Consider the following 139,365-nt stretch of genomic DNA (forward strand, 5'->3'; position numbering starts at 1 on the left):
ATTGAACAGACAGGATTTGGTGACAGATTGACTATGCGTGTCGAATGAGAGAAATCAGCTGAGGGTAATGCCAAGGTTTCAGGCTTGGGAGACAGGGAGAATGGTGGGAAACTACAGTGATGGGAGTTTCATTGGGAAATCCAAGAAGAGATGTCCTGAAGCAGGAGGAAAAATGAAACTGCAGAGAAGGAAAAATATCAGGACTGGAGATGTGAATTTGGGAATCATCCACATAGAGATGGTAGTTGAAACCATGGGAACAAATAAGTTCTCCAAGGGAGAGGGCGTAGATGGAGAATTAGAAGGGGACCCAGAACTGAGTCTTGATGGACTCCCACAGTTAGGGGGTGGGAGGTAGAGGAAGAATCTGTGAAAGAGACTGAGAATGAGTGGCCAGAGAGTTAGGAGGAGAACCAGGAGAGGGCTGCTCCATTATCCCAGGTTGGATAATGTTTCCTGGAGAAGGGGTGGTCAAGAGTGTCGAAGGCAGCTGAAAGGTCGAGGACAATTAGGATGGAAGAGAGGCCATTGGATTTGGCAAGAAGGAGATCATTGGTGACCTTCAAGAGGACAATTTTGGTGGAGTGAGGGGGTTGGAAGCCAGGTTGGATGGGATCAACCAGAAAATTGGAGCAGAGGATGTGGAAGTAGCACATGTAGACAACCTGTAATTTATTTTATTCATGCATTCATTCAGTCGTATTTATTGAGTGCTTACTTTGTGCAGAGCACTGTATTAAGCAATTGGGATGTACAAGTCGGCAACATATAGAGACGGTCCCTACCCACAACGGGCTCACAGTCTAGAAGGGGGAGACAGACAACAAAACAAAACATGTAGACAGGTGTCAAAATCGTCAGAACAAATAGAATTATAGCTATACGCACATCATTAACAAAATAAATAGAATAGTAAATATGCACAAGTAAAATAAATAGAGTAATAAATCTGTACAAATATATTTACAGGTGCAGTGGGGAGGGGAAGGAGGTAGGGCGGGGGGGGATGAGGAGGAGAAGAGGAAAAAGGGGGCTCAGTGTTCGCCACCCCTGTGAGAATGTAATTCCTCAAGGGCAGGGATTTGTGTCTATTTAATCTATTGTCTTCACCCAAGTGCCTGCACAGAGTACAGTACTCTACACAGAGTAAGTACTCAATAAACACTTGAGTTGACTGATTTGCACCTCTCAAGCCAACCTACTTACTGTTTTCCATTCTAAGTGTCTTCCAATGCTTAACCCTTGCTCATCCCTTCCTGTAGCTCCCTCCCCCTTCATATTCAGCAGGGCACTGCTCCCCCCATCTTTAAAGCCCTTCTTCATTCATCCATTCAACGGTATTTATTGAGCATTTACTGTGTGCAGAGCACCGTACTAAGGGCTTGGGAGAATACAATATAACAATAAACAGATTCCCTGCCCACAAAAATCACAACTTCTGCAGGAGGCCTTCCCTGACAATTTCCTGCCACCCCACCCAAACTTCCTCCTCCCCCTCCACTGCCACTTTGGCACTCTGGTCACTTAAGAACTTGTGGTATTTGTTAAGTGATAACTATGTGCCATGCACTGTACTAAGCATTGGGGTAGATACAAGATAATCATGTCTCACATGGGGCTCATAGTCTCAGTAGGAGGGAGAACAGGTATTGACTCCCCATGGGAAGATGAAGGAACTGAGGCACAGATCAATCAATCAATCAATTGTTTTTATTGAGCACTTACTATTATTATTATTATTATAGTATTCATTAAACACTTACTATGTGCTGAGCACTGTTCTAAGCACTGGGGTAGATGCAAGGTAATCAGGTTGTCCCATATGGGGCTCACAGTCTTAATCCCCATTTTAACAGATGAGGTAACTGAGGCACAGAGATGTTAAATGACTTGTCCAAGGTCACACAGCAGACACATGGTGGAGCCAGCATTAGAATCCACGTCCTCTGACTCCCAAGCGTGTGCTCTTGCCACTAGGAGATGTTTGGTTCCCATTCGGCTTTACTGTGTGCAGAGCACTGTACAAAGCACTTGGGAGAGTATGATATAACAGTATAACAGGCACATTCCCTGCCCACAACTAGCTGATAATCTAGAGGGGGAGACAGACATTAATATAAATAATTAAATTATGAATATGTACCGTGGCTCAGTGGAAAGAGCACAGGCTTTGGAGTCAGAGTTCATGGGTTCAAATCCTGGCTCTGCCAATTGTCAGCTGTGTGACTTTGGGCAAGTCACTTCACTTCTCTGTGCCTCAGTTCCCTCATCTGTAAAAGGGGGATTAAGACTGTGAGCCCCCCGTGGGACAACCTGATCACCTTGTAACCTCCCCAGCTCTTAGAACAGTGCTTTGCACATAGTAAGTGCTTACTAAATGCCATTATTATTATTATTATTATTATTAAGTGATGAATGGCTGGGCAGGGTGACTAAAGGGAGCAAATCAGGGCAGCAGAAGGCAGTGGAAGAAAAGGAAATGAGGGCTGAGTCAGGGAAGGCCTTGTGGCAGAGATGTGCCTCCAATAAGGTTCTGAAGTTAGGGAAAGTAATTGTCTGTTGGATAAGAAGAGGGAAGACATTCCAGGCCAGAGGGAGGACATGGGCCAGAGGTCGGAAGTGAGATAGATGATATCGAGATACAGTGAGTAGGTTGGCATTACAGGAGTGAAGTGTGTGGGCTGAGTTGTAGTAAGAGCAGCAAAGTGAAGTAGAAGGGGGCAAGGTGATTGAGTACTTTAAAGTCGATGGTAAGGAGTTTCTGATTGATGCGGAGGTGGATGGGCAACTACTGGAAGTCTTTGAGGAGTGGAGAAACGTGAACTGAACATTTTTGTAGAAAATGATCTGGCAGACAGCAAAGTGAAGTATGGACTGGAGTGGGGAGAGACAGGAGGCAGGGAGGTCAGCAAGGAGGCTGATACAGTAATCAAGGCAGGATGAGATAAAATGCTTGGATTAAGGTGGTAGTAGTTTGGATGGAGAGGAAAGGGAGGATTTTAGCGATGTTGTGAAGGGTGAACTGACAAGATTTAGTGATAGCTTGAACATGTGGGTTGAATGAGAGAGATGAGTCAAGGATAACGACTTAGGGAGAGCATGACTAATAGCCTCAATTTTCTCAATAAAATAGATAGCCAAGTGATTAGGGCCAAGGTCACCCAACAGGTACATGACAGAACTGGAATTAGAACCCAGGTCCTCTGATTCTCAGGCCTGTGCTCTTTCCACTAGGCCATACTATTTCTCACCCTCATGCTCCACTAGCACTTATGGATATATGTTTAACAATCAATCAATGGTATTTATTAATAATAATAATAACGGCATTTATTAAGCACTTACTATGTGCAAAGCACTTTTCTAAGCGCTGGTGAGGTTACAAGGCGATCAGGTTGTCCCACAGGGGGCTCACAGTCTTCATCCCCATTGTACAGATGAGGGAACTGAGGCACAGAGAAGTTAAGTGACTTGCCCAAAGTCACACAGCTGACAATTGGCAGAGCCGGGATTCGAACCTATGACCGCTGACACCAAAGCCCAGCTCTTTCCACTGAGCCACGCTGCTTCTCTATTTTTTGAGCACTTACCATGTGCAGAGCACTGTGCTAAGCACTTGAGAGAGTACAATACTATAGAGTTGGGAGTCTCAATCCCCGCCCTCAAGGACCTTACAATCTAGTGGAGCAGAAAGACATTAATATTAATTACAGATAGGGGAAGTAGCAGAGTATAAAATCGGCCTTTTCCTCTCCATTCAAACTGCTACCCATGTTAATCCAAGCCCTTATAACAATAATAATAATAATAATAATAATAACGATGGCATTTGTTAAGCACTTACTACGTGTAAAGCACTGTTCTAAGCACTGGGGAGGCTACAAGGTGATCAAGTTGTCCCATGTGGGGCTCACAGTCTTAATCCCCATTTTACAGATGACGTAAATGAGGCACAGAGAAGTCCAGTGACTTGCCCAAAGTCACACAGCTCACAAGCAGTGGAGACAGGATTTGAACCCATGACCTCTGACTCCCAAGCCTATGCTCTTTCCACTGAGCCACGCTGCTTCTCTGCTATCCCACAATGATTAATGTATCAGCCTTCTTGCTGACCTCCCTGCCTTCTGCCTCCCCCCACTCCAGTCCATACTTCACTCTGCTGCCCGGATCATTTTCCTACAAAAACATTCGGTCCATGTTTCCCCACTCCTCAAGAACCTCCAGTAGTTGCTGTCCTGCTACAACCCAGCCCGTACACTTCATTCCTCTAATGCCAACCTACTCACTGTACCTTGATCTCGTCTATCTCGCCCACGTCCTGCCTCTGGCCTGGAATGTCCTCCCTCTTCATAGTCAACAAAGTACACTTTCCATCTTCAAAGCCTTATTGAAAGCACATCTCCTCCAAGAAGCCTTCCCTGACTAAGCCTTCATTTCCTCTTTTCCCACCCCCTTCTCCATCACACTGACCTGCTCCCTTTATTCACCCCTCCCTCAGTCCCACAACACTTGAGTACACATCTGTATTTATTTGTATTAATATGTGTCTCCCCTTTTAGACTGTGAGCTCATTGTGGACGGGATATGTGTCTACTAACTCTATGGTATTGTACTCTCCCAAGTGCTTAGTACAGTGCTCTGTAAATATGATTGATTGATTGATAGACTGTCACCTCCTTGAGGGCAGGGTCATAGGATTGATTGATGGATTGCCTCAGGCCTCTCCAGCCCAGACCTCCTTGGAAGCCCCTAGCCCAGATAAGACCCGATTCTCACTTCCCTGGATAATAATAATAATAATAATGGTATTTGTTAAGTGCTTACTATGTGCCAAGCACTGATCCAAGCACTGGGGTAGAGACAAGGTAATCAGGTGGTCCCACATGGGGCTCACAGTCTTAATCCTCATTTTACAGATGAGGTGACTGAGGCCCAGAGAAGTTAAGTGACTTGCCCAAAGTCACACAGCTAAGTGGTGGAGCCGGATTAGAACCTGTGACCTCTGACTCCCAAGCCCTTGCTCTTTCCTCTAAGCCACGCTGTTTCTCTATCTCAACAGTCAATCAATCAATCAATGATATTTATTGAGTGCTTACTGTGTGCAGAGCACTTTACTAAGTGCTTGGGAGAGCACAATAAGAAAGAGGATGTATAGAGGATTACCAGCCCAAGAGGAGTTTACAGACTAGGGGAGGAGACAGATATTAAAATCAATCAATCAATCAATCAATCATATTTATTGAGCACTTACTGTGTGCACAGCACTGTACTAAGCGCTTGGGAAGTACAAGTTGGCAACATATAGAGACAGTCTCTACCCAACAGTGGGCTCACAGTCTAGAAATGCAATACAATACAGTCTAGAAATAAATACAGCTGAATATGTACATAATTATAAATTATTTATTTATATTACAAATCATTTATAAAGAAGCAGCATGGCCTAATGGCAAGAGCACAGGTTTGGGAGTCAGAGGTTGTGGGTTTTAGTGCCGGCTCTGCCATTTATCAGCTGTGTGACTTTGGGCAAGTCACTTAACTTCTCTGGGCCTTAGTTACCTGAGATCTGTAAAATGGGGATTAAATCTGTGAACCCCACGTAGGACAACCTGATTACCTTGTATCTACTCCAGCATTTAGAACAGTGCTTGGCACATAGTAAGTGCTTAACAAATACTATCATTATTATTATCATATTATAAACCATTTATTTACATTAATGTCTCCTCCTCTAGACCGCACACTCCTTGTGGGCAGGGAGCATGTCTACTAACTCTGTTCTACTGTACTCTCCCCAGAGTTTAGTACAGTGCTCTGAACACAGTAAGCTCCGCGTGGCTCAGTGGAAAGAGCCAGGGCTTTGGAGTCAGAGGTCATGGGTTCAAATTCCAACTCCGCCAATTGTCAGCTGTGTGACTTTGGGCAAGTCACTTAACTTTTCTGTACCTCAGTTACCTCATCTGTAAAATGGAGATTAAGATTGTGAGCCCCCCGTGGGCCTGATCACCTTGTAACCTCCCCAGCGCTTTGAACAGTGCTTTGCACATAGTGAGCACTTAATAAATGCCATTGTTACTATTATTATTATTAAGCTCAATAAATACCACTGATCAACTGATAAGTGCTGTGGAGCTGGAGGAGGGGTGAATATCAGAGGTCATGGGTTCGAATCCCGGCTCCGCCACATGTCTGCTGTGTGACCTTGGGCAAGTCACTTCACTTCTTTGAGCCTCAGTTCCCTCATCTGTAAAATGGGGATGAAGACTGTGAGCCCCACGTTGGACAACCTGATCACCTTGTATCCCCCCTAGCGCTTAGAACAGTGCTTTGCACATAGTAAGCACTTAACAAATGCCATCATTATCATTAAGGGGAACAGATCTAAGTGCATAGGCGATGCAGAAGGAAGGGCTTAGACAGGAAAGTGAGAGCTTTTGGAGATGGGATTTTAGGAGGGCTTTGAAGCCGGGGGGAGAGTGGTGGTCTGTCAGTTATGGGGTGGGGGAGGATGGGCCAGAGGGAGGAAGTAAGCAAGGGGTCGGAGGCGAGATAGACGAGATCAAGGTACAAGGGAGTAGACTGGCGTTAGGGAAGCGAAATATGCGAATTGTTCCGGCTGGGTTGCGTAATACTCAAACATCTCACTGCTCCTGCCTTGGACATTCAGGCTGTTCCTTCTTCTGCATGAGGAACTGCGGGGTAATTTGGACTCTCCTATCTGTTGTTCAGACCCTGGAGCCCTTAGCAGGCCATAAAACACAGTTCACACCTTGTAAGTTGCTTTGAGGTTCCCGCCTGAAAAGCTTCAAGGGCAGGCCCTTATCCTGCTGATTCTCTCTTTCATCCAACCCCCACCCCCTCAGGGCATCGCCTTGTAGTGTATGACTTGATTATCTTACATCATCGTCATCATCAATCGTATTTATTGAGCGATTACTGTGTGCAGAGCACTGTACTAAGCGCTTGGGAAGTACAAATTGGCAACATATAGAGACAGTCCCTACCCAACAGTGGGCTCACAGTCTAAAAGGGGGAGACAAAACAGAACATACTAACAAAATAAAATAAATAGAATAGATATGTACAAGTAAAATAAATAAATAGAGTAATAAATATGTACAAACATATATACATATATACAGGTGCTGTGGGGAAGGGAAGGAGGTAAGATGGGGGGATGGAGAGGGGGACGAGGGGGAGAGGAAGGAAGGGGCTCAGTCTGGGAAGGCCTCCTGGAGGAGGTGAGCTCTCAGCAGGGCCTTGAAGGGAGGAAGAGAGCTAGCTTGGCGGAGGGGCAGAGGGAGGGCATTCCAGGCCAGGGGGATGACGTGGGCCGGGGGTCGATGGCAGGACAGGCGGGAACGAGGTACGGTGAGGAGATTAGTGGCAGAGGAGCGGAGGGTGCGGGCTGGGCTGTAGAAGGAGAGAAGGGAGGTGAGGTAGAAGGGGGCGAGGTGATGGACAGCCTTGAAGCCCAGGGTGAGGAGTTTCTACCTGATGCGCAGATTGATTGGTAGCCACTGGAGATCTTTGAGGAGGGGAGTAATATGCCCAGAGCGTTTCTGGACAAAGATAATCCGGGCAGCATTGACCCCATCGCTTAATAATAATGATAATAATAATAGTAATAGCATTTGTTACGTACTTACTACATGCCAAGCACTGTTCTAAGCTCTAGTACAGTGCTTGGCACAAAGTAAGTGCTCAACAAATACCAAAATTATTATTATTACTAATTAAAATAATAGTAATACAAGCATGAGAAGCAGCATGGCCTAGTGGATAGAGCACAGGCCTGGGAGTCAGAAGGACCTGGGTTCTAATTCCGACTCCACCACGTGTCTGCTGTGTGACCTTGGGTACGTCACTTAACTTCTCTGGGGCTCCATTACCTCATCTGTAAAATGGCGAATAAGACTGTGGGCCCTATGTAGGACATGGACTGTGTCCAACCTGATTAGCTTGTATCTACACCCAGAGCTTAGTACAGTGCCTGGAACTTAGTAAGTATTTAAACAAATACCATAAAAAAGGCTGTGTGCCAGGACCCTAGGGGGTCTACTCTTGGCTTCCTCCCCAACTTGGTTCTTTCTCATATCTACCCCAGCGCTTAGTACAGTAACTGGCATATAGCCTCACCTCCACAACATCACCAAGATGCGCCCTTCCTTCTCCATCCAAACCGCTACCTTGCTGGTTCCATCTCTCATCCTAGTCCAACTGGATTACTGCATCAGCCCCCTCTCTGATCTCCCATCCTCCTTTCTCTCCCCACTTCAGTCTATACTTCACTGTGCTGCCCGGATTATCTCTGTGCAGAAACGCTCTGGGCATGTTACTCCCCTCCTCAAAAATCTCCAGTGGTTGTCAACCTACGAATCAAGCAAAAACTCCTCACTCTCGGCTTCAAGGCTCTCCATCACCTCTCCCCTCCTACCTCACCTCCCTTCTCTCCTTCTACTGCCCAGCCGGCACCCTCCACTCCTCTGCCGCTAACCTCCTCACTGTACCTCATTCTCGCCTGTCCCATCGTCAATCCCCGGCCCCTGTCCTTCCCCTGGCCTGGAATGCCCTCCCTCCACACATCTGCCAAGCTAGCTCTCTTCTTCCCTTCAAAGCCCTACTGAGAGCTCACCTCCTTCAGGAGGCCTTCCCAGACTGAGCCCCCTTTTTTCTCTCCTCCTCCCCATCACCCCCACCCTACCTCCTTCCGCTCCCCACAGCACCTGTATATATATTTGTACAGATTTATTACTCTATTTATTTTCCTTGTACATATTTACTATTCTATTAATTTTGTTAATGATGTGCATATAGCTTTAATTCTATATGTTCTGACGATTTTGACACCTGTCTACATGTTTTGTTTCCTTGTCTGTCTCCCCCTTCTAGACTGTGAGCCGGTTGTTGGGTAGGGACCATTTCTATATGTTGCCGACTCGTACTTCCCAAGCGCTTAGTGCAGTGGTCTGCACACAGTAAGCACTCAATAAATACGATTGAATGAATGAATGAATGAATAAGCGCTTAACAAAAAACAATATTATTATTATTAAATGTCACTTTCTGTTCCAGAAGTCAGGGAAGAGGTCCTTTCTCCAGCCTGACTCCTGTACTAGGAGTTCCTCAGATGATGGCAAGTGGAAATAGGCAGAACCGAGTGATTGTGATTTTTTTTTTCTGTTCACCCCCACCCCACCCTTCATTTCCGGACAGTACCCTGGATAAACCCTCCTGCAACGACTGGCTTTCCAAACACCATTGGGGCCCACGCCCAAAACCCTTTCCAGAAAACCTTTCATATTAACATCTCTCTCCCCCTCCAGGCTGTAAGCTCGTTATGGGCAGGGAACGTGTCTACCAATTCTGCTATACTGTACTCTTCCAAGTTCTCGGTACAGTGCTCTGCACACAGTAAGCGCTCAATAAATACGATTGATTGATTGATTGATTGATTGATTGATTAATTGAGAAAAGAGGGTCAGGGTCCCGGTGAGGGGTCTTGCCCCACCTGCTGGCCAATCAGCAAACAAACAGGACTGGCTCTCGCACTCAGAAAAATAATAGTAGTAGCAATTACAGTAATAATAATAATAATGGCATTTGTTAAGCGCTTACTATGTGCAAAGCACTGATCTAAGCGCTGGGGAGGATACAAGGTGATCAGGTTGTCCCACTTGGGGCTCACAGTCTTAATCCCCATTTTACAGATGAGGTAACTGAGGCCCAGAGAAGTTAAGTGACTTGCCCCAAGTCACACAGCTGACAATTGGCGGAGCCGGGATTTGAACCCATGACCTCTGACTCCAAAGCCCGGGCTCTTTCCAGTGAGCCACGCTGCTTCTTAATACTGCTTCTCGGTATTCATTCATTCATTCAATCGTATTTATTGAGCGCTTACTGTGTGCAGAGCACTGTACTAAGCGCTTGGGAATCAATCAATCGTATTTATTGAGCGCTTACTGTGTGCAGAGCACTGTACTAAGCGCTTGGGAAGTACAAGTTGGCAACATATAGAGGCGGTCCCTACCCAACAACGGGCTCTGAGTCTAGAAGGGGGAGACAGACAACAAAACAAAACATGGTAACTCCCCATCACTGTCACCTCCTGGACCACACCACCATACCTGCTCCTCCAGTTTTCCACTCAGTTCAATCCATTCAATCGTATTTATTGAGCGCTTACTGTGTGCAGAGCACTGTACTAAGCGCTTGGTACCACTGACTGATGGATGTCCTGAAATCCCCACGCAGGGACAGGAGCGAGTGGACAGGAATAGTGTTGGAGGGGCTCAAAAGTTGGAAAAAAAAGGACTCCAGGGTCACAGCTCTGAACAGGAAAAAGCTCCACCAGATTAAAAAATCTTCAATATTGTCAATCAATTCCATTCTTTCACCTCCTTCTTCTTCACAGTAGTGGAAGTAGCAGTGGTAGTAGCGGTAATAATAATAATGATGGTATTTGTTAAGCACTTACTATGTGCAAAGCACTGTTCTAAGTGCTGGAGAGGTTACAGGGTGATCAGGTTGTCCCACGGGGGGCTCACAGTTTTAATCCCCATTTTACAGATGAGGGAACTGAGGCACACAGAAGTGAAGTGATTTGCCCAAAGTCACACAGCTGACAGTTGGTGGAGCCGGGATTTGAACCCATGACCTCTGACTCCAAAGCCCGTGCTCTTTCCACCGAGCCATGCTGTAGTGGTAGTAGGAGTAGGAGTAGTAGCAGTAGTAGTAGGAGTAGTAGTAGTAATAGCAGGAATAGCTGTATTTATTAGGCATTTATGATGTGTAAAGCTTTGTTGTGTGAATACAATGGAGTGCCCGATGGATTTTAGAGCAAATTAAACCCAAGTGGTCTTCCGAAGGCCAAATGACTCGACTTAGATTAGCATATTTTGGAAACATAATCAGGAGGACTAATTCTCAGGAGAAGACTAGGAAAAGTCCAAGGAAGAGGCAGACCAACAGCTAGATGGATAGAGGCCATAACTAGGATAACGGAAGACCCATTAGAAAGGCTGCGGATTATGGCAGAGGATAGGACGTTCTGGAGAAAGTATATCCATTGGGTCGCTATGAATCAGAAATGACTCGACGGCACTTAATAATAATAATGATGATAATAAAAGCTCTGTACTAAGTGCTGGGAAAGAAGTACAGGGATTCTGGCCCCCAAGGACTCACAATCTAAGAATAAGGTGGGAGGTGGGGTGGGTGACAGACACAGAAGGAAAGTAAACAAAAATATAATCAGTGGTATTTATTGAGTCCTTACTGCATGCGGAACATTGAACTAAGTGCTTGGGAGAGCATAATATAACTGAATTGGTAGCCAATTTCCCTTTATATAAATATAAAAGACAAGGACCAAGATAAACACAAAAGGAGCAGCAGGATTTCAGGCTCCTCAAGGCTCAGACCAACAGTAGGTCAGTTAGTTGTATATATTGAGTGCTTACTGTGTGCAGAGCACTGTACTAAGCACTTGGGAGAGTACGTTAGAACAATGTGACAGAGACATTCCCTGCAAAAACTCCTCACTATTGGCTTCAAGGCCCTCCATCACCTTGCCCCCTCTTACCTCACCTCCCTTCCCTGCTTCTCATTACTTTGGTTGGTAATGAAATGAAACTCCACAAAGAGGGTCTATGGACTGTCAGTCAATAGTTCTGTCAGTCGGTCTATCATATCTATTGAGCAACTGTCAGTCAATAGTTCTGTCAGTCAGTCTATCATATCTATTGAGCACTTATTATGTACAGAAAGCACTGTACTAAGTGCTTGGGAGAGTACAATATAACAATAAACAGACACATTCCTGTCCACAGTGAGTTGACAGTCTAGAGGGGGAGACGGACGTTAACATTAATCAATAAATTTCAGATTCATTCATTCATTCATTCAATCATATTTATTGTGCTTACTGTGTGCAGAGCACTGTACTAAGTACTTGGGAAGTACAAGTCGGCAACATATAGAGATGGTCCCTACCCAACAGCGGGCTCACAGGCTAGAAGGGGAAGACAGACAACAAAACAAAACATGTAGACAGGTGTCAAAATCGTCAGAACAAATAGAATTAAAGCTATATGCACATCATTAACAAAATTAATAGAATAGTAAATATGTACAAGTAAAATAAATAGAGTAATAATTCTGTACAAATATATATACAATGGCCACGGGGAGGGGAAGGAGGTAGGGCCGGGGGGATGGGGAGGAGGAGAGGAAAAAAGGGGCTCAGTCTGGGAAGGCCTCCTGAAGAAGGTGAGCTCTCAATAGGGCTTTGAAGGGAGGAAGAGAGCTAGCTTGGCAGATGTGTGGAGGGAGGGCATTCCAGGCCAGGGGGAGGACGTGGGCTGGGGTCGACAGGGGACAGGTGAAACGAGGTACAGTGAGGAGGTTAGTGGCAGAGGAGTGGAGGGTGCAGGCTGGGCTGTAGAAGGAGAGAAGGGAGGTGAGGTAGGACGGGGTGAGGTGATGGAGAGCCTTGAAGCCGAGAATGAGGAGTTTTTGCTTGATTCGTAGGTAGACAGGCAGCCACTGGTGATTTTTGAGGAGGGGAGTAACATGCCCAGAGCGTTTCTGCACAAAGATGATCTGGGCAGCAGAATGAAGTATAGACTGAAGTGGGGAGAGGCAGGAGGATGGGAGATCAGAGAGGAGGCTGATGCAGTAATCCAGTCGGGATAGGAGGAGAGATTGAACCAGCAAGGTAGCGGTTTGGATGGAGAAGAAAGGGCGGATCTTGGCGATGTTTCGGAGGTGAGACCGGCAGGTTTTGGTGACAGATTGGATGTGTGGTGAATGAGAGAGAGGAGTCAAGGATGACACCAAGGTTGCAGGCTTGTGAGATGGAAAGGATAGTAGTGCCGTCTACAGTGACAGGAAAGTCAGGGAGAGGGCAGGGTTTGGGAGGGAAGATAAGGAGTTCAGTCTTGGACATATTGACTTTTAGATGGTGGGCAGACATCCAGATGGAGATGTCCTGAAGGCAGAAGGAGACGTGAGCCTGGAGGGAGGGAGAGAGAACAGGGGCAGAGATGTAGATTTGGGTGTCATCAGCGTAGAGATGATAGTTGAAGTCGTGGGAGCGAATGAGTTCACCAAAGGAGTGAGTGTAGATAGAGAACAGAAGGGGACCAAGAACCGATCCTTGAGGAACCCCTACAGTAAGGGGCTGGGAGGGGGAGGAGGAGCCCACGAAGGAGACTGAGAATGAACGGCCGGAGAGATAAGAGGAGAATCAGGAGAGGACGGAGTCTGTGAAGCCAAGGTTGGATAGTGTGTTGAGGAGAAGGGGATGGTCCACAGTGTCGACGGCAGCTGAGAGGTCGAGGAGGATTAGGATAGAGTAGGCGCCACTGGATTTGGCAAGAAGGAGGTCATTGGTGACCTTTGAGAGGGCAGTTTTGGTGGAGTGTAGGGAACGGAAGCCAGATTGGAGGGGGTCAAAGAGAGAGTTGGCGTTGAGGAATTCGAGGCAGCGGGTGTAGACGACTCGTTCTAGGATTTTGGAAAGGAAGGGTAGGAGGGAGATAGGGTGATAACTAGAAGGGGAGGTGGGGTCAAGAGAGGGTTTTACATAAGCGCTGTGGGGCTAGGAGGGAGGATGAATAAAGGGAAAAATATGAAATGCTTTGTGAATTTTCACCCTCTACTGTGTGCAGAGTCCATACTGGGTGTTTCCCCCCCTCTAGACCGTAAGCTTGTAGTGGGCAGGGAATGCGTCTATCAACTCCATTATATTGTACTTTTACTCTTGGGCCTTCCCAGACTAAACTCCCGCTCCCCTCCCCATTGCCCCAATGCTCTCCCTTTGCTCTACCCACCTCCCTTCCCCACAGAACTTGTATATATGTACATATTTATACTTATAATTATATTTATTTTTTATTAATGATGTGTATATATCTGTAATTTTATTTATTCATAATGATGCTACTGATGCCTGCCTGTTTACTTGTTTTGATGTCTGTCTCCCCGCTTCTAGACTGTGAGCCTGCTGTGGGCAGGGATTGTCTCTGTTGCTGAATTGTACTTCCCAAGCGCTTAGTACAGTGCTCTGCACACAGTAAGCGCTCAATAAATACGATTGAATGAGTGAATGAATGAATACTCTCTCAAGCATTTAGTACAGTGCTCTACACACAATAAGTGCTCAACAAATACCATTGATTGATTGATTGATTGGTTAGGGGAAGAATCAGAGGAACAGTAAGACAGGGTTCCTGCTCTAGAGGAGTTTAATAATAATAATAATGATGGCATTTATTAAGCGCTTACTATGTGCAAAGCACTGTTCTATGCGCTGGGGAGGTTACAAGGTGATCAGGTTGTCCCACGGGGGGCTCACAGTCTTAATCCCCATTTTACAGATGAGGTACTGAGGCACAGAGAAGTTAAGTGACTTGCCCAAAGTCACACAGCTGACAATTGACGGAGCCGGGGTTTGAACCCATGTCCTCTGATTCCAAAGGCCGTGCGCTTTCCACTGAGCCACACTGCTTCTCTACATTTTAAAATGGTGAAACAGTGTAGACTAATGGAAAGAGCCCAGGTCTGGGCATCGGAGTACCTGAGTTTTAATTCACTCATTCATTTAAATCATATTTATTGAGCGCTTACTGTGTGCAGAGCACTGTACTAAGCACTAGGAAAGTACAACCAGCTCCACCACTTGCCTGCTGTGTAATTTTGGGCATGTTGCTCAACTTCTCTGCGCCTCAGTTTTCTTATGTACAAAACGGGAATTCCATATTTGTTCTCTCTCCTATTTAGACTTGAGCTCTATGTGGGCCAGGGACTGCCTCTACGGTCTAGTGGATAGAGCATGGTTCTGGGAGACAGAAGGATCTGGGTTCTAATCCCGGCTCCACCACTTGTCTGCTGTGTGACCTTGAGCAGTCACTTAACTTCTCTGCGCCTCAGGTACCTCATCTGTGAAAGGGGGATTAAGACTACGAGCCCTTTGTGGGACAGGGACAGTGTCCAACCCAATTATCTTGTGTCTACCCTAGCACTTAGCACAGTGCCTGTAAGTGGGCAGTGAATGCGTCTGCTTATTGTTTTGTCGTACCCTCCCAAGCACTTAGTACAGTGCTCTGCACACAGGAAGTGCTCAATAAATATGATTGAATGAATAAATGAATCAATTAACAAATACCACAATTATTATTATATCTATCCCAGCACTTGGCACTTGGTGTTTAACAACTACCACAATCATTATTAAAGCAGGATGAATAATAACATAACAACATAACACCTATGAGGCAGAAGCATAAAATCATATAGAAGCAGCGTGGTTCAGTGGAAAGAGCACGGACTTGGGAGTCAGAGATCTTGGGTTCTAATCCCGGCTCCACCACTTGTCAGCTGTGTGACCTTGGGCAGGTCACTTAACTTCTCTGTGCCTCAGTGACCTCATCTGGCTAATGGGGATGAAGACTGTGAGCCCCACCTGGGACAACCTGATTACCTTGTATCTCCCCCAGCGCTTAGAACAGTGCTTGGCACATAGTAAGCGCTTAACAAATACCAACATTATTATGATTGTTATTATAAAAGATACATAAATACATTTAAAAAATTAAATAATAATAAATAAAAGATACATAAATATAATGAATAACACCACATAAAGTCATAATTTACAAGTAAATAACAATATAAAAGAATTCCTGGAGGGATGAAAGTCACTGGAGCCCAGCCTGACCCCAGAAAACATCCAGCTACCGGCTCTGACTATCGGGAGTTGACCCCACCACCTGTGGTGGCCTGTATATCCCACATACAATATATACATCACATAGGAAGTACCGTGGCACATGAATCCCCTTTTGTGCTAGGATTACCTTTGAAGGTGGTTTTATCATCGTTTTTGAACATCCCTCAAAGATCCTTTCTCTATGCAGGAGACAGCAGGAGCCTCTGAACAGTCTGAAAGTGGACTGTGCCTTTTATCCCTCCCCCCTTTCCCTCTCCTCTCCCCCTGCTGTGGAAAATCAACCCAGCTTGGAAAGGGTCACAGACAGGGGAAGTTGAGAAGAGCCGAGGAAAGGGATGCCAGTTGGCAAAGGTTTGGGGTGAGTCTATCATTGCCCACTTACTCCTGGGCCCTGGGTAAGGTCAAACACAGCATGGCCTAGTGGGTCTGCAAGTCAGAGGACCTGGGTTCGTATCCTAGCTCTGCCGCTTGCCTGTTGGATGGCCTTGGACAAGTCACTTCTCTGTGCCTCCAGTCCTTCATCTTTAAAATGGGGACTCAATACTTGTTCTCTCTCCTGACCTGATTAACTTGTGCCTATCCCAGTGTTTAGCACAGTGTTTGATGTATAATAAGCACTTAACAAATACATAGTAATTATTATTATTTCTTAGACCGTGAGCCCCATATGGGACAGCGACTGTGTCTGACCTGATTACGGAGTTATCACTTAACAAATATCCTAATTATTTATTAATAACACAGCCGAGCTGGCTTAAATGCCAAGCACTCCACTGGGACTGCTCTCTTTGTCCCCTGGGACTAGTGCAGAGTGACTCCAAAGCACCCAGGGAGCTGAACAGGGTGAATTCTAGCAGGCCAACTGAGTCTGCTGCCGTAGCCCCTTCCGTCACCCAGGATGATTCAATCAATCAGTAGAATTTATTGAGTGCTTTCTGTTCGTGGGGCACTGTACTAATCACTTGGGTGGGTAGTATACAGTAGAACTGGTAGATGCGTTCCCTGCCCAGAACGAGCTTACAGCCTAGAGGGGGAGACAGACTTTAATGTATATAAATTCATTACAGCTATGAATATAAGGGCTGTGGGGCTAAGGGTGGGGGTGAATATCAAGGGACCAAAGGGCACAGATCAGACTTAGAAGGGAGAGGGAGTAGGGGAAGAGAGGGCTTAATCAGGAAAGACCTCTTGGAGGAGATGTGAGCTAAATAAAGCTTTGAGGGTGGGGAGAATGGTGGGGAGAGAGTGAAACCTTCTCCACTTTCAGAATATTGGGAAGGTCTGGCTGCTACTGTTGGACAGAGCCGGGAGGAGTTTCAAATGGTTCCTCTAACCACAGTACCCCATTGCTCTTATTGTATTGTTTCATCTTTCAGTGTGTGTTTAATCACCAGTCATTCAGTAGTAGTGTATGCCTCTTGTGTGCAGAGCACAGTTCTAAGCACTTAAGCGAATACAATAGCATTAGTAGACTCAATCTCTACTTCAAGGATTTTACAATGTAGTTGGAAAGGAGCAGGGAACGGACAATAAAATAGCTTAGATAGAAGGAAGAAAGAGACCTCTCCCTCTTTATCCTCAGAGTGGGGACCAGGGACCATGTCTAATTATCAGTCAGTGGTATTTATTGAGTGCATTCTGTGTGCAGAGCACGGTACTCAGCGCTGGGGAAAGTACACTAAAATAAAGTGGTATGTATGATCCCTGTCCATAAGGGATCGCCCCCCCACCCCCCATCCTGGCCGTTCATTCTCAGTCTCCTTCACGGGCTTCTCCTCTACCTCCCACCCCCTAACGGTGGTGGTGGGGGCGTCCCCTCAAGGTTCAGTTCTGGGTCCTCTTCTATTCTCCATCTACACCCACTCCCTTGGAGAACTCATTCGCTCCCATGGCTTCAACTACCACCTCTATGTGGATGATACCCAAATCTACATCTCCAGCCCTGATCTCTTTCCTGCTCTCCAGTCTCGCATTTCCTCCTGCTTTCAAGTCCTCTCTACTTGGATGTCCTCCCGCCACCTCAAGCTTAACATGTCCAAAACAGAACTCCTTATCTTCCCACCCAAACCCTGTCCTCCCCGTGACTTTCCCATCACTGTAGACGGCACCACCATCCTTCCTGTCTCACACGCCCATAACCTTGGCATTATCCTTGACTTCTCTCTCTCTTGAACCCACATATTCAATCCATCACTAAATCCTGTCAGTCCTGCCTGCACAACATCGCTAAAATCCACCCTTTCCTCTCCATTTAAACTGTTACCACGTTAATACATTCACTCATCCTCTCCCACCTGGATTACTGCATCAGCCTCCCTGCTGACCTCCCAGCCTCTCACCTCTCCCTACTCCAGTCCATATGGCACTCTGCTGCTGCCCGGATTATTTTTCTATAAAACCATTCAGGACATGTCACCCTGCTCCTCCAAAGACTCCAGGGGTTGCCCATCCACCTCCACATCAAACAAAAACTCCTCACCATTGGCTTTAAAGCACTCCCTCACCTTGTCCCCTTCTACCTCACCTTGCAACTCGCCTACTACAACCCAGCCGGCACACATCGATCCTCTAATCTGACTTTCTCACTGTACCTTGATCTTGCCTACCTCGCGGACCCCTGGCCCACGTCCTGCCTCTGGCCTGTAATGCCCTCCCTCCTCAAATCCGACAGACAATTATCCCCCCCCTTCAAAGACTTATTGAAGGCACATCTCCTCCAGGAGGCCTTCCCTAAGCCCCCCCTTCCTCTTCTCCCACTCCCTTCTGCATCACCCTGACTTACTCCCTTTATTCTTCTCCCCTCCCAGCCCCAGAGCACTTATTACTTATCTGTAATTTTATTTAGTTTTATTATTGTCTGTCTCCCCCACTCTAGACTGTAAGCTCGTTGTGGGCAAGGAAAGTGTCTGTTTATTATTGTATTGTACTCTTCCAAGCGCTTAGTACAGTGCTCTGCACACAGTAAGCGCTCCATAATGATTGAATAAATGAATGGGCTTACATCCGCGTGCATTTTCCCAGCACTTAATACACTGCATTACTTCTAGCGGATGTGGCTCAGTGGAAAGAGCACGGACTTTGGAGTCACAGTTCATGGGTTCAAATCCTGGCTCTGCCAATTATCAGCTGTGTGACTTTGGGCAAGTCACTTAACTTCTCTGGGCCTCAGTTACCTCATCTGTAAAAGAGAAGCAGTGTGGCTCAGTGGAAAGAGCACGGGCTTTGGAGTCAGAGGTCATGGGTTCGAATCCCGACTCCGCCACATGTCTGCTGTGTGATCTTGGGCAAGTCACTTCACTTCTCTGGGCCTCAGTTACCTCATCTGTAAAATGGGGATTAAGACTGTGAGCCCCCCGTGGGACAACCTGATCACCCAGCGCGTAGAACAGTGCTATGCACATAGTAAGCGCTTAATAAATGCCATTATTATTATTATTATTACTATGTGGGAGTTGGGGAAACTGGAACACCACAGGGCCGGGGAAATTGGACGGCATGTGGCGAGCAGAATAGTCAGGAATACTGAAAGGGGTGGGGGAAGTGGCAGGCAAGGAGACTGAGAAACTGATAAAGGGTGGACCCGATCAGAGTGGGTAGCTAAGAACGACACGGACAGCAGTTTCTGTTTATAATCCAAAAGGGCCACGTCCTAATTAGTTGCCACGATTCCGGGAAGCGAAGAGCTCCCCCACCCGCCAGCGTTTCCATGCCAACGTCGTTCGGGAAATGTAGTCTCCACTACGAGCGGGCGGGGAATTTCCGCCTTTCCTGGGAGAGTGACCATTGGTCGGGATGCTTGTCTGTCAGGTCACACCTTACAGAGCCTCCTTGGTGATTAGTTTCGGATAGTGTAGCGAGCCAAGGGTGTGGAGCACTCTGATTGGGCCTTCCTGCTGCCTGTCTGCTGATGGGCGGGCGGATGTTGGAGACGCGGCCGGTGAGTGGCCAAAGCGAACACAGACGCGCGGCGATTGGCTAGTTTGAGAGCAGGCCCGAGCCCGGGGGGCGGCGGCGGTTCTAGCGATGGCCGAGAGCGGGAGGGGGGGTCTCGGGAGTGAGACCCCGGGGAAGGTGGCCCGGCTGCTCCTGTTGGGGCTGTGGCTGGTGGAGGGCTGCTCGGGGCGAATCCACCTGCTGGAGCTGACGGTAAGGTCGCGTGGAGGCGGGGGAAACTGGTATACCGGGCCGTCTCCCTCCCCCAATCATAATGATGGCATTTGTTAAGCCCCTGCTACGTGCCAAGCGCTGTCCTAAGCGCTGGGGTGATCCGGTTGTCCCACGTGGAGCTGACAGTCTGAAGCCCCATTTTTGTTAGTGTGTTTGGTTTTGTTCTCCGTCTCCCCCTTTTAGACTGTGAGCCCACTGCTGAGTAGGGACTGTCTCTGTGTGTTACCAACTTGTACTTCCCAAGCGCGTAGTACAGTGCTCTGCACACAGTAAGCGCTCAATAAATACTGTTGATGATGATGATGACTTTACAGATGAGGGAACGGGGGCCCAGAGAAGTTAAGTCACTTGCCCAAAGTCACACAGCTGATCAGCGGCGGAGCTGACAGTCTTAATCCCCATTTTACAGATGAGGGAACTGAGGCCCAGAGAAGTTAAGTCGCCCAAAGTCACACAGCTGATACGGGATTAGAACCCATGACCTCTGACTCCCAAGCCCGGGCTCCTTCCACGGAGCCAAGCTGCTTCTCTTAAGCAGCTTTCCAACTTCCCCTGCCCTCCCGAACGAGTTTGCCCAATGTTCCCTCCACTTAAGTTTCTTTTAAAATCCCAGCATCCTTACTGACTCTCCATCTCGACCCCCCTGGGTTTGTTGTTTCACTTCTTACCAATGTGGGGCCGCCTAGGCTCACTAACTCCCTGTTTCTCGCATCCATCACCCCCTTTCCTAGCTGGTGGAACGGAAATTCTTCCCCCATCTGGCCTGGAATTCCCTTCCCCTCATATCCAACAGACCACCACTTTCCCTGTCTTCAAAACCCTCTTAAAAATCACATCTCACCCAGGAACCCTTCCCTGGGTAATCACTCTTTCCCCTTCCCCTCTGCGTCTCCTGGGCACTTAAGCATTTTTGGTATTCCCCACCCCCAGCCCATATATCCATATCTTATGTCCATATCTTTCTTTTTAAAATTCTTAAATTTAAATTTCTTTTTAGAGAAGCAGCGTGGCTCAGTGGAAAGAGCACGGGCTTTGGAGTTACAGGTCATGGGTTCAAGCCCCTGCTACGCCAACTGTCAGCTGTGTGACTCTGGGCAAGTCACTTCTTTGTGCCTCAGTTACCTCATCTGTAAAATGGGGATTAAAACTGTGAGCCCCCCGTGGGACAACCTGATCACCTTGTAACCTCCCCAGAGCTTAGAACAGTGCTTTGCACATAGTAAGCGCTTAATAAATACCATCATTATTATTATTATTATTAAATGGCATTTGTTGAGCACTTTCTATGAGCCAAACACCATTCTAAGTGCTGGGGTAGATACAAAGTTGGACCCAGCCCATGCCCCACATGGAGCTCACAGTCATAATGCTCATTTTACAGATGAGGCAACTGAGGCACAGAAGTTAAGTGACTTGCCCAAGGTCACACAAGAAAGTGGCAGATCCAGGACTAGAACCCGGGTCCTTCTGACGCCCAGGTTCTGTTCTGCCTCCTCTCCTATCTGTAATTTATTTTCACATCTGTCTCCCCCTCTAGACTGTAAGCTCATTGTGGGCAGGAAACGTCTACCAACCAAATGTATTATCCTCTCCCAAGCGCTTAGTACAGTGCTCAGCACACAGTAAGCACATAATAAATGCCATTGATTGATTAGGAGCCCATGCTTCTCTTGAGCGCTCTTCTCCCCCGTCATCTCACCCTAAACTTTCTTAATATCCTCATCAGTGTGTAGCCCTACTTCCAGCTTCCATCCCCACCTGTCCTTCAAGTGATGAGTTGTGGAGCTGATACCCTCGTTGTCCCTGGAAAATGGCCCCAAGAGGGGAATGCAGGGCCTGGGGCAGACAGGACTCCCCCCGGGGTTGAAGCCAGTTGCATCTGAAAGTCAAGCCATTTATCAACCGAGGACCTCCAACACTTAACGACGCGATGTCCAATTTTTCTCCCCACAGTTACCTTTCTATCAGCCCCGCACATTCCCTGTCTTCACCCTGCACCTTCGTATGTCGGGGTTTTGGGGAACAGAAAAGTTGCCTTAGGGGTGTCTCTTCCCTGCCATCTTTCTCCTCTCGCCACCCCAATCTCCTTTAGTATTTGTGGGGTAAGTCCACTGTGCGGTAACCCCTGGTCTGCCCTCGTACTCCGTGAGCCCTGGAAAGTGAGTTTTGTTCCCGTCACAGATATGATCCTGATGCTGTGTTGGCATGGTGGGAATTATCTGGATAATTTCTGCCTCCCATCACCTTGTCTGCAATAATCCACAATCCAATGATGCTCTTGTCACAGGTGTCCCCTCAGTGACCTGCCCACCCTCTCTTCAGCCTAGATTCAATTGGCATGGCTGAGCCATGATAAGGTGGCTTCTGGGGTGGGTGCAAAATGAGGGGCTGGCAGGGACTTGGCCCTCGGAGGGTATGGGAAGGGGAACAGGTTCCTGATGGCTGTGGCTTCTACAGGGGGAAAAGCGAGCTGCCATCCACCTCAACAGCTTTGGCTTCTATGCCAATGGCACCTTGGAGGTCAACCTCAGCCGGCTGCAATTCGACTTCGACCAGGCAGGCCAGGCCCATGAGGTGAGGGTCCCGCTCAGGGATGAGGCCCCGGGGGTGGTGAGGGAGTGGAGCTTCTGAACGATGGTCAGCCCTGCTGGGCTGCTGCCTGGAGAAGGAGGCAAGCACCAAGGAGGGAGTCAAAGGAGGAAAGGGACCCATAATTTTCCTTAGTGTCTACCTGTCTCCTCCGGTGGACTGTAAACTCCTTGAAGGCAGGGAGCATTTCTACCAAATCTCTTGGATTGTCCTCTCCCAAGAGTTTAGTCCAGTGCTCTGCACCCAGGAAGTGCTTAATAAATACCATTGATTGAGTCATTCCAGTGTTCAGCATACAGGAGGTGCATGGTAAGTACCATTGAGGGTTTGGTGGAGCCTTATTGAATGGGGGATGGGGGAGTGTCAGAGAAGAGCAGGGAGTAGCGTTTTGGCAATTCTAAATTGTGACCTCAGGCTGCAGGGAGGAGGCCTGCAGTGCTTGGTGGGATTAGACAGCTTGGACCCTGCACACTGACCCTCTCCATCTGCACAGATTGGCTTCAGCTTGTCCCGAGTCAAGCCCGACAGCATCCGCTCCTATATGGTGAGTTTGGGTGGAGGTACCCCCAGGGATTGACAGTATCTTCCCCCCACCCCAAATCTAGGTGGATGAGAATTAGGCAGAGCATGGGTTCATTTGAGTAGGGTTGACGTGGGCTACTTGAGCAGAGGTGGGGGGAGACACAGTCCAACTTTCACTTTAAGGTGGCCCAGAGTTGTGACAGATCTTTACTTTTCTCACCTACTTGTGTTCACTAATCCAGAGACCGTGGACTTGGAACAGAGGGAAAAGGGGTAGGAGCAGAGCATGGGGGAGGAGCATCTCTTTGGCATCTAACAGGCCTGTTCTAGACCTGGGTGCCCTGGATGGGAATCTGATAGAATTGTGGGGGGAGTCACGGGAATGCCCTCTCCTCAGCCTAAGGGCTCTTCGAACCAGGCTTCCCCCAGAGTCCTTCCTTACGCTCCTTACACCTACCTGTGCCCCAGACCTCCTTCTCTGTCTGGAGGTAGGGGCCAGAGACACACCTAGGCACCCTCCTACTCCCTGGGGTCCAGGGCTCCCCCCTGTTCTACAGTCACCTGACTCCCCACCCCCTGCAGGCCTCTGAGCCCCACACCTGTGCCTTGGATCAGAAGAACAGCAGCAACCTGCTCGTCCTCTTCCTCATCAAAATCAAGGAGAAGCGGTGAGCGGGGCCTGGGTGGACCCCCCCTGCTGCCATCAGGGCCGAGGACCAGGAGGCAGACCTGGCCAAGTGGACCGGGGCAGTTCCCCGGCCGTCCAGGCGGTCCATCCCAAGAGGTTAGCACCCGGAGGCCCCAGGAGATCGGGACTCCCCGACAACAAGCCCTGGGCCAGGGGAGCCGAAAGGACAACTCTGTTCCCCCAAAGGCCTGCTCTTCCCGCTCTCTTGGCCTCTGTAGCCCTTGGCTTTCCCCTCCCCCAGGGTCCAAGTCCACGAATTTGGGGTGCAGAAGAAGCTGCACATACGCTCAGGGCTTCTCCCTGAGGTCCGGGATGTGGCTGCCGAATCCCAGAGCAGGAAGCTTCCCCAGCCCCAGTGGGGCAATGGTGAGTTGGACTAGGGCCCCCTTCCCCAGGGGCCTGGCGATGTAGGGCTTGATGGGGGAGATGGGTGGGAAAGGTCCCATGGGTGGCCGAACAGCCCTGAGACCTCCAGTCTCCGTTTGTCCTGCTGTAGCCCTGTATCTGTCTTGTAGGGACCGATGGACCTAATCAAGATTCCGGGGAGCAACCACAGCTGGGACAAGAGGCGGAGAGCCAGGTGAGGGGGCAGGCGGGGTTGGGACCTGGCTTGAGCCGGAACCCTGCCGAGGCTCGAGGTGGAGAGAGGAAGAAACCTGAGGGCCCGCTGGAATCTCTCTCCTTGTAGGTGGCCACTGGGAAAGGGGACTTGGTGTTGGCCCTGGGCCACGTGAACGATTCCTATAACTTCAGTGTAAGTTCCGGGGTAGGAGGGGGAGTTGGGGGAGGGGACCGGGCCTCTCTTCATTCCAAGGGCTGTTGGGGTCCCAACACCTGCCCTAGAGGACAAAGCAAACCTCCCTGGCTGAGAGGTTCCCGGGGCTGCCGAGGGGACTGTTTGGTGTGTGGTGGGGAAGGGGTACGTGAGCCGCTCCCCGCATCTAACCTCTTCCTGGTCTAGTTCCACCTGGTGATCAGCTCCCAGGCAGAAGGGCTCTACAACTTCAACTTCCACAACTGCTATAACATCAACCCTGGCCAGGAGAAACCCTACAACATCACTGTGAGTGCCCAGGCCTCCTCCCACGCTCTATGACCCTCTGGGTCCTGAAAATGTTCATTCCAAGAGCCTCAGCCAGGCCGTCCCCTTCCTCACCTCCCCGTGCTTTATGGGAAGGGAGAACAGAGCTTAGATCCGGCTCCACCATTCCTCTGCCTGGGGAGGGTTCTGAGGGATGGACCTCTCCTGTGGCAGACTTACCCCCCACCCCCTCCACCCCTGCTTCCAGGTGATGATCCGGGAGAAGAACCCTGAGGGCTTCCTATCCGCGGCGGAGATCCCACTCTTCAAGCTGTACCTGGTCATGGCTGCCTGCTTCTTGGGGGCAGCTTCCGCTTGGGTCTCCGTCCTCTGCAAGCACAGGTATTGCTTTGCCCCTGGCCCACTCGCTGCCAAGGCCCTTGCCAAAGCTCACGAGCCCTTTCTAGGATTCAGAGCTCCCAGAATGCAGTTCTCTTGTCTCCCCACCCAACTCATTCCTCCCCTCAGGTACAACGTCTTCAAGATCCATTGGTTGATGGCAGCCCTGGCCTTCACTAAGAGCACTTCTCTCCTCTTCCGGAGTGTGAGTTGGGGATGAGGCAGGGGATGTTTCTCTTTCTGCTCCCCCTAATCGCCCCCCCCCCGTGGTTTTGGTGGTTTCAGTCTCACATCACGGAGGGGTTGGGTTGGGTCTGTTTTGAGGAGGGGACAGAGAGTTGGGGATGCCAGTTGGCAAGAGCTGGGGAGGGTGAAGGTGCCCCCCCTGCCCCATCTCATTGAGTCTCCTTAGGAGAAGTGCAGGGGGGATGCACTGGATTCCAAAGAGAGAGACCAAGGCTGTTCCTTCCCATGCAGCACTCCAGCCTCCTCAATGCCCTCACCCCTCTCCCCCCAGGCTTGTCACCACCTCAGGACCTAGGCTTGGACTTCTGGACCCTGGGCATAGGTGTGTGTCTTTATCTCTCTCTCTTTCTCTCTGTTTCTTTCTCTCCAGATCAACTACTATTTTATCAACAATCAAGGCCATCCCATTGAGGGCCTGGCCATCATGTACTACATCACCCATCTGTGAGTGTCTGGGGGTGGTGGAAGGAAGAGAAGGAAATCTCAGGTGGAGTGGCTGGACTGAAGGCAGGAGGGGCAGTGGGGGCTAGTGAGCTCAAGGGAGGGGAGAGCCTCCCTATCCCTGCTCTGCTCCAATCCCACTACCTCCTTAGGCTGAAGGGTGCCCTTCTCTTCATCACCATTGTCCTCATCGGCACTGGATGGACCTTTATCAAGTACATCCTGTCTGACAAGGAGAAGAAAATATTCATCATTGTCATCCCACTGCAGGTACTGCCTTGCTCCGGGGCCCTTGATCCTGGCTCCCCCAACCCCCATTCAAATGCTGCTTCTTCAACTCTGCCCCCAAACTGCTGCTCTCCTGAAGGGGAAAGGGGACGAAGTCCTGTCCAAGCCAGAAATCTAGCATGCCACCCGCGGCATCTCGCTTCAGCTCCTGCTTGACTTGGCCCTGAGGGAGAGTCGCTATGGAGATAAGCCCCCTCGCCCTCCCCCCTGCCCCCCAAAAAACCAAGCCCTGCAACTTAGACGAGAAATCCTAGAGGACTAGGGCAGATAGGGTTACTGGTCCCCAGGACCTTTCTACTCAAGGAGCTGGGGCCCGGGATGGAAGGGAAATGGGATTGGGTTAGACAGGACTAGGGCTGGTTGGGAGTCTTTACGGTTTGGATTCTCTTCTCCGGGGCTGCCTGTGTCCCACATAGAATGTCTAGGCCTGCTGTGGTTGGTGGGGGGCTGGGGTCTCTCATCTTTCTTGGTAGTAGTAGCAGTACACCAATCTGGATTTTTTGGGTCTCTGTCTATCCACCCAGGTCCTGGCCAACATTGCCTACATCATCATTGAATCTACAGAGGAGGGCACCAGTGACTATGCCCTCTGGAAGGAGATTCTCTTCCTGGTGGATCTGATCTGTTGTGGGGCCATCCTCTTACCTGTGGTGTGGTGAGTCCATTCCCCCTCATCTCTCCCGTCCTCTCTCTCCACCCCCCAGCCCCTTGGGTCTCTAGGCCAGGTTAGCACCCACCACAGCAGAGATCCCAAGGTCCTTTCCCAAGAAGCTTCTGGGAAAGTTGCGCTTTGCTTTTTAGATGGTAAACCCTGTGTAGGACAGGGACTGTATCCAGCTGAGTAATCTTGTATCACCATAGAGCTTGGCACATAGTAGGCACATCACAAATGCCCCAATTATTATTATTTATTATTATTATTATTATTATTAGGAAAGGAGTCTGGGTCCCAGACCAGGAAAGAGCAGGAGAATGGGAGCTACATGGCTTGCTTCCACCCCCATTCTGTGTCAGCTCGCTGGTGGGACCCCAGAGTGGTTTTATCCCCACCTCCCCACACCTCCAGAGGTTGCCCATTCTTCTCTGTTTCGTGCCTGGAGCTCCCTTCCTCTTCACATCCAGCAAATCGTTGCTTGCCCCATCTTCAAAGCCCTTCTGAAATCACAATTTCTGTAGGAGGCTTTCCCTGATAATCTGTTATCGTCCCACCCTATTTCCCCATCTGTGGCCACGTCAGCACTTTTTTTTTTAATGGTACTTGTTAAGCACTTACTAAGCAGCGTTGCTCAGTGGAAGGAGCACGGGCTTTGGAGTCAGAGGTCATGGGTTCAAATCCCAGCTCTGCCAATTGCCAGCTGTGTGACTTTGGGCAAGTCACTTAACTTCTCTGTGCCTGTTACCTCATCTGTAAAATGGGGATTAAGACTGTGAGCCCCCCGTGGGACAACCTGATCACCTTGCAACCTCCCCAGCACTTAGAACAGTGCTCTGCACATAGTAAGTGCTTAGTAAATACTATCATTATTATTATTATTATTATGTGCCAAGCAGTGTACTAAGCGCTGGGGTAGATACAAGCTAATCAGGTTGGACACAGTCCCTGTCCCACATGGGGCTCACAGTCTAAGTAGGAGGGAGTAGTATTTAATCCCCGTTACAAATGAGGTAACTTTTGCACCACCTAAATACTCAGGTACTCATACATTTCCCCAACCCAAGAGAGAGACAACACACACACACATACGCTCTCCCTTTCTCTCTCTCACACTTTTACATAGCCTTACACTCTATTGCTTCCCTCTAGCAGTAATCTGTTTTAATGTCTGCCTCCCCCACTAGATTGTAAGCTCCTCAAGAGCAGGGATCATGTATATCAACTCATATTGTATGTACTAGTCCAGTGCTCTGCAGTAAGCATTCAGTCAGTACCATTGATTGCATGGATCCACCCCCTGTAGGATCTAAAGAAGTATGGCCAGGAAATTAGGAAAAAGTCCCTGAGGGAGAGTGTTAGGGGTTGCTACAGCCTTGAGCTTCCCTCCCTCTGATACCTTCCCCTTCCTCTGATGCCTCCCCTTCCCCCGACCCCTGTTTTGCGGCAGGTCCATTCGCCATCTTCAAGAGGCATCCAGCATGGATGGAAAGGGTGAGTCTCCGCTCTTTGGCTCTGTCTCTCCCCAACTGCTTAGTGAGAAGCAGCGTGGCTTAGTGGAAAGAGTATGGGCTTGGTAGTCAGAGGTCATGGGTTCTAATCCCAGCTCCTCCACTTGTCAGCTGTGTGACTTTGGGCAAGTCACTTAACATCTCTGTGCCTCAGTTACCTCATCTGGAAAATGGGGATTTAAGACTGTGAGCCCCGCGTGGGACAACCTGATTATTTTGTATCTCCCCCAGTGCTTAGAACAGTGCTTGGCACATAGTAAGTGCTTAACAAATACCATCATCATCATCGTCTCCTGTAACCCCTCTGCCCAGCACGCTCCATGGGACATTGTCCACAGCCCTGATGCTCACTTTCCTTGTCCTGCAGTGGCTATGAATCTGGCAAAACTGAAGCTGTTCCGCCATTACTACGTCATGGTATGTGTGCCAAGTGGTGGTAAGAACAGGGAGGCTAGGGTTCTGACACCACTGGCCCCTCTCATCCTCCGGCTGGCCGATGAGGCTGTTGAGTGGCGGTCTCTATCCGACGGTCTGCCTCCGTTAAGCTGTGAGCTTCCCAAGAGCAGGCTGGCACTGCTTCCAATCTCACTCCTTCCTAGCAGCCATGGGCTCGGGACACCGTATCGCCCTCCCCTTCCCTCCCTTCCTTTTTCTTTTCCCCCTCCACAGATCGTGTGTTACATCTATTTCACCCGCATCATCGCCATCCTGCTTCGGGTCATTGTCCCCTTCCAGTGGCAGTGGCTTTATAATGTGAGTGGGTTGCGGGGAGGCCCAGGGGAGCATGATGTGTGGTGGCTCTGTCCTGCCTGGGACAGCCTGGCTCCCTGCTGCAAGGAGGAGGTGGTTGGGGCTGACAGGACTTGGGGTGGGGGTCACCGTAAGAGGTAACGGGGCCGCCCGCGGCCTCCTCTACTCCAGCTGCTGGTGGAGGTGTCCACGCTAGTCTTCTTCGTGCTGACGGGGTACAAGTTCCGCCCAGCCTCCAACAATCCCTACCTGCAGCTGCCCCAGGAGGAGGAGGAGGAGGAGGACATTCAGATGGACCAAGTGTGAGCCAGGCTGTGGGGGAGGGAGAAGGCCAGAGAGGAGAATGGGAGGAGAGCTATGAGGTCCTTGGCCCCCTGGATCCATATTGACCTCCCCCTACCCTTCCCCCTGTCAAGCTGGGAATTCTGGACTGAACCTGCCCTTGGGGCCTTGTGCAATAGCATCCCCCCGTGCCCCCCCCCCCCCCCCCCCCCCCCGCCCCCGCCCGGCCAATCCTTCCCTGCGGAGCCAGGAACTGGACCAGCCTCCAGGGTCAGGGGTTGACATTCAATTTTCTGAGGTGGCCACTGAGGCCGAGCAAGTCCCTACCCCTCAACCTCCTAGACCCTTCTTTCTTCCCTCTCCCTGTCTTCCCTCTTCTAGGGTGACAGAATCAGGCCTGCGGGAAGGCCTGTCCAAGAGCAACAAGACAGCCAATGGATGAAAGACTCTCTAAGCTTGGCCAGATGGGACCCCTGCTGCTGCTGGCCCTCATCCCCGGCATTTGGACAACCTGGACTCTTTCTCTTCCCCCCTGGCTGGGGCCCTTATTCCAGAGTCCCATGAACACCGCCCCCCCACTTTGAGTTGGGGCCATCTCCTTCCCCTTCTTCTCCCCACCCCCAAAACTGACCTCACCATTGGACCCCAGCCTCCTTGCACTTTTGGAATGGCTTAATTCTCACTCTTCCCCTCCCTCTCTCTGCACCTCTCCACAGCCGTGCACCAGGCCTGCTGGGACCAGTTCCCCTTCCCTATCACCCATCTCCCTGTCCCTCACCTAAATGGGTGGCTGGGCCTTGGAAGGACCAAACTGTTGGGGTGGGGCTAGTTCACATTCCTTCTGTTATGGCCCCCAGGCTCCTCCTTAGGGCCTCACTGGGACCAAGCTAGCTGTGCAGGGTGAGGGAGCAGGATTAGGTTCTAGGCCTCTAGCATTTTCTGTCCTGGAGACATGGGCACAGCTGCATGGACTGCCACTTCTGGGATAGGGGGTGGGATTAAGGCAGAGTGGGTGGGGTGCAGGGGTTCTGTGTCCTCTCACTTCATTCTTATGGTCAGGCACCTCCCTTCCCACCCCCAAACTGGGCCTCCCGTTTCCTTGCCTAGGGTCCAGTTGTCTAGGTACAAAGGTCAGTCCCTCTTTGCTTAAGTTATTGTCCCTGACCTCGGTGGGGTTCCTGTCTTCCGCTCCCTGCTACCCCAGGCTGCTCTCTCTACTGTGTGCTAGCACCTGCTGGTATACAATAATTACCCTTTTTTGGCTAAGCAGTGCTCTGATGTGCCCTCGTTGTACCCCTGCCCCTTGGAATCAGCCATCCTGCGAAGACCACCGCAGAGATACACACATGCACACTTACTTCCCCTGGCCTTGGCACCTTACCTGGCCTTTTCTCCCTCCCCAAGCCATGGTGGGTGAGGATCAGCAGAGGTGGGAGTCTTCATTTCACACACTGACGTTTATTGTGAACGAACCATGGTCCCTTTACCATCAGCCCTGCCAGAGCTCCACCTCACATAAATTTGGTGGCTGCAGCCCCTCCATTTCTAGGAGGGGCCTCAGGGTGCCTGACTCCATCAGGCAGCAGCTCCACCTACTCATAGCTGAAACCACAGCAGCACCTGGGATGGTCCAGATCCTTCCTCTGGCTTCCCTCTCCCTTCCCAGCTATTTCCCCCGCCTCCCCACCGCCCCCATCCACCCCCAGGGCCCAGAGCTGTTTGGAGCAGGTTCAGCTGGGGCCTGGGCCTGCAGAATAAAGGAAGCTCGGGAAGGTGACGTTCAGGAAAGCTAGGTCCCAGGGAGGGCAGGGCCAGCCTGGTCGTCTTCCCTAGGAGTTACCTTGACTGCCCCTATCCCCTGCACTGAGGGGAGCAGCTCCTAACCAAGAGGTGGAGGGAGAGGGAATGCCCCTTATAAATAAGGCCCCCCACCCCCCAACCCCAGCTAGTCACACAGAGGCAATGAGAACACTGAAGCTACAGGGGGCTGAGGGGTACTGAGGGTGGGGAGGTTGTCAGGCCTGGGGCCGTCGGTAGTCCAGATCCCGCCGCTTGCGCCACTGCAGCATCTTAAGCAGGCTCAGGCTGGCCTTGAAGAGGCGATCGTGCTGGAAGATGAGCTGGTGAAAGGCACTGATGGGCAGGTTGCCCGTTGGGTCGGCATGTTTGAGCGTGGTCAGGGGGGTGTAGACGCTGTTGGTCTGGTAGCGGAAGGGTGGGCTGGGTGCCACGATCACCTTCAGCACATGCTGGCGGGAGAGGGGGCAGCTCTATCAGGGTGAGGGGAGGAGGGGGGATGCAGGGGCCTGGGCCTCCAGGCCTGGTCAGGGCCTCAGTTTCCCCCACAGGCAGGAGAGGAACCTGTAGTCCCCCGGTTTGCCCATCCCATGCCCTGGGTGGGCAGTGGGGTTGGAGGGGGTTGGGGCGAGTCAGGAGCTGAATCCTGGGGGGAGGAGGGAGGGGGGCGGGGTGTACCTCAGCCACCTCCTCCGGGGTCTGGCCCAGCACTGAAAAAATCTCCTTGGAGTAGGTCATGTAGAAACCCTGGAAGATTTGAAGGGTTTCCGGGTCCACGCCCGACAGGTCCATGTTAGCAGCTTCTGCATACAGCTTCCGCTCGAACTCCGTAACCACTGGGCCTGGTTCAATGAGGCTGATGCTGGAGGAGGGCAGATATGGGGATCCCTTGAACATGTCTCTACCCCATCCCTGGACCCTCCCCTGCCCACCACCCTGGGCAAGTAGCGGGCTCTCAAAGCTGGTTTCCCTCATAGCTCTCAAGTCTCCCTTTAAACTTGGGGGTGGGGACATGCGATCAAGCTCAGATACCTTGTTCTTTACCCCGTTATGTGCTAGAGGCTGAGTTGGGCCCTTCTTAAAATAAGGCTAAAGTGACCCCGCTCTGGACCCAGCTGCTGTCCGTCAACAGTGAAAAGGACACAGATTTAGGGTCGATTCCTCCCCAGACCTAGGGCCCTGGGAGTGGGCGTGGATGGATGTGTTTTCAGCACTTGGTACAGTGCCTGGCACATAGTAAGTGCTTAATAAATACCATTATTATGTGTTCCAGGCTCTTTGTGGAAGGGAAAATCCCCCTTGTCTCCAGCAACTTTGGGTCTTCCCCAGCCCCTCCTGCTAACAGTGGTCTCAGGATGGGGTGAGGGGAAAGAGTCATCAGCTTGGGGTCCCAGGACTCACTTCACCCCAAACTTAAGGGCTTGTAGGGCCAGGCTCTCACAGAACCCCTCCACTGCAAACTTGGAAGCACAGTAGACGTCATTGAAGAGGAGACCTGAGCAAAGGAGATTAGGCAGGGTGAGTTGGGCCTAGGTGGTGCAGAACACCCTCCGCCCTCTATCTGTTCCTCTCTCCCTCCACCATTCCCCAAGCCTGCCCCCTCCCACCTTGCAGGCCCAGGATGCTGCTCATGGCCACGATATGGCCCTGGCGTCGTCGTTTCATATCGGGGAAGACCTCGCGCACCAGCCGCGCCAGGCCGAAGAAATTGGTGTCGAAGACCCGCTGCATGGTGCCTATGCTCTGGCTCTCCATTGGCCCAATCAGCCCGATACCGGCGTTGTTCACTGTGGGGCCAAAGAGTTAGCATCTTTTCTCCCTTTCCCTGCTCCTCCTTCTCCTCTGCTTTGCCCCCCCCACCCCCCCGCCCCCAGCTAGGTGATTCTTTTTTTTTTTTTATGGTATTTGTTGAGTACCAGGCACTGTACTACGTGCTGAGGTAGGTACAAGATCATCAGGTTGGACGCAGTCCATGTCTCACATGGGGCTCACAGCTTTAATCCCCATTTTACAGATGAGGTAAGTGAGGCCCAGAGAAGTTAAGTGACTTCCCCAAAGGTCACACAACTGACAAGTGGCGGAGTCAGGATTAGAACCCAGGACCTCTCCCAGGCCCCCATTCTTTTCCCTAGGCCACTATTCTCACCTGGAAATCCCTCAATACTCAGCGCTTCTGTGCAGCCTTCTCCAGTTCCTCCCAGGAATGATGGAGTTACCCACCTTCCCTGACATCTTCCAACTGGGCAGCAGAGGGTAGGACCTCTGGGTCCTTTCCTTTGTGAACCCCAACTCCCACCACCCTGAGAGGCAGAGTTTCCACCCCTTGCCCCCCAAACAAAGGGGTGTGTGTGTGCGTGTACGTACATACGTACGTACACATGTGCACCCACCCCAAGGTCCTGGAAGACTGCCTCGTGCACCAAGCCCCACCTCCAGAGGTATCTGTCCTACCCAGCACATCCACCCGCCGGTCGGGAATACTGGCCACACACTGGCGGATGGAGTCTTCACTGGTCACGTCGAGAGCCCGGATCTCCAGGGTCTGCTCCAGGCTCTCTCCCACCTGCTCCTCCAGTGTCTTCCGCTTCTCCAGGTTCCTCATGGTGGCAAACACTGGAGAGAGGATGGGTGAGAATGGGCCCCACATCTCAGGCCTCACCTCTCCCCTAGCTGCCTGTGTCAGGGTAGCTTGCCATCTGCTACTCGAAGTGTTTCTAGCTCCCTGCTAATACAGAGGGTGGCCTCAGGGGAGGTGGAGAGGAGGGGGTGAGGCTCCTCCCAGGATTTCATGCTTTTGGGGGGGCAGGGTGGGGGCAGAAACAAGGCAGGTGCCTTTGGGATCCCCAAGCACCTTTTGGAAGAGTCAGGTTCTCCAGCTGCTCTGTTTCTCTCTCAGCGCCTGCAGGCCACAGTGCTGCCCGGCTGTCCTTGGTACCCCTGGCCAGACTTCCCTAAGGCACTGGGGCTCCTCTCCCTATTTTTCCTTCCCCCCACACTCCCCTCCCACTTCCTCCAGGACCCTGGCTCACCTCGGAATCGCTTCAGCTCATCTTTAGCCAGGCGGACGGCCAAGGCCAGGCCGATGCCGGAGGAGCAGCCAGTCAACAGGACGTTCTTGAAGGACATGGCTGGGGTAGAAGGGCACGGTGAATTCCTGGGAATCACCGTTCCCTCCCCTCTCTGGCCCCCGGACGGGAGTCTGTGAGCCACAGTGGCTCTCCTTTTTCCATTGGATTCAATTCCCCAGGTTGCAGGGCCCTACAGAGGTCACGTCCCTCAGGACTCAAGTTGAGAACCAGGATGAGTGGAGCCAAACCTGGAGGTCAGGTCTTTGGGGAGAACTGGTGGGGGAGGGTGCCGGAATGAATGGCCTAGGTTTGATTAACCCCTGCCCTGCTGGGGGCACCAAATTCCTGGAACGGTGGGGAAGGCATCGGGCCCAAGGTAGGTCAGAGGCAGATCTGGGTCGTGGAGATCGGATTTGGATCGTCAGGGGAAAAGACCAATTTGTTCTGCTCAGTCCCTTGGGTGCCTCCTGCCTGCAGGTAACCAGGCACGAGACTAGCTCCCCACTTGGTGCTCCTCTGCTAGGTGCTCATCCCACGGAGAGTGAGAGAGAGAGAGTGTTGGGGGGTGGGGGGGCAGGCAAGGGGATTAATGGGCTTGTAATGGGAGATTAGGTCCTGGAAGAGGATGAAGGAGGCCTGAGGAGGAGCAACGGGGGGGCCCCACTCTCCTATGCCCAAGGATGGCGAGGTTACCCCCAATCCAGTCTTGCTCCCCTGATTTTCGGGGAGCAGCCTTCCCACCGGTGCTCCAGGCCGGATGGGATGGTAGTGGGGGTTTCCCCCCACTCCCCATCTAGAGGTATTCCAACCGTTCGGGTACCCGGGATCTTCCCCCGGCATCACCCCCCGGCCCCGGTCCCTTGACGGAGGCAGCCGCATCCCGCTTTTGACCCTTTCCCCCGGCCCCGCTACCTGCAGCTACGAAGAGCGTCGGCTCCGGCTCCGGGCTGGTTCCCTCCCTCCCTCCCTCCTCCCTCCACCGTGGGCCGGCTCCGCTCCAGGATCCGCCCCCCTCCCGACCCAGAGGATACTGGGGCTTGTAGTCCATCTCCCTGCCCGCTCGCCCCCAGCCCCAGCTCCCGGGTGGGCCCTCCCCTCCGCGGGAGGCGAGAGAGGAAGGTGAAGACGCCCAGAGAGGGGGGAAGTGGAGAGCCGGGGGAGGGGAAGGTGCGCTCTAATCCCAGCTCCGCCCCTTGTCTGCTGTGTGACCTTGGACAAGTCACTTGACTTCCCGGGCTTCAGTTCCCTCTTCTGCAAAAAGGGGATTCAGTACCCATTCTCCCCGCCACGTAGACTGCGAGGTCCATGTGAGACCTGATGAGTTTATATCCACCCTAACACCTAGTACAATGTTTGGCACATAGTCAGTCTTTTTTTTTTTAATGGTATTTGTTAAGCACTTACTTTGTGCCAGGCACTGTATTAAGTGCTAGGGGAGATAACAAGCAAATCAGGTTGGACACAGTTCCTGCCACATGGGGCTCACAGTTTTAATCTCCATTTTACAGATGAGGGAGCTGAGGCACAGACAAGTTAAGTGACTTGCCTAAGGTCCCACAGCAGAAAAATTGGCAGAGTCAGGATTAGAACCCAGGTCCACATCAAACAGAAACACCTCACCATTGGCTTTATAGCACTCAATCAATCACCTTGCCCCCTGCTACCTCACCTCGCCACTCTCCTACTACAACCCAGGTCACACACTTCGCTCCTCTAAAGCTAACCTTCTCACTGTATCTCTAGTCCGTCTATTCCATCGCAGACCTCTCGCCCACATCCTTCCTGCCTCTGGCCTGGAATGCCCTCCCTCCTCATATCCGACAGACAATTACTCTCCACCCCTTTCAAAGCCCTTACTGAACCGTACATCTCCAAGAGGCCTTCCCTGACTAAGCCCTCCTTTCCTTTTCTCCCACTCTGCCTCGCCCTGACTTACTCCCTTTATTCATCCCCCCTCCCAACCCCACAACACTTACTTATGTATCTGTAATTATTTATTTTAATGTCTGTCTCCCCCTCTAGACTGTAATCTAATTGTGGGCAGGGAATGTGCCCGTTTATTATTATTATTATTATTATTAACAACAATAATAGTAATAATAATAATAATGGTACTTGTTAAGCACTTAAGCACAGCCAAGCACCATTCAAAGCACTGGTGTAGATACAAGGTATTCAGGTTAACTCATGTTGGGCTCACAGTCTTAATACCCATTTTACGGATGAGGGAGCTGAGGCACAGGGAAGTTAAGTGACTTGCCCAAAGTCACACAGCAGACAAGTGGCGAAGCGGGGATTAGAACCCATGACCTCTGACTCCCAAGCCCAGGCTCTTTCCAGTAAGCCACACTGATTCTTGTGTTATATCGTATTCTCCCAAGCGCTTAGTATGGTGCTCTGCACACAGTAAGAGCTCAATAAATATGATTGACTGACTCACTGACTTCTGACTCCTAGACTCATGCTCTAACTGCTAGGCCACACTGCTTCCGTAACAAATACCATTATTACTATTATTATTATTGTTATAATTATTATTAAGGTTGGGAAAAGTGAGGGTGTAGAGAGGAGGTACAGGGATGGAAGAGGTGGGGAAATGGAGGAGATGGGGAAAGTGACAAGGTGAGGGAAGGAAAGAGTTGGGGAGGGAGGAGGAGAGGAGGAGGAGAGCAGGGAGAAGGGAATGTGGCAAAGAAGTTAGCTCAAAGCCTTGAGCCCTAGAGGTGGGGAGAGTTTGCCACCATGGAGTCGCCTGGCATGGGCTGGGGCAAGCCTGTGGGCCTGGATTGGATTTTCTTTTCAGCAGAGAGACAGACAGACAGACAGACAGACACACACACACACACACACACACACACACCACCCCCCACCCCCAAGAGGTATGTGCAGTGATTTATATGATCAATTAATTATGATTGATAATTATTAATACTTAATATAATTGATCTATTGCTTGCAGTGTGGGAACAATGGAAAGAGTCTGAGCCTAGGAGTTGGAAGACCTGGGTTCTAATCCTAACTCTTCCACTTGCCTGCTGTGTGATCTTGGGCAAGTCACTGAACTTCTCTGACCCTCAGTTTCCTCATCTGTAAAAATGGGGGTTCAATACCTGTTCTCTCTCTTAGCCTGTGAGCCCCATGTGGGGCAAGGACTTTGTGTGACCTGATTATCCTGATGATGATTGTGGTATTTAAGTGCTTACTATGTGCCAAACACTGTTCTAAGCGCTGGGGGGATACAAGGTAATCAGGTTGTCCCATGTGGGGCTCACAGTCTCAATCCCCATTTTGCAGATGAGGTAACTGAGGCACAGAGAAGTTAAGTGGCTTGCCTTAAGGCACCCAGCAGACAAGTGGCAGAGCCGGGTTTAGAATCCACGACCTCTGACTCCCAAGCCCGTGCTTTTTCTGTTAAGCCACGCTGCTGTCCTCGTGCTTAGGACACAGCTTGGCACAAAGTAAGGGCTTAAATGACACCATAACTATTACTGACTGATATGATTGCATTGCACAGGCCTGGGATTCAGAAGGTCTTGGGTTCTGGCTCCACCACTTGTCTGCTGGGTGAACTTGGGTGAGTCACTTCACTTCTCTGGGCCTCAGTTACCTCATCTGTAAACTGGGGATTGAGACTGTGAGCCCCATGTGGGACAGGGACTGTGTTCAACTTGATAAACTTGCATCTACCTCTGCTTAGTACAGTGCCTGGCACATAGTAAACGCTTAACAAATATCACAATTACCCAGTGCTCAGTACAATGTTTACCACACAGTAAGTGCTTAACAAAGACCACAGTTGTTATGAGCAGGTTTATTCATACAGATTTGGCTCTTTCAGACCGGCATCTGCCCCTGGAGTGGGCAAAATTCACCTCCTCCCTCTAGACAGTGTCTGGGAACACAGGCTTTTCCGTTCCACGTGCCACAGAGTGCGTGGGCAGTAGACAGTGGCTGCCCTCCTTCCAGCCCCGTTACTGGGGGCAGCCCTGGGTCTGCATGTGTATGGCAAAGGCCTGCAGGTCAGAGCAGCGGGTGCTTGGGTTTGGCTCCGGCTTCCCAGTCTGGGCCGTGGCGGGCCGGCCCCCTGCTCCGCATTCGTCAGGGTGGGGCCACCACTCGATCCAAGTCTTGCTCCCCAACAGATACGCCATTCTGCGGGCCCAGAGAGGGTTCAGTGGGGCCACGCTGCCTGGCTCCTCCAGCTTCCAGCCCCGCTCCCAGCCCAGATTGGTTCAGAGGGGCTCTCCTAGGGCCAGAGCCCTCCTGGGTCGGGCTCTCACCATGTGGGCCGACAGGAGGGTCCTCCAGCAGTCTAATTGCAAGCCCTCTGACTGCAATTTTAACCCCCCTTCCCTCTCCCCAGGGCAGAATCTCCTCCTCTTGAGTTCCGTTCCCCATACCCCATGGGGAAGGCCAGTGACCCGGGATGGGTGGATGAGTAGGGGTGGGGAGGAGGTGAGAGGGGAACTTACTCAGGTTTCAGGTTCCACAAGTCCTGGCCCTGCCCCCAGATCAGGTAGGTTTGATGTATCACTAGTCCCAGGGACTCCTGGCAGGCGATGGGACTGACAAACCGACGACTCTTTCCCTGCAGTCCGGCCTCGCTCCCTGCAAGACAGCCCCATTCCACCCGGGCCTGGGGAGGCTGCAGTCGAGTTGGAGCCTGGGCTGGGCCCCTTCTGTCATGGAGGCAGAGGAGCCAAGCCCAGGGGGCAAGGGCACAGGGAATTGTGCATTCTGAATAAGTGAATGCAAATGCTATGCCAAGTCGGGGTGGTGAAGGTTTTTTTTGAAGGGGGGGAAAGGGTAACGGGACCAACCGGACTCCAGTCCTGGTTCCCCACCTGCCATCTGGAGGCGGACAGGCAGAGAAGGCTTTGGAGGAGGGACTGGGCCGGGGGGCAGAAGCTTCTGGATCTCCCCCACAAGAGGGGTGCACTCCTGTACCTTCCTTGATCACCTCCAGGACCCTCATGGTGTAAAAGTTGTACATGCCACTTCGCTGCACTTCCAGCAACTCTGCTTTGAACACTGTAGGCACACACAGGACGGGGGGCTGGTGCCGGGCTCAGAAAACTCTCCAGGAGAGGGAGGAGTGCCTGTTGTCTCTTGGCCAGTTTCCCTTCCCCATGCAGACGCAGGTGGCAAACAGTACAGTGCCCATTCCTTTTAACACCCAGGGGCAAAGCCAGTCAAGGGACCAAAACACTGCTCCCCCCACCTCCCCATAAGACCACGCTTTCCAGGTTGGGGGGGTCCCCTCCCCCAAACTCGGCTACATGAGCTCCCCAATCCCACCTCAGGTGCTTTTCCAAAAGGATTGGGAGCCAGGATGCTTAGGTTCCATGCCCAGCTCTAGATTTGGGGATTCAGGGACTCAGTCCCGGGATTTTTTTGTCTGGACTTTGTGCTTTGGTTTTCCCCATTCACCCTCCCACCCTACCCCCGACCCAGTGGGTTGGGTGGCTCCAGGGAGAGGGTCTGAGTCATACCATAGTCCATGCCACCTTCACAGGCAGCCTCCACCCTCTCAGTCACAGTCACATGTCTCTCATATTTCTTCATTAGGGTGCACTGCTCTGGAGGAGAGAATCCCAGGGGTCCTTGGTTGGGCTGGACCCTGGATCTGGGCCCTTATCCTAATGCCTTATTCAATCATATCACATTTGGCTGTGTACTCCTGAAGCACTCGGATGCTCAACCCAGTCCCTCAGCACTGAAGTCCATATTCTTCTACTCTACTACTTCCCCTATCTCAGCCCTATAGAGAAGCAGTGTGACCTAGTGGATAGAGCACAGGCCTGGGAGACAGAAGGACCTGGGGTCTAATTCTGGCTCTACCACTTGACTGCTGTGTGAACTTGGGCAAGTCATTTAACTTCCCTGTGCCTCAGTTACCTCATCTGTAAAATGAGGATTAAGACTGTGAGCCCCATGTGGGACATAGAACATGTTCAACCCGATTATTTTGTGTTTACCCCAGTGCTTAGTACAGTGCCTGGCCCGGCATATGGTAAGCGCTTAACAAATACCACTAAAAAAAATCTGTAATTTCTTTTAATGTCTGTCTCCTTCCAAAGACTATCAGCTCCCTGTGGACAGGGAACGTGTCTACCAACTCTATTGTATTGTACTTTCCCAAGTGCTTAGTACAGTGCTCTGCACACAGCAAGTGCTCAATAATTCATCATTGACTGATTGGTTGCTTGCATGGTTACCCTGGCTTGCAGGGGAGGCTGACCACACCTAGGAGAAGCCCAAGGTGGCAATTTTTCTAGGTGGAATTGGCATGTTGGGAGAGGGGGGAGGGAACAGAGATGGAGGGGAGTGGGGACAAAGGGCTGGGGACACTGTGAAGAGGGAGAGAAAGGGTCATGGGACTTTTCGGGGGAAGCGGGCGAAGCATGGAGATGCTGGGGAGTGGGGAAGGACACTGATGGAGGAGGCAAGAGAAGAAAAAACTAAGGGCACAGGGGAAGCAAAGTGGTTGGCTGCCGGTCTATGATTTGGATTAAGCAAAAACATGCAAATCGTGAGCAAGAGAAAATGCCAATCAGCCTCTATAATGGTAAAGAATCAGAGCCCGTTCATTACCTTCCATGCAACGGCAGGTAGCATCCTGGCAGAGGGTGCTGAGGAGACCCCCAGCCTTGGTCGGGTGGTAGAATCTGGTACAGCGGTTTTCTGGGGAAGAGCGAGGAGGAAGGAAATGGGTCAGTCTTGGTCCCCAAGAGAAAGACTGAGGCTGTGAGGGGACAGCTGCTGGCTCAAGGTTCCTCAGCCAGGCTAGGGGCAGCTGGGATAAGAACCAAGATACCTTTAATCCCCCCTACTCTGGGCTCCATTCCTAAGGAAGAGACAAGGTAAAAGGACCCCATCTGGGTGGTCACTGGTGACCCCTAGGCTTGTTGTGGGCAGGGAATGTATCTTTTATACTGTTATATTGTACTGTCCTAAGCGCTTAGTACAGTGCTCTGTACACAGTATGCACTCAATAAAAATGACTGACTGGCTGGGCTGGTAAGTGGAGTGTCTTGCTAGATTGCAAGTTCCTTGAGGGCAGGGGTCATGTCACCTAACTCTTTGGTACTCACTCAAGCACTTGGTACAATGCCCTGCACGCAATCAATCAGTCAATCGATCCATGGTATTTATTGAGCACTTACCATGTGTGGAGCACTGCACTAAATGAGCACTGTACTAAATTCTTGGGAGAGCACAAGAGTCGGTAGACACATTCCCTGCCCAGAATGAGTTTAACAGTCAATATACCACAGGTCACGAAGTATGATGGGACTTGGGGAGGGAATGGCGGGGCTCCGACCTGGGGCGTAGTACTCATAGATGGTCACGGATGCAGGCTGGATTAGCCCCACCTGGAACTGTTGGTGAGCCTTGAACTTGAGACACTCTTCCTCGGTCCTGGACACCTGTGGAAGGGGAGGGACTCGGCAGTGCAGTGAGGACCCTGGGGCCCAGCTTCAGAGTGCCTCTGTCCCTCTACAAGGGTTAGTGGGCAGAAGGCAGACAGACATACTCTCCCGACCTCTTCCAGCAGCATAATAATGAATTATGGCATTTGCTAAGCCCTTATTATGCGCCAAGTGGTGGGGTAGATACAAGATAATCAGGTCGGACACAGCCCCTGCCCCCACGGGGCTCACAGTCTAAGTGGAAGGGCAAATTGAATCTCCATCTTACAGATGAGGAAACTGCGGCCCAGAGAAGTGAAGCGACTTGCCCAAGGTCACCCAACAGATGAGTGGCAGAGCTGAGATTAGAACCCAGGTCCTCTGACTTCCAGGCGGGTGCTCTTTCCCCTAGGCCACACTGCTTCTCTCTTCCCTCCTCCCCCTTCTCCAGGTACCTTGTCCAGATAGATAATGAGAGAGCCCCGCTCGGACAGAGCGGTGTCCAGCTCGAACTGAGAGATGTAGCGGTCCACCTGGTTGCTCAGCTGTGGGGAGGGAGGGAGTGATCACTGAAGGGCACTGTGGGGCAGAACCTCCCCCTCAACCACGTGGTTGGACCCTGTTGGTGCGGGACCCCCTCGGCCTGGGTCCAGGGTTCACCTTCTCAAGGTCGCCTGTGTCCGGAGAGAAGCCCGTCAGCATGGAGACGTCCAGGATGGTCATGGTGGCATCATCGTCCCCTAGATACCTGCAGCCCGGGTAGAAGGAGGGCAGAGGCCATGACCCACAGAGTGAGATAGGACATGGTCCCACATCGGGTAGACGGGGAGTTGCTGTTCCACCTAAGTGTCCTGTTGGGAGAGCCGTGTCCCAAAGGTCGACCGCAAAATTATTACTATGATTATTATGGTTATTCATAATAATAATAATGTATTTGTTAAATGCTTACTATGTGTCAAGCACCATTCTAAGTGCTGGGGCAGATGCAGGTTAATCAGGTCAGACACAGTCCCTGTCGCACATGGGGCTCACAGTCTAAGTAGGGGGGAGGACCGGCAATGAATCTCCATTTTACAGATGAGGAAACTGAGGCACAGAGAAGTGAAGTGACTTGCTCAAGGTCACACAGCATATATGTGGCAGAGTCAGGATTAGAACCCAGGCCCTCTGACTCCCAGGCTGGTGCTCTTTCCACTTGTCCAGGCTGCTCTGTATCCCCACAGCAGAGCCTGAGCCTTCAGAGAAATGAAAGTGGTAATGGCCCTCCTTCCCCCCCACCCAACTCTCCCGCCCACTAGCCTGGGAGCCCCCTGCCCACCCCCACCACCGGCCACTCTTTCAGCCTCACCTCATGCAGATCTCAATGTCCACAGAGCCCAGGGAGCCCTCCGGCCTCTTCGCTGGAGGAACAGAGAAGGCATTACCTCCATCCCCTCTTTCTTCACCCTCCAAAATGCCCCCGCCCTCCCCCGCTTTCACCCTCACCCTCTCACCCTCGGGCGCATTCCTCACGGAGACCCTTAAGTCAAAGTTCTTGCAGGGGGCCGTGGCGTCCGACAGTGGCTGGTAATACACAGTCATCACCTGCAGAGGATCGAGGCCAGGGCTCAGAGGAGGAAACCTGCGAGCCTGAGATGGCCCTTGGGGCCCCAGGCCCAACCCTGCCTCTGGGATGACAGGGGGTGGGGGTCTCCCAAGCTTGGGAGCTCCAAGCGTCCAGAGATTTCCCCCTGGGAATAACCGTAATAATAATTGTGATTTTTGTTAATCATTTACTATGAGCCAAGCACTGTTCTAAGTACTGCTCCACCGATTGTCAGCTGTGTGACTTTGGGCAAGCCACTTAACTTCTCTGTGCCTCAGTTACCTCATCTGTAAAATAGGGATTAAGAATGTGAGCCCCACGTGGGACAACTTGATCACCTTGTATCCTCCCCAGTGCTTAGAACAGTGCTTGGCATATAGTAAGGACTTAACAAATGCCATCATCATTATTATTATTACTGAGAAAGATGCAGTACTGAGGAAGATGCAGGATGATCTGGTTAAATACAGTCCCTATCCCTCATAAGGCTCACAATTTAAGTAGGAGGGAGAACAGGTACTGAATCCCTATTTTACAGATGAGGTAACTGAGGCCCATAAAAGGGATCCTGGAGGCTTCCTGATCCCAAGCTATCCATAGGGAGAATCCCCCAAAACAAAGCCTCACTGAAGAGAGAGACCAAAACCTCCAATTCCTTGGAAAAGAGGGCAAGCAAGGGAAGGGCAAGGAGGCCCAGGGGGTGAGGGGAAAGGAGAGCAAGGGATAGCCTCAGCCCTCAGACTCACCGACAGGGTAGCCCTGCCTGTCCCCGTGGCCGTCACGGTGAAGCCGTTATTGAGTCTGGTCTGCCGGAGAGAAGAGTGGGGTGAGGAGACAACGGAGAGAGAAGGCAGGAGGCCCAGCTCTCTTGGGTCCCCTTGGGTCATCAGGGCCGGGAACACAGGCCAAGAGTCTCCGATCCCAGCTGTCCCCACTGCCTGTTTGAGGGTTCCGCATGTTTCCCACAGGACCCAGGAATCTGGGCTGCCACACCTACCCCTTGTCTCATCCACTCCGGCCCCAGCCCGCTGGGTCTCCTCTCCACAGGTAGCTGGGAGGTCAGACAGAGTGAGCCTCTCTTAGCCCCTCCCCTTCTGCTCCCCTTCTCTGCAGTCACAAACCTGGGGCCCTCAGTCCCCACCAGCTCAGTGACCCAGCAACGGGGCCCCCAGGCTTTGAAGCCACCCCCTCAGCAGTGATGTTCCTCATCACCATCCTCCCGTTCCCAACACCTTACAGGATCCCACCTGCTCTGTCCGCGCCAACATGGAGTCATCAGAGTGAATCCTCCAATGGGTGGCCTGGCTACGGCCCAGAAGGTTCAGGGTGATATCCAAGGTCATGTCCTGGGCCTGAGGGGTGGTCAGCTTGTACTGGGCCAGGGCTTGGAACACCATGATGGTAGCCTGGGGTGGGAAGAGTAGGAGTGAGTGAGGGGAAGCAAGGACACCAGGAGTCCCATCCTGCCCCAGCTCCCAGGGCAACAGATGGCACCACCCAAAGCAGACTGGGTGGCCAGAGAGCTTTGGACATGCCTGATTCATTCATTCATTCATTCAATCATATTTATTGAGCGTTTACTGTGTGCAGAGCACTGTACTAAGTGCTTGGGAAGTACAAGTTGGCAACATATAGAGACGGTTCCTACCCAACAATGGGCTCACAGTCTCCATCCCAGGGCTCCTCTCTTCCAACTCTGTCTCACTGTCTTCCTACTTCTTAGCTCCCAAACCAATTATCTGACTCACTCAAGGCCTTGTTACCCCTTTACATGGGAGCCAAGAATCTGGCCCTTCTAAAGTCCACCCATCTAACTCCCACATCAGACTGCTCTTGCCCAGACAGCATTGGTGGGGAAAGAGGGACGACACCCAGGAATCTCTCTTCTTTAAGCTCTCCAGTGTAGGAGATTCCACTGCTTCCTTTGTTCACTCATTCTAGTGTCTCTCTTCGGAGGAGTGGGGAGAGTCACTGAACCCCCACCCTCCAGGTGGTAGCTCCTCACAGCCAAGATGGCCCTTTGGGGCTCAGAGGAGCAGCGTGGCCTAGTGGAAAGGGCATAGGCCTGCGAGTCAGAAGGCCTGTGTTCTAATCCTGGCTCCGTGACTTGCCTGCTGTGTGACCTAGGGCAAGTCCCTTAACTTCTCTGTTCCTCAGTTTCCTCATCTGTAAAATGGGGATTCAATCCCTGTTCTCCCTCCTACTTAGACTGTGAGCCCCATGTGGGACAGGGACTGTGTTCAACATGATTACCTTGTATCTACCACAGGGTTTAGACATATAGTAAGCACTTAACAAATGCCACAATTATTCTCCCCCATCTCTCTCTCTCTCTCACTGTCTCTCTCTCTCCCTCCCTCTTTCCCTTCCTCCTTCCCTCTCTCCCTTCCTCCTTCCCTCTCTCTATTTTGGATGGTCCCTGACAGTGTGGGTGTGAGACACTGGGGCTGGGAGCAAAGGACATTGTGGGGAGAGACAGGCAACTGCCAGGCCCACTCACCTGGGTCGAGCCATAGCCCCCTCCGTAGTACTGCTGCTCCACCAGCCACTGGGCGATGGGGGTGGCCAGCTTCCAGTGCCCCATCTTAAGCAGGGCCAGAAGGGCATAGGCTGTGGCCTCCAGGGTGTACAGGTCTGACTGGGGATCAGGCCAGTGAGTGCCACCTGCAAACAAGAGCCTGCTCAGCCCAGCCCTGGGCACCCACCACTGTCCTGCTAGCCGGGCCTGGGGCAGGGTATCCTAGGAGTTCCAGGTTGCAGGTGAGCAGGTTGAGGGTTGTTGGTGCTGAGAGAGTAAAGGTTGAGGGGAAATTTCTATGCTCTGACTTGAAGTTACCCTCACCTGACATAAGCCAGGCAAAGTAAATGCAGATGGTATGCCTGAACATGGAAATCACCATCTGGGTTTTGGGGGACCTTTAAGCCACGTGGGGACCCCAAGGGTGGGGGTGGGCAGCACCTGACATACCCTGTGAGTGCGCCAATAGTAGCGTGGCCTCGGTGGTGGGATCCTGAAGGGCCAGAGCATAGGACGTGATGGCCACAGAGTAGGCCTTGCTCAGTTTACCCAGACGGCTTCTCAGAAAACTCCCCGATTTCTCGATGCTCCTGTCCAGGCTCTACAAGGACCAATGTCTCTTGGAAAGAGGCCCAAATGCCTCCTTCCCTGCCCCAGCCCCTCCCTGCCCTACTATCCCTCCCCGACTGTAAAGGGCCCAAGGAGGGAGGAGAACCCAAGCATCTCATGTCATTGCCTCCCCACCCCCAACCTGCCCCCTGAGACTCCCTTCCAGAGATGAGGCTTTAAAAAGCTCCCTGCCCTAGGGACTCACCCCCACATACTGGCCGCAGATATCCTTGGCCTCGACGAGGGCGATGAGGACAAAGGCTGTGAGGGAGGCCTCGGGGTCCGAGCCACGGGTCCCTCCCTGCCAAAAGGAGGCACCTGAGGGCACGGGTAGGTGAGAGTCCTTTTCTTCCCCACCCCCTCCAAAGACCCTCTTCCCTCATGCCTTGGTGAGAGAGTGCTTCCTGGGCCTGAGCAGGGAATGGAAAACAGATCCCCCCTGGCTGGGGTGGATTGTTGGGCTCAGAAAGAGCCAGGGTTAGAGTTGGGGTGATGGGCAGGTCCTGGGGCTGAGGTCAGGTTGGGGAAGAGTCTCTGTACTAAGGGTTTAGTCCAGTGTCTGCACACAGCAAGGACTTGGTAAATGCCACTGATTGATGGATCGATTGCCTCTGGGTCTGGGATGGGGGGGGTGGGTCCCAGGCTCCAGGCCCACCCCCACCTTTGGGGGGAGGGGTCCCCCCAGTGACTGTACCACCATCTCCCCATGGATGACGGGCGCATCCTCTTGGAACTTCCCGTCCGGCTTCTGCTTCTCCAGGATCAGCCATTTGACGGCCCCGCAGAGGACCTCTGGGTTGATGGAAACCAGAGAATGGGCCGTAGCAAAGACCTTCACCACGTAGGCAGTCAGCCTGGATGGATAGGAGGGACAATCACACCCACTCTGGGGCCAGGAGCCCTGCTTTTCAACATTACGATGGGCAGCATTGGCTTCAACTTCTTCAGGGCAGAAGGGAAAACAGGCCCAGTCTAGAGTCTGGGTTAGATTTGCAGAAAAGGTCCCAAGATCCTCTTCACCCAAAGCCTGGAACTAGATGCCAGGTGACCAGGTGTTTAGATTCCCCCTCATCACACCCCCACCCAACATCCCCCACCTTTGATCACCCCAGGAAGGACCTAGAACCACTTCTGCCCCTGCTCAGCCAGGAAGGATGCCCAGCTCTAGCAAAGCCTGGTGACCAGGCATAGCCTGAGATCCTGGGGCCCAGCAGGGCCAGTACCAGGGAATCCAGGGGCAGGAGGGGCTCAGGAAAGGGTTACCAGGTGCTGGCAGGCCTGTTGGTGAAGGCAGCATAGGAATCATCTGCTTTGCGATAAACCATCTGCTGGGTGTATCCTGGAAAGGCCAAGAATGGCAGTCAGCAGCCACCCCCCTGTACTTTCATCCCTCTTCCCTCCTATTTCTGGGGATCTTTAAGAGAGGGCAGAGAGGAGAGCCCAGAGTACAAGTAGCAGAATACAGCAGGAGCCAGGTTCAACTGGAAAGAGTTTAAATCTCTACACAGATGGTATTTGTGGCTTCACAGAACCTGCCCTGACTTGCTGGCTTCCCTGTGAAGACACCCAACGTGCTAACAGGTGTGAAAGGAATCCAATGGGAGTGAAGAAATAATAATTATGGTATTTGTTAAGCACTTACTATGTGCCAAGCACTAAGACCCCTCAGGGCACGTTGCCCAGCTAAAAGTTTCCAGCAACATAAAACCAATGACTGACACCAGATGCTAAGTGCTGGAAACTCTTCATTCAGGCAGCGTGACCTAGTTGAAAGAGCACGTGCTTGGGAGTCAGAAGACCTGGGTTCCAATACCGGTTCAGTCACTTGCCTTTCTGTGTGACCTTGGGCAAGTCATTTCACTTCCTCTGTGCCTCAGTACCCTCATCTGCAAAATAAGGATTCAGTATCTGTGCTCCCTCCTACTTAAGAATGTGAGCTCTGTGTGGGACTTGGTTATCTTGTATCTACCCCAGCGCTTAGTACAGTGCTTGGCACATAGTAAGCCCTTAACAAATACCACAATTATTATTATTCAGGAGTTGACTTGTTCCAGAGAGCAAGTAGATAAAATCTAAGTAGACAGTCAGTTCTCCCATAAACCGTGATTTTTCTATTAGCCTTGGGGAGAATGCGAAGGCAGGATTAGGGAACTTTCTTCCAGATGGCATGTGCCTGTCTTGGAGGGAACATGACATGGTGTTGTGTCCACTAGATTGTAGGCTCCTTCAATTCACTGTATTTATTGAGTGCTTATCTTGTGTCAAACACTGTACTAGGCACTTGGGAGAGAACAAATCAGTAGAGTTGGTAGACACGTACCCCGCCCACAAAGAGCTCACAATATAGAGGGGGAGACAGACATTAAAATAAATTCTTGTCTTATGCTGTTGAGTCATCTCTGACCCATAGCGACATCATGGACACACCTCTCTCAGAATGCCCCACCTCCATCTGCAATCATTCTGGTGGTGTATCCATAGATTTTCTTATTAAAAATACAGAAGTCGTTTACCATTGCCTCCTTTCGCACAGTAAACTTGAGTGTCTGCCCTCAACTCTCTCCCTTGCTGCTGCTGCCCAGCACAGGAGAGTTTTGACTTGTAGTAGATTGCCTTCCACTTGCTAGCCACTGCCCCAGCTAGGATTGGAATGGATATGCCCCTGCTTGACTCTCCCTCCCATAGTTGAGATTGGTAGAGTACTGGAAACTCTCCAGGTGAGACCCTGACAGGGGTCAAAATAAATTACTGATCAATAAATACCATTGATTTTTTTAGTGGTATTTGGTAAGCACTTACTATGTGCCAGGAACTGTACTAAGTGCTGGGGTAGATACAAGCTAATCAGATTGGACACAGTCCATGTCCCACATGAGGTTCACAGTCTTAATCCCCATTTTACAGATGAGGTAACTGAGGCACAGGGAAGTGAAGTGACTTGCCCAAAGTCACACAGAAGGCAAATGACTGAACCAGGATTAGAACCCAGATCCTCTGACTCCCAGGCACGTACTCTTTCAACTAGGTCACGCTGTCTGAATGAAGAGTTTCCAGCACTTAGCAGCTGGTGTCAGAAGAAATGACATATGTGTGGCGTTGGCCATGGGGTGAGTGCTAAAGCATGAGCTTTCCTTAACGTGTGATTCTGCACGAATACAACCTCTGCACTGAAGGAGAACTGATCCAATTTCTAAATTTAGCTAGAGGAGAAGCTGTCTCATCCTTCAGTGGCTTTCATCATTCAGAGCAAAAAGAGTCCAGATATTTTAGTACTAATGTTTACCAAAGGCTCATGAGACAATGGAAAGATTCAAATTTCACGTAAGAAATAAACCAGTCAATCAGTGGTAACACTTGAATGCTTATTGTGTACAGGGAGAGTACCATAGAGTAAGCAGTCACAGGCAGACGGTGAAACTTTTGTTACCATTCTAACACCACTTATGTACATATATATAAGTTAAATATTATAAAGTGCATATTTATATTAATGTTCATCTCCCCTTCTAAACTGTAAATGCTGTGGGCAGAGATCATGTCTACCAACTCTGTTGTATTGTACTCTCCCAAGCACTTAGTACAATGCTCAGCACATGGGGACCGCTGAATAAATACCATTAAAAAAAATTCTGGAAAATTTAAATTAAAGTTGCGATTTTGGAATGGCAGCACTAGGTGTGAAATAGCGATTAGAATAGGAAATGGGGACCTACAGAATCTAACCTGCAGTGGGAAGCAATGTGGCCTAGTGGAAAGAGCAGGGCCTGAAAGTAAGAGGACTTGGGTTCTAATCCCGACTCTGCCACTTGTCTGCTGTGTGACCTTGGGCAAGTCACTTCACTTCCTTGTGCCTCATCTGTAAAATGGGGATTAAGACTGTGAGCACCACGTGGGACATGGACCGTGTCCAACCTGATTAGCTTGCATCTACCTCAGTGCTTAGTAAAATTGCATGGCATGTAGTAAGAGTTTAATGAATACCATAAAAAAAAAGAAACCCTTACAGGGAGCAGATGAAGTGGTTTTTAACTAAAACCATTAGGAGTGGTCAAGAACCCTGCTGTGGAGTCAGTGGAAGGGGTATTGCCCAGAGAAGCAGGAGATCTGGAGCTGGCTAGCATGGACAAAGACCACATAAGCACTTCTCAACCTGCTGCCCCCGGGCCGGCCTCCTCACTCGTTGCACTCCGCGTCCCAGCGGGAACACGGCCGGCCAAGCTGAGAGAGCAGGAGCGGCATTGCACAAGCCACTGGCACTAGAATCAATTCCTCCATGCGGGCCTGAAGCCTCAGGACCGCCAGGTTCATCCGTCGTTCTTGACGGGAGAATCCATCGCCATCAAAATTCGTCAAGCTGCTCAAACAAATTCATTATGGATACAGGGGAAACAACAACGAACAAAGTTGTGTGGCGGAGAAAAATGAGTATTGGGTAGAGGGAAATGGAAGGAGAAAACGTCAATGGGGGAGAATGGAAAAGAAATTAAATTGCAACAAATGTAGTAGGAGTCAGTAACCTCGAAGATGACCTACACTTGGAAAAATCTGTTATTGCTGTTACTGCTATACTCCTAGCTCTATAAATTGGGGGAGGGGGGTCACATTCAGGGCTGGCAATTTTTCACTTTAAACATGATGGGGGGTGGACACTTGAAAGGGGCGGGGCTTTGAGGGAAGCAAACGTTTTCTTCAGAGGCCATAGTGAGTGTTCCCTGAGATTCCCTGACAGTAGTCTAGCCAGAACACATAGTGAAAGCCGTGTTGTGGCAGAACTCTGTGAAGTCAAACAGCACTCCACGAAATGACAAGAAAGAATTCAACTAGGGATTTGTCAAAACAGACCTGACAATAGGAAACATAAAACTGAAGGGATGCAGACCAGACTGAAGCCCAAAGCTAATACAAATAAAACTGAAGTCGAGTAAATATTATGCTGTAACAAACTTATCATGGGTTAAAAATTAAACCCAAAGTTTACCAATGCTCAGAAACAATGCTCAGATCATGCACTGGCAATAACATTCTAACAATGGGCTTTTGTAATATACCAGTACAATCTAAAGATAAAGAGGAAATTGCACAATTCATTATTGTCAAGAATAATGTGGCAACTTGGGGATTTACAAACTTGGTTAACTCGGGTTCATTAGGCAGAGGAAGGCATTTGAAAGCAGGTGGGGCGGAGTTTCACACCAGCTATAAAAATGAGTTTAGGAAAAATGACACTGTATGGGAATGCATACGCAAAGGAATACATCCATTTTAGGCGGATAAAGTATATATCGGTTGCTAGGCACCGGGCTAACATTTATTCTGGAATGAAGCTGCTGCCTCCAAAAAAATTAAAAGAGGCATTTAGCATATTAGAAATGCAAGGAATGATAGAGAAAGTCGGCAGACCTACGGAATGGATACCAGACGGATCACTTAAACTGTGTTTGGATCTCAGAGAACTGATTAAGTGCATTAAAAGAGAACACATCCCCAATTCCTAAGAGAGATAGGATTTTGGGGGTAATTGCAGGGGTCAAATACCTTCTCTCTCTAAATGCATCATCAGGATTCTGGCAGATCCCACTGGAAGAATCTAGTAAGCCGCTGTGTAAATGCCAACACTCTTTGGGAGGTATTGAATTATAAAGAGCCCACTGTTGGGTAGGGACTGTCTCTATATGTTGCCAACTTGTACTTCCCAAGCGATTAGTACAGTGCTCTGCACACAGTAAGTGCTCAACAAATATGACTGACTGATTGATTAAAGCTACAATTTTGGGTTGGGGGTCTGTTCTTGAAGGTTTCCAATAAAAGATCACAGTCAATACTGAATGAGGAGGAAGGTACAAATGTGTCCATTAATGACACACTGTTTCGGGGAGTTTCACTAGAGGAACAGGGCTGGAAACTTGAACAGACATTCCTTAAAGTAAGCCTTGTGGAAATGAATCTGAATAAAAGTAAATGTACATTTAGAGTGTTGGGAATGCCATATTTAAGGGGAAAATTGCTTGCATAGCAATAGATGAAAACAGAATACAGACAATTATGAATTGGACTGTTCCAAAGGACAAAGAAGGGTTACAGAAGCCACTTCAACTTTGTTGTAAAGTAACATTCTAAATCTGGCACACAAAAAGGGACATGTCAGGGAGTAGTAGAAGTAGTAGTAGTAGAAATAGTGGGAGCATTTACTGAGCACCCACATGGTGTTGTGGACTGTACTAGACAGAAGTAGCATAGCCTAGTGGAAACAGCTTGGGCCTGGGAGTCAGAGGACCTGGGTTCTAATCCTAGTTCCACCTCTTGTCTGCTCTGTTAATAATAATAATAATAATAATAATGATATTTGTTAAGTGCTTACTATGTGCCAAGCACTGTTCTAAGCACTAGGGGAGATACAAGGTACTCAGGTTGTCCCACGTGGGCTTCACAGTCTTAATCCCCATTTTACAGATAAGGTAACTGAGGCACAGAGAAGTTAAGTAACTTGCCCAAAGCCGCATTGCTGACAAGCGGCGGAGCCGGGACTAGAATCCACACCCTCTCACTCCCAAGCCCCTGCTTTTTCCACTAAGTCATGCTGCTTCACACTGTTACCTTGGACAAGAAACTTAACTTCTCTGTGCCTCAGTTTTTACATCTGCAAAATGGAGATTCAATACCCGTTCTTCCTCCTACTTAGACTGTAAGCCCCATGTGGGACTTGATTATCTTGCATCTACCCCAGTGCTTAGGACAGTGCTTGGCACATAGTAAGCACTTAACAAATACTACAATTATTATTATTATTACTATTATGTGCTTGGGAAGTACAGAATGAAGAAGTGGCACATTTCTCATCCTCAAGGAGCTTACTTTCCTAATGGGAGAGACAACCATTAAAATATTTATACATAGAGTAGTCAAAATGAATATTGCATGAACATGTGTATAAATGAGTGCTGAACATGGATATGTAGAAGATTTTATTACTGGAAAAAGTTTAATAGTGCTGGGGGGGATTGTGTCATAAAGAGTTTGGCAAGTTGAAAATACTGATTCAAGGAGCACTACTGCAAAGGCATTTTGGTAGTAAGAGAACCTCCCAAATGCATAGTTCAGTGCTCTGCACACAATTAAGCACATAATAAATACCACTGATCATGAGAAACTAAATTCTCAGCATATGCTTTGAACAATACTCATTCATCAGTGGTCACTGAGTGCCTACTGGACTATGGGATATTCTGCTAAAGGAAGCACTTGCCTTGGCACACAAAAAAATATCATGTCTTTCTGTATGGAAAACCAGTCATGACAGAAACAGATCCAAAAATCATTAGTACAAAAAAGTTATGAGATGAACCTCCATGACTACCAAGACATTTTCAACAACGATGATACAATAATGAAGTTGTGTTAGACCCCAGGGAGATAATTAGTTGTTGCCAGTATGCTATCAAGAGATTCCGATAAAGAATAACACCAACTTGAAGTCTGAATTGAATAACATAAACATGTAAATGTAGTGGGGAAAAAAAAAACAAAGAGCAATGAATTGCAAGCAAAATGTGGAAGGTTTTGCAGAGGCTATTTGTTAAGCTACCAGACTAAAAAGGGATAAATGAAATTTAGTTGAGATGTGTCCAAAAAAAATTCTGGTAACTTACCAGGCCCTTAGATTTGTTATTGGGAATACACGAGAGCCCTTGGGTATGGAGAAATGAAGAGACATGATAGGCTAGCCACAAATTAATACTGAGAGAGAAAAAACTGCACAATCATATCAAATCTGTCCAAATGTTAACATCAATTAACAAGCAATGTTGGTGGCTGAGAAGATACTGGGACTTGGTCAAATGTGGGAAAATGACTTTTTTATTTGATGGGAACACGTATATTGTGGCTACTGACTACTTTGCAGAAGTACTATTCCAACATTGCAGAAATTGCTGTACTATCTACATCAAATGTGATCAGTCAAATGAAGTCTGTTTTTGCAAAACACTATACTGTCTAAAGTTCTGACAGATAACAGACCACCATTTAGTAGTGCTGAATGAAGGAAATCTGCAATATAATATACCTTCCTAATGATAATATGATGATGGTGTTTGTCAGGTTGGACACAGTCCCTGTCCCACATGGGGCTCACACTGTATCCACTAGGTCATGCTGTTAAGCGCTTACTATGAGCCAGGCACTGTATTAAGCGCTGGGATGGATACAAGCAAATAGAGTTGGACAAAGTCCCTGTCTCATGTGAGGCTCACAGTCTCAATCCCCATTTTACAGATGAGGTAACTGAGGCACAGAGAAGTGAAGTGAATCGCCCAAGTTCACACAGCAGACAAGTGGCCAAGCAGGGATTAGAACCCAGGTCCTTTTGATTCCCAAGTCTGGGCTCTAGCCACTAGGCCACGCTGCTTCCCTTTTCAGGCCAGGATAATAATAAGAATAATGAGTTACCTCATCTGTAAAATGGGGATTAAGACTGTGAGCCCCATGGGGGATATGGACTGTGCCCAGACTGACTATTTTGTATCTATCACAGTGCCTGACACATAGTAAGCACTTAACAGCATGACCTAGTGGACAGAGTGTGAGCCCCATGTGGGACAGGGACTGTGTCCAACCTGATTACCTTGTATCTACCCCACTGCTTAGAACAGTGCACATAGTAAGCGCTTAACAAATACCATTATTGTTATTATTATTAACAAATACCAAAAAAAGTAATAATAATAGGAGCATTTGTTATGTGCTGACTGCATGACAATACTACAGTGACATCAAGGGGCAAGAAAATAGGGAGGGATAACATATTTTAAGAAAGTCAACTAAAATTAAAAGCCTGAAACATGAATTGCAACTATGAAAAGCCTTTAAAGTAAACGTTCATGGAGGGATATAAAATAAACCACAAAGGAAGGTGTTGGGACTATATACCTTTAAGAACAGGAATAGTCTAAGGGAACACGCGAAGGTACTGGAGCAGAGAGCCAAGAGGAAAGCAGAGTATAAGTAGCAGAACCGATCATGAGCCAGGTTCAGTTGTAAATAATTTAATCCTATGAATGCGTGTTATTTCATAAAACATGCACTGACTTGTTGGCTTCTCGGTGAAGCTATCCAACACCCAGGACCTGGAGTGGCTCTGAGCAGCTGACAATATTCAGTTCCTCCCCTGCCGCTCACCCCTGGAGGGCAGGGGGATTCCCCTTTTCAGACAAATGGGGAAACCGAGACCCAGGGTTGGGGAATGAGGAAGGAACGTCCAATGAGACAGAGCTAGAGCTAAAAACCTGGGTTTATTTGATCAGGCAACTGCACACACACACACACACACACACACACTCACACACTCTCTCTCCCGCGCACACAATGTAATACCCACCCAGTCTGCATGAGGTTGCACATCTTCATGCTCACTCACCCAGTGACACATGCACAAACATGCACACATGCACAATCATACATACACTCATATGTACACCCCTTTGCCCAGGCCTCTAGGAGCATACGTGCATATGCCCACTCCCAGATGAATGTAACCCCACGCACACATGCCTGGCCCCGTTCGTTACCTTACAAACATGTTCCCTGGGACCTTGGTTGAACTGGCCTCGGGGACGGCAGCCCTTGCCCAGCAGAAAAGAAGCCCGGGGAAGGGGGTGGAGTGGCAGAATGCTATGGGGCAGCCCCTGCAGTGGGCCCAGGGTGCTGGGCAAACCAAGGAGCCTGGATTCCCACCCCTCGCTCTGGACTGAGATCTGGAGAGCATTTGGGATTTGAGTCCTCTCCCCCTCCCACCATCCACAAGCCAGTCAGTTGGAGTGGCAGGAACCTTGGCGGTCTCACGGGTCTACTGTGCCTCCCACCCCACTTTCAACACTTATACACTCACTTCCTGGGCTGAGCATACCCACCCTGTTTGATGAGCCGGATCGCCTCTGCCCGCCGCTCCACACCAATCCTATCCCACTGCCCTGTGGCATCCAAGTAGTGGGTAGCAATGACAGAGGGCGTCATGCCAATCATGTTCTGCTCCCCACAGCCCGAAGGCACTCGGATCAGGTGCTTTAGGTTGGCGCCATCGATGGAATTCTCCACGGTGTCTGCTAGGGGGTCTCCTGTCACCCCACAGGAGCGACAAGTAGGGGAAGAGGTAGGAAGGAGGGAGAGGGAGTGAGAGAGAAAGAGAGAGAGGTGTCCTGGCGTTTCCTCCTAGCCATCCTCCTCCCTCCTTCCCCCATCAGGGCCCAGGTTGACCATCCCCACATGGGGCTCAGTCTTAATCCCCACTTTACAGATGAGGTTACTGAGGCATAGAAAAGATAAGTGACTTGCTCAAGGTCACATAGCAGACAAGTGGCAGAGCTGGAATTAGAACCCAGGTCCTTCTGTCTCCCAGGCCCGTGCTCTATCAGGCTGCTTAGCACACGGCTTGAAGAACAGTCAGAATTCTCTCATTTTCCCATTGCTAATCTCACTGTAGTCCCTGACATGGGGTTAAGGGTTGTTCTCCCTCATTTATATTGTGTGTGCTTGTGTGGAGGAGGGGTGAGGGTTGGGGCTGAAACCCGAGAGGATAACGGAGGGGCATGTCAGGGGAGGAGCTAAGGCCAGACCCCAGGGCTCTTGACTAGCAGCCCAGAAGACTCCTGCCCTCACTCCACCCCCTCAAACCCTGAACCCCAAAGTGAAAATTGCCTCTTGGTCCCACTCAGTCCCTTTGTTCTCCCCTAGTCTTCTGGGAACTCTGACCCCAGCTTCAATCCCCCTCGTTCTCTCCTGGGGCCCTGCGCCATCCAGGTTCAGATTCCATCCCTTGGTCCCAAGTCCCATGAGACCGAGTTGGGCCAGCACAAAACCAAATCTGATCAGGCTCAGATCAGGTCTAAATATTCCCCGGGGCCGTGACCACAGTCTCCCCTCTCAGGGCCTATCCCGGCTGGGGTGTGTGGTGTAAACTAGACCAGGCACAAGCATAAACATGCAGCTGTTCCCACATGTGCAATCATTCCAGTGGGCTGTGGGAACTCTAAATCCCAGCAGCTGCCTGGGATGGCTCCACGGGTGCAGAAAATCTGCACATCCATGGCAGCACATGTGGAAATGGGGCCAGGGCCCAATTCTGGTCCCTCTTGGGCTCACTTCTGGGTGGGGCCAGGATCCCAGTGCTAGACTAAGGTGGGCAGGGCAGAGCAGAGCAGGGAACCACTTCTGCCATCCCCTCCTCAGCTGCCTAGCCCTCCGGGGTCCCTGTCCCTCACCCTTGATGCTGATGAAGGTCACCGGCTCGGTGTTGGGGACGACATCACTGAGATCCAGAGGCTCAACTCTCTCCAGTTGTTGTCCCGCTGCAGTCCCCATTTGGGTGGTTGGGTTGGGGGGAGAGGAAGAGGGAGATGGAGGAGGGGAGGCAAGGGAGTGAGAGAGAGAGAGAGAACATGCACTCTACCCCTTGGGGAGGAATGGTCTGGGGAACAGGGAGCCATGCTGCAGAGGGAAACTGGGTTGGGCTGGGGAGAGGTGGGGGGCAGGACCCAGAGGATGGGAATGTACCCAGCCCATCCAGTGTCAACTCCAGCCCTTCAACAACTCCCACCCTTAGACTCACATGTGCTCCCGGACTTGTTTCTGGGGTCAAGGATGAGATTCTTGATGGTTTTGAAGATTCTCACCCCTTCTGGCTGTGAGATGAGGTGGAGAGGACAGTAAGGACCCTGAACTTTCTCAGGACCAGCGAGTCCCCTTGGCTGGGGTGGGAGGCTCCCTGGACCCCCACAGCCCCATGCCCCCCACCCAGTGAATAATAATAATAATAATATTTGTTAAGCGCTTACTATGTAGCAGGCACTGTACTAAGTGCTAAAATGCAGCCATTTCTCACCTACCCATGAAGCTACAGAGGAGGGGGAAGAAGGGAGAATTTTACAAATCAGTACTGGCATGGCTGTAGGTGCCTGAAGCGAACATCCAGACTTTAACTAGGAGCCCTAGGATCCCCACTCTCCCCATCCTGGGACCAGACTCTATGTCCCTCTAGCCTCCCATCCCCAGCTTGCCCTTCCCACCATCCTTCCCAGCCTCTGATTTCCCTTTCCCCTAACTCACCACCACTCTCAGCGGCTTTCTGACCCCATCACCCACAGGGAAGCCCCGCACAGCTGCCTTGACTTCCACCTCTGCCTCTCCCAGCTCTAACGGTATCAGCACATAGTTGATGGCGTGGGATTTGCCGGCTGGAACCGTGACCTCCTGCTGGAAGGGTCTGGTGGGGCTGCTGGCGCTGCAGAGCTTGGGGTTGTGCATCAGCTCCACCCGGACCTGGGAGCCCCCCCAACATCCATCCCCCACCCCAGGATGAAAGATGGCATTTTGAGGAAGAAAGGAATCAGCATCCGCCCAAGCCCGCAACCCACACACCTGATCTGTCACCGCTGCTTCCCTCAAGCCACCTCCCCTTCATCCTGGGACAAAGGGTTGGACTCTCCCAGAGAGCAGATAGGTATTTGCCCAAAGTTTTCCTTTGAGGGAGGAGGAGAAGAGTGGGAGATCTTTCCACCCCTCAAGTCCCATGCCTGGAAGCTATCATGGGGATTTTCTTAATCTACTGCAAGAGGTAAGGTGACCCTGATGGGATTCTTTCTCCTTTCCTCCTCTCTCCCTCTCTCTCAGCTCACTCTTTAGAGGTGGGCTCTCTGTTCTCTGGGCTCTAGACAGGGAGACCAGAGTCTTGGAGATGGACTTTCCCAAAGGAGGCATTGCTGATGACTTTATTTTATTTTATTTTTTTACTGCAGCAGGGAAAGTTTTCACCACTCAGGAAGAGGAAGAGGAAGGAATGAGACTATGGGAGATGATAAAGGAGGGTGGGTAGGGACTGTCTCTATATGTTGCCAACTTGTACTTCCCAAGCGCTTAGTACAGTGCTCTGCACACAGTAAGCGCTCAATAAATACGATTGATGATGATGATGATGATGATGATGGAAAAAGGAAGAAATAAAGTCAATACTTGATTGTCCACTCGATCCATTTTTGGTCCCTGCAGTGACTTGGAGACTTGAGAGTTGCTTGGGCATTCATCTCCCTTCCTTCTCTTAAATTTCCTGCTTCCCAATACCTTCTCTAGGGCTAATCCCCCACCTCCTCTCCTCCATTTCTCTGCTGGTGTTGGGTTGGAGGGGAAGGGGGAATACTCCACCTGGATGTCCTGGGAAGCATAGTTGTATAGCACAGCCCGGACAGCCACTTGCTCATTCCTCACTACCGAATAGGGCAGCCGTAGGTCGATGAAAATGTCCTGCATCACGGTTATGTCGTAGGGAGCCGCCACACAGAGCCCTGGCCAGATCGGGGGCAGAGGGGTGGGGGAATGGAGGAGCTGGGTCAGATGTTTTGTCTGATTCCAGCTCTGAAGGAATAGTGAGGAGCCTACTTAGAAGGTGGTAGTGGGAAGCGGTAATAATAATAATAATGGTATTTAATAATAGCCTGTTGTTGGGTAGGGACCGTCTCTATATGTTGCCAACTTGTACTTCCCAAGCGCTTAGTACAGTGCTCTGCACACAGTAAGTGCTCAATAAATATGATTGAATGAATAATAATGATGGTATTTGTTAAGTGCTCACTATGTGCAAAGCACTGTTCTAAGCACTGGGGAGGTTACAAAGTGATCAGGCTGTCCCACGGGGGGCTCACAGTTTTAATCCCCATTTTCCAGATGAGGTAACTGAGGCACAGAGAAGTTAAGTGACTTGCCCAAAGTCACACAACTGACAGTTGGCGGATCCGGGATTTGAACCCATGACCTTTGACTCCAAAGCCCGTGCTCTTTCCACTGAGCCATGCTGCTTCTCCTTACTATGTGCCAGGCACTGTACTAAGTGCTGGGATGGGTACAAGCAAATTGGGTTGGATACAGTCCCTTGTCCTACGAGGGGCTAACCATCTCAATCCCCATTTTACAGATGAAGTAACTGAGTCCCAGAGAAGTGAAGTGACTTGCCCAAAGTCACACAGAAAACAAGTGGCGGAGCCAGGATTAGAACCCATGACCTTCTGGCTCCTAGGCCCGGGCTCTATCCACTCCGCCATGCTGCTTCTCAATGGACTGCCTACTGCCCTCTCACCTCTCTCCTGGGCCAGGCTCACAGCCAGCACCTCCCAGGTGGTGATAGAGTCCTTCAGGTACAAGTCTACCATTTTGGAGGCCAATCTGGAGAGAGCAGAGGAGTTGCTGAACCACCCACACCCACACCATCCCTCCAGTGGGGATATCCTGGGGTGGTTTTCTGCTGAGCTCTCCCCCCTTCCCTTTCCACCACCTGCCCTGCCCACCCAAACACCCCTTTACCACCTTCTGCCGGCCATCAAGAGTCCCAGAGAGTGAGCAAGGGAGTGAGGATGATGTTCCCTGAGCCACCCCACTGTCTCAATTCTTCCTACCCCTGCCCTAGCTCCCTTCCCCATCACCAGCTCACATGGAAGTTCCTCGAGGGCAAGGATCATGTCTATGGACTCTATTGGATCATCCTCTCCCAAACACTTAGTATGGTGCTCTGCAGTCACTGCTCAAAAAATACCATCGATTGATTGAATGACTGCTGACCCATCCCCATGCCCTCTGAACTTCTCCTGACTTCTACTGGTCTTGATCTTATCCACTTCAGCTTGGGGTCTACTCCGACGCTAGGATCCCCCTCTCACCCCCACTGTCAGGTGGAGGGGGCGACTTCATTTGGAGCGTGTGGAAAGTAAATGGGGAAGGGATTTTGGTAGGGATGAGGACTGGAAGGAGACTAGCTTCAGAGCTCTAATAGGTCAGAGAGCCGCCACTTGGGGTCTTTTTCAGCCCTGATTGGAGACTCTCAGGTCTTGTCAGAGACCTGGGATGAGTAAGCCTGGGAATCTACTTCAGCAAACTTTGGGGGGCCATCGTCCCCAACTCCTCACCCTTCCCGATCCACCTCCAGGGGCAGCGTCTCCATTTTCCACAGCCAGCTCTCAGGAAACTGACTCCTGGAAACGATATTCTCGTATGGAAAAAATTCCTCGTCTTCCTCGTCTTCCTCGTCCTCTTCTTCCTCTTTCACTTCTTCCCTCAAGACCAGAAGCTCAGTGGTTTCTGCGTGAAACTGTAAATTGACTGTGAGAATTGCAGGGGAGAGAGAGAAACAGGGTTCGGGTTAGCTTTGGAGCCTTGTCACTTTTGGCAGCCTGGTTCCTGCCGGTGAAGCAGCAGTTAATCAGCCAGCAGAGCACAGAGCCTGAGACAAGGCTCACAGGCAAGAGGGAGTTAGAAGGTTCTAATCCTGGCTCTGCCACTTGTCTGCTGTGTGACCTTGGGCAAGTCACTACACTTTTCTGGGCCGCAATTTCCTCATCTGCAAAATGGGGATTAATACTACCAGCCCCACATGGGATGGGGACTGTGTCCAATCTGATTAGCTTGTAACTACCCTAGTGCTTAGTACACTGCCTGACACATAGTATGCGCTCAACAAATATCATTTTTTTAAAAAAGCAACAACCAAAAAAAGGAGTTCTCAGAGCCCTAGGTCATGGTTCTCTGGGGTCTGCTGGTGCCGGACATCTGCAATGGCACAGGCTTTCAGGGACACGTTCAGGTATTGAAGGCACTGGAGTCCAGGTGCATCATCAATCAGGTCAGACACTATCCCGGAGCTTAGCACACTGCTTGACACATAGTAAGCACTTAAAAAAATTCCACAAATGTTATTCTGATTATTATTTAAATGCTTACTATATGTCAAGCACTGTGGTAGACACAAGCCAATCAGGTTGGACACAGTCCCTTTCCCACATGGTACTCACAGTCTAAGGCGGAAGGAGAACAGGTATTTCACCCCCATTTTACAGATGAGAAATTTGAGGCACAGGGAAGTTAAGTGACTTTGCCCAAGGTCACTCAGCAGGCAAGGGGCAGAGCCAGGATTAAAACCCATGTGAAAGGCTGTCCTGCGGGTGGATAGATCCAAGGCCATACAGCAGACATGTGGCAGAGCTGGGATTAAAACCCAAGTTCTCTGATTCCCAGGTCCGGGCTCTTTCCACTAGGCCACACTGCTCCAGTCAAATGCTTAGTACAGGACTCTCTGCACACAGTAAGTACTCAATAAATACATTGATTGATTGATTGATTAATCCAGTCTCTCCCCACTCCGGTCCTTTCTTCACTCTGCTGCCTGGATTGTTTTTCTAAAAAAAGTTCAGTCCACATCTACCCACTCCTCAAAACCTTCCAGTGGTTGTCTATCCATCTCTGCATCAAACAGAAACTCTCCACCATTGGTTTTAAAGCACTCAATCAACTCTGCCCTTATTTTACCTTAGTGATTTCCTCCTACAATTTTGTTCCTCTAACGCCAACCTGCTCACTGTATCTCGAGCTTGTCTGTCTCGCCGCCGACCCCTGGTTCACGTCCCCCTCCAACCTGGAACTCCCTCCTGCTTCACATCCAACAGACCACCATTCTCACCACCTTCAAAGTCCTACTTAAATCACATCTCCTCCAAGAGGCCTTCCCTGACTAAACTGTCATTGTCATTTCTCCCCCATTCTGCATCGCCTACACACTTAGGTCTATACCCCTGGAGCGCTTTGATTCTCTCTCCACCCCAGCCCCACATCATCCTTAAAAACTCTGATACTTTGACACTCACCTCACCCCAGCCCCACAGCCCTTATCTACGTTATCCTTATACTTTCCTATTTCCTCTATCTGTAATTTATTTTCAGGTCTGTCTCCCTCGCTGGACTGTTAGCTCCTTGAGAGCAGGAATTTAGTCGACCAGATATGTTGCATTGTACTCTCCTAAATGCTTAGTCCAGTGCTCTGCACATAGTAAACACTCAATAAGTACTAGATTGATTGGTTGATCGGTGTGGATTGTGACTCGTGCTTCTCACTGGCCGGGGCAAAGGTGAAGTCAGTCAATCATTTTTATTGAGTGCTTACTGTGTGCAGAGCACTGTATTAAGTGCTTGGGAGAGTACAATATAACAATAAACAGACGCATTCCCTGCCCACAGAGAGCTTCAGTCTAGAGGAGGGAGGAGACAGACATTAATGTAAATAAATAAATTACAGATATGTCCATAAGTGCTGTGGGGCTGGTAGGGGGGGATGAATAAAGGGTGTATGTTCTGAACTTCTGGGAGGCTCAGCTTGGTTCGAAACTTTCCCATGTGCTCACTGAGCCTGCTCCACAGCAGCCCATGCTGCTTTCCCAGTCACCCGCGACTATGGCAGAGAGAGAGCAGACTGGCAGTGATCTCCGGCACCAGGCACTGGGAGGCTCCCTCCCCTGGGCTGGCATCTGGCTCCAGCTTTGCTTACCTTAGTGAGGTTAGATGAGGACAGTGAGGCTTAGAAAGCCTTAACGAGGATAGATAAGAAGTAGAATGGCCTAGTGGCAAGGGCACAGGCTTGGGCATCAGAGGAGGTGGGTTCTATTCCTGGCTCCACCACTTGTCTATTCTGTGACCTTGGGCCAATCACTTTACTTTCTGTGCCTCAGTTATCTCATCTGTAAAATGGGGATTAAGACTGCTAGCCCCTTCTAGACTGTGAGCCCGTTGTTGGGTAGGGACCGTCTCTATATGTTGCCTACTTGTACTTCCCAAGTGCTTAGTACAGTGCTTTGCACACAGTAAGTGCTCAATAAATATGATTGAATGAATGAATAAATGAATGAATGCTAGCCCTACGTAGGACAAGGACTGTGTCCAACCTGATTACCTTGTATCCTCTCCAGTGCTTAGAACAGTGCTTGGCACATAGTAAGCGCCTAACAAATACCATAATTATGATTTATTATGGGGCAGACAGACAGACAGACTGACGGGTAGACGGACAGCCTCAGTCAGCTTGGCACATAGGGTCCTGAGATGGCTCACTCTTTTCGAAGCTGCTGAACTCCATGAACTTGGAGAGGCTGATGGTACTGAGGAGCTGAGTGTTTTCGGGCATCAGGACTTCCCCAAAGATGTGGTGGCAGCAAGCCAGGAAGGCGGTCACGCAGGCCTGGCCCTCCAGGATATAGCGGGACCGTCGAGCACAGGAGTAGCCCATGGGGTTCTCCTGCATCCCATCCTCACAGCACCGTCTCAGCTGCTGGTCTTGGTACTCCTGGGCTGAGAGTGGGGAGAGCAGAGAAGGGAACTGGCAGGTACAGGAGGCTGCAGGAGGCTGGGCAGGGGAATAGACAGGTGGAGAGGCTGGCCTAGTGGAGAGAGCATGGACTTGGAAGTCAGAAGGACCTGGGTTCTAATCCTTGTTCTGCCAAATGCTCACTTTGTGACCTTGGGCAAGTCACTAACCTTAACCCTAATTATTTAGCGAGGGGAGGGGCAGGCAAGGGAAGAGAGGTGGAGAGGCTGGGTGTGTGTGTTGGGGGGTGGTGTCTAGGTGAGAGGTGAGAGGACAACAGTAAGGGGGGCAGAGAACCACAAGGTTGGGGGTGCCTACCAGGGAGCAGGGGACCTCCAAAGGTCAGAGATAGGGAGGGATGCTGGGGTGGGAAGACGAGGTGTGGGGGGGGAGGACCCTCACCCTTGGCTGCTTTTTCCTGGGAGAGGAGGGGAGAGCGGCGGCGACGCCGCTGGCCAGTTGGAGAGCAGTGTGTCTCTGGCATGGAGGTTAGCAAGTGATCCTGAGGAAGCTTGGGCAGTAGAAATCGATGCCAACTTTTGCTCTTCAGTGGCTCAAATGCTCTCTCGTGGTTCCAGGCTCCAGAGTGGGTTTGCAGACCCAGACCGGCCTCGACAAACACGCTTCTGCTGTTGGCACCCCCGCCCCAGCCACAGCCCAGATCACTCTTCTCCACGGCATTCCAGATCTGGGGAGAGATTGAGCCAGTCAGCAGTGGGAAGGGTCAGCGTGGCTCAGTGGAAAGAGCACGGGTTTGGGAGTCAGAGGTCAGGGGTTCTAATCCCAGCTCCGCCACTTATCAGCTGTGTGACTTTGGGCAAGTCACTTAACTTCTCTATGCCTCAGTTACCTCATCTGGAGAATGGGGATTAAGACTGTGAGCCCCATGTGGGACAACCTGATTACCTTGTATCTTCCCCAGTGCTTAGAACAGTGCTTGGCACATAGTAAGCACCTAACAAATACCAAAATCATTATTGTTATTATTATTATTAAGAGTCAGGGCCCTGAAGGAGTTCCTGAGGGGGGCGGGGGCAGGAGATTCTCAGATCATAGCTGAAGCTACCAACTATATTGTATTGTTCTCCCCCAAATGCTTAGCCCAGTATTCTGTACATAGTAGGTGCTCAATAAACACCATTGATTGATTGATTGATCATAGGTAGAGTTGGCATTCCCTGCCTGGACCACTAGCCTGGAAGCACCTCGAGGGTAGGGAGCATGTCTACTAACTCTATTGCTCTCCCAAGTGCTTAGCCCAGTGCTCTGCCTACAGTAAGTGCTCAATAAATACTACCGATCCATTGATCATAGTAGGTAGAGTTGGCATTTCATCCCGTCCTGCTCCTCTTCATGTCTGGTTCCAATTCTCCTCTAAGGGACTTTCTCAGGGCCTCCTGGAGTTCCCCTGCCCCCTGCCAGGCTCCCAGGCTATGCCAAACATCCCCATGCTCCTCTGCTCCACCCACCAACTTCCCATCTCTAAGTCTGCCCCCTCTGCCCACTTCCCCCATATTGAGCTGCTCACCTTGGCCTGGGACAGTGGTTTCTTCTTGCTGAGGGTGTACAAAGCCTTGTCCACAGCCACCAGACCCACAGAGGCTCCAGGGTCTCCCTGAACCTTGATTTTACTGTGCTCACCAGGGCGGTGCACCCTGCCAGCCCCGGGGGTGGCCTCCGTGACCCGTAGCTGGGAGAGGAGGGCGAAAAAGAAGGAGCGGCTCAGAGCCTGGCTGGGGGTGTCAGGAAGAAGAGACGGGGGCCGTATCCCGTTGTGAGCAGGGATTGTGTCTACCAACTCTGTTGTTTTGTACTCTCCCCAGCACTTAATACGGTGCTCAGCACTCAGTTAATGCTCAATAAATGCCATTGATTGATAGATAGTATGATCCGCACAGGGTGGACAGTCAAAACTGTCTCCTTTTGGGAGGGCCCAACAGATTGTTTTTCTGGGTGGATCCTAAGGGAAGAACTGGGGAGAGAGAATTAAGGGCTGAAGCAGGTGTCCTGGGAGGAGAGAAGCAGAGGCCTGAAGGAAACTCACTCACAGAAGGCAGAAGAACAGGGTAACTCAAACCCCTTAAGGCAGCCCTCCATAGGTTTGAGTGGGCTGGGACCATTCTGTGGTTGCATCCCAGCTTTCCCACAGGAAATCCAAGGCTTCAGAATGTCCCAGTGGGCCCCACTTTTCCCCCAGTGGCCACTGGGGAGACAGGCAGGGCCCCCCCACTTGGCATTGGCCACTCTGTCAGGATATGGTCCCATCCCAAGGCCCAGGCTCATGTACTGATTGACTGACTGACTGATTGACTGCTGGGATGTGAGCCTGGCCCTGGACCAGGTGCCAAACTCTAGGGTTCCCTGCCTCACTTACCGTGCCCATGCAGGTATCCGCCAAGTCCACCCAGAGAGAGTCTGCCACGATCTCACCAGTCCCGGGCACCCGGTAATAGGCCACCAGGCGGAAGGAGGGGATAAGGGTTGAAGTGATGGGCAGTACCAAGTTCACTAATCCCTGGCCAACCAAACGAGGCTGTCGCCCGGCTTTCACAATCCTCCCCTTATTCACGACCTGTTGTGGAAAGAGGGAAATCTGCTATTCAGGGGGGCAAAGTCCTTTACTCCTTGAACCCAGAGCCCAGGACTTAATGGAAATGAGGCAGTGGGCAACCAAGAAAGTTCATGCCCTCTGCAGTGTAGCCTAGTGGAAAGATCACAGGCTTGGGAGTCAGAGGACCTGGGTTCCAATCCCAGCTCTACCAACTGTTCTGCCAATTCCTTGCTTTGTGACCTTGGGCCATTCACTTTAACTTCTCTGTGTCTCAGTTTCCTCAACTGTAAACTGGGGATTCAAAACCTGTTCTGTCTCCTACTTCAGACTGTGAGGCCCATGCAGGTCAGGGACTGTGTCCAATCAAATTGACTTGTATCTACCCCAGCACTCAGTACAGTGTTTGATGCATAGTAAGTGCTTAACTAGTACCATAAAACAAGCAAACAAATTCTGCTGTTCCTTTCTCTCTTGGCTCTCGGCCCTCCCTCACCTGCCAATAATCCCACACAGATGCCCTCTCCCAACGCCCACTGTTTAGGGACAAGGGTCAACTCCTGGGAGTTCAGGAAAAAGCCCAGAGGCTTCAGGACCCCTCACTCCTGGGAATCCTGGACGGAAGAAAGGGGAAAGGGGAAGGGAGAAGTGGGAAGAGAGGGGAAGTGGGAAGGAGAAGAGATATTCAGGGGACAAAGAGAAACAGACTGGTTGAGTTGGCTGGCCCAGTCCATGGTGAATCGAGTGGGTCCTCCTCACCTGCCTTCTGATCCAGACCCCCAGACTCCCTCCCCCGCCCTCCTTCCACCCAACTGGGCCCTACCAAATAGGTGAAGTAGTCGACCGATCTCTGGACATCTGCATTGTTGCTTTGTAGGTGGAAGTTGACTTTCAGGGGCTTTCCAGGCTGGGCTTGCCCGCTGGGCACTGACAGGTGGAGGTAGTTTTTGGAAGAGCCCTGGGGCTGGTAGGCAAGGACTTTCCAGAAGGCCGAATCCTGGCGGTGGGCTGGGACGTGCGGTGCGGTGGTCCTGACCTGGGGAGGAGGATGGGTCCGTGGCAATGTGCAGCCGTGACACCCCTCAGACCGAGTGCTGGGCTCCCCTGCCTCACCTACCCTCAGCTCCAAGGAACTGTCGTGGGCTGGGGTGTTGATGACTAACTCCAGTGTCCCATCAGCCTGTGTCACGCCAGAGAGTGCCCAGGGAGCATCGGTAGATACGGGAACTCCAGCTGCCGGAGAACCATCAGGATCTGACACGGAAAGCTGCGGCCGGAGAAGGGGAGAGAAGTGTGACTTTGTGTCTTCCTAATGGAGATGATGGAATACGGGGAGGAGCTGTGAGGCCTCAGACAGGCAGGGCTGAACTATCACTGACAAGTTGGGGGTGCGAAATTTCCAAGACTTCTCAGGGGTGGGACTTCTGAGGATTGATGGCATCCTATGCTACACCACTACCAGGGAGGGAAAAATACAATCACAATACCCTTCCTCCCGGGAGAAGCCTGGCCTGGCCCAGGGCACAAATGGGCCAATGTTCCTGTGGACTCTGGGATAGTCCAGCTCTGGATTTGGGGAGGAACCGTTAGACCAGCTGGATGGATCCCTGAGGTTCCCCCAACCTCATCCCACTTTGGGTGGGCCAGGACCTCCCAATCAGCAAGCATCTTGGGTCCCATTTTGGGCTTCTGGGCCCCCACAGCTTCAGGAAGTCAGAAAGACCCTGGAGATGGGTCAAAAGAGATGCCTGGGGTGAAGGAAAGGGCTGGAAAATAGGAACCAAGGAAATGGGGGAACCCCTAGATTGTCTGACCCTCAGGTTGTAGGGCAGGCCTGGCTTGAAGTACTTTGATGCCTTTGAGAAGAAGATTTTGTAGCGGGAATTGACGATGGGGATTCCAGTCTTCTCCACCTCCACCATGTCATTCCCTGAGTGGAGAAAAGAGAGGAAAAGATGGGAGCAGGGCAAAAGACTAAGGTAGGATAACAGGAAGGCCTTCCCGAATGGGCGGTAAGAGAGGCACTGGATCTCACAGGAGGTCGGGGTAAAGAGCTCTCAGAAGGAGAGAGCAATCCCAGATGCTTGAGATGAGTGAGGAGAGGGGGAGGGGCGAGATGGACTTTGGAGGCTCACCCTTCATTCATTCATCCATTATAATAATTGTGGTATTTGTTAAGTGCTTACTATGTGTTAAACACTGTACTAAGCGCTGCAGTAGCTATAAAATAACCTAATTACAAGGCAATTAGATTATTAGATAATTACAAGATAAGCCCTACATGGGGCTCACAGTCTAAGTAGGAGGGAAAATAAGTATTGGAAAATAAGTATTAGAGAAGCAGCGTGGCTCAGTGGAAAGAGCACGGGCTTTGGAGTCAGAGGTCATGGGTTCAAATCCCGGCTCTGCCAATTTTCAGCCGTGTGACTTTGGTCAAGTCAATTTAACTTCTCTGTGCCTCAGTTACCTCAACTGTAAAATGGGGATTAATACTGTGAGCCCCCTGTGGGACAACCTGATCACCTTGTAACCTCCCCAGCACTTAAAACAGTGCTTTGCACATAGTGAATGCTTAATAAATGCCATCATTATTATTATTATCCCCATTTTACAGATGAGCTAACTGAGGCCCAGAGAAGTTAAGTGACTTGCCCAAGGTCCCACAGCAGACAAGTGGCAGAGAAGGGATTGGAACTCAGGTCCTCTGACTTCCAGGCCTATGATCTTTCTACTAGGCCACATTGCTTTCCTATTGTGTGCCGAGCACTGTGCTAAGCATCTGGGAGCACCCAACAAAATTGGAGGACCGGGCCCTGGGGCTGTCCATCCGGCCTGAGGTCTCGCCTCCTCCTTCATTCAAATCCTGCTTCAAGGAAGGGATATGGGCTTCTTACCAGTGTCTGTCAGAACAGTCACAGACACATAGATGGAATACTCTAGGGTCTTCCGGCGTTCAGGAAACCGGCTCTGGAGCATGGCTTGAGTCAGGGTGGCCTTTCCTTTGCCACCCAGTACCTAGAACCCAGAGCAAGATTTCCTGAGCTCCTACCTGGTGGCCCCACATTGCTGCCATCCTCTGCCTTTAGCAGCCCCTGCTCATTTCCCCCAGTCCACTCACCCTCATGTCTGCCCTGCTGCCTTGGGATTGGGCAGCTTCCAAATCGGGGCCCTGGTGGGCAGCTCTGGCCCCATAGTGGAGCTATGCTTGGCTATGAGCAAGCCTGGGGGCACTGAGGCACTACCCAACTAGGAGTTTGAAGGGGGCATGGGAGGGGTGGCCTTACCTGACTCCGTGGGGATGGGACCTGGGGGTGGGAGTATGAGAGGGGAGGGAGGAAGGGGAGCAGGGGCTGAGGACCCCGGGAAGAGAGAGAAGGGGTCGGAGGCTCAAGGGAGAGGAGTGGCATGGTGAGGGTAAAGAGGAATCTTACCGGCACTTTCTGCAGGGAGCTGGGGAGGCTCTTCTTTTCCTCCTTTTTCATCAGCCCAAAGAGAACAAAGGCCTGGCCCTCCACCGGCTTCCCATACAGGAACCTGAGTACAGGGCAAGGAAGGGAATTGGGGAGGGTAACTTAGCCCAGAGAAGAGAAGGCTGGGGGCCACTGTGACCTGGGCTGGAGACTACTGCATGAACAGTTGCTCATTCATTCATTCATTCATTCATTCAATCATATTTATTGAGCGCTTACTGTGTGCAGAGCACTGTACTAAGCGCTTGGGAAGTACAAGTTGGCAACATAACTTGTACTCAACTTGTGGCTCAACAAGATGCCTTGTCATTCTACCACTGCAGAATTCTTCCCAGTGGTAGAAGTGGCCCAGTTGAGGGGGTCAAAAGGCACCTTTGCCCACCAACCACCCCAGGGCATGTTTTCCCTAGGTCATCATGAAGACCACAAGCTGACCCAGGGGCTCCTGCACCCCAGGGACATGTCAAGGAGCTGGGTTAATCTCAGCATCTGCTGTCCAAGAAGAAAATCCACTCTGCCTGTGTCAGCAGGGTGGAAGTCTGGATCCAAGAAGACCCCATGACTACTTGTACCCCATCATGTGAGAAGGGTTGTGATGCTGAATGAGTCGTGGGCCAACCTTCCCCACCTCAGTGGACCACTCTGGCCAGTTGACCAGAAAGGGGCAGTGCAACCTGAAGCCAGTTCGACAGGGATAGTCAGGCTTGTGTTGGCCCGTGAGGAGCTGGTTCAGAATGTGGACAATGGCTTTTGGTGATTCATGAGGTTGGCAGCCACATGATGAGTGGCAATTTAACCGTGCTTTCCAAGCCCCTAAATTCCTCGTTGCAGGCTAGCGTGCCCTGCTCTCCATCCTCACCGAGGCCAGAATAAGAATTAGTGGGCTTCTGTTGCAGAAGGATTTTAGGTAGGAAACAAAGAAAAATAATAATATTGGTGGTATTTGTTAAGCACTGGGCTAAGCACTGTGAGGAGACTAAATAATCAAGTTAGACGTAGTCCCTGGCCCACATGGGTCAGACTATTAGCCCCATGCGAGACAGGGACTCTGTCCAACCTGATTGACTTGCATCTACCCCAGCACTTAGAACTGTGTTTGACATATAGTAAGTGCTTAACAAATACCATAATAAAGGGTCTCTGCTCCTCTCAAAGTTGGTTGTCAATTCCAGCATGTCCTCCAGAGGTCTTTATAAACAGGCAGATTCCCCTAGGGCTGGGATGGTTTAGGTGAGACCCTGCCCAGGGTCAGAGGGATGAACAAGATGACCCTTCCATGCCCCACCTGGCCAGAGAATCTGGTCCCTACCTGGCTGAGATGTCCACGGTTAACTCTTCATCGTCCACAAAGAAGAAATTCTGTTCAGGTTCCACCTGCACTTCAAAACTGGGCATCACTGCCGGGAGAGGGTAAAGAGTTCAAAGACAGATGCCCTAGGGATGCCAAAGCCCACGGGTTGGCAAGGAGCTGAGGGAGAAATCAGCTCTCCAGGACCCCACCTGTCCCTTGGCATCACCCCCAACAGCCTGGCTAGGGAAACGCCAGCTGGTACACACGCCATACAGTGGGCAGGGAGAAGAGGAGCTGGATCCAGAAGGGGCATCTCTGTCTTCCCTGCCCTGGGCCACCAAAAGGGGCAGAGTGAGAGGCTGCATGCCCCGTCTGGCACTGGGGAGGAGGTGGTACCGTATTCCTTGACTTCAAACTCGGTTGTGAAGGTCTTCTGTGGTGTATGCTGGAAAGCAGAAACGATCTTCCAGGTTCCTAGGCTGCAGAGGAGACATGTGTGTATATTTTGTGTGTGGCGGAGGGGTGGGAGGAGGGGGAATGCTGGTGACATAGGGGCACGTGGACACTTGGGACTTCATTTATTCAATCATATTTATTGAGGTCTTACTGTGTGCAGAGCACTGTATTAACCACTTGGGACTTAATGATGGTATTTATTTATTAGGAATGTGCAAAGCACTGTTCTAAGTGCTGGGGAGCTTACAAGGTGATCAGGTTGTCCCATGGGGGACTCACAGTCTTAATCCCCATTTTACAGATGAGGTAACTGAGGCCCAGAGACGTTAAGTGGCTTGCCCAAAGTCACACAGCTGATGATTAGTGGAGCTGGGAATTGAACCCATGACCTCTGACTCCAAAGCCTGTGCTCTTTCCACTGAGCCATGCTGCTTCTCTAATAGTTGGGCCAAATACTTCCTAGTCTTCATCTCTGAGGAGCTCAGAAGTGCTCAACCTAGTCTTCTGCTTTGACCACCTACCCACACACCCAACAAGCAGAGAAGGAAGCCATTTCCTTGGAGGAAACTGAGGCACAGATGGTGAGAGCCACTGGCCCTCAGGTCTCTGAGGGAGCCAGCACTAGGAACACCAAGGAGAGTCCCCTTTCCATTCCCCCTGGAGAGGGGACTCAGTTTCTTCCTCCCTTCTCCCTCCTCCCGAAAACCCGCCCATTCTCAAGAATAGGCTGCTCACTTGGTGATATCAGGAAGCTTGTAATTCCCTGGGATAATCCCGCTGTGGTTCACCGAGATCATGTGAAACTTCTCCACGACAATCCCATCTGGATTCTGAGGGAAGGCAGCCCCAAGAAAGATAGGCCATGATGAATGCCCGGGCAGGTTAGAGTCGAGAGGACGAGGGACAGGCAGCAAGTGTAATAACTCACAGTGGACAGTGCCACCCTCCTTTCTGTCCCTCAAGCCTGAAATTTTGGGAAGCATCTTTTCTGCCCCTTTGGCTCTTACCCCCACATACAACCAACGGCCAGGTCCAGTGGCCACATCCCTCTGGTCTGCCCAGTCCTCCCTGTTCTCACCAGTAAATCCTCAGTTCAGGCCCTGGCCTCTTCTCCTCAGGATTACTATAACTACAGTCTCCTGTCTGCCCTCCTCCCAACCTCCCCATTCCCTGAGTGCTCCACATAATGCAAGCCAGGTCACCCAGAATGTTTGCTGCGTCTACTGACAGCCTCAATCAGCATCCTCTAATAGATCAAACACATGATACTATCGATGGCCTTCAAAGCTCTCAGTCAGCAGGATCCAGTCTATCTGCTTTTATCTCCTTCTACCCATTTCTCCCTCCCTCTCTACCTCTGGACGCCCCCTCTCTTCAGTCCCCCCCGCCCCCAGAGGCCCCATCCCCTCCCAGCTAGTATTTGTGCTTGCATTGTTTACCCCATTGGAGTGGAAGATCCTTGAAGGCTGACACTACATCTATTCTCTATTTCAGTGCAACATACCCCAGAGACCCTCAGTCCTGTCAGCTGTCAATCCACCAATCAATGATATTTACTGAGCACTTACTATGTGCAGAGCACTGTACTAAGTGCTTGGGAGAGTACAATACAATAGAGTTGATAGACATGATCCCTTCCCACAAGGAGTTTACAATGTACAGCTTACAGCTGCTGCTGCTGCTGGAGATAATGAAAATAAAGCTGATATAAGAGCAGGAAGTGAGATGGGGGAGAGAAAGTGATAGGGGGACAGGAAATGGAAGGGACAGGAAGTAGAGAGTTAGAAAGTTGCCTGAAGACCAAAAATGGCAGAGATAGGAGCTGGCATTGAAGGCTGGGGGTGGTATAGGGTCAGGAAATGGAGGGATAGGAAGTGGTTTATGCAGTCAGAAGGAAGCATTTTCTTTTCCAGCCCTCTTAAATGGTGACGACATTTTAACCATGGCCGAAAACCTGGCCACGGTGACTTCTTCTTGACATTCAGGCAAGTGGGGATCAGCCCCCAGTCTTTTCAGGGTCTAGCTCATCAGACCTTTAACAGAGGCCAAATTCCTACTCCCCGGCCCCGGCCCCGGCCCCAGATCCCCGGGCCTGAGCCACTCAGGGAGACAACGTTGGCTTCATCACTCCCCTGGCCAGACTCACCATGATCTCCGTAGCAACTGGCGTGGGGCTCGGGTCCAAGGAGTTGGCCAACGAGAAGAGTCGAAACCGAACTGGGAGGGGCAGAGAGAGGGTGAGAGGGTTGGGCAGTGGGGGGGGGGTGGGGGAGGGCAGAGAGGGGCCAACAGCAGGGCAGCAGGTGGGCATGCGATTCAGAGATGGTAAGAGCTAAAGAAAAAGTCCGTGTACTGGACCCTGATTGGGAATTTTCCCAGCCTGGTGGACCAAAACTGAGGGGGTTGGGGAGTTTGACCTGCAGCAGCTTGGGAGTCAAGCAAGACCTGGAACACTATTACGGGCCTGTCCTTCACCCTGGGGCTGAACCAGGGAGGAGAAGGAGGGCCAGGCTTGCATCCCAGCTCCAAGTTCGAGTCCTGCTGTCCCTCCTTCGGAAGACTTATTTCCCTTCCCGTCCTTCTCCCACCCCAAGCAAGAGCTGGCTTCTGAGGGTGGCCTACCTGTGTTCCCAGGAGCATAGAGGGTCTTGTCCGTTTGAGTGAAGATGTAGCCAGAGTTGAAGGACAGAAGCAGCACCCGCTCCAGGGGAGCATCCGGAAACTCAGCTTGGACAAGGACATGCTGTTTGCCCTTGGAGTCCTTGGGCAGTCTCTCAGCTGGGACCTGGAAGGAGAGGAAACACCCCTCAGTGCTGGGAGCCCTTGCACCTCCTTTCCAAAGGCATAAATCCACGGGAAGGGGACTAGCTGGCTTTACGTTTGTGATGAGGGCTCTCCTGAAGAAGGCAATGACCAGTTGCTTTCCTTTCCCAGAGAACAGCAAACAAGTGGAAATGGGCTTATATTGCAGCTAGAGGGAGGAGAACCTCTTGATGGTCAGGGAGAGTCAGCTGACTAGTAGGGAAGGCTGCTGTGGAGTCTCCATCTCTGGAGATTTTCCAGAGAAGAGGAGACCGTCATCTGTCTTAGAAGGTTTGGGCCAGAAGTTGGCAAATGGGGACATGTTGAAGGCTACTTCAAGACCCTGAAGGGCGTGTGGCCAGTAGGGCAAACAATGGGGACTCGTGTGGACCCAGAAAGAAGCAGTAGCAGCAGCCACACAAAAACCAAAGGATGAAAGACTTGCTCCCTCTTGGCTCTGAGACATACAGGAGGTTTTCTTTCACTACCTGCTGTGTGTGTAGGGGTGCATTGCAGGGGGGCATGTATGTTAGGGGAGGAGCCTGGGTAGGTGGGGAGGTAAGTGATTGAGGGGGCAGCTCATGTGAAACTTGGAGGCTGCAGGAGAATAATTTTGAAAAATTTCAACCCCCCACCCCGACTTTACCATTCCCCCACCTGGAGGCAAAGGTTGGCCGGATGAATCAATTGGTGGTATTTATTGAGCGCTAACTGTGTGAAGAGCACTTGACTAAGATCTTGGGAGAGTACAACAGAGTTGGTAGACATATTCCCTGCCCACAAGGAGATAACAGTCTAGAGCAGGAGCTTACACCTACAGAAGCAGTGTGTCCTAGTGGAAAGGGCCTGAGCCGAAGTCGGGGGGCCTGTGTTCCAGTCCTGACTCAGTAACTTGTCTGCTGGGTGACCTTTATTTATTTTTTTAATGGTATTTGCTAAGTACTAATTATGTGTCAGGCACTGTACTAAGCACTGGGGTAGATACAAGCAAATCAGATTGGATATATTCCATGTCCCACATGGGACTTACAGTATTAATCCCCATTTTACAGATGAGGTAACTGAAGCACAGAGAAGTTAAGTTATATGACTTGCCCAAGTTCATATAGTGGACAAATGGCAGAGTCAGGATTAGAATCCGGATCCGTGCCCTATTCACTAGGTCATGTTTCTTCTCAAGCCACTTCACTTCTCTGGGCATCAGTTTCCTCATCCGTAAAATAGGGATTCCCTCCCACTTTCACTATGTGCCCCATGTGGGACAGGGACTGATTCTCTTATATCTGCTCTCAAAGTATAGGACAGTGCTTGGCACATAGTAAGCATTTAACAAATACGATCCTTATTTTAACTTTTTGAGGTGCCCTTTTATTTTGCTTGTACATATTTACTATTCTATTTATTTTGTTAATGATGTGCATATAGCTATAATTCTATTTGTTCTGACGATTTTGACACCTGTCTACATGTTTTGTTTTGTTGTCTGTCTCCCCCTTCTAGACTGCGAGCTCCTTTGGGTAGGGACCGTCTCCATTTGTTGCCAACTTGTATTTCCCAAGTGCTTAGTACAGTGCTCTGCACACAGTAAGTGCTCAATAAATGAATATGATTGAATAAATGAATGCCCTCTAATTTTTTGGATTCTTTGCTTCTCCAATCCCCTCTTCCCGTTCTATCCTTGCTTGCCCTTCTTGTACCACTAATTGTAAATGGCCTTTGCTTGCCTGCCTGTCCACCCTTATTAGACAGGAAGCTCCTGGCAGGCTGGAATCATCTTCTTTAAGCACTCAATAAACAATCATATTTGCAAAGCATTGTACAAAGCACTTGGGAGAGTACAATATAACAGAATTGGTAGGCACATTTCCTGCCCACAACTAGCTTACAATCTACCTTTGTTGTTGATGATGGTGATGGGGACGATGAGTACCAGGGCTGGGGAATTTGATGGGAGCCAGGACTCTTGGGTTTGTTATGGTTCTGCCTCACAGGAACACTTGGAACACTTTATTGCCTCTTTCCTCCCCCTCAGAGCTGGATTTTATGGCAGGCACGTGGGACTGCCATTTCCAGCCCATCCCTCCCTGCAAACAGCAGAAGAAATCTGAGTGACTGATTTGAAGTATCATAATGAATACTCTTGGCCCAGCCTCCCTACTAAGTGGTGGGTGAGTGGTGGGTGTGGAGAGAGAACTGTGTTTCTGGAGTGGGGACTACTCTCAGTGCAAGGAGGGCAGCTGTGTGGAGTGTAATTGTCTTTAGTTTACACCTGTTTAAGGAGTGGGGGAGGGCGTTTCCCAAGGACATTGCTAAATTGAGCTTTTTGTTGGCCTGAGTTGATAGAGGGTATTCAGGGGCATGTTTGTGGAGGTTAGGGTTTCAGCAGGGTGGTTGCCCGCTGATACTAATCCTCTGCTAGCTGCTGGGCAGTTAGATTACTTTGGCGCCAGGGTCACCTCTACCTCCCAGAGTTACCCATAAGCACAGTGAGTATGGCATTAAAAAAAAATGTTACTTGCTAAGCACTTATTATTCATTCATTCAGTTGTATTTATTGAGCACTTACTGTGTGCAGAGCACTGTACTAAGCACTTGGGAAGTACAAATCGGCAACATATGGCGACGGTCCCTACCCAACAATGGGCTCACAGTCTTGTGCTAGGCACTGTACTAAGTGCTGGAGTAGATACAAACTAATCAGATTGGACACAGTCCTTGTCCCATATGGGGTTTACAGTCTTACTCTCCATTTTACAGATGAGGTCATTTAGGCACAGAGAAACTAAGTGACTTGCCTCAGGTGCCACAGCAAAGTGGTGGGGTTGGAATTAGAACTCAAGTCCTTTGACGCCCAGGCCTGTGCTCTTTCTATTAGGCAACACTGTTCTGGGACCCCCAGAATTAATCTACATGGCCTCTTTCCTGTTAAGTACATTGGCCTACTTGTCCCCCAAACCTCCCCATGTCCCTTCTCCTTAGTCCTTCAGCTCTCATCCTCTTTGCCTTGATTTCTAGTTTTTAAGTTGACACTTTTGGAACAATTCCAATGCTGTTGGGTTCTATTAGCAACATCACTTTGGCTGCTGCCCCAACCACTTCTGGGGCTGGTAGTCCCTGCCTCCTGGGTGGTCCGTGTTGGTTGGCTGGGGTGGGATGGGAGAGAACAGGTACTGTGTGTGGCCGGGGGTGGGGGGTGGTGGGGAGATGCCTGTTGGCAGTCCCTTCCTTCCACTCTGCCTTGGGCTTCTCTCCTGCACACTACCTTCCTCCTCCTCTTTTTTCTCCTCCTCCACTGATGCCTGCTCCCTACCCTACCCTAGACCCAAAACATGAAGTCCCCTGGTGGAACCCAGAAGCACTGAAGCTGTGTAGAAACCAAATCATTTAAAAGAATAGAAGAGTGGGGAGGCAGGGGAACAAGTTTGGGGTATAGGAAAGGGTGCCAGAAAAGGAAAGGATAGGAACTGGGCTGGGCTAGGGGGTGAGGGTTACTTCACTGGCCAATTGGCAAAAGGGGAAACCCAAGCAGCAGCTATCACTTGAAGAGGAAGTGATTTTCCCCCTGCTGAGTGGAGCAGCGAGGCTTCTATTACCCTCCCCAAAGTGTGTAGTGTTCCAGGGCTCAAGAAATACGTCACTGTTGATTGACTGGAAAGAAGGGGATAAGCAGGAGGGAGATGTTGGGATAGGAGAGACTCAGGAATGTCTAAGAAGCCCACGGGAAATTCTGTCTGCCACTGCATGTCTTATTAAATGGCTTGTTTGCTGATAAAATTTAACTCTATTCAGGTGAATGGATATTATGGTCTGGGGTGTGTGTGTGTCTGTCTGTCTGTCTGTCTCACACGTTCCTCCTAAAAGGGAAAGGATCCCAACTATTCTGACCTTACTTCCTAGATCCGGGGGGTCTCAATCAATAAGTAGCATTTATTGAACACTTAAGCACTTGGGCGACTACAGTATAACATGTTCCCTGCCCACAAGGAGCTTACAGTCTAGAGGGGGAAACAGAAATCAAAATAAATTGTGGATATGTCCTTAAGTTTTGTGGGGCTGAGGGTGGGGTGAATATCAAGTATTTAAAGGGGATGCAGAAGCGGGAGGGAATAAGGAAAATGAAGGCTTAGTCGGGGAAGGCCTCTTGGAGGAGATGTGATTTAATAAGGCTTTGAAGGTGGGGAGGGTGTTGGTCTATCGGGTATGAAGAGGGTGGGAGTTCCAGGCCAGAGGAAAGACGTGGACAAGGTTGGTGTTAGAAGAGTGAAGTGTGAAGACTGGGTTATAGTAGGAAATCAGTGAGGTAAGGTAGGAGGGGGCAAGGTGATTGGGTGCTCTAAAGCTGAAGATAAGGAGTTTCTGTTGGATACAGAGGTGGATGGGCAACCACTGGAAGTTCTTGAGAAGTGGGGAGACATGGACTCAATGGTTTCTTAGAAAATGATCTGGGCAGCAGAGTGAAGTGGGGACCGAAGTGGGGAAAGACAGGAGGCAGGGAGGTCAGTGAGGAGGCTGCTACAGTAGTCAAGGTGGAACGTAAGTGCTTAGATAAACTTAATCACAGTTTGGATGGAGAGGAAAGTGCTGATTTTCATGATGTTGTGAAGATATAACCGACAGGATTTGGCGACAGATTTAATAAATGTGTTGAATAAGAGGGATGAGTTTAGAGTAGCGTCAAAGTGACGGGTTTATGAGACAGATGGTGGTAGTGTTGTCTACAGTGATGGGAAAGATGTGGGGAGGCAGAGTTTGGGTGGGAAGATGAGTTCAATATTGGACATGTTAAGATTGAGGAGTCAGTGAGACATCCAAGTAGAGATGTCTTGGCGGCAGGAGGAAATGTGTGACTGCAGAGAAGGAGAGGTGTCAGGGCTGAAGAGGTAGATCTGGGAATCATCTACGTAGCGATGGTAGTTGAAGCCATGAAAATGGGTGAGTTCTCCAAAGGAGTAGTTATAGATGTAGAACTGAGCTTTGAGGGGCTCCCACCACATAGAGGATGGGAGGCAGAGGAGGAGTCAGCGAAAAAACAGAGAGAGTGGCCAGAGAGCTAGAAGGAGAACCAGGAGAGGACAGTGTCGGTGAAATCAATGTTGGAAAATGTTTCCAGGATAAGGGGGTGGTCCACAGAGTTGAAAGTAGCTGAGAGGTAGAGGAGGATTAGGATGGATTCTTGGATTTGGCAAGAAGATTATTGGTGACTTTAGAGAGAGCAGCTTCTGGGAGTGAGGGGCAGCGGGTGGAAACCAGATTGGAGCAGGTTGAGGAGGGAACTGGAGAAGAGGAAGTGGAGACAGAAGATGCAGACAAGTGTCTCCAGGAGCTTGGAAAGGAGTGGTGGGAGGGAGATGGGGTGTTAACTGGAGGGAGCCATGGGATCAAGGGAGTGCTTTTTAAGTATGTTTGAAAGCACTGTGGAGGAAGCCATTGGAAAGTGAATGGTTGAAGATGGTGGTCAGGGAGGGAAGGAGGGAGGGGGGTGAGTGTTTTGACAAGGTCTCGAGGTTGTTTCTTTGACTCTGATGACCCTTTGGAGCCCAGCCCCTACCCCAGCAGCCCATCCCCAGATCTGTACCATGACCGTGACGAAGGCTAGGCCCTGATTCTCGGGACCCAGCCGGGCGGTAGCCTCATCCAGGAGCGTTCTCTTCTGGGAGAAATCCAACACGCGAACTTTGACCTCCAGCGGTGCACTGACCCCAGGAGCTTCCACCACAATGGTCTCCTTGCTGCCCACACGCAGCACACTGGGCGTGACAAGGGTGAAGCTAGGAGGCAGAAGGTGTGACATAAGACTCCCGCCCTGAGTCCACAGATCCCTCCCTTTCTGGGTTCGACTGACTGTCACCTCCAAGCCTCCAGGACTAAATTTCTTATGAAGGTTCTACTTCCTCTTTCATTTGATTCTCAATCCCCAGCCATTTATGTTCTTTAAAGCCCATCACCCTCTTTCCCCCTCTTTCCACCACTCCCTTCTCCAGTTACCTAGCTTGGGGCAGTTGTCATCTGTCATCCCCTTGACATAGCTCTCTTGGGGTATTTTAAGGGTAAAAAATCAACTGCGTCTAACAGCCCCTTCTTCTCCCTGACCAAGTTTGTAGACCCTTTTAGAAGGGAGGGAATGGGCTCGTATCGCAATATGCAGGACTCGGGTTAGATGGAAGGAGGGCCTACACAACTCAAGAGAGGGGAGAAAGCAGCATGGCATAGTGGGCCTGGGAGTCCAAAGGTTGTGGGTTCTAATCCCAGTTCCGCCACTTGTTTGCTGTGTGACCTTGGGCATGTCACTTCACTTCTCTGCACCTCAGTTACCTCATCTGTAAAGTGGGGATTGAGATGGTGAGCTCCACGTGGGGCAGGGACTGTGTCCAACCCCATTTGCTTAAATCCATCCCAGCACTTAGAACAGTGCCTAGCACATAATAAACATTTAACAAATACCATAATTATTATTATTATTAGAAAGGGGGACCCAAAGGCTGGGCTCTCCTTTCCCATAAATTTTAAAATAAAGTATAGGTCTCATCTGCTCGGGGTTGTGGAGTTTTTTGTTTTAAATGGTATTTTTAAGCGCTTATTATGTGCCAAGCCTTGTATTAAGCCCTGGGGTAGACACACGCTAATAATAATAATAATGGCATTTGTTAAGCACTTACTTTGTGGCAGGCATTGTTATAAGCGCTGGGGTAGGTACAAGGTAATCAGATTAGACACAGTCCACGTTCCACATGGGGCTTACATTCTTAATTCCCATTTTACAGATGAGGTAAGTGAGGCACAGAGAAGCGAAGTGACTTGCTGAGAGTCACACAGCCGACAAGTGGCCACAAACCCACGTCCTCTGACTACCAAGCCCATTCTCTTGCCAATAGGCCAAGCCCAGAAGCAAGAGGGTAGACAAGATGGCCTCTCAGAGGTTTGATCCTTTGACATTAGTTGGAGGGGGAGGGGGCAGGGTCTAACTGAAAATGACCTGGGAGCCTCCTGAGTTGGATGGGATCTAGGTTTGAGCCAGTTCCAGGGTCATTGCCCTTTTCTGGGGAGGGAAAACCTTCTGGGGTAGCAATCCCAAGCAAGCAGGTAGGAGGCCTGGGTTGGGGAGGGGAGGTGGGGGAGGGTGGAGAAAGCATTTTTTCTGCTCCCCATCTTTCCCCAATGGAGTGGAGTGGCCTTTTGGACTGCAGGGATCTCAGGGAGAGTCATCTAGCAGAATGGGCTAGGGAAGACAGTGGGAAGAGGCCCAGATAGTGGGGTAGGGGTTTGTAAAAGGCCTGAATGACGGGGTCTGTGGGCAGAAAGACAGATTCCACAGAGCACCAGGTGTTCTAAGGACCAAACAGATGCAAGCCATAGGACCGTCAAACCTGAGTGGGGAGATTAGAGGCTCTAGAGAGACCCACATTCCCCCATCTTTTCTCCCCCACCACTGACTCCCCAAGAGCTGGGAGACGCTTCTGCCCCCCTTCCCCTCCCTACCCACTTAGAACCCGTGGTGCCTGGAAGGGTTCAAGGGCCCAGCCCCAGGCCAGGTGCTGGACCTGTACTCACAGTGACTGATCAGAAGCCCTGCCTGCCACGGTTAAGGCCAACACAGTTGCCAGGTAGAAGCCAAGGGAACCCATGGCATTTAGCAGTCTCAGCTCCCTGGGACCGCCCTGCAGCTTTATAGCTGAGACATCTCTCCAGCTTAGGGGAACGTGGAGTTAATGAATAATTGGAGTAATTGGAACCTGGCCCAAAAAGGGGCCCCTTCTGTTGTCCAGTTAATGGCCGGGAAGAAGGAGGGAAGAGCTGAAGGAGCCCACAGAGAGTTCTCAGGCAATGCTGCTCCACTGTCAGGCAGAGAGGGCTAGTTACCAGTTTCTTTTTGGTCTCTGCCATAGGATGAGCCCTCAGGCAAGGCTGGGCCTTGATCGGTGCCTCAGTTTCCACCTGAGAGGCACCTCCCTTCCCCAGCACCCTGAGAGGGCTGACTTTTTCTCCAGGGCAAGTGAGGCATGAGCCAGGCAAGACTTGGTGATCCTTGAAGAAACAGGTTCTCACAGTGGGTATGGGAAGGGCACCCTCAAGCTATTCAGCTGACAACAACCCGGTCACTCACTTGTCTTTCTGGGGTACCCTAACATAAGCCACATGAGAAGCCGCGTGGCTCAGTGGAAAGAGCCCGGGCTTTGGAGTCCGAGGTCAGGGGTTCAAATCCTGGCTCCGCCAATTGTCAGCTGTGTGACTTTGAGCAAGTCACTTAACTTCTCTGTGCCTCAGTTACCTCATCTGTAAAATGGGAATGAAGACTGTGAGCCCCCTGTGGGACAACCTGATCACCTTGTAACCTCCCCAGCTCTTAGAACAGTGCTTTGCACATAGTAAGTGCTTAATAAATGCTATTATTATTATTATTATTATTATTAAGCATGGTCTAGTGGAAAGAGCATGAGCCTGGGAATCAGAGGACCTAGTTCTAATCCCAGCTCCTCCATTTAATAATAATGATATAATGATAGTGGTATTTGTTAAGCACTTAGTATGTACTAGGCACTGTTCTAAGCACTATGGTGGATACAAGCAAATTGAGTTGGACACAGTCTCTGTCCCACAGGGGGCTCAGTCTTAATCCCCATTTTACAGATGAGGTAACTGAGACACAGAGAAGTGAAGTGATTTGCCCAAGGCCACACAGCATGCAAATGGCAGAACCGGAATTAGAACCCACGTCCTCTAACTCCCAAGCCCATGCTCTTTCCAGTAGGCCACACTGCAACTAAGACTGTGAGCCCCATGTGGGACTTGGACTTTGTCCAACCTGATGATCTCGTATCTACTCCAGCGTTTAGTACAGTGCATAGCACATAGTCATTGATTAACAAATACCACAAAATAAAGTAAAAAGATACTGCAAAGAGTCCAGGTTGATTCAGACAGGAGAGTTGTCAGCTAGATCTATTCTCTCCTGGCTTCCTGGCTCATCTAACACTGATCTCCATACCCTAGCAGCCACGTCCGCCTCTTTCATCTCCTCAACTTACTTCTTTGCCTCTTGCCCAATGCTGGCTCAAGGCCTCTCCCTCCTCCACTGTCCCTCACCCAGCCAATTTTGGTTCCTTGCCTTCCTGAAGCTCCTGGAGGGAGGCAGAGCCTGGGGAAGGTTTGGAATGGTTACAGAAAAACGAAGATCAAAACAAGCTCTGGGTTGGGTCTGTGCTCGGGCAGGACTCGGGGTCGGGAGGGGAGAGCCAGGCAATGGTTACAGGAATTCTGATTAGGTTTGGAGAAGGGCAAGAGGTGGATGGTGAGGGGGTGGCAAACAGTGTAGGCTGGAATATGATCCCTCTCCCTCCCACCTCTGAATAGCAGGGCAGGGGCTGGAGAGAATGGGAAAGAGTCACCCTCCCTCTCCCCACTGATACCCAGAGGGAAGTGAAAACTAGCTTTGTAAAGCTAGTGGGAAGAGAAGAAATCCCGTGACATCTCTTGGAAAAAGGGAGGAGAGGGGATGGGAGGCTCAAAGTGGCTGATTTCGATGGGGGCTGCAATTCTGGGGTCCTGCCCAGCCCAGCCTGAGCCTGGTCTTGGCCCAATCTCCAGAAGCGTGGGTCTTTATATGCCCTATATGCTCTATATTCATTCAATCGTACTTACTGAGCACTTGCTGTGTGCAGAGCACTGTACTAAGTGCTTATACATATATACATACATATATATGTGCTATATATAGAGTATATACCTATATACTCTATATAAGCTCCATATGTCAGGTCCAAACTCACTTTAAGGCTGCATCGCTACCAGTCAACCTACGCATCAGGCAAAAACTCCTCACTCTGGGCTTCAAGGCTGTCCATCACCTCACCCCCTCCTACCTCACCTCCCTTCTCTCCTTCTCCAGCCCAGCCCGCACCCTCCGCTCTTCTGCCGTTAACCTCCTCACTGTGCCTCATTCTCGCCTGTCCCGCCGTCGACCCCCGGCCCACATCCTCCCCCTGGCCTGGAATGCCCTCCCTCCGCACATCTGCCAAGCTAGCTCTCTTCCTCCCTTCAAAGCCCTACTGAGAGCTCACCTCCTCCAGGAGGCCTTCCCAGACTGAGCCCCCTTTTTCCTCTCCTCCTTCCCATCACCCCCACCCTACCTCCTTCCGCTCCCCACAGCACCTGTATATATATTGGTACAGATTTATTACTCTATTTATTTTCCTTGTACATATTTACTATTCTATTAATTTTGTTAATGATGTGCATATAGCTTTAATTCTATTTATTCTGATTACTTGACACCTGTCCACATGTTTTGCTTTGTTGTCTGTCTCCCCCTTCTAGACTGTGAGCCTGTTGTTGGGTAGGGACTGTCTCTGTATGTTGCAAACTTGTACTTCCCAAGCGCTTTGTACAGTGCTCTGCACACAGTAAGCGCTCAATAAATACGATTGAATGAATGAATTAATTAATTGAGCATCCTCTTGGTGTGGTGAGCCATACTAGGCTCTTGGGAAATACAGGTGACAAAGTGACGCATTCCCTGACCACAAACAGCTAATGCTCCAACGGGGGAGACCAGCATAAAATTACTGACAACTAGAGTGGTCAAAAATAAACAAAGCGGAGACATATGCATGAATGCTAGGAGGGTATAAATAAGTTCAAAAGTACTAGAGTTGGCCGAAGGGATGATATGGCTTGGGGACTGGGAAATTAAGTAGGGAAGGCTTGTTGGAGGAGGTGGGATTTTAGGAGAGATTTGAATGTGGGGAGAGCTGGGGGTGGTCTGTTGGATGTGGGGAGGGAGTTCCAAGCTGGTGGAACAGGGTGAGTGAGGGGACGGAGACGGGAGAGCCAAGAGCGAGGTCGAGCTAAAAGGGTGGCTTGGGAAGAACGAAGGAAGGAGCTGGGGTAAGAGGGAGAAGAGAACAGGTAGGTCAGGTGGGGCCAGATGGGGGAGAGCAGCCTTGAAGCAGGTGGTGAGGAGTCTAAATCTGATGATCAGAGACCCAGGGAGCCAGGGAGGGTTTTGAGGAGAGATGTGGGCCGAGTGACACTCCAGGAAGCCGATCCGTGCAGCGGTGGGTGCTAGAGAGTGGAGCAGAGACAGACTGAAGAAACCTGGGTGTCCCGCAGGGAAGTTGAAGCAGTAATCTAGCCAAGGCAAAACCTGAGGTTTGTACCAGCCTAGGAGCAGTTTTGGTGGAGAGGAATGGGGAGGATCTGGGAAATGTTTAGGGAGAACCGGCAGGACTTGGTGGTGTGAGACGTGAAGGTTGAACGATAGAGATTAGTTGCAGCTGACACTGAGGTCCAAGGCTTTGGGTGTGGGGTTACCAAAATTTGCCCATGTGTGATGGGAACACAGCTACTGTACTTGCTGTGGGGGTTAGAAATGGGATAGACATAAGCCTTGCCATCTGTTTGTGGCTCAGTCTGGGCCAATGAGGAGCTCTAGCAGTGAGGGCATAGAAGCTAGAGGGCATGGGTTCCAGCTTCTGTTCCTTCCCCAACCTGACTGCCCTAGGGAGAACATGGCTGTGTGGGTGATGGGCAATTAGTCGAAGGACCATGACTCACTCTGCCTGTCCCGTAACAAAAACTGCCCAAGCTGTGGACTGCAGGACAGGTATTGATTAACATATTTCATGGGAAATGCACAGTTATCTCCTCAGCCCTGTTAGGATCGACTGGAAAAATTCCCAGTTGGGTTTCTCCAAGCTCTGACAAACTGCAGGTTTCCCCACTCCTGTCCAGAGTCCATGGTGTGTTTACTTGGGGCCTGGCGTGGGTGCTAGGGCCAAGGGGTCATGATCTCTCAGCCTTTCCCCCATTCACCCTGACGGGAAAGGAGTTCTATCTTTTTTCATTCACCCTGGAAGGCCAGACCATAAAATTTGAGCAGCTCCACTTGGCCCGGCCCACCAGAGGTCATTTAGTCTAGCCCCCTGCCTCTGAGATGGCCTGCGTGGCAAAGAAATACAACTGAATGAATGAATGAAATACCTCTGAGACCTTCCTCCCTCTTTCCTGGGGCACGGATGTCCCTTCACTAGTGTGGGAGTTGGCTTCAGTCCTGCTGCAATACTGGAGGTTTTCAGGAGCTTAAAAACCAGGCCTTGAGTCTTCTCTCTCCAAGCAGGATCCTTTTCTATGAACTAAACAACCCTAGGCACTTTTTTAAAATTTGGCATTTGTTAAATGCTTATCATGTGTCAAACACTGTTCTAAGCGCTGGGGTAGATACAAATGAATTAAGTTGGACACAGTCCCTGTCCCACAAGAGGCTCAGTCTAAGCAGGACTTAAACGTTTCCTTCTGGATTCCAATCCCAGCAGAGGTTTCTGATCCACGGGGAACTGGACATTTTCTCAGTGTTGATGTTGGCCCTGGGGTTGGGACTGGCCCTGTCCCTTCTGGCCCTCCTGCTGGGGGAAAGGTGATCTACCTTGTCACCCCAGGCTGAGCTCCAAAGGCAAAGGGGATTGATGACAATTACCTATTTGGGCAAGGATGTAATTGCATGGAGGTGGGGAGTGGGGGCTGCAGGGGCAGAGGTGGCTGACCAAGGTTTGTTTTACAGTAGAATTTTGTTGTATATCTCCTTTGTACCCTTGGTCTGTTTTGTATTAGACATAGCACTCGTCGTGGGCAGGGAGCATGTCTATCAACTCTGTTATATTGTACTCTCCCAAGCATTTAGTACAGTGCTTTGCACACAATAAGTGCTCGATAGATATGATCAGTCATTTGATGCTAAAGATGATGAACTGAATCTGTGGATGAAGGTGTGACTGAAAAGATGGATGTGGGATCAACAGGGATGGTCCAGTTTTCAGCCGATCTGTCCCCTGCCTGGTTCTGATAGAGTACCGGACACTTTTCTTTCCAATTACAAACTTTCAGCACTGAACCTCCCTCCTCTGAGTTCTGCAGTTTGGACACTGAATCAGACACGTCACAAGCACCCAGGAGAGGAACACAGAGTCTCTGGAGCAAGTGATGGAAGGCCTCTTGAAGGAAATGTGATTTTTTAATAAAGCTTTGAAGGTGGGGGAAGTGATGGTCTGTCAGATATGAAGAGGGAGGGAGTTGTGGGACACGGACGAGAAAGCTGCAAGATAGGTGAACTCGAGTGAGTAGGTTGGTGTTGGAGCAAAGTGAGCTTGCTGGTTTGTAGTAGGAAATCAGGGAGGTAATATAGGTAGTATAGGAGGTAGTATAGTATAAGCAAAGTGATTGAGTGCTTTATGGCCGATGGTAAGGAGTTTCTGTTTGTTGCAGAGGTGGGTGGGCAACGCTGGAGGTTCTTGAGGAGTGTACTGAACATATTTTTTAGAAAAATGAGCTGAGCAGCAGAGTGAAGTAAGAACTGGAGAGGGGAAAGACAGGAAGCAGGAAGGTCAATGAGGAGGCTTATGCAGCAAAGACGGGCTCTGCTCCAGGAAAACTCCTTTCCTGACTGCTGCGTACCAGGCTGGTCTGTCTGCCCTGTTCTCCCAGCAGTCCACTGCTGTGCCAAGTCAATTAAGGCTCTACTCCATTGTATCTTCAATGTTTTTCTTCTGCCCTTCTTGTTTGCACTCGCCCCACTTCTGCTGGAGCACCCTGCTGTCATTCATTCTCTTCACATTTTATTGAAGCAGAGCTGAGGAAAGCACTGCTCTCATGCTGGTTAATTGACTGCTTTCAGTTCCACATAGTCTGTGATCCATTTGATGTTAAGAATGACATGTATACATGTATCATGTATACAGAGATCATGTATCATGTATCTCTGATGAAGATGCTCTAGGAGTCAGATGTGGTGTGGGTGGTTTGCCTAGGTCTGGCAACTGAATACATAAAAGACTGCAAGTGAGCTCCTTCCACACTAGACTGTAAGCTCCTTGAGGGCAGGAGTCCTGTCTGCCAACTCTATTGTCCTCTCCCAAGCATTTAGGACAGTGCTCTGCACATTGTAAGTGCTCAATATAGATCACTGAGGGATTGCTTCATGGAGAGTTGGAGTCTTCTCTCTTCCAATGCTACCTATACACTGTATCTTGATCTCGTCTATTTTGCCACCAAGCCCTTGCCCACACCCTCCCTTGGGCCTGGATATCCAACAATCCATAACCAACAATCCACCACTTTCCCTATCTTCAAACCTCTCCTAAAATAATAATAATGATGGCATTTGTTAAGTTCTTACTATGTGAAAAGCACTGTTTTAAGCTCTGGGGAGGATACAAGGTGATCAGGTTGTCCCACGTGGGGCTCAGTCTTAATCCCCATTTTACAGATGAGGGAACTGAGGCACAGAGAAGTGAAGTGACTTGCCCAAAGTCACACAGCTGACAATTGGCGGAGCCGGGATTTGAACCTATGACCTCTGACTTCCAAGCCCGTGCTCTTTCCGTTGAGCCACACATCTCCTCCTCCTCCCCCTCGTCCCCCTCTCCATCCTCCCGTCTTACCTCCTTCCCTTCCCCACAGCACCTGTATATATGTATATATGGTTGTACATATTTATTACTCTATTTATCTATTTATTTATTTATTTTACTTGTACATTTCTATCCTACTTATTTTATTTTGTTGGTATGTTTGGTTCTGTTCTCTGTCTCCCCCTTTTAGACTGTGAGCCCACTGTTGGGTAGGGACTGTCTCTATGTGATGCCAATTTGTACTTCCCAAGCGCTTAGTACAGTGCTCTGCACATAGTAAGCGCTCAATAAATACGATTGATTGATTGATTGATTGATTAAGAGGCCTTTCCTGACTAAGCCCTTATTTCCCCTACCCATCCTCCATTTTACATCACTTACGCATTTGGGCGTATATCCCTTAAGTATTTTGATACTCTCCCCAGCCCCACAACACTTATGCACAATTCCTTATACTCTAGTATTTCCCCTATCTGTAATTTATTTTGTCTGTCTTCCCCTCTAGATTGTAAGCTTGTGTGGGCAGGGAACGTGTCTACAAACTCTGTTATTTGGTACTCTCCCAAACACCTAGTACAGTGCTCTGCACACAGTAAGTGCTCAATAAATACCATTCATTGAATCAATCAATGATATTTATTGAGCATCTGTAATTCGCATAGTTGTCCTTATTTGAGGAAGTCACCACTGAGGGTGAACTTCACCTCTGAGTGCATGCGTAGCAGCATGGCTTGGTGGAAAGACCACTGGCCTGGGAGTTAGAGGACCTGGTTCTAATCCTGGTTCTGCCCCTTCCCTTGCTGTGTGACCTTGGGCAAATCACTTAAACTCTCTGTGCCTCAGTTCCGTCATCTGCAAAGTGGGGATTCAAAACCCGTTTTCCCTCCTACTTAGACTGTGAGTCCCACCTAGTACAGTGCTCGGCACATAGTAAGAAATTAACAAATACCACAGTTATTATTATGGTTGGCTGAAAAGGCCAATGTGGGACCCATGGCCCCAGCCCCATTGTGTCTGCAAAAAGGGATGTCCCTTATTCATTCATTCATTCAATCGTATTTATTGAGTGCTTACTGTGTGCAGAGCACTGTACTAAACACTTGGGAAGTACAAGTTGGCAACATATAGAGATGGTCCCTACCCAACAGCTGGCTCACAGTCTAGAAGGGGGAGACAGACAACAAAACAAAACGTATTAACAAAATAAATAGAATATGTACAAATAAATAAATAAATAGAGTAATAAATACGTACAAACATATATACATATAAACAGGTGGTGTGGGGAAGGGAAGGAGGTAAGGCGGGGGGGATGGGGAGGGGGAGGAGGGGGAGAGGAAGGAGGAGGCTTATGGTGTGGTTATGTTTAATGATTGCAGTGCCTGGCACTGTTTCTCTTTTTGCCTCCTTTACTCTGTGCAGAGCATTGTACTAAGTACTTGGGAGAGTACAGTAGAGTTTGAAGATAAGATTCCTGGCTTCAAGGACCTCACAATCTAATAATAATTGTGGCATTTAATAATAATAATAATAATAATAATAATAATAGCATTTATTAAGCTCTTACTATATGCAAAGCACTGTTCTAAGTGCCGGGGAGGTTACAAGGTGATCAGGTTGTCCCACGGGGGGCTCACAGTCTTAATCCCCGTTTTACAGATGAGGTAACTGAGGCACAGAGAAGTTAAGTGACTTGACCAAAGTCACACAGCTGACAATTGGCGGAGCAGGGATTTGAACCCATTACCTCTGACTCCAAAGCCCGTGCTCTTTCCACTGAGCCATGCTGCTTCTCTTACTAAGCATCAAACACTGTAGTAAGCGCTGGGGCAGATACAGGATAACCAGGGCCCATGTTGGGGGGCTCATCCATCTTTCTGTTCTTTTTCTCCTTTCTGTAATTTAAGTGCCCATTAGAAGCAGCATAGACTAGTGGCCAGAGCACAAGCCTGGGAATCAGAAGGACCTGGGTTCTAATCTCGACTCCACCACTTGTCTGTAGCGTGACCTGGGGCAAGTCACTTCACTTCTCTGTTCCCTCATCTGCAAAATGGGCATTCAATACCTGTTCTCCCTCTTACTTAGACTGTAAGCCCCGTGTGGGACAGGGATTCTATCACAGTGCTTAGAACAGTGCTTGGCACATAGTAAGTGCTTGACAAATACCATAATTATTATTATTATTATTATTATTATTACATCTGACCTAATTAACTAGTATCTACTCAAGAGCTTGGTATTGTGCTTGGCTCAGACTAAGTGCTTAATAGATACCAAAATTATTATTGTCGTTGTTGAATTTATTGAGTGCTTGCATTTGCAGAGCACGGTACTAAACAAGCAGGAGGATACAATGCAACAGAATTGGTAAATGTGATCCTTCCCCTCAAGGATCACATTTACCCCCTCTAGAAACAGTGTGGCCTAGTAGATAGAGCATGGGCCCAGAAGTCAGAAGGATCTGAGTTCTAATCCTGGCTACACCATTTGCCTACTGTAGGACCTTGGGCAAGTCACTTAATTTCTTTGTGCCTCTGTGGTGTGGAGATCCCTTTGTGGGAATTAAGACTGTGAGCCCTATGTAGGACATGGACTTCGTCCAGCCTGATTAGCTTGTATTTACCCCTACACTTAGTGCAGTAATAATAATAATAATAATGGTATTTGTTAAGTGCTTACTATGTGCAAAGCACTGTTCTAAGCACTGGGGAGGATACAAGGTAATCAGGTTGTCCCACGTGGGGCTCACAGTCTTAATCCCCATTTTACAGATGAGGGAACTGAGGCCCAGAGAAGTGAAGTGACTTGCCCAAAGTCACACAGCTGACAAGTGGCAGAGCCGGGATTAGGACCCATGACCTCTGACTCCCAAGACCGGGCTCTTTCCATTGAGCCACGCTGCTTCTCTGGCACATGGTAAGCTCTTAACAAATACCATTAAAAAAAAGGAATTTACAGTCTAGCAGGAGAGGCAGACATGAAAATAAATTATAGGTAAGAGAAGCAACTGAGTATAAGGATCTGTACAGAAGTGCTGTGGGCATTGGGAGGGAGATGAATACCTAAGTACTTGAAAGGTTCGGACTCACACGCATAGGTGATGTAGTAGGGAGGGAAAAGAGGGTGAGGGAAATGAGAGATTAGTCAGAATGCTGCCTAGGGGAGATATGATTTTAGTACGGCTTTGAAGATGGGAAGAGCGTTGCTCTAGGTCTGTTGAATGTGAAGGAGAGAGGGAGTTCCAGGCCAGAGAGAGGGTGGAAGCAAGGGGTTGATGGCAAGAGAGATGAGATCAAAGCACTTGGGATTGTTCCTTCTAAGCACTTTGATACTCACTCCAACCCACACCCTCAACATTTATGTCCATAGCGTGGCTCAGTGGAAAGAGCACGGGCTTTGGAGTCAGAGGTCATGGGCTTGAATCCCGGCTCTGCCACATGTCTCAATCTGTACTTGAGAAAAAGTGTGGCCTAGTGGAAAGAGGATGGGCCCGGGAGTCAGAGGAGTTGGGTGTTAATTCTGGCTCCACCACTTGGTTGTGTGACCTTGGGCAAGTCACTTCACTTCTCTGAGCCTCAGTTACCTCATCTGTAAAATGGGGATTACGACTGTGAGCCCCACGTGGGACAACCTGATCACCTTGTATCCCCCCCCAGTGCTTAGAACAGTGCCTTGTACATAGTAAGTGCTTAACAAATGCCATTATTATTATTATTATTACATTCTGCCACTTCCAGTGGAAAGAGCCCGGTCTTTGGAGTCTGAGGTCATGGGTTCAAATCCCGGCTCCGCCATTTGTCAGCTGTGTGACTTTGGTCAAGTCACTTAACTTCTCTGGGCCTCACTTCCCTCATCTGTAAAATGGGGATGAAGACTGGGAGCCCCCCGTGGGACAACCCGATCACCTTGTAACCTCCCCAGCGCTTAGAACAGTGCGTTGCACATAGTAAGCGCTTAATAAATGCTATTATTATTATTATTATTATTATTATTATTATTATTTTACTTCAGTGTCTGCCTCCCCTACTAGATTGTTAGTTCCTTGTGGGCAAAGACTGTGTCTACCAACTCGGTTGTATTGTACTCCCTTAAGCATTTAGTACAGTGCTCTGCACACAGTAAGGGCTCAATTGATTAATTGATAGGGGAGGGGTGGGCTAGGGATTGTGTTTGCAGGTGGGGTTATTCTGGGAAAACATCCTGGAAGAGCTAAAGCTTCAATTTGAGGAAGGGAAGAGACAAGGTGGACAGGGGCAGAGATGCTGTTGCATGCATGTTGTACATATCTGTAATTGAGAAAAAGTGTGGCCTAGGGGAAAGAGCACGGGCCCAAGAGTCAGAGGAGCTGGGTGTTAATCCTGGCTCCACCACTTTGCTTTGTGACCTTGGGCAAGTCACTTCACTTCTTTGTGCCTCAGTTCCCTCAAATGTAAAATGGGGATTAAGACTGAGCGCCTCATTTGGGACGTAGACTGTGTCCAATCTCATTAATTTGTATTTACCCCAGTGCCTGGCACATAGTAAGCACTTAAATACCATAAAAACTATTTACTTACATTAATGTCTGTCTCTCCCTTTAGACCATAACCTTGTTAAGGGAAGGAAAAGTGATAACGCCATTGATTGACTGATTGATGAGGGTCAAGGGGGTGGGGAGAGGGGACAAAAACTTGGCAGCAGGAAAGAGACAATGGATTTCATGAGGCAGGGGATCTCAGAATGTCTCCCCTCAACCAGGTCCCTCCTTGCCCAGGTCTTGGGGCCCCACCTCCACTCCTGTAGGGTTTTTCAGTCTCCTTGATCCAGCCCAGTTAGCAGCTCCCAATCTCTGGCAAAGTCAATATTTTGCAATCCCACCTCTGTGTCCGGGGAGCCGGTTTGACCAAATGTAACTCCCCCATCTTCCCGGTTGCCAAGAAAGAACCCTGTTGACGGGAAATCAGCTCAGCATTCATTCCCGTTAACCCTTAACTGGGAGCAGCCAGGTAGAGTTCCTGGACAGAATGAGGCCGAGAGTGGAGAAGGTGGAATTTGGTCCATTGGAGAGAGCACTGAGCCTCGGGAATCTGGTTTCTATCTCCTACTCTGCTCAGTGAGTTAGTGACTAAGGCCTCTATGTGCCTTAGTTTCCCCTGGGAACTCTTAGTAAGATAATACTCCTCCTCCAGCTTCACTCCTACCCTCCTTATCCCCCCAGGCCTTCTTGGCATCCTGGTTTGTTCTGATGCGGCCATGTCAGTCCTCAGCTCTAACTCCACTGCTCCCTGCCCACTGTCACTCCTGCAGAGGTAATCCAATCTCCATACTGTCCCCATTCCCCTTCTATCCAGGCTGGACACACTGAGAGAGACTTCAATCAGGTACTTTTCCAGACTAGACTTAGGAAGGCAATGGAGGAGGAAGGAAGCCCTGTGAGGAAAGGGTAGCACAAGGATCACTGTCTATTTCATTCATCTGTTCAATAGTCTGAATGGAGCACCCCTCCTCAAGACCTTCCATCCACTCCACATTGAACAGAAACTCCTTACCAACGGCTTAAAGCACTCAATTCACCTTGCTCCCTCTTACCACACCTTACTACTCTTCTAATATAACCCGGGCTTCTCAGTCCAATTCTTTATTATCAACCAACCTACTGTACTTCAATCTTGTCTATCTCGCCTCCAACCCCTCACCCACATCCTGTCTCTGGCCTGGAACTCCCTCCCCCTACATATCTGACAGACCATCACTCTCCTCACCTTCAAAGTCTTATGAAAAGCGCACCTCCTCCAAGAGACCTACCCCAATTGAGCCCTCTTTTCCTTTACTCTCTCTCCCTTCTACATCACCTATGCACTTGGATCTGTACTCTTTAAGCATTTAATAGTCACCCCATCCTCCACAGTACTTATATACATAGAGAAGCAGCGTGGCTCAGTGGAAAGAGCACGGGCTTGGAGTCAGAGGTCATGGGTTCTCATCCCAGCTCTGCCACTCATCAGCTGTGTGCCTTTGGGCAAGTTACTTCACTTCTCTGGGCCTCAGTTCCCTCATCTGTAAAATGGGGATTAAGACTGTGAACCCCACATGGGACAACCTTGATCACCAGAGCTTAGAACAGTGCTTGGCACGTAGTAAGCGCTTAACAAATACCAACATTATTATATAGAGAAGCAGCGTGGCTCAGTGGAAAGAGCACAGGCTTGGGAGCCAGAGGTCATGTGTTCTAATCCCTGTTCCGTCACTTGTCAGCTGTGTGACTTTGGGCAAGTCACTTCTCTTCTCTGAGCCTCAGTTACCTCATCTGTAAAATGGGGATTAAGACTGTGAGCCCCCCCGTGGGACAACCTGATCACCTTGTATCCACCCAGCACTTAGAACAATGCTTTGCACATAGTAAGCACTCAACAAATGCCATTATTATTATTATGTCTCCCCCTCTAGACTGTAAGCTTCTTGTGGGCAGGGAACATATCTATCAACTCTTGTACTCTCCCGGGTGCTTAGGTTCAGTCTTCACAACATCGCTAAAACCTGCCCTTTCCTCTCTATCCAAACTGCTACCACATTAAACCAAGCACTTATCCTATCCCACCTTTTTTTAAAATGGCATTTGTTAAGCACTTACTATGAACCAAGCACTGGAGTGGATACATGGAAATTGGGTCGGACAGTCCCACATGGAGCTCACAGTCTTAGTCCCCATTTTTTACAAATGAGGTAACTAAGACACAGGAAAGTGAAGTGACTTGCCCAAGGTCACACAGCAGACAAGTGGCAGAATCAGAATTTGAACCCAGGTCCTTCTAATTCCCAGATCCATGCTCTACCCACTAAGCCACAGGGCTTCTCTTGATTACTGTATTGGTCTCCTCACTGACCTCCCTGCTTCCTGCCTCTCCCCACTTCAGTCTGTACTCACTCTGCTGCTCATATCATTTTTCTACAAAACCATTTCAGTCCATGTTTCCCCACTCCACAAGAACTTCCAGTGGTTGCCCACCTCCACACCAAACAGAAACTTCTTACCGTTGACTTGAAAGAACTCAACCCAGTTCTGGGTTCCTACTACAACCCAGCATACTCATTTTCCTCCTCTAGTGCCAACCTACTCACTGTACCTTGATCTCATCTATTTTGCTGCCAACCCTTTGCCCTTGTCCTGCCTCTAGCCTGGAGCTCCCTCCCCCTTCATATCCAAAAGACCATCAGTCTCCCCATCCTCAAAGCCTTATTAAAATCACATCTGCTCCAAGATGCCTTCCTCAACTGAGCCCTCATTTCCCCTACTCCCTCTCCCATCTGCATTGCCCTTCATGTCTGTCTCCCCCGCTAGACTGGTGGGCAGGGCACCTGTCTACTGACTCTGTTATATTGTACTCTCCCAAGTGCTTAGTACAGAGCTCTGCACACAATAAGTACTCAATAAATATGATTGATTAGTACAGTGCTCTGCACATAGTAAGTGCTCAATAAATACGATTGATTGCAGAGCACCGTGCTGGGCACAGGGTGGGGAATTACAAAAGAAAAAATAAGATAATCTTGCCACCTGCCAAGAGCTTACAGTCTAATGGGGGATGCAGGAATCCCACAGAACTGGAACATATAAATAGATGAACTTTGTTACAGAAGCTCGGAAACAGAACTTACAGAGGAATAACAAGAGCCAGGGGCAGTGCTACAAGTCAAAAAAATTTCAAATGAAACATCGCCCGCCATCCCCTCACCCTGGCCCGGCAGTCCCAGAAGCAAGTAGCCTTTCAGGTGGCTGAGAGGAGGGGCCAGCCAGCCAGGTAGCTCAGGGCCTTGGGAGAGGAGGAGTGGTGACAGTCGGTGACCAACCAGACAGCAGATAGCAAGGACTGGGGCTGCCCCCTGCCACCATCATCCCTCCCCTATCCCCTTCCCATGCCCCCCACCCCCCACCCCCCTCCACCAAACACCTGTTCCAGGACTACAGCCCAACACACTCACTTGGCTCCTCTAACAGCAATTTACTCAATATACCTCGGTCTCATCTATCTCACTGCCAAACCCTCACCCACGCCCTGCTTTTGGCCTGGGACTCCCTCCCCCTTCATATATGACAGACAATCGCTCTCCCCACCTTCAAAGTCTTGTTAAAATCACATTTCCTCCAAGAGGCCTTCTCCGACTGAGCTCTCATTTCCCCTCCTCCCTCTCCCTTTTGCATTGCCTGTGCACTTGGATTTACACCCTTTATTCATTTATTTTTTAATGGTATTTGTTAAGCACTTACTATGCGCCAGACTCTGTACTAAGCACTGGGGTAGATACAAGTTAATCAGGTTGGACACAGTCCCTGTCCCACATAAGGCTCGCAGTCTTAATCCTCATTTTACAGATGAGGTAGCTAAGGCTCAGAGAAGTTAAGTGACTTGCCTGAGGACACACAGCAGACAAGTAGCAGAGCTGGGATTAAAACCCAGACCCTTGTCCTATCCATTAGGCCATGCTGCTTCGTACCCTTTATTCATCCCCCCCTCAGCCCCACAGCACTTAAGTACATGTCTGTAATTTATTTTAAAGCCTTTCTCTCCCTCTAGACTGTAAGCTCCTTGTGGACAGGGAATGTGTCTACCAACTCTGTTACATAATACTCTCCCAAGTGCTTAGGACAGTGCTCTGCGTGCTGTGAGTGCTCAATAAATACGAGTGATCGATTGATTTTACCGGAGCTGAGTTGCAGCCAGTTCCAGCCTTCTGCCAGCACTGGCTTGGGGGAGGCTATTCATGCATTCATTCAATCAATCGTATTTATTGAGCACTTACTGTGTGCAAAGCACTGTACTAAGCACTTAGGAGAGTACAGTACAACAACAGACACGTTACCTGCCCACAACGAGCTCACAGTCTAGAACTAGTTTGATTCAGTGCTCAGTCGGTTGGGCTAATCCAGGAATGCTACATGGAGGAGGTGGGTCTGTAGCCAAGTTGTGAAGGCAGGTAAGACGTGGTTTGGTGAAGAAGAGGTGAGAGGACATTCTGGGCAGGGAGAAGAGGAGAAGAGAGTGCCAGAGATAGTGAGCGGGAGGGCACCCGGAGGGCAATCGGAGGAGTTGAGGGCAGTTGGTAGGAAGGCTCGAAGTCGAGTTCGGGAGTTTTGATCTGATTTGCTCTGCACACAGTAAGTGCTTAATAAATATGATTGAATGAATGATTTGAATTGGGCCTGAAGTGAAGAGCAGGCAAATGGCCATCTGGGTACCGTGCCCATTGGCCAGCAGCTCAGCCCCTGCCTGAGCCCGTTTTCAAGGCCAGCACAAGCAACTTTGCAACCCCAGACAAGCTGGCACTTTATGGCAAGGGAGAAGGGAGAAGAGGAAGTGAAAGGGCAGAACTGGCTGCCGTGCAAGTAGTTCTGCTCCTCGAACTACCCCCTCCCTGGATGCAGCCCAGGATGCTCTGGGCCAGTCTGACCTGGTCCCAGGCTGGCCCCGGGGCGGGGCCCGTTAGAATGGCCCGTTAGAACAGCAGGTAGTTCTGGTTTTGAACCCTTTCTTCTTCCTCCCCTCCCCTTGTTCCTCAATGCCCCAGGGCTGGGAAATGTCAGATTGCTGGAAGCTGCCACTTTTTTGCTTCCCCTTCCCCCACCCACAGATTTGTGCCCTGGGTAGTTGCCATGCTGTGCCCTGCCCCCTCTCCTCGCTCCCTCCCCTCCAGTATGTCTCCTTTGGAGTGGGCAGCAGGCCCTGGGGAGCAAAGGAGGAAGAGGGTGGTTCCCCCAACTCTGACAAGCTATTTTAGCAGTTCTCTGGTGAGAGGTCAAGGGGGAAGCAGTGTGGCCTGATGGAAAGAGCCCGGGCCTGGCAGTCAGAGGACCTGAATTCTAATCTTGGCTCTGCCACTTGTCTGCTGGGTGGCCTTGGACAAGTCATTTCACTTCTCGGAGCCTCAGTTTCCTCATCTGTAAAAAGGGGACTCATTGCCTGTCCTCTCTCCCCCTTAGATTGTGAACCCCATTGCTTAGTAGAGTGCCTGACACATAATAAGTGCTTCACAAATACTATTATTATTATTCCCAAGGGGCTCTGCCAGCACCAAATAGTACCCTTGTCCAGCAGGGAGGCAATGGAGTGGACTAGATAGGGATTATGGAATTTTGTGACAAAAGAGCTCAGGTGTCACATCCACCACCCAAGGCCAAGCCAGCCCACTGAAGGGGAAACTACTACTACTATTACTAGTACTACTACTTGAAACTACTACTAATAATAATAATCTCCATCATCATCATCACTGTGGTTTTTGTGAAGTTCACCAGGCTGGATGCAGTCCCTGTACCACATGAGGCTCACAGACTAAGTAGGAAGGAGAACAGGTTTTGAATCCTCATGTTACAGATGAGGAAACTGAGGCTCAGAAAATCAGTCAATATTATTTATTCATTCATTCATTCAATCGTATTTATTAAGCGCTTACTGTGTGCAGAGCACTGTACTAAGCACTTATTTACTGAGCACTTACTGTGTACAGAACTAAACACTTCAGTGAAGTTAGAGTGACTTGCCCAAGGTCACAGAAATGACAGAGCCAGGATGAGAACTCTGGCCCTCTGATGCCCAGGCTCTCTCCACTAGGCCACAAGGCTTTTCAGCAGCCTGGAAACTGAGGCCTGAAAGCTGCATCCCCACCCAAAGAACCCCCTTCCCTGAGACTTTGCTCTAGAAGCCATTCCCCCACACCCCCACTTCAGATGAAAATTAGACAGGACCCAAGAGCCTGAGCCCTCTGCCCCTTGGGTGTGTCTGAGCATGTGAAAGAGCAGTCAGTCAATCGTATTTATTGAGTGCTTACTGCGTGCAGAGCACTGTACTATGCGCTTGGGAGAGTACAGCATACCAAAAAACAGATACATTTTCTGCCCACAATGAGCTTACCATCTAGAGGGAGAGACAGACATTAATATTAAACAAAGAAATTACAGCTATGTACCTAAGTGCTTTGGGGCCTGGAGGGGGGATGAATAAAGGGAACAAGTCAGGGTGACACAGAATAGGATTTTAGGGGGCCTCAGCACACACTGCCCCACTTTCCCTCCACCCTCCTGGACCAGTTTCTGTGACCTCCCTGTTCCTGAGGGGCCTGATCCTGCCTCTGACCTCAGAGAGGAATGAAGTTAAACAAAAAAGAGAAAAACAAATTCTTCCTCAATGGCCTGCCAGGGATTTGGGAAATGGACCGAAAGGGAGTTTTGCTCTTTCCCGGGTTGAGAAATCTCTGCAGCACCAAACTCCTCCCCATTACTGATTAACCATGCCCCCAAGGAGGGAGTAGCGGGGGGCCCAGAGCCCTGCCATAAAAGTCCACCCAGCCCTGAGCCCACTGCTCTTTCCTTCCCTCCCCTGGCATCATGAGGGGAGTGGCTCCCTGGCTGGGAGCCCTGCTGGCGCTGAGCTGGGTGCTGCCGTCGCACTGTCAGCCCCTGTAAGTAGCTACCCATTCCCCGCCACCCACTTCTGAACCTGGACAGGGCCCATCTCCTCTCTCTCCACTTGGATGACCAACTGGATGGGTACACTGGGAATTGCAGCCCCTCACCCCCGCTTTCCCTCCAGACCATTTCAGTTGCTGTTTAACTGTCAGTTTGGGGTGACTTTTCAGTTGGAATCTGATGGCTTTCGATTTGGGTGATGTTGAGTGCTGGCTGGAGAGGTCTGGAGGCAGATTTTGCTTGTATCCACCCCAGCGCTTAGAAAAGTGCCTGCCTGGCACATAGTAAGCACTGAAGAAATACCATAATTATTAATTATTATTCAGGCTGCTTTTATTGGGAGGAAGGATTCAATTTTGTCTCCAGGGCTAGGTGATCAGGTCTAGGAGTGGGTGGGAAGTTGGGGGAAGGGGAGGAAGAAACTCTTGGATGCCAAAGGAGAAAGGATAGGGCAGTGAGAAAGGAAGAGCTGGAACCGGCCCAGCCACAGTTGGCAGAAACCTTAGGTGTCCAAACCTGGGAGAGTTGCCAGTTACCGTATTGCTGAGTATATAAGACTGGGACTTCTTCCTCCTTTAACAAGCCTTGGCCTTCATTTCAAGGCAGGACGGGGGTAGAATGGACACTTTACAAGAGAATCTTTCCACAGATCAAAGACATGTGCTAGAAAAATATTTCTGAGGTGTGAAAGTTGGGGCCGAAGAGGAGGATGTGTGTTCCATCAATCAACGGTATTTACTGAGCGCTTACAGTGTGCCGAGCACTGAACTGAGAACTTGGTAGAGCGTAATATAATACTGTGGGTAGTGTATTTGCCTTCTCTTCACCAGCAGGTGGGTGGTGACCTTAGATTTGGTAGTCCCTCTCTCTGGGGCAATATGGAAGTTGAGTAGTTTTGAGTCCACCCTCTCTCCACTCCTCTCTCTGCCAGCTTCACCATCATCACTCCCAATGTCCTGCGTCTGGAGAGTGAGGAGCAGGTGGTCTTGGAGGCTCACGGGCAGAAAGAAAACCTGGAGGTAGACGTCACAGTCCAGGATTTCCCCCAAAAGAGACAGGTCCTCTACAATGAGAAGATCATCCTGACCTCGGCCACTGATTACCTGGGCATCATCAAGATCAAGGTGGGTGCCCCCCTAGGCACCATCCCGCTCAGAGAGCAGCCTACCCATGGGGTCCCTCCGCGTATCCTTCGGGGCTGGCCTGGTTGGCCGGGTTGGGGGCAAGGGGCTGAACCATGCCAGGGACAGGACTGTGAGATCCTCTCTCCCCTTTCTTTGCTTAGCTTCTAGCCAAGGATATCAAGAAGGACTCAAAGGCCAACAAGTACGTCAACATCCAGGCCAAGTTTGGAACTGTGGTTGTGGAGAAGGTGGTGTTGGTGACGTTTCACAGTGGCTACCTTTTCATCCAGACTGACAAGACCATCTACACCCCAGGGTCTACAGGTTCGGTCCCCTCTCTCTCCCTTTCAATCAATCAATCATACTTATTGAGCGCTTACTGTGTGCAGAGCACTATACTAAATGCTTGGGAGAGTACAGTATAACAGAGTTGGTAGACACATTGCCTGCCCACAGTGAGCTCACAGTCCCTTCCTTTTTTTTAATAGCATTTGTTAAGCATTTACTATGTGCCAGGTGCTGTGCTAAGCGCTGGGATAGATATAAGATAATTGGGTTGGACATACCCTGTCCCACATAGGGCTCACAGTCTTAGTCCCCATTTTACAGACGAGTTAAATGAGGCACAGAGAAGGTCACATAGCAGACAAGTGGTGGAGCTGGGATTTCCCAGGCCCATGCTCGTTCCACAGGGCCACACTGCTTCTCCCTTCATCAGCTTCCCCCAGCCGACCCCTAGTCCTAAAGACCCCAAAGAGACAGGATGATTCTCCCTCCCCCTCAATCTCTGGGGAAGGTTCAGGTTGCTGCCCCATGGAGAAAGGTTCTGTTTTGGGCCCTGCATATTCTTGGTGAAATGGGGAAGGATTGGGAGTATGCTGACAGGAACACCTTCATTCAGCACCCCCACTCCACCCCTGCCCATCCCAACACCCCCACCTTGGGTGCCCACCTCTCCTTAGTGCTTATTCATTGGTCCTGGAAAAACTCCAGAAAACTGTATGTTGAGCCAGGGTCAAACTTGGCCAGAGATTTGGGCCGTTTTCAACTGGCCCCATTTGCTGCTCCATGTAACTCCCATCCAACCATCTCTCTGTGGCTTGAGGGTCCCCGATCTCAGTTTTCTTGCCATCCTTTCCCTATTCCCCCTGCTTTCTTCCACTTCACTGTGGCTCTGTGGGGATTGGAAGGGGTGGAGGCAGGGGGGGGGGGGTCACTGGCTGAGAGATAGCGAGTACAGCAGGGTCGAAAGGGCATCGAGGGTGGGCATTGAGGGTGGGAGATATGGGGGAGCCTCACAGCCTCTTCACCCCTTCCCAGTCTTGTACCGGATCTTTACCGTGGGCCACAAGCTGGAACCTGTCTCCAAGACGCTGACCATTAACATTCAGGTGAGATCCTGGAGGAGAAGGTGGAGGTGGCACTTGGGATCAGATAATGAGGCCGAAGAGAGTTAGGCGTCCAGGCTGGAAAAAGACTTGAGTCTTCTTGTCCATCACCCTGCCTCTGATCCAGGTGGCCCTTCCCTCCCAGCCACCAGTTGTGGAGACGCTCTAGGGATTCTCCTGTCTCCCTCTCTCCCTCCCCCATTCCAGTATCACCCAAAGAAGACATTCTGGAATTTCTTTCCAGTGTTTGGCCTCAGTAGAGTTGGTTAGGCCCATCTCACCCACCTCCTGCCTCTGGATTCCAGGTGGGGGGGGCCGGAACTTGACTCTGAAAGTCCAGCAGGGGGCGATGTTGAGCTACCAGCAGAGTGGCCACAAGCTGGAAATCTCCCCTTCCCCATCCCAGTGGTTGACCAAGAAGGGACTAGCCTGGGTCTGTGGTGGGGCCTGGGCTGTTGGGGGAAGAGAAAGAGAAAATGAGACCCACTGACTGACTGTCAGGAACCAGGCTCAAGGTGGGAGCCTCAGGAGGCAGGGGTGGGGGGAGGTTGGGGGGGGGGGGGCGTACCTTCCCATCACTCACTTTCACTTAGTGACACCTCCCTTCCCCTACTTCCCCCCCACACCCCCTCTGCTCCACAGACCCCTGAGGGCATCACCATCAAGACTGACTCTCAGAAGAAACAAGGCATCGTGAGCCTCTCTTGGATGATCCCTGAGGTGGTCAAGTGAGTCTTGGCCCATGGAATACGGGGGATGCGCATTAGGGTCTCGCTCAAGAGCCACTCGGCGAATCCCTCTCTGGGGTGGCCCCCCAGCCTTTGCAGCGCTGTGCAGAAGTTAGGTGGCCTCCTCGCTCCTCTGGACCCAGAGGCTCGGCCGAAAGACTTTTGCTGTTTTCTAAGGAGAGCAGGGGCGAGGTGGTTTGGGGAGTGCGTGGGGCTGGGGAGCCGGGAGAGTTGGGAACAGGGCCAGATCGGGTCACAGAGATGCTCTCCTTCTAAGGCAGCAAAATGATTTGGCAAAGTCTGAAGGGTTGATCCAGTGTAGGTGGGTGCCAGCCAAATGCTATGGAAACCCATGCAAATCAGTTAATCCTCACACTGTCCTTGACTTGAAAATAGGCCCTGGCCCATGTGCTCAGAGCCTAAACAAAATTAGACAACTGATCTAATGAGCCTCAGTCAAGGAGCCTGCCAGTGTTGGGATAAGCTGGTGGTGGTGGAGGGTTCAGTGGGGAGGGTCTTCAGCTGCTGCTGCAGGGACCAGGGCAGCTTTGGAGTTGGAGGGAGGGAGGGAGGTCCCGACGGTCATCCCCCCGCCTCGGGCTCCAGCCTAGGACAGTGGAAGATTGTTGCGCACTACGACGATGCCCCCGAGCAGACCTTCTTCGCCCAGTTTGAGGTGAAGGAGTATGGTAAGCAGCTCGGCCAGCCCGGAGTCAGCTCGCCCAGGGCCTGTGTTGGGGACCGGGTGATTGTGTGTCATTTTTGCATATCACTTGCATGCCATTGTTTTCCTGCCAGGGGTGTTCTAGACACACCCCTGCTCCCACCCGGGTCTTGTTCCTCTCTTCCCAGTGGCCCGACCCTCATTGCCCCCATTCCCTGCTCCTACGTTCCCGTCTCCGATTCCCTTGCACCCAGCTCTTTCCAATCCCCTGCTCCTGTCCCACTCAAATCCTCCCCAGCCCACTGGGCTAATCCAGCCAGGAAAAACAACCTCGGTGGTGTCGCCAGCCTCCCCACAGGCTGGAGGTGCCTCCCAGTCCCCTCACCACCCGTGCCGCAATGTGCCGTCAGTTCACCCTCATCTCTGTCTGCTCTGGCCCTGTCCTCCTCACTCCAACCTGCGGGATATCACCAACCCTTTCCTTCCTTCCCCCCGGCAGTGCTGCCCAGTTTCGAGGTGGTGGTGGAACCGACTGAAAAGTTCTATTACATTGACGACAAAGAGGGACTGTCTGTGGACATCACAGCCAGGTAGGGATGGTTTTCCAGAGCACCAGGAGGGATCTGGGATGGGGTTGAGGGTGAGCGGGGGGTGGGGAGAAGGAGGCTGGGGAGGGCAGACCACTCAGAGGAAGGTTATCCACAGAGAAGGAGGACTCCACCAAGAATAGGGCAAGGGAAAATGGGTTTCAACTACTGCAGGAGGGCTTTAGATTAGAAACAGTGGGATAAGCTCTTTGGCAATGAGGGTCGGGACAGGTGACTGAGGAAGTGACATCTCCTTCCCTGAAGATCTTAAGAGTGGAAGAAAAATTCCAGCCGACCTCCGGCCCCATTGGAGTCCTTCAGCTGCCCTCCTCTGCAGGGTTCTCCTTACAAGAGTGGGGAGGGAGTGGGGACCAGCCTTTGGGGTTCTGATGGGTCCCCTTGGCCCCAGGTTCCTGTACGGGAAGATGGTAGAAGGCACCGCTTTTGTGCTCTTTGGAGTGAACACAAAGGAAGGGAAGAAAAGCATTCCAGCATCACTGAGCCGCGTTCAGGTGAGAGGGCCCAGCCCCCAGGGAAGGTGAATCCTGCCCTGGGCCTGCTGCTTCTGCTAGACTGAGGCAGCGCCAGGGTCAGGCTACTCTCTGCCCAGCAGCCCTGGCCCATCCCCAAATTGCTAAATTCCTGAATAGGGCTTCAGCAAAGTGAGAGCTCTGGGAGGGGAAGGGAGAAGGCTATTGTGGCACTTTGAGCAAGTCATTGAACTTTTCTGTGCCTCTGTTTCCTCACCTGTAAAATGGATACTCAATTCTTGTTCTCCCTCCTACTTAGACTGTGAGCCCCATGTGGGACAGGACCTGTGTCTGATTATCTTGTACCTACACCAGCACTTAGCATGGTGCTCCGTACAGTGCTTGGCACATAGTATGCACTTAACAAAAACTATTATTATTATTATTACAGTTATTATTTTGGGGCAGACAGGGGCTGATGGTCTCCTGTATGATGTCAAGAATGGAGCGGAGTAAGGGCTGGGGCTAGAATGGATTTAATTTCAGCTGAGCACTGGGCAAATGGCCAAACCTTCCAGGGTCTGATAAGTCCAAGTTCGCCCTGGGGTGTCCCTCCAGCCCCCCATCCCCTCAATCAGCTCTGTGGATCCTCAATAGAGCTGTCCCGCAGATCATGGACGGCCACGGGGAGGCCAAACTGTCGAGAGAAGTGCTGCTGAAGCAGTTTCCGGATGTCAACCAGCTGATCAACCTTTCCCTCTATGTCTCCGTCACTGTCATCCTGGACTCAGGTGAGTGAATGGGGACATGATCCCCCACAGAGGCGACCTGGGAAGGTGGGGAGGAGAATGGGTGAGCGGTTCCTTTGGGACCTTTGGGCTCCTCGTGGTTTCCTTTTCTTTGGGACTTTTCGACCAATAATCTTGACGCACTTTATCAACCTGAGGGATAAGGAGGCCCAGGAGAGGGGAGAACTTCTCTTGGAGCTCCTGGAGTCCAAATTGATCAATCGATCAGTCAGTGGTGTTTAGTGAGCACTTACTGTGTGCAGAACATTTTACTAAGTGCTTGGGAGAGAAGAAAGAGTCAGTAGACACGTTTCCTGCCCTCCAAGAGGCGAAAGGCACTAAACAGTAATCTTTTCAGGCTTTGTGGCCCCTTTCCTCTTGAACTCACCAAGGACTTTAAGCCCCCTTGGGCCTGTACCCCTGCAGCACTTAAGTACTCACTCCAGCCCCACAACACTTATGTACACATTCTTAAACTTTGCCCCTTTCCCTAGCTGGAATTTGTTTTAATGACAGTCTCCCCCACCAGATCCCTTGAGGGCAGGGATGGTGTCTTCCAACTCTATTATCCTCTCCCAAGTGCTTGGCCCAGAGCTCTGCACAGAATAACCACTCAATAAATTTCACTGATTGATTGATTGACCCCAGTTCTCCCCTTCTGGCACCAGAGGAGTGAGCAGTATTCCCCATGGGAGGAACCAGCGCAATGAGAACACCTCCCTCCAGCTCTTCCTATGCCACTTACAGAACCCAGTGAGTCTTGGCCATTCAGACTTCAGGCTGTCTCGCATTTTCTCCTCTTGACTCTTGAGGAAATGGAGCCCAGATTGGTGAAGTCACCTGCCCGCAGCATGTCAGGGGCAAAGTCGTCATGGAGCCCTGCCCATACAGGTCTCTAGGCCCCTTTAAGGTGCCGCAGAACCCTCAGACTGTCTCTCTTCCTACCCTCCCAGGGAGCGATATGGTGGAAGCGGAGAAGACTGGGATCCCCATCGTGACCTCGCCGTATCAGATCCACTTCACCAAGACACCCAAGTACTTCAAGCCAGGCATGCCCTTTGAGCTCACGGTCAGTAAGCAAGACGCTTCTGGAGAGGGAGAGGAGCAAAACTGGGGGGCAGGAAGAACAACCCCGACAGACATCCATCCCCAGACTCTGGGCATGGGGTGTCCAGAGGGCTCAGGTCTCTTTTATAGGGCCGGGCACAGGGGCTCAGAGCCTTCCACAGGTCACTTTATCCAGCCCTCTGCCTTCTTGATGACTTTAACAGGAATGTACCCCAGACAGAAAGTAGGGGATGTGAGTGGGTGGGCAGTACCCGGGTTGAAAAGAGCCCCATCACCTAGTTTGGCCTTTAACCACCCCAGATTGTCTTTCTCTGTTCCACCTAATTCCCTCATGCTGTAATCAAAGTCATTCTTCTTCAACCCCAGCTGGATCAGAGATGGGGAAGAGTGGCTTGCCACTCTCCATGGGGTGGCTCCTGCCCTCTTTGCTTCCCCTCTCCTCTGGCTCACTGACCTCTCTGTTCCCCTCACCTCAGGTCTTCGTGACGAACCCCGATGGCTCTCCTGCCAGCCACATCTCCGTCAAAGCCCGGGAGTTCAACGTGGAGGCTATGACTCACAAGGAGGGCACCGCCAAACTGGGCATCAATACTCCCAACAACAAGAACCCCATCACTATCACTGTGAGTGCCAGGGCCTGGGTTTGCTTGGGATCTTGCTGGGGGTCAGGGTCTGCTATTTGTCCATCTGTTTGAGGAGCCATCTATATCTTCTTTAGACCTAAAGAGAGAATCTTCCCTCTAAAGAGAGCAGGGGAGTCTCTTCCTCTGGCTTCACTTTGTTCAGCTCTTTAATTTGCTAAGTCACAAAACACAAGGGAAGGACAGGCCAAGGCTTTGTTTGTGCAAATAAGTGCATGCCTTTTCCTCCCAAGATTGGGCCTTCCAGAGGTCATCTTGTCCATCCCTCTGCCTCCAAATCAGGGGATTAAGATGCTCCTAAAAGTCATAGCCAATTGTCTGAAGTAGTGACTGTGCCCATTTGCATACCATTTGCAAAAGATGCCCTCACTGGGCCTCAGTTTGAAGGCCACTGATATAAGCACCTTATTTGCAGTAGAGTATAATGGCCCTATGGGGTCGATGGATCCCTGGGCCAAAGCCCTAGGAAGAGGAGGAACCAGATGACAGACCTCCTTATTTTCCTCCCTCTTCCCCACCCCCAACTATTCCTCTCATCCTTCCCCACTACCAGGTCCAGACAGTGGTAGCCAACCTCCCAGAAGAGCGTCAAGCTTCCAACAAGATGGTGGCTCTGCCCTACCACACCCAGGAAGGGTCCCAAAATTACCTGCACCTCTCAGTGCCCAGCTCTGAGGTGCTGCCTGGAGAAAATCTCAACATCAACTTTAACATCAAGACTGACGGGCCAAGTGTCCAGAATCAGATACGCTACTTCACCTACATGGTGAGATGGAGGGGGCCCCGGAAATCCCACTTCTCCCCAGTCACCCTAACCATGCCCATTCCTTCCCACTGGAGACATCTCTCCTCCCTCCAAGAGTCTTCCTTCACAAAGCCCGCCTCTTCCCCAAGAATCCTTTCCCCTTGGGGTGACCCTGCCTGGGGGACCAGGTGGGAATTTGGGGCAGAGGACTCAGAGGGGAAGGGGGCGGTGGTGAGAGGCTCTGGGGCTCTGTCCTACCCTGTCTCATGGTGTGCGCACACGTGTGTGTGTGTATGTGTGCCTCCCTCCCTATCTCTCTCTCTCTATCTCTCTCATGCCAGATTCTGAACAAGGGCAAGATCCTAAAAGCAGGACGCCAGGCACGGCAGGTGGGGCAAGACCTGGTGGTGTTGGCCCTGCCCATCACGCCCGAGTTTATCCCCTCCTTCCGCATGGTCGCCTACTACCAGGTGACCCTCGGGAATGGGAAGAAGGAGGTGGTGGCTGACTCAGTGTGGGTAGATGTGAAGGACACCTGTATGGGCAAGGTGAGCAGTCCTGGTTCCTGGTTCAACCTCTGATTCTCCCGCACCCCGAGATTTTGTGTTCTCTCTCTCTCTCTCTCTCTCTCTCTCTCTCTCTCTCCCACCTCCCTCCAGTATTTAAGAGTTCTGGGGCTGGTCTGAAAATGGAAACATTAACCCTGGGAACCCTGACCCTTTCCCTGTGGGAATCCACCCAGGACATTCTGATTGGGGGGAGAAGGGGCCCTCTGCCTGATCATTTCATTCTCTCTCTCTGTCTCTCTTTCTCTCTGTTCATGACTATCTCTGTCTCCCTATATCTATGATCATTCCTGTCTTGGCCTGTCCCTATTGGTTCTCATCCCTGAATCTCTCTGTTTATTCACAACTATGCAGGTCTTTCTGCCCCTCTTCCTTGCTCCAAACCCACTCTCCTCTGTCCATAAGTGATGGGGATACAGGCAACTGGCACTCCCATTGAGGATAACTGTCTCTCTTTCTCTCTTTCTCTCCCTCTCCCTCCATTCCTTCTCCTCCCTCCCCCATATCCAGCTGGTGGTAAAAGGGGACAAGGATAAAAATCAACTTCCAGGCAAACAGATGAAACTGAAGATCGAAGGGGATCCTGGGTCCCGTGTAGGGCTGGTAGCTGTGGACAAGGGTGTCTTTGTGCTGAACAAGGAGAACAAACTGACTCAGACCAAAGTAAGTGTAGAGGCCAGGTTAGGGTGGACATGGCAGGGCTGCCTGTCAGAAGGGGCTGGACTACAGTTCTGGGCAAGGGATTGGAGGGGGGCTAGGATTCCCATCTGGTAGGACTGGATGGGGCTCCCTCCGGCCCCAGGAGACCCACTGTTCTCTGATGCCCGGGTGTCCACTCTCTGCAGATCTGGAATGTGGTGGAGAAGAGTGATATCGGCTGCACCCCAGGGAGCGGGCAAAACTACGCCGGCGTGTTTAGGGATGCTGGGCTGGCCCTACAGAGCAACATGGCACCCAAAACTGAGCAGAGGACAAGTGAGACTGAGAGGCTATGGAGAGGGAGACCCTCTCCAGGGCCCAACCTTGCAGGGGGAAGGGAGTGGGCCCCCCTCCCCCACAATGGCCTGGCACTGGATCCTGGGCCATTTACCTGGAGCCAGTTGTGAGGGGTGTGGCAGACGAGGGAAGAGGTCAAGTCGCTTGTGTTCCACTCTGTGGGGCTGTTCTAACTTGGGCTCTGGGATGTTTGGACTCCGTTTGGGCCCAGGATAGGGCTGGCATTTGGAAGGGTCTTCAAAGCCTCGAGCCTCAAGCAGTGCTGCCTTGGTGGGGCTGGTGATGGGGCTGAGTTTGCTTCTGTGAGTTGGTTTCCAGGGTCCAGAGTGGGCCCAGTGGGGGCAGCCCCCACAATAAGCCATTGTCGAGGGTGGCTCTCTCCCTGCTGGGCTCCAGAGGACTCTGCCTCTCCCTGCATAAGGGCTCACCTCCCTGCCTTCCCCTGTAGACCTGGAGTGCCCCAAGCCAGAGAAACGCCGTCGCCGTTCCGTCCAGCTCATGGAGAAGAGGACAGACAAAGGTGGGTGGGTGCCAGCAATGGTGTCCCGCAACTTAGTGGCTTGCTCCCGGGCCACCCCCAGACCTCCCCACAGGTCATGCTGCTCCTTCCCTTACCTCCTCTAGCCCACCCCAGACAGGCTGGAGTCCCCCTTCTCTTGTGAAAGACTACCCCGCCACATACACACAGCTTTCTTCAGTCTCCCTGGCCTCAAACCCACCCTCTCTGTCAGGAAGCCCATCCCAAAGTCTACCCTAAATCTCTCCCATTGCACATGAAGCTCCTCCCCAGTCTGGGTCTACTCCCTCGCCTCCCCTGCCCTCGGGCCTCTGGATGGCAGGGACTGGCCCGAGGGGCCCCGGAAGGAAGTTGAGCAGCGGGGTTGGCGTGCTTGGTCCCACAGCAAGTCAGTACCAGGACCCGGCCATCCGGAAGTGCTGTTTGGATGGAATGAGGGTGAACCCAATGGGCTACAGCTGTGAGAAGCGGGCGACCTACATCCTGGACAAGGGGGAGTGTACAAAGGCCTTCCTGGACTGCTGTAACTACATCAAGGAAGTGCGGCTGCAGAAGCAGAGAGACAACAAGCTCAACCTATCCAGAAGCACGTATCGGGAGCTGAGTGGGAGAGGGAGGTGGCGGGTGGAATGGCTGGAGCCTCCTGGCTGTGGGTCTGGTCCTCCCTGAGTGCCCACAGTGTTCCTGAATGGAGATTCTGGGCTCCTGAGGCTGAAAAGGATCTTGAGAAATCATCTAAGCTAAACCACCCCCCGACCACCTCTGGACTACACCAAACCCCTAAACCCACTCTGGCCAGATGGATTTCTCTTCTGGGTTTAAAGATCTGTGGGGAGGTCACTTTTTGTCTACAGTTTCCCAACCCTAGCAGGCAAGAAATAGAAATTCTTCTGGAGGTTTAACTGAGAACCCTCTTGCTGCTGGTGGTTCTGTCTTTGAGTGGGATGGGGAGGCTCTTTGTGGTTCTGGGATGGGGTGGGTGGGGCCTGGGATGGCAGGTGGCCATCAGTACTGAGCATGCTGTCCCTTCTTAGGTGAAGTGGATGAGGACCTCCTCCAAGATGATGAATTTGTCTCTCGGAGCCAGTTTCCAGAGAGCTGGCTGTGGCAGGTGGAGGACCTCTCAGATAAGCCAGACAAAACCGGGTACATTGGAGGCAATGGGAGGGATCCTTGGCTCTCTCCTTCTCTCTCTCTCTCTCTCTCTCTCTCTCTCTCTCACACACACACACACACACACACACACACACATGCACACACACTCTCTCTTCCCCTCATTTCTGCTGTGCCCCTACCCACCTACAAAGCACACAATCTCCCCTGGTTGACCATCCAGGTTATCACAGCTTCAATTACCTTCAAGCTGGGGGAACGGGAAGTACCACTTGATCAAAAACTCCAAGTTACTGAGTCAGTGCTGCCCTGGGTAATAACAGCGATGGTATTTGTTAAGGGCTTACTCTGTGCCCCACACTGCACTAAGCGCTGGGACTGATACAACATAATCAGATTGGACACCGTCCCTGTCCCGCCTGGGATTCACAGTCCAAGGAGGGAGACTGGATATTGGGTCCTCATTTTACAGTTGAGGAAGCTGAGGCCCAGAGAAATGAAGTGACTTGCCCAAGGTCACACAGCAGACAAGCAGACAAGCAGACAGAGAAGCAGCGTGGTTCAGTGGAAAAAGCCTGGGCTTTGGAGTCAGCGGTCATGAGTTCAAATCCTGACTCTGCCACTTGTCAGCTGTGTGACTTTGGGCAAATCACTTAACTTCTCTGGACCTCAGTTACCTCATCTGTAAAATGGGGATTAAGACTGTGAGCACCCCCCCCCCCCCACGTGGGACAACCTGATCACCTTGTAACCTCCCCAGCACTTAGAACAGTGCTTTGCACATAGTAAATGCTAAATAAATGCCATCATCATTATTATTATTATTATTAAGTGGCAGAGCCGAGACTTAGAATCCAGGTTCTCTGACTCCCAGCCCAAGCTCTTTCCACTAGCCCACACTGCTTCTCTCCTCCACCAGGGCTCCTGTCCTCTCTGGGTCAAGATGGGCTTCCCAGACTCCAGCCCTTGCCCTTATTCCACCCCCCCTACCCAAAGGGGTGGCTCCCTTGGGCTGTAGCCTTCTAGCCACTCCTAGACACCCATTCCTTTCCCTGCCCTTTCAGCGTCTCCTCCAAAACCCTCAACATCTTCCTGAAGGACTCAATCACCACCTGGGAGGTGCTGGCTGTCAGTCTGTCCGACACCAAGGGTGAGTACTAGGTGGAAGTGAATGGTTGGATCCCAACAGCGGTGTGGAGAAAGCTCCCTGGCATTATGTTCATAATGATAACAGTGGTAGATATGAAGCATTTAGTATGTGTCTATCACTGTACTAAACACTGAACTAGATTCAAGATCGTCAGATCAGATACAGTGTCTCACACGGGGCTCACAGTCTAAAGGGGAGGGATTACACTTTACAGTTCCCCATTTTACAGATGAGGAAACTGAGACACAGAGAAGGTAAATGACTGGCAAGTGGCAGAGTCAGGATCAGAACCCAAGTCTCCTGACCTCCAGTCCTGTGCTTTCCACTAGGTCAATCAAAGGTATTTATTGAGCTCTTACAGTGTGCAGAGCACTGTACTAAGCACATGGGAGAGTACAATACGATTAATCAATCAATCAATCATATTTATTGAGCACTTACTGTGTACAGAGCACTGTACTAAGCACTTGGGAAGCACAGGTTGGCAACATATAGAGACAGTCCCTACCCAACAGTGGGCTCACAGTCTAGAAGGGGGAGACAGAGAACAAAACCAAACATATTAACAAAATAAAATAAATAGAATAGATATGTACAGGTAAAATAAATAAATAAATAGAGTAATAAATATGTACAAACATATATACATATATACAGGTGCTGTGGGGAAGGGAAGGAGGTAAGACGGGGGGATGGAGGCGGGGGCAAGGGGGAGAGGAAGGAGGGGGCTCAGTCTGGGAAGGCCTCCTGGTGGAGATGAGCTCTCAGTAGGGCCTTGAAGGGAGGAAGAGAGCTAGCTTGGCAGATGGGCAGAGGGAGGGCATTCCAGGCCAGGGGGATGACGTGGGCCGGGGGTCGACGGCGGGACAGGTGAGAATGAGGCACGGTGAGGAGATTAGCTGCAGAGGAGCGGAGGGTGTGGGCTGGGCTGTAGAAGGAGAGAAGGGAGGTGAGGTAGGAGGGGGCGAGGTGATGGAGAGCCTTGAAGCTGAGGGTGAGGAGTTTCTGCCTGATGCGCAGATTAATTGGTAGCCACTGGAGATTTTTGAGGAGATTTTTGAGGATTAGTAGAAATGATACCTGCCCTCCAGGAGCTTACAATCTAGCAGGGTAGAGTGATATTAAATTACAGATAGGGGAAGCAGCTGAGTATAAAGATATGTACAGAAGTGCCCTGTGGTTGGGGTGAGTACCAAAGTTCTTAGAGGGTATGGACTCAAGTGCCTAGATGACGCAGAAGGGAGAGAGATTAGGGTGGGGAGATGAGGCATCCTGCCTCTGGCATGGAACTCCCTCCCTCTTCATATCTGACAGACCATCAGTCTCCCTACCTTCAAAGCCTTATTAATATCTCATCTCCTCGAAGAGGACTTCCCCAACTAAGTCCCCATTGCCCCTTCTCCCACTTTCTTCTGCGTATCCCTTGCATTTGGAATTGCACCCTTTATTCATCCCACCCGCAGCATTTATGGACATATCCATAATTTATTCATTTTTATTACTGTCTGTCCTCCCCCTCTAGACTGTAAGTTCCTTGTGGGCAAGGAATATGTCTACCAACTCTGTTATATTGTAACCACCCAAGTGCTTAGCACAGTGCTCTGCACAAAGTAAGCACTCAATAAATACGATTGATTGATTGAGAAGTTAGTCAGGGAAGGACTAACTTCCTGGAGGAGATGCAATTTTAATAGGGCTTCGAAGGTGGGGAGAGCAGCAGTCTGTGAAAGGGGAGGAAATTCTAGGCAGGAGGGAAGGCCTAAGAAAGGGGTTGGTGGCAGATGAGTGGAGAATGAGGTCCAGAGGAGGCTTGAGAGCAGCACAGAATGTGAGCTGTGGGGTAGTGGGAGAGTAGAGTTGTTCTGTTTTCCCTCCACGGAGCACAGCCCCTCTCGGGGAACAGACTGGCCAGTCAACCATCTTGGCAGCCAGGCAGCCCAGTCCATCCCAGGCACTGACTCTGGCCCCTCCCGCTCCTCTTCCCCTGCAGGGATCTGCGTGGCCGACCCTTACGAGATCACCGTGATGCAGGACTTCTTCATTGACCTGCGGCTGCCCTACTCGGTAGTGAGGAATGAGCAGGTGGAGATCCGGGCTGTGTTGTACAACTACAACGAGCAAAATTCCATCAAGGTAAGCTCCGTCCCTCTCCCTGGCAGCCCCTGCCCGGCTCTGGCTGTAGGACTGGAGTCTCAGTCAGTTAACACATCCACATTTAGCACCTGCTGAGTGTAATGAGCTGTTCTGTCTACTTAGGGGGTTCCCTGTTGGAAAATAGACAGAGATTAGGCTGATGGCAAAGATCAGACACATAATGAACGTAAACAAGCGGGCATGACTGGAAGAGTGTACTGAGGGCAGGGGGTGGGGTAGCAATCGGGTTAATCAGGAAGCAGCATGGCCTAGTGGATGAGGCTCGGGCCTGTGGGCCAGAAGACCTAATCCCAGGTCTAATCCCAGTTCCGCCACTTGCCTGCTATGTGACCTTGAGTAAGTCCACTTCTCTGCCACTGCAAAATGGGGCAGGGACTATGTCCGACCTGATGATCTTGTCTCTACTCCGGTGCTTAGAACAGTGCTCCATAAGTAGTAAGTGCTTAACAAGTACCATAAAAAAAATCAGGGAAGACTTTCCGGAGAAGGCGGACTTGCCTCTGGCTCAGCACGGTCTGGCCCACGGGGATGCCGGCCGAGTGCTCCAGCCACTGCGGGCTTCTCCCCGCTGGTGTCAGGTGCGGCTGGAACTGCTCCACAACCCGGCCTTCTGCAGCGCCTCCACCTCCAAGAAGAAATTCCAGCAGGTGGTGGAAATCCCGGCCAAGTCTTCCCGAGCCATGCCCTTTATCATCGTACCCCTGGAGATTGGCAACCACGACATTGAGGTCAAGGGGGCCGTCTATGGCCAGTACATCACTGACGGTGTGAAGAAGAAGCTGAAGGTTGTGGTGAGTCTTTTGGAACCCAGGCCTCTGGGGCCTCCAGGGGGAATGCCACAGAGGAGCTGGAGGAGGCCAGGAATCGGGGGACTTTTGCCCACTCTGTACGCCCCCCACCAGCCAACTTGGCTCCCCCGTACCTTCCCCTCCAAAGATGGCAGGGACAAAGTGGGCTAGAGCACTGAGCCCTATTCTGGCTTCTGGGTTCTCATCTGGCTCTGCTTCTACTGCCGTGACAAGGGTTCCGGAGGGCGGGGTTCTTGGGTAAGCCTCTTCCCCACTTAGGGCTTTGTTTTCCCCTGCTGTCCTCCATGATGCCATGGAGAAAGAGGCAGTGAAGGAGACAGAGTTTTCAGAGAGATGGGGTTTCCCAGAGAGGGAGAGGCAGATAGGCTGGCAGCAAGGCAAGACAAGGGAGCAGGAACTCAGAGAGGTTTGTAATGCTTGCCACTCTCTGCCCTTCTCCAGGCGGAGGGGATGCGCATGTCCAAGACAGTGAAAGTCATCACCCTGGACCCAGTGGTTAAAGGGAAAGGTGAGTTCGCTGGGGGATGTGGGGTTGGGGTGGCAGGGAGGGGCAGGAAGGTAGGGAAGTGCCATTCACAGTCACTAGGTTGGGGGTTGGGGGAGAGGGCTGGGGCCTGTGCTTAGGACTCTGGTTCACCCCCACCCCACCCATCCCTGCTGCAGAAGGAAAGCAGGAGGAAGACATCGAAGCACCTGATCTCCGGGACATGGTTCCAGGCACTGATTCCGAGACCAAAATCGGCGTCCAAGGTGAGATTTGGTCTGTCAGCTTCACCTGTGGGGGAGAGGCTTTGAGTCTCCGGGATGGGGCTGGCTGGGCCGAAGGAGGCAGAGAGAGACAGAGGGAGAGAGAGATGGAGAAAGAGAGACAGAGAGCAAGAGACAGAGCAAAAGAGAGACAGGAAGTGGCCCACTACAACTGAGCCTCCCCAGCATCTGAAGGGGATCATCTTAGTGGGGAGGAGGACAGGGGTCCGGGGGCTCTGGGAGTTGGTTTGGCTTCGTTTCCAAAAGAAAGAGATTCCTTTCTGTCGGGAACTGGAAGTGGGAGAGGAGAGAAGGGCAGAATCCAGGAGGAGGCAGTTTTGAGCCAGTTTATTTTCCTCTAGACCATAAGCTCCTTGTGGGCAGGGACTGTGTCTATCAACTTTGTGGTATTGTACTTTCCCAAGTGCTTAGTACAGTGATCTACACACACTAAATGCTCAATACCATTGGTTAGGTGATTGACTGGGGGAACCCAACTCCCAGAGAGGAAGAGTTTAGATAAAACGAATTGCCAGTGAGAGCCAAACTGCAGCTGGTGAAGAAGGTCTGGGTGCCAGAGAGAGCCATCCTCACAACCCCCACCAGCTCCAAACCAGAGAGGGCTAGGCCCACTTGCCAGGAGCAGATGGAAGCCCTCTGTCCACCCCACAGGGACCCTCACGACCCAGTTGGTGGAGGACTCCATTGACAGCAATAACCTGAAGCACCTGATCGTCACGCCGGCGGGCTGCGGGGAGCAAAACATGATTGGCATGACGCCCACCGTCATCGCCGTCCACTACCTGGATGCCACCGAGCAGTGGGAGTCATTCGGGGTGGAGCGGCGAGTGGAAGCCATAGAGCTCATCAAGAAGGGTAAGGGGATCTGGGAGGCTTGGCAGGACCAGGCTGGAGGGAGGCAGGAGGCCACCGCAGTTTCTTTGCTAGCCAGGGGACTCCCAGGGGTCCGAACCAGAACTGGTCAGTCGATCCTGACCAGTTCTGACCTGGGGCAATCTGAGGAGCAGAGCAGAGCACAGCACAGCCCTAGACATTAAAGGTCCAGGTTGGAAAGCAGGCCTGGTCCCTGCCCTCAGGCAGTTTAGAGTTGAACAATAGTGGCAACCTGTGTATATATGTATATATATATGTATTGTTGAACTTTGTTGTCCAAGGAGATACCACTGACGGTGAAGTTGACCTTCAAGTGTATGTGTGTCTGGACCCCTGGGGCAGGGATCTGTGTGTAAAGGCCAATGCAGGCAAAATGGGCCCAGCCCCACTGGGCACGTAGAAAGGCCATCATGGAAGTCTTCCTGGAGGAGGTGGCCTTTGAACTGCAATTTGAAGGAGGGGGCCTTCCCGTGGCTCCCCTGGGAAGCAGTGACCACGGGGGTCCCCACTGGTCTCAAGCCAACCTTAGCCCAGGGTCCCCAGAAGAGCCAAATTGGGTCCAGGGCCTCCCCGGCAACCTCTGCCCCACAAGGGTTCAGGTTACTGTGCTGCAGCCTTAGGGACACCTCAAGAAGACAACAGCCATCCAGATTTCTGATTCTACCTGTCAGTTGGACCCTGAGAGTGGAGGAGGAGGAAGGGATGGAGGGAGTGAGGGAGGGAGGCAACCCCCACCCCTTCAACCCCCTCTCCCCCTCACTTCCCAGGTTACACTCAGCAGCTGAACTTTAAGAAAGCTGACCAGTCCTATGCAGCCTTTAAAGACCGTCCAGCCAGCACCTGGTGAGTCCTGGGTTGTGGGGGCAGGGGGGTGGGGGGATATTCCAATTCCCAATCAGCAAGATGCCAGGCAGATGCCAGGCAGGCAATAATCTGGGCAGGTCCAGTTCCGCGACTCCTAGAGAGTCAAAGCCCAGGCCAAGAGAGTCAGTTTAGATCACAGCTGGAGGGATTTAGAGGAGACATCAGGAAGAACTTCCTGGTGGGCAGAGTTACGAGACACTGGGGTGAGCCACCAAAGGAGGTGCCTGGTCTTGGGCTGGGTGATAGCAGTTCACCTGTCAGGGTGAGAGCTTAAAGTAACGCTCTGCGTCCCTGTCCTGACCCCTCCAGGCTGACGGCCTACGTGGTCAAAGTCTTTGCCATGAGCGTCAATCTGATCCCCATCGACTCCCATGTCCTCTGTGGTGGCGTCAAATGGCTGATCCTGGAGAAGCAGAAGCCCGATGGCGTGTTCCAGGAGGATGCTCCGGTCGTCCACCAGGAGATGACTGTACGTTCCCTTGGGGTCCCAGCTCCCCATCTTCCAGGGCAACCCACCTACTGACTCAGGGAGAATCAAGCCCAAAGCACCACCCCACGACACAAGTGGGTTGGGTGGACACCCGTCTCTTCCCTCTGGAGGACAGAACGGGAGAAAAGAGTTGGAAACTTAGTTTAGAAATCAGGAAGAGCTTTTCCACTGTCCTGACAGCAGTGAGCTGAATGTCTACTTGTTTTATTTTGTTATCTGTCTCCCCCTTCTAGACTGTGAGCCCGTTGTTGGGTAGGGACCGTCTCTATATGTTGCCGATTTGTACTTCCCAAGTGTCTAGTACAGTGCTCTGCACACAGTAAGCGCTCAATAAATATGATTGAATGAATGAATGATCAGGGGAGAAACAGCATGGCCTAATGGAAAAAGTTCGGGGCTTGGGAGTCAGAGGACCTGGGTTCTCATCCCAGCTCCTCCACTTGCCTGTTGTGTGACCTTCGGCAAGTCACTTCACTTCTCTGTGCCTCAGTTTCCTCATCTGTAAAAGGGGGATTAAATCCTACTCCCTCCTATCTAGATTTGAGCCCCATGTTGGACAGGGACTGTGTCCAAACTGTTGACCTTGTATCTACTCCAGCGCTTAGAATAGTGCTTGGCACATAGTAACAAGTACCATAATCATTATTATTACTAGAGAATCTCCTTTCCTGGACAACAGGAGAGGACTGAACCCTGATGGCCTGGGTGGCTGTGAGAGGAGGTCAAGGGGGACAGAACCGTGGCAGAGGATTGGACTCGGTGACCCAGGGGCTCGATCTGATCCCGTGTCTGTCTGTCTCTGTCTCACTCTCCCTCCTGACTCCCTGCAGGGTGGCCTTAAGGGGAAAGAGGGAGACATCTCCTTAACTGCATTTGTCCTCATCGCACTGCAAGAAGCTAAGGAAATCTGCAAGCTGCAAGTCAATGTGAGTATCCCAGAAGCCTTTGCTGTTCCCTGGGATCCAAGAAACCCAGCAACTTTCCCTTCAGCCTCCTTCTCCTCTAGTTCCCCAATTACTTCCATGCCCAGGGAAGAAGCCAGCCTTCATCACTAGAGGGGTAGGAGGAGGAAAGTGGGCACTGCCCCAGCCGGGGTAGCAACCTTTCCAGTGGGCACAGGAGAGGCTGCCATCTACCTCCACCTTGCTACTTCTTGGAAGGCAGTGGCTCTAGGGAAGAGGGACCTGACAGAGGGTCCCCAGCCAAGCCAAAGACCCAGAGTGTTGACACTGTTTGCTTGACAGAGCCTGGAAAACAGCATTAAGAAAGCCGGGGAGTACTTGGCTCCCAGGTACGAAAATGTGAGGAGGCCATATACCGCAGCCATTGCCGGCTATGCCCTGTCGCTGCTTGGGAAACTGGATGGAAAACTCCTCATGAAATCAGCCACTGGTAAGGGTTCCAGCTCCACCAGGGGCCCCCAAGGAGAAGGAGAAAAGACTCTTGAACTCCTTCCCCCACCATCTCCAGGCCTTCTCCCCTTTCCATCACCTTGAGCACCCTGAACCCTAATTAGGAGAACTCAGTCCTGAGGGAGCCCCAGCCCCAACCTAAGAATTCTGCTGTAAAGCCTGGGCAGGGAGGAAAGAGAGAAGGGGGAGTCGTGGGGGGACCCTGGCCCTAGGCTAAATCAATCAATCAATTGTATTTATTGAGTGCTTACTGTGTGCAGTGTACTGTACTAAACAGTTGGGAGAGTGCAATATAGCAGAGTTGGTAGACATGTTCCTGCCTTACAGTCTAGAGTGGGAGACAGACAATAAAAATACATTCCACAAGTGTACATTAATGCTGTGGGGCTGAGGGAGGGGTGAATAAAGGGTACAAATTAAAGTGCAAGAGTGATGCAGAAGACAGTGGGAGAAGAGGAAATGAGGGCTTAGTCAGGGAAGGCCTCTTGGAGGAGATGTACTCTTAATAAGGTTCTGAAGGTGGGGAGAGTGATCGTTTGTTGGATATCAAGGGAGTTCCAGGTCAGAGGCAGGACGTGGGCGAGGGGTCCGTCGGTGAGCTAGACAAAACCATGGTACAGTGAATAGGTTGGCTTGGAGGAGCAAAGTGTGCAGGCTGGGTTATGGTAGGAAATCAGGGAGGTAAGATAGGAAAGGGCAAGGTGATTGAGTGCTTTAAAGCCGAAGGTAAGGAGTTTCTGTTTGATGCAGAGGAGGATGGGCAACCACTGGAGGTTCTTGAGGAGTGGGGACACAGGGACTAAATGTTTTTGTAGAAAACTGATCTGGACAGCAGAGTGAAGTATGGACTGGAGTGGGGACAGACAGGAGGCAGGGAGGGCAGCGAAGAGTCCGATGCAGTAATCAGACTCCTTTCCTGTCTCCTCCGGGCACAGGTGGCAACCACTGGGAGGAGCGGGGGGCTCACACCTACAACGTGGAGGGCACATCCTACGCTCTGCTGGCCCTGCTACAGATCAAGAACTTTGACGTGGCAGCCAGCGTCGTCCGCTGGCTCAACGAGCAGAGATACTATGGGGGCGGCTATGGCTCCACTCAGGCAAGTCGGGGGAGGGGACCTGGGACCCCAGATCTGGACTTGGGGGAAACTTGGGAGGATTGCTTTCCATTCACTTCCCTCTGAGCCCCAGAAAGCCGCCCCTGGAAGAAGTAGGGGCCTTTTGGGGAGATGAAGACAGATGGGAAAGAGGATGACAAGCTGGGGGAGGGTCTCAGGGGTTCTCAGTGGCTTAAATGCCCACTCCTAACCTACACCATGGGGACAATGGGGGGCAATGGTCGTGGTGGCACTGACAGCTACTTGAGCTGGGCTCCCATCCTCACCTCAGTCATCCCAGGTCTCGGAAATGAGCCGAGAATTTCCAAGCAGGGCTGGAAAGACCACGGATGGTGTCTTTGGGGAGGGGGGCCTATTAACTCACTGAAAACCATTCCCTCCTCATCCCTCCTCCTCCTGTAAAATCTCTGTCCCTATTTCTCCCTTGCCAAAGGCTCGCACTCACCAATCCCAGGGGTAAAAGCCTCAGTCAAGCTGTCGGGTGGGGCACAGACATGGCTTTCTAACTCACCCTTCCAGGCAGGCCAGGAATTGACCAGCCAAATGGCATTTTTACCAACCTGCCCTGCCCATAGGGGTGACCCACAGAGATAAATGATTGAAGTCAGCTTTCTTGCCACTTAGGACTTGCCTGACTTGGCACTTGCCCTTGGTAAGCGGGCCAAGGGATGACTTCCAGACTCATGTGACCCTCTCTCTGTTCATTCCTCTGGGGTGGGTCTCTAGGCCACCATCATGGTGTTCCAAGCTCTGGCCGAGTACCAGCTGGCAGTTCCGGAGTATAAAGACCTCAACTTGGACGTCTCCATCCACCTGCCCAGTCGTCAGAGCCCTGTCAAGTTCAGGATTGATGCCAAGAACTCTCAGTTGCTCCGTTCGACTGAGGTGGGGCTCCCTCTTCCTCTGCCCATATCATGCCCTGCCTTCTCTTCCGAGGACCCTTGACTGAGGGCAGTTCTGAGCCAGAAAAATCTCCCCCACCCTAACTCCCCAAAGCGCTGTGGGAGAATAATGTCCCATGATTCTTATGTGGCATCATGTCATCCATGCCCCTGCCCCCTGACTGGCCCCAGGCCAGGAAGAAGAAGGCCTGATTGGAACGAGACTCCACAGCCTCCTCCATCATCCACCCCCACCCTCAGTCAAGAAGTTCCGTCTTGCTGCCTCACCTAGATCCCTCTCGCTCCAGCACTGGCCCATTCCCTACTGTCCTGTCCCCAGGTGCCCAGTTGGATGGTCACCTTCTCCCTATTATGACCCTTCCTAGGAATCTTGGAAGCAGTCATGGGGGTAGAGGAAAGGAGCTGGTTGGCAGAGCTCCTTGTGGATTCATTATAAGGAAAAATTGGACCAGCCCTTTCAGGGACTACTCTAATGAACGTTCTCCTCCCCCACTTCCTCCCCTTCCTCCTTGTCCCTCTCACACTTCTTCCTTTTCCCTTTCCTTCTCCTCTCTCCAGACCAAGTTGAATGAGGGATTCACAGTGACAGCTGAAGGCCGGGGGCAAGGAACGCTAACGGTGAGTAAGTCCAGGGTTGCTAAGGTCAGCACAGGGTAGTGATTGATTGAGCATAGTGTACTGGGCCGAAGCCAGCCCATCCTTCCACTAGGCTGACAAGGGAAGATGAACACATGGGCCCTGCACCCATGGGACTCCCAAACGACCCGGGAGTCACATAAACAAGGGCTAACTCTCCAAACAAAGCCCATAATAACTCAGTGGACAGAAATAGACCCTACAGAAACATTTCAGACAGCCATTCATAGGCAAAATGGATCCTCACCCTCCAAAAGAGGAGACCCCAGAGCCAGGACCTTTCCCATCCTTTCCCCCCGCTCTCTCCCCTATACAAAGGTCCACCCAAGTAGCCTGGAATCCAGTTGGTATGCTCTTAGGGTTACCTATCTACACAGAACCAGGCAAAGGGCGTTTAAGAGTCCTGGGTCTACACAGCAGGGCCAGTTGTAAGAATGAAAATCCCTTTCCCATGGTGTTACTAGAGGAATAATTGCATTCACTAAGAAGATCCCAAACGAGTCATTCAATTGGTCCTAGTGTAGACCTCGAAAGGTGTAGGCACTCCAGGGCACTTTCAGCTTCAGTTCTGCTGTATGTGGTTAGCCTCAACTCTGTCCCAGTCCCCATGGGGTGCCTTTCCACGGCCTGACCCCCTGCTTTCCTTGCTCTGCGAATAGGTGGTGACCACCTACAACGCCAAGCTGAAGGAGGATGAGGCCGAGTGCAAGAAGTTTGATCTGCGTGTGTCAGTGAGCAATGCTCCAGAGGATGGTGAGTGGGGCCTGGAGCCCGGTGGGAGCTGAGGAAGAGAGCCTGGGGAGGCCCAAGGAGGCGAGAACTGGGGACTGACCCTGTTCTTTCCCAACAAGACATTGAGATTCCTCAGCCCTGGGTCCTTTTGCACCCCACCTCTTCCCCAACCTCGAAAGCAAATTTGCTCTTGGTAGCCAGAGTGGAGCATAGGCGTCCGGAAGACCCTGATTTCCCCAACCCTAGAGATCTTTTGTCAGAAGAACAAAGATATGATTCCCCCTCTCCCCTCAATCCTCCCCAGATGTAATGCAGGGAAAGGGTAAAAGCTGGGAGGGGGAAGGGGAAAGGGGAGAAGGAGAGGAAAGGTGATGAAAGGGGGTGAGAATTCACAGCCTGTTTCTTCTCTTGGGTATTTGCAGTTAAGAGGCCACAGGGAGCCCTGGGGTCAGTATACATCGACATCTGCACCAGGTGAGGAGTCAGAGGTGTGGTGGGAGGTTCCCCTTCTTAAGGCTCCAGGGAAGGGGACTCCAGTATCTCCCCTAGAGTTGAGCCTTCCCCCGAGCCCAATATCCTCAGAATATAGAAGTCAAGAGGGTGGGGGAAGGAGGAGAAGACTGTCCTCCCCCCTGAGATAGTGGGTCTTGCCACAGTGCCCATGGTGCTGTCTGGGTGGCTCAGGGGGAAGAAGCTAGCTGGAAGCAGGAATCTGCCACTGACTTCAGGGCCCCTTCCACCTTTTTTCCTGCTCAGATACCGTGGGGATTCGGATGCCACCATGTCCATCTTGGACATTTCCATGCTGACAGGCTACTCCCCGGACACAGAGGACCTCAATGAGGTAGGGTGGACTGGGCAGGTTCTGGGGAGTAGGTGGTAAGCAGGTCTGGGGGAAGAGGGGAGGAGGGAGCTGACTGGGTGGGTGGCCCTGTATTCTAGCTGAGCCAGGGAGAAGACAGATACATCGCCAAGTATGATCTGGGCAAGGCCATGTCAGACAAGAACACTCTCATCATCTACCTGGAAAAGGTGAGTCTCTCCCCATTTCTGGTCTCCTCCTTAACCCAGCGAGACCCCCCCCCCCCACCCCAGCTCCTCCAACCCTCAGTGATATCCCTGGAGCCCTCCACCTGGCCTTCTAGAATATCCCCACTTCCCCATCCCTGACTAAGGGTGACCTGTCCATCCCCAACCCAGGCAGCTCACCCCCATGGTCAGTGAGCTTTCCTCTCCCTGTTGCTTCTCATTTTCCTTCCCATGATCCCGTCTTCTCCTTTGTCTCTGCCTCTCTGTAACTCTATCCCTCTCTTTCCCTTGCCCCTCACCCCCACTACCACCACCTTCTCCTTGCCCCTTTTTCTTTTTCCTCTTTTCCTCTGGCTTTACCTCTCTCCGGCTTCTGCCCCATCTCTGGCCGGGACCCCCTAGTACCACCCTCCTGAGTTGCCACTTTCTCTCTGCCCAGATCTCCCACAAGGAGGAAGAATGTCTCCGGTTTAAAGCTCACAAGTTTTTTGAAGTTGGTCTGATCCAGCCAGGCTCGGTTAAGGTCTATTCCTACTACAACTTGGGTCAGTTCCTCAGGGGAGTAGGGCTGTGTGGAGAGGGGAACTGGGAGGTCTGGGAGCTGGGACCACGCCGGGGAGAAGGTGGGAGGAAACAGGGGTCTGGGACCCAGGAGCAGAGGGCAGGGGTAAGGCGGAAGCGATGAGGCTCCGAGACTAGGGCAGGGGCAACATGGCACCATTTGCGACTGGAGCCTGTGAACTGTCCCTTCTTATTCTGGGGAAGAGCAAGACTGGAGTCCTGGTTTGGAGCTGGCTGAAATGACTGTAGAGAGCAGAGGTCCCTAGGGAGTGTGGCCTCTGATTCCTTCCCTTTCTCCCACTTTGCAGAAGAGAGCTGCACCAAGTTCTACCACCCAAGCAAAGAGAGAGGGATGCTCAACAAGATCTGTCATGGAGACCTTTGCCGCTGCGCAGAGGGTGTGTAACGCTCCCCAGATGGCCCGGACAGGGGCCAGGCCTGGAGCTGGGTCCTGGGGAGAGTGACTGGGAGGGGACCAGAGCACCTGGGAAAGCAAGGGGAGCCATCTGCTGAGTCCCTCGGTCTGTTTGGGGTGGGGTGCAGAGAGGGAGGCAGCCTGCTTAGGGAGAGGCTGGCTTTTTTTTAATCCATTCTGGATAGGTGGGCCTCCACCCCTCTCTCCCCACTGCTGACACTCTTGGAACTTCAGCCAGTTCCAGTGGCCACCCTGCTTGTAACTGGGGCACCATGAGTTCGGTTGGCTCCTCCCTTCTCCTCCCGGTCCTGGGGCCTTGGGCTTTGGCTGGTTGCCTGGGGGGGCAGGCCTCACCCACCTTCCCTGTACCCCCAGAAAACTGCTTCCTGCAGCAGATGGCAGACAAGATCTCCATAGAGAAGCGGATCGATGAGGCCTGTGAGCCTGGGGTGGATTATGGTGAGTCTGACTCCCGCCCCGTCCCGCTCTCCCCTTTTTCCCTTCCCCAGCTCCTCCCAACCCCTCGCCTACTCAGCCCAGCCTAGCAGTTCCATCTGGTGCCCCTCCGTGACTATGTGGCCCCTCCCCCCGGTGACTTCCAACCTCTCTGCTTTACTCCTCAGTCTACAAGACCAAGCTGATTAAGATTGAGGAATCCAGCAGCCACGACAACTACGTGATGGAGATCATCTCTATCATCAAGTCAGGTGAGGCAGAGGCGGAGACAGAGATGAGAAGATGGAGACAGAGACAAAGAGAGGGGGCAGGAGATATGGGCAGACAGAGGCAGAGACAAAGAGAGTTGGGCAGGCAGAGGCAGAAATGAGTGGGCAGAGAGAGAGAGAGAGAGAGAGAGAGAGAGAGAGAGCTGAGAGAATGGGCAGATTGATTGTCTGGCTCAGATGCTAGCTCCTGTTCTAGCCCCTTTTCCCATCCCAGGCCTCTTCCCAGCTGCTGCTTCCCAATCCAACTTGGTCCTGTATCTGTGTTCTACCTCTCTGTCCACTCAATCTCCCCAGAGAAGCATCCGGAAGGGGATAAGAAACCCAACAAATGGCTGAGTTTCCTGATCTGTAAAATGAAGATTGAATACCAGTTCTCCCTCCCACTTAGACTATGAGTCCCTTGTGTCTGAGCAGATTAACCAGAGTTTAGAACAGTGCTCGACACATAGTAAGCTCTTAACAACTACCATAATAACGATAATGAAAATAACAATAATAATAACAATAATAATAATGATTTTTAAAACCCTGGTGCACCCACCCCTGAAATACTGGGGGCTGTTTCTGGTTACCACACCATAGGAAAGACAGAATAGAGCTGGAGGAGGTACAGAAGAGGACAACCAAGGGGCTCCTTTATGAGGAGAGCTCATTGTGGGCAGGGATTGTCACTGTTTATTATTTTATTGTTCTTTCCCAAGTGCTTAGTACAGTGCTCTGCACACAGTAAGCACCAGCACTTAGAACAGTGCTTGGCACATAGTAAGCACTTAACAAATGCCATCATTATTATAATAAATATGATTGAATGAATTAATAATAATAATAATGGCATTTATTTAGCACTTACTATGTGCCAAGCACTGTTCTAAGCACTGGGGAGGTTACAAGGTGATCAGGTTGTCCCACGGGGGGCTCACAGTCTTAATCCCCATTTTACAGATGAGGTAACTGAGGCACAGAGAAGTTAAATGACTTGTCCAAAGTCACACAGCTGACAATTGGCAGAGCCGGGATTTGATCCCATGACTCTGACTCCAAAGCCCATGCTCTTTCCACTGAGCCACGCTGCTTCTCTAAGGAGAGGCCGAAAGGGTTGTGACTCTTCACCCTGCAAAGACACAGTTTGGGGCCCAGGGGTGGGGAGGGCTTTAAAATTGAAGTCTATAAAACCAGGAAGAGTGAAATAAGGCCCACTCAGAATTGTCATTCGCCGAGCCCCACCACCCAGGACCAGGTACACTCACTGAGTCTCCAGCCACCAACAGGAAACCATCTTTCATGTGGCAGGTGGTAAATGTATGCAATTTGTTCCCACAGGAAGCTGTGCAGATTGAAAATACCAATCAATCAATCGTATTTATTGAGTGCTTACTGTGTGCAGAGCACTGTACTAAGCACTTGGGAAGTACAAGTTGGCAACATATAGAGACGGTCCCTACCCAACAGTGGGCTCACAGTCTAGAAATAGGTTCAAGAGGGGCTTGGATTTATTAATGGACAAGAGGTCCATAATGGGCTGCTAGGTGGAAATTTGGGGAGTGTAGAGAGGGAAAATAAGGGGTGTTGGATTGTTCATCCCTAACTCTGCAGTTGGGAAGGTCACCTGGTTCCTCCAAGCATCCTGGGGCCACTGTCCGAGACAGAGTTCTGGGCTGGATGGACCATGGCATTGAGCCAGGGTGGCATTGTTAATGGTCTTATATCTACCAAAGTCTTCTGTGTCTCTGTCTTTGTATGTCTCTGTTTCTCTGGAGGGCCTTTTGCCTTTTTCCATCTCTACATTCTTCTCCCTGTGATTCTGTGTGCGCTTTGTCTCTATGTCACTCCTCAACCATTTTTCCTTTCCTTTGTCCTCTCTCTTTTGCTCCATCCTCTCTCTGCCTTCTCTCTCCTTCGTCCAGCTTCCCAATCCCAACTCCCCCATCCAGCTAGGTCCCCCATGTTCCCCATTTCCTCTGGCTGATCCCCTTCTACCACCTACCTGCCCTCTCCCCAGGTTCCGACGAGAAACTTCTGAAACAAAAGCGCAAGTTCATCAGCCACGTTAAATGCCGCAAGACGCTGAAGATGGAGGTTGGGCGGGAGTACCTGATCTGGGGAGTCAGCACGGACCTGTGGTACAGGAAACCCGAGTAAGAGCCTGAAAGTGGGACTGGGTACCTCCTAGGGCCATAGGGTGATGCTCAGGGTGGGCGAGGGTGGTACCAAGATGACGCCAGGCCTCCTCCCCCAGTCTGCCCAGTCTTTCACTAGTTAGGACTCTCAGTCCTGGGTACCTCCGGTTGTCCATTAAATCTGTGTCCCTTGGGTGCAGCCAGGGGCAGATTTAGCACCTTCAGAATCCCATCCTGTCCCCCTCTCCCTGGGCCCGGCCTGGAGAAAGGGGTTCAAGTCACTCACCCCTTCCTCCTAACTCAGGTACAGCTACATCATCAGCAAAGACACCTGGATTGAGATGTGGCCCAATGAGGACGAATGCCAGGATGAGAACTATCAGCAGAAATGCCAGGAACTGGCCTCTTTCGCTGAGAACATGGTGTCTTTTGGCTGCCCCAACTAGGAGTCCCCGGGACCAGAGGGCCCTCACATCTTCCTCCTCTCCTCTCCTCCCTTGTGCCACCCCCCACCCCCCCCCAACCCCTCAAGCTGGTTGTTTTGAAATAAATTCTAGCAGGTTCATTTCTTACCCTGGTTCTCTGCTGGTGTGGTCCTTGGGGTTCTGATGGTTTCGGAAGGGAGCCTGCCCTGAATACTCCCCCCAACTCCTCCCACCCTTCCCTCCCTTCCTTCCTCCCTCCCTCGCTCACAGAGGGGGATGAAAGGATAAGGTCCCAGGGCAGAGGGCAGCTCTAAGACATGAGCCCCTACCCACGGGCATCTTCAGGATGGAAGTGGGAGGCCTCTCAGTTCAGTACCTGGGCTGGTGATTCCAGAATGCCCGCTGCTTTTTGGCAGGCAGCTTGGCTTTCCTCATTTGCATGGTGGTCAAGTGGTCAGTCCCCTGCCCCACCCCCACCAGGTTGGGTGGGTTGAACTGGGTCAGCCAGGAAAAACAAAAAAGCTTGGTTAGGCTCCATCTCCTGCCCTGGCTCTATCTCCAGGCTGGCTTGGTCATGCCTAGGAGACAAAAAGGGAAAGAGAGTTCCGCCTGGGTGGGTCTGCCCTGGGCAGGTGCTTCCGGGTTCTGGCGCAAGTCTGACCACAGCAGCTTCCTGTTTATGCTGCCACCCCCTCCCGTCCCCCCCAAATACCTGCCCCACCCCCATCCCTCCCCAAGTTTGAGAAGGGGGGTGTCTCAGAGCTTCCTAGAAAAGGTCCAGGTACCCAGGGGAAGGATGTGGGGGTAAGTTAGCAGTCTTGGGGTCTGGTGGGGGCAACCAGGAGGAGTGTGTGCAGTGATGCTTTCTGACGCTGCAACCACAGCTAGGGAACAGCGGGGGTGGTGAGGGGGTGGGATGGGGGACCCCACAGTGGAGGGCTCAGGGTTGTCTCTTCCTGGATTGGTGGGGAGGGGGGCGGCTGGGACAGAGAGACAGGGTTCTTCGTCTCCTGGGTGGCTTTTCCTTAAGGTTCTGTATTGACCAACATCAGTCCAGTTTCCCAAGGTGGTTATCAAGCTCTCCCCTTGAGCAAACTCTTACGCCCAGTGTCTCCAAGCCCCTGAGCCTGGGATGGGGGTGAGAGTTGGGGGAGCAGTGTGCTCGGAGGCTAAGAGCGGGCAGGGCTGGACCTGTACAAGAGAGCTGGAGGGCTGCTCCCAGCGTAATGGGCTCTGTTCCTTCAGCCAAGGATTGAGAGCAGAGGCACTGGACTCCCAAATAAAGATAACTTGGTGAGACTGTAAACTTGTTGTGGGCAGGAAACGTGTCTACCAACTCTGCTGAGTGCCTAGTACAGGGCTTTGCACACAGTAAGCACTCAATAAATACGATCGATTGATTGAGAAGCAGCGTGGCTTAGTGGAAAGAGCACGGGTTTGGGAGTCTGAGGTCATGGGTTCTAATCCCAGCTCTGCCATTTATCAGCTGTGTGACTTTGGGCACGTCACTTAACTCCTCTGGGCCTCAGTTACCTCAACTGGAAAATGGGGATTAAGACTGTGAGCTCCATGTAGGATAACCTGATTACCTTGTATCTACCCAGTGTTTAGAACAGTGCTTGGCACATAGTAAGCACTTAACAAATACCATCATTATTGTTATTATTATTGTTATTAACCCAACAGTGGTTAGTACAGTGCTTGGCATACAGAAAGCACTTAAAGGATACTGCTGTTATTATTATCATCATTATTTTGATTATTAGACACTGGTCCCAAGATGGTGAGGGAAGAAAAACCCAGGCCCCAGAAACCCTCAAGCCAACCCTCACTCCTGAATCCTCTCCCCTGAATGGCTGGCCACCGAATTAATTTTCAGTCCACTGCCTGATTTCTTTCAGTCCTGCTCCCTGAATTTTTTTTGTCTGGCCTGTGATCACTACTCATTAGCATGGCTGCAGAAGACAGAAATTGGCAGAGCAGTTAGACATTAGCTGATGAAGGAGCTGAAGTGCTCTCTGTCTGTCTGCCTGTCTCAAGTGGAAGGCTGATGTGAAGCTGCTACTCTTCTATTTCCTTGGCCCTATAGACCATAACCAGGGCTGGTGCTCCTTGGAGGGCAAGGCATCTTGTCACCTCACTCTATTGGACTCTCACAAGTACTTAGTACTGGGTTCTACACACAAGAAGTGCTCAGTCAGCACCATTGATTGTTCCATATGGTAGCCTCCCAGAGATTCATTCATTCATTCAATCGTTTTTATTGAGCACTTACTGTGTGCAGAGCACTGTACTAAGCACTTGGGTGGTACAAGTTGGCAAAATATAGAGACGGTCCCTACCCAACAGCGGGCTCACAGTCTAGAAGGGGGAGACAGACAACAAAACAAAACATATAAACCAAATAAAATAAATAGAATAAATATGTACAAGTAAATAAATAAATAGAGTAATAAATATGTACAAACATATATACATATATACAGGTGCTGTGGGGAGGGGAAGGAGGTAAGGCGGGGGGGATAGGGAGGGGGCGGAGGGGGAGAGGAAGGAGGGGGCTCAGACTGGGAAGGCCAAAGTCACACAGCAGCCTGGGAAGAGAGCCAGGATTAGAACCTGGGTCTTGTGACTGTCAGGCCCATGCTCTTTCCACTAGGCCACACAGCTTCCCAACCAAACGGCCTCACCAGTTCCAGGTTCGAATCTCCTTCTGGAGTCCCTCTCCCTGGGATCCCAATCTCATCCTTCACGACAGTCGGAACTGGAAAGGGAGGGTCTGGAGGGGCCGGTACGCTTATTCTAGGCCCTGAGACCAGCTCCTTGCCCCAATCCCCACCATCCTAACCCCCTCCTCCTATGGTCTCACCAGCCTCCTGCACTCACCCCCCTGAGCTTAAGCTGCTGTCTGCCCTTAACACAGTCAGATCCCCTGTCCCCCTGCCCCTCGGGCCCAGAGCCCTAGCGGAAACGGAGCCCAGTGGACACCCCACCTGGCATCAAAACTGGGTAGCAGGTGCCTTCCCTGGCTTCGGAGATGAACCAGTTCCTCCTCCGTCTCCGCACCTCATTTCTCTTTTGATCTGCTGTCTGACTTCTTTTAGATCATGGGTCTTGTGGTCACCCCAGATTGTCCCAGGGGAAGATTCCCTGACGGCTCATGCGGCGTGGAAACTCTTCGTGTGCATGGTGGTGGATCTATCGTGTGGAGGAAGGGGAGGTGGTGAGGGCAGACGGGGAAAACGGGGAGGAGACAACTTAAAGAAGTCAGGGTTAAGGGGGACCAGAGCACTGAGGCCGCCATGCGGGCGGCAACCTGGGGGTGGGGAGCAGAACAAATGTGGTGAGCAAGAGGAAAGTACAGCAGGCGGGCGAACCGGGGGGTGGGGGTGGGGGTGAGGTCATAGCGTGGTTTCCTCCCCAGAACCTGCACCCACTGCTTCTCTCAACTTTCACTCGGGTCAGCCAAGGAAACGCACAGTCCCTCAGAGCCCCAGGACTATTATCTGGCACTCGTGGAGCCCAGCACCAGAGCCTGCCAGCGGGCGCCTTCTCCGGCACTGGAGCTGAACAGTGGGGACACTCACCTGGCATCGAGCTGAGTCGCGGGCACCTTTAGAGCAGAAGCGGACAGGGATGGAGGAGCAGATCGTGCATCCTTCGGTCTTCGTTGTGGATGGGCAGCAGGACTTGCCCTTTGCCCCACCACGACTGAGCAAACGGCGGACATGTCAGTGGACACAGTTGGCCCTGGGGATCCTGGTGCTGCTGGCACTGATCGGAGTGGCCAGTGAGGCATATTTTTTGCTGGGCCTCCACAGGAACCTAAAGGGGATCAGTGCCCAGATGGCGGTGAGTAGAGCCTGTGGGAGGATGGGCCCAAGCCCCCAAAAGACAAGCAGGGCATCGGGAGAGCATGCGGTGTGAGTAGTTGTGTGTCAGAACTAGGATGTCTGTAAGCCAGTATCTGAGAATTTGGTGTGTTCAACTGTGTGTGTGTGTGTGTTTGTGACTGTATGTGTGTGTGTGTGTGGGGTGTCTATTTCTGTTCCTGGGTGCCCCACTGTACCTCTGAAAGTGGATTGTATATCTCTGTGGTTGCTCTTATTGGTATACCTGTTTTTTTCTCATTCTCTCTCTCAGATGGTGTGTGACTCTGTGAGTGTGTGTGTGTGTGTGTGTGTGTGTGTGTGAATACATGTGTGAATTTGTGTACATGAGTTAGTATATAAGTCTATATGCATGTGTCTCAACAGGCTTTCCACGTGCCGGAAGTTCAGTGTCTGTGTGATGTGTGCCCTAGTTGATGCCCACGTGGGACCTCCCTTAGTGGAGGTGAGGGGACAGGAGCTGGGGGACAGGGAGGAGTGACCCCTTCACCCCAACCCTAGGCCCAGACAGATCCTCCTGGTTCCCAGATTGTCCCCCAGCCGATTAGACTCCAGGGTGGTTTGGCTCCACCAGGCGCTGCCCAGATTACAGGCCTCTTACTCCACATGTCCCGCCCGGTCCCTCACCCCCAGAGCCTCACCTAACAGCCAACTGGCTCAGCAGCTCTGGGACTGGGAGGGGAGGGAGAAGGGAATTCCTCGGACGGCTTCCTTGCCCCTGACTCCACGGTTTGCCTGCTGGGAGTCAGCGGGTGAGAGAAGGAGCATGCGGGGAGGGCAAGCCCCACAACTCTGACTCTTTGGGTTTCAGAGCGGAGACCACAGCTCCTTGGAGAAGATGGTGCAAGGTGAGTGTGGGTTAGAGGCCAGGGCCGCTGGGCACTGTTGCCAACCCCCTCATGGGGTACTTAGGAGGCAAATGCCCACTTGATGATGCAGGTCCAATCTCTGCCCTCTGGCCCAGTGCCCCCCACACTGAGGGCACTCAGGAGAGGAACCTGCCTTTAACCTGCCTGTTCAGGGCTTCAGGTCTCACCCACGCACACACACACCCTGACTGCACACACCTATATGCACATGAACACACACACATGCACAGATAACACAGACTTTCCTGATCGATCAATTGACTGAATGATTGATTGATTGATTGACTGATTGATTGATTCATCCAGGGCTACAACTAGGATGAGGGTCAAAGCAATAGAACAGAGCAGGGACTTGGGCAGAGGGCCAGGCCAGTGGTCGGAGACCAGGGTGGGAAGATTCTGCTCCTTGCCCATAGCTTCTGCATTCGGTTTCCATGACTCTTGTTTGTAGCAGCTGCCCCACCCTGGCCCTATCTTCTTCCTCCAGCTGCCCCTTCCCTGGCCTTCCTCCCCTACCCTCCTTCTCAGGCACCCAGCTGGGAATCCTGTTGCCCAATGGGGCTGGGGCTTTGCGCAAACCCCGGAGTTTCATGTTCCCAGGCAGACAGACAAACAGCCATCTGGATGGTCCAGCAACGTACGCTCCTGTCAAGCCTAGCTTGGGACCTGGGCCGGCCGGACCTACCTTTGAGGGCCAGGGACCCTGTCTAATGCTCACCCATGGATTCTTTCCCAGGGCTTAGTACAGTCCTTGGCACACTGAAAGCACTTAATAAATACTATTACTACTACTACTGATACCACTTTTTTTATATGGTATTTGTTAAGAGCTGGGATAGATATAAGATCATCAGGTTGGACACAGTCCATGTCCCACAGTGGGTTCACAGTCTTAATCCCCATTTTTACAGTTGAGGTAACTGAGGCCCAGAGAAGTAAAGTGGTAGCCCAAGGTCAGACAGCAGACAAATGGAGGAGCCAGGATGAGAATGCAGGTCCTCTGATTCCCAGGCCTGTGGTCTATCCACTAGACCACATTGCTTCTGTTACTACTACCACTGCTGCTGCTCCTAGTACTCCTATTCCTCCTCTTACTACTACTACTACTACGATTACTACTACTACTCTACCCAATTTCCCCGTAGGGCCAGGTTTAGGATGGAGGAAGTGGTAGAGGACTGGTGGGCAGAGAGTGTAGGAGAGTTAGGAGGAAAGCAGAAAGCTTGGTCCATGCAAGGACCAGAAGGCAGAAGTTTGGGGTTTAAGAGGAAATCTGTAAGCCAGGGATGAGTCAGGGACAGTGACGGGGATAACTGGGGCAGGGCAGGGAAAGGGCAGGGATTGGGAAAACAGAAACACAAACCAAAGTACAAAGGTATTAGATAGGTTACCCCAGGAGCTGGGACCCTCTTCTGCTCTGGGGCTCTTTAGCCTGGTAGAGTCTGGATGCTAACCTGCCTGGAGGCAGGGGAATGGAGACAGAGACTTCACCAGGCCCCTCCTGATTTAAGGAGTCTGGGATTCCATATGGAGAAAGCTAGAGAGTCCTAAGCAGCCCCTGATCTGTTCTGCTAGGAGACCTAAGAAAGGCAGGTAACCTCTAACCCTTGACCTTTTGAACTCTGTCCACCGGCCAATTTGACCAAGTCTTGGGAAGGGCTACTCCACTGAGTGCCCCTTTCCCTTCTCCTCCAGCCCTTCACCCTCACAAAGAAACAAGCCTCCCCCTGACTCTTAACCTCTTTGACCTCTCCCTAGAGCGTAAATCACAGCAAGACAAGCCAGCAGCCCATCTCACAGGTATGCAGCCGCTGGGGAGGGTGGAAGGGGAGTGGATGGGAGGCTGAGGGTGGGGGTGGGATGGGAGTCAGGGAACTGACTCGGGGCTCTCCACCTGCTCTGAAATTTCCAGAAAGGGCCTTGGACTTTCCTAAGCACCTACTCTAATGCACTGTACTCAGTAGGTTCTCCATAAATACCATTATTATTACTGAGTGATGGAATCATGTCAGGGGTAGTGATGAGGAGGAGCATGAAGATGGGGATGGGGGCCAATGAGAGTGAGGGTGATGATGGTATTTATTTACCCTAAGCTCTAGGGTAGATACAAGTTAACTAGGTCAGATGCAGTCCCTGTCCCACCCGGGACTTACAGTCTAAGCGAGAGGGAGAACAGGTATTGGATCCCCATTTTACACATGAGGAAACTAAGGCCCAGAGAAGGGAAATGACTTGCCCAAGATCACACAGCAGACGAGTGGAAGAATCCGGATTAGAACACAGGTCCTTTGTTTCACAGACCCGAGCTCTTTCTACTAGGCCACGCTGCTTACAAGGAGGGGTGGGGTAATGGAGAGAGAAGATGGATATGAAAAAGTAGGGGCTCTGGCTGGTTCTCACCTCCCACTCTCTGCCAAAATGCCCCTTCTGAGCCAACCTCAACTTTGGTCCTTTTTTTATGGTATTTGTTAAGTGCTTACTATGTGTCAGGCACTGTATTAAGCGATGGGGTAGATACAAGTTAGTCAGGTTGGACACAGTCCTTGTCCCTCATAGGGCTCACAGTCTTAATCCCCATTTTATAGACGAGGTAACTGAGGCACAGAGCAGTTAAATGACTTGCCCAAGGTCACACAGCAGACAAGTGGTGGAGTCAGAATTAGAACCCAATGTCCTTGTTCTCCCTTGTGGATGGGACGGTCTATCTGATCCTGTTAATTAGTGCCCCTCCCCTTTAAGTTGCTACACAAGGCTGAATACGATTAAATACGTATTAAACGTATTAAATACGATTGAATGAATGAAAGGCTACTTCCTCTGCGAAGCAGTTCCCAATTAACCCCACACGTTACCTGACTTGCCTCTCCCCAGGACTCCTTTTTGGCATTGAGATACTTACCCGTCCAGAGAGATTCAATACCTGTTCTCCTTCCTACTTAGACTGTGAGCCTCATGTGTGACCTGATGATCTTGTGTCTACTTCAGGGCTTAGTACAGTGCTTTGCCCGGAGTGAGCACTTAAATACCACAGTGATGATGATGGTGATGACGATGATGATGATGATGGTGGTATTCGTTAAGCACTTACTCTGTGTCAAGCACTGTTCTAAGCACTGGTCCTTCTGGCTCCCAAGTCTGGACTCTTTCCACCAGGTCATGCTGTTAATATGAGACACTTCAGGTGCCTCATCCCGTTATTGCTTTCTTCGCTCCCACCTCTGACTTATTGCTCACACCTCCCCTTCCTCTCCCCACCCCCTGCCACCTCCTTTGCCTGGAACATTCTCCACCCTGTCACTTCGCTAAATTGCATCCTTCCCCTTCTTCAAAGATGTCCCTAAAAATTGCCTCTGCCGATAAACCTTCACTGATTCATCCCCCCCATCATCTCAGTTGGGCCATTCTCCTCAGCGATCTCAGCCCTCCATGTACTTTTCTGGATATTGATTGCAATAATAAAGGCAATAATAACAATATTACTACTAATAATAATAAATTATGGCATTTATTAATCAATCAATCAATCAATCGTATTTATTGAGCGCTTACTATGTGCAGAGCACTGTACTAAGCGCTTGGGAAGTACAAATTGGCATCACATAGAGACAGTCCCTACCCGATAGTGGGCTCACAGTCTAAAAGGGGGAGACAGAGAACAGAACCAAACATACCAACAAAATAAAATTTTAAGTGCATATTATGTGCCAAGCACTGTGACAAGCACTGGAGCAGATACAAGATCATCAGATAGGACACAGTTCCTGTCCCTCTTTGAGTTCAGAGTCTAAGGGGGAGGGAGAACAGCTATCCCATTTTACAGATGAGAAAATAGGGGTCCAGAGAAGTTAAGTGACTCACCCAAAGTCACCCAGCAGGCAGGTGATGGAGATGGGATTAGAACCCAGGTCTCCTGACTCCCAACTCTCTGCACTTTCCACGAGGCTGTGCTGCTTCTCTGTTTCAACATTCATTGTCTTAGGTGTGCTTGTCTCCCCAATTAGGCAGTAAGACCCTCAAGTGGTCGAGGGGAGTTTAATGTTTTGTAGAAGTCTGTCAGCTCTCCAAGCGCCTAGCACAGTGTTCTGCACCCAATAGACTTCAGTCAATGCTGCTGCTACTGCTGCCGAGGCTAATTCAGTGACTCTAGACTATAATTCCCTCCCTCTAGACTGTAAGCTCCTTCTGGGCAGGGAAGGTGTCTACCAACTCTGTTATACTGTGCTCTCCCAAACACTTAGTCCAGTGCCCTACAAACTGTAAATGCTCGATAAATATGATCGATTGATTGATTCCCTCTCTCTCCCAAGCATTTAGTCCAATACTCTGCCCACACTAAGTGCTCAAGAAGTACTATTGATTGATTGATTGACTGACTTTCTCTCTCTCTCAGGTGCCAACTACAGTCTGGTGGGTGAGAGCGGACTGCTCTGGGAACCAAGCCTGGGTCTGGCCTTCCTGCACAGCATGAGCTACCACGAAGGATCGCTTATCTGCACACACCCCGGTTATTATTTTGTCTACTCGAAGGTGCAGTTGGGGGATATCAGCTGCTCGTCTGGGCGGAGGGACGGGGACACCTTCATCACCCATGGGCTCTACAAGCGGACGCCTCGCTATCCTGAGGAGATGGAGCTGATGATCAACCGGAGGCCCTACTGTGACCGGCCAGGCAATGAGCTCTGGTGGGACAACAGTTTCCTGGGGGGTATTGTCCACTTGGAGGAGGAGGAGAAGATCTTTATCAGGGTGTCCAAGAAGAGGCTGGTGAGGGTCAAGGATGGGACTCGCTCCTACTTTGGGGCATTCATGATCTGAGCTCAGCCCTCCCAGCAGCCGGAGAAGAAGGAGGAGGATGGCTGGGTGGGGCAGACCCAGCCTCAGAGGTTGTGGGACATCTCCCCTCCTTCACCCGAGGTGCTTGGATGGCAAAGATCTCTAATGAGGTTTAAGCTGGGCTGTAGTTCACTGCAGCTGGTTTGCCTGATATTCAGGAGGGGAGAACAGGGGTATGGGAAGGGCAGGGGTGGGGGTGGAGGGGTCCCTGCTAGATATTTATCTTCTCTTTGGAGCGGGGAACTGGAAATGAGGGAGAGCTGACCGCCTCCCCTGCTGGAATGAGGACACTTTAGCTATTTGAATAAAGAGGTGGACACAGAGCTCTGATCACAGCTGGAGACTGGGTGAGTGGAGG

The 139,365-nt window shown here is 50.9% G+C and overlaps 6 protein-coding genes across 6 annotated transcripts; 3 read left to right on the forward strand and 3 right to left on the reverse strand.

The window, feature by feature from the left end:
* The first annotated feature begins 19,756 nt into the window (after positions 1-19,756).
* On the forward strand, positions 19,757-30,973 carry GPR108 (G protein-coupled receptor 108). The gene is made up of 18 exons (XM_038772549.1): positions 19,757-19,879; positions 22,358-22,474; positions 22,983-23,033; positions 23,594-23,679; positions 23,941-24,065; positions 24,215-24,279; positions 24,388-24,453; positions 24,661-24,762; positions 24,989-25,122; positions 25,249-25,324; positions 25,736-25,809; positions 25,959-26,076; positions 26,619-26,749; positions 28,197-28,240; positions 28,625-28,674; positions 28,927-29,010; positions 29,179-29,309; positions 29,671-30,973. Exons 1-18 carry the CDS (start codon positions 19,757-19,759, stop codon positions 29,729-29,731), a joined length of 1,638 nt encoding a protein of 545 aa, XP_038628477.1. The 3' UTR covers positions 29,732-30,973.
* On the reverse strand, positions 30,728-35,097 carry LOC119950290 (retinol dehydrogenase 8-like). The gene is made up of 7 exons (XM_038772550.1): positions 35,067-35,097; positions 34,116-34,214; positions 33,538-33,699; positions 32,694-32,873; positions 32,488-32,581; positions 31,765-31,948; positions 30,728-31,538 (listed from the first exon to the last, which is right to left on the reverse strand). The coding sequence occupies exons 2-7, from the start codon at positions 34,210-34,212 to the stop codon at positions 31,305-31,307; spliced, it is 951 nt and encodes a 316-aa protein (XP_038628478.1). The 5' UTR covers positions 34,213-34,214; positions 35,067-35,097; the 3' UTR covers positions 30,728-31,304.
* A 2,853-nt stretch (positions 35,098-37,950) lies between these two features.
* LOC119949924 (complement C3-like) lies at positions 37,951-75,529 on the reverse strand. Its single transcript, XM_038771779.1, has 40 exons — positions 75,494-75,529; positions 75,082-75,174; positions 74,826-74,988; positions 74,350-74,420; positions 72,939-73,033; positions 72,144-72,226; positions 71,766-71,853; positions 70,418-70,520; positions 69,881-70,001; positions 68,801-68,916; positions 68,104-68,253; positions 67,810-68,022; positions 66,813-67,010; positions 65,967-66,128; positions 64,841-65,126; positions 64,186-64,422; positions 61,218-61,410; positions 60,395-60,480; positions 59,467-59,606; positions 58,375-58,587; positions 57,878-57,950; positions 57,531-57,617; positions 56,184-56,387; positions 47,542-47,617; positions 46,973-47,132; positions 46,484-46,579; positions 46,120-46,270; positions 45,652-45,815; positions 44,399-44,557; positions 43,898-43,957; positions 43,060-43,150; positions 42,915-42,966; positions 42,227-42,314; positions 42,022-42,111; positions 41,479-41,584; positions 40,749-40,838; positions 39,647-39,733; positions 39,102-39,185; positions 38,627-38,762; positions 37,951-38,306 (listed from the first exon to the last, which is right to left on the reverse strand). Exons 1-40 carry the CDS (start codon positions 75,527-75,529, stop codon positions 38,126-38,128), a joined length of 5,082 nt encoding a protein of 1,693 aa, XP_038627707.1. The 3' UTR covers positions 37,951-38,125.
* A 55-nt stretch (positions 75,530-75,584) lies between these two features.
* Positions 75,585-84,804, reverse strand: LOC119949925 (complement C3-like). Its single transcript, XM_038771780.1, has 4 exons — positions 84,770-84,804; positions 82,554-82,691; positions 80,581-80,773; positions 75,585-75,602 (listed from the first exon to the last, which is right to left on the reverse strand). Exons 1-4 carry the CDS (start codon positions 84,802-84,804, stop codon positions 75,585-75,587), a joined length of 384 nt encoding a protein of 127 aa, XP_038627708.1.
* Positions 84,805-100,732: 15,928 nt separating this feature from the next.
* On the forward strand, positions 100,733-129,565 carry LOC119950400 (complement C3-like). The gene is made up of 41 exons (XM_038772759.1): positions 100,733-100,837; positions 101,776-101,968; positions 102,130-102,292; positions 103,289-103,359; positions 103,999-104,084; positions 104,691-104,773; positions 105,248-105,338; positions 105,745-105,847; positions 106,476-106,596; positions 107,547-107,662; positions 108,138-108,284; positions 108,856-109,068; positions 109,389-109,595; positions 110,124-110,276; positions 110,459-110,588; positions 111,058-111,129; positions 111,512-111,712; positions 112,161-112,272; positions 113,304-113,389; positions 115,380-115,522; positions 116,122-116,334; positions 116,794-116,860; positions 117,016-117,102; positions 117,772-117,975; positions 118,761-118,836; positions 119,167-119,326; positions 120,178-120,273; positions 120,592-120,739; positions 121,695-121,858; positions 122,603-122,761; positions 123,337-123,396; positions 124,074-124,167; positions 124,569-124,620; positions 124,903-124,990; positions 125,089-125,178; positions 125,615-125,720; positions 126,045-126,134; positions 126,527-126,610; positions 126,775-126,858; positions 128,876-129,011; positions 129,298-129,565. Exons 1-41 carry the CDS (start codon positions 100,764-100,766, stop codon positions 129,437-129,439), a joined length of 4,965 nt encoding a protein of 1,654 aa, XP_038628687.1. The 5' UTR covers positions 100,733-100,763; the 3' UTR covers positions 129,440-129,565.
* Positions 129,566-133,044: 3,479 nt separating this feature from the next.
* TNFSF14 (TNF superfamily member 14) lies at positions 133,045-139,159 on the forward strand. Its single transcript, XM_038740401.1, has 4 exons — positions 133,045-133,267; positions 134,117-134,153; positions 135,933-135,974; positions 138,565-139,159. The coding sequence occupies exons 1-4, from the start codon at positions 133,052-133,054 to the stop codon at positions 138,987-138,989; spliced, it is 720 nt and encodes a 239-aa protein (XP_038596329.1). The 5' UTR covers positions 133,045-133,051; the 3' UTR covers positions 138,990-139,159.
* The last annotated feature ends 206 nt before the right edge of the window (positions 139,160-139,365 follow it).

This window comes from Tachyglossus aculeatus, chromosome X1 (genome assembly GCF_015852505.1).
Source record: "Tachyglossus aculeatus isolate mTacAcu1 chromosome X1, mTacAcu1.pri, whole genome shotgun sequence".
NCBI classification, from domain to species: Eukaryota; Metazoa; Chordata; class Mammalia; order Monotremata; family Tachyglossidae; genus Tachyglossus; species Tachyglossus aculeatus.

What these genes read in the sequence shown, in the direction of transcription:
- GPR108 (XM_038772549.1), top strand. Translation starts at nt 19,757, where the DNA reads ATGGCCGAGAGCGGGAGGGGGGGTCTCGGGAGTGAGACCCCGGGGAAG. An exon ending in TCCACCTGCTGGAGCTGACG is followed by an intron (nt 19,880 to 22,357) that starts GTAAGGTCGCGT and finishes TGGCTTCTACAG; the next exon opens with GGGGAAAAGCGAGCTGCCAT. An exon ending in ATCCTCTTACCTGTGGTGTG is followed by an intron (nt 26,750 to 28,196) that starts GTGAGTCCATTC and finishes GTTTTGCGGCAG; the next exon opens with GTCCATTCGCCATCTTCAAG.
- LOC119950400 (XM_038772759.1), top strand. Translation starts at nt 100,764, where the DNA reads ATGAGGGGAGTGGCTCCCTGGCTGGGAGCCCTGCTGGCGCTGAGCTGG. An exon ending in ATGATCCCTGAGGTGGTCAA is followed by an intron (nt 104,085 to 104,690) that starts GTGAGTCTTGGC and finishes CTCGGGCTCCAG; the next exon opens with CCTAGGACAGTGGAAGATTG. An exon ending in TACGCTACTTCACCTACATG is followed by an intron (nt 109,069 to 109,388) that starts GTGAGATGGAGG and finishes CTCTCATGCCAG; the next exon opens with ATTCTGAACAAGGGCAAGAT.
- LOC119950290 (XM_038772550.1), bottom strand. Translation starts at nt 34,212, where the DNA reads ATGTCCTTCAAGAACGTCCTGTTGACTGGCTGCTCCTCCGGCATCGGC. An exon ending in CAGCATCCTGGGCCTGCAAG is followed by an intron (nt 32,582 to 32,693) that starts GTGGGAGGGGGC and finishes TCCTTTGCTCAG; the next exon opens with GTCTCCTCTTCAATGACGTC. An exon ending in CCCCGGAGGAGGTGGCTGAG is followed by an intron (nt 31,539 to 31,764) that starts GTACACCCCGCC and finishes CTCTCCCGCCAG; the next exon opens with CATGTGCTGAAGGTGATCGT.
- LOC119949925 (XM_038771780.1), bottom strand. Translation starts at nt 84,804, where the DNA reads ATGCGTAGGTTGACTGGTAGCGATGCAGCCTTAAA. An exon ending in GGTAGCGATGCAGCCTTAAA is followed by an intron (nt 82,692 to 84,769) that starts GTGAGTTTGGAC and finishes CGTTCCCCTAAG; the next exon opens with CTGGAGAGATGTCTCAGCTA. An exon ending in AGGGCTTCTGATCAGTCACT is followed by an intron (nt 80,774 to 82,553) that starts GTGAGTACAGGT and finishes TCTGCCTCCTAG; the next exon opens with CTTCACCCTTGTCACGCCCA.
- LOC119949924 (XM_038771779.1), bottom strand. Translation starts at nt 75,529, where the DNA reads ATGCCCCCCTGCAATGCACCCCTACACACACAGCAG. An exon ending in AAGCTTCCTGATATCACCAA is followed by an intron (nt 72,227 to 72,938) that starts GTGAGCAGCCTA and finishes TCTCCTCTGCAG; the next exon opens with CCTAGGAACCTGGAAGATCG. An exon ending in TGAAGGTGGCATGGACTATG is followed by an intron (nt 39,186 to 39,646) that starts GTATGACTCAGA and finishes GTGTGCCTACAG; the next exon opens with TGTTCAAAGCAGAGTTGCTG.
- TNFSF14 (XM_038740401.1), top strand. Translation starts at nt 133,052, where the DNA reads ATGGAGGAGCAGATCGTGCATCCTTCGGTCTTCGTTGTGGATGGGCAG. An exon ending in GGATCAGTGCCCAGATGGCG is followed by an intron (nt 133,268 to 134,116) that starts GTGAGTAGAGCC and finishes TTTGGGTTTCAG; the next exon opens with AGCGGAGACCACAGCTCCTT. An exon ending in GCCAGCAGCCCATCTCACAG is followed by an intron (nt 135,975 to 138,564) that starts GTATGCAGCCGC and finishes TCTCTCTCTCAG; the next exon opens with GTGCCAACTACAGTCTGGTG.